Source organism: Camponotus floridanus, unplaced genomic scaffold (assembly GCF_003227725.1).
Source record: "Camponotus floridanus strain SB8 unplaced genomic scaffold, Cflo_v7.5 scaffold24, whole genome shotgun sequence".
Classification (NCBI taxonomy): domain Eukaryota; kingdom Metazoa; phylum Arthropoda; class Insecta; order Hymenoptera; family Formicidae; genus Camponotus; species Camponotus floridanus.
Window position 1 is genome coordinate 2,221,706 of NW_020229370.1, and position 121,896 is coordinate 2,343,601.

General features: G+C 33.1%; 10 protein-coding genes and 1 long non-coding RNA gene across 30 annotated transcripts; 8 read left to right on the forward strand and 3 right to left on the reverse strand.

The window, feature by feature from the left end:
• The first annotated feature begins 11,668 nt into the window (after positions 1-11,668).
• Positions 11,669-12,934, forward strand: LOC105257095 (U11/U12 small nuclear ribonucleoprotein 35 kDa protein). Its single transcript, XM_011267473.3, has 4 exons — positions 11,669-11,844; positions 12,146-12,364; positions 12,537-12,750; positions 12,808-12,934. The coding sequence occupies exons 1-4, from the start codon at positions 11,842-11,844 to the stop codon at positions 12,912-12,914; spliced, it is 543 nt and encodes a 180-aa protein (XP_011265775.1). The 5' UTR covers positions 11,669-11,841; the 3' UTR covers positions 12,915-12,934.
• A 1,335-nt stretch (positions 12,935-14,269) lies between these two features.
• On the forward strand, positions 14,270-26,680 carry LOC105257096 (troponin T). Of its 14 annotated transcripts, none has more exons than XM_011267478.3 (15): positions 14,270-14,531; positions 16,698-16,743; positions 17,904-17,927; positions 18,724-18,744; positions 20,039-20,056; positions 22,481-22,511; positions 22,755-22,859; positions 22,952-23,048; positions 23,142-23,178; positions 23,634-23,739; positions 23,814-24,032; positions 24,418-24,510; positions 24,584-24,664; positions 25,651-25,729; positions 26,103-26,680. In XM_011267478.3, exons 2-15 carry the CDS (start codon positions 16,718-16,720, stop codon positions 26,351-26,353), a joined length of 1,188 nt encoding a protein of 395 aa, XP_011265780.1. In that variant the 5' UTR covers positions 14,270-14,531; positions 16,698-16,717; the 3' UTR covers positions 26,354-26,680. The 14 variants fall into 14 exon arrangements, with proteins under 14 accessions (XP_011265780.1, XP_011265776.1, XP_011265781.1 ...); XM_011267474.3 differs by lacking the exon at positions 25,651-25,729 and adding an exon at positions 24,930-25,008 and having other exon boundaries at positions 14,272-14,531; XM_011267477.3 differs by lacking the exons at positions 14,270-14,531; positions 25,651-25,729 and adding exons at positions 15,933-15,949; positions 24,930-25,008.
• Positions 26,681-34,075: 7,395 nt separating this feature from the next.
• LOC105257098 (eye-specific diacylglycerol kinase) lies at positions 34,076-46,680 on the forward strand. Its single transcript, XM_011267486.3, has 11 exons — positions 34,076-36,930; positions 38,725-38,881; positions 39,153-39,838; positions 39,974-40,368; positions 40,624-41,006; positions 41,409-41,724; positions 41,817-42,003; positions 42,083-42,418; positions 42,852-43,124; positions 43,330-43,493; positions 45,278-46,680. The coding sequence occupies exons 1-11, from the start codon at positions 35,885-35,887 to the stop codon at positions 45,325-45,327; spliced, it is 3,993 nt and encodes a 1,330-aa protein (XP_011265788.1). The 5' UTR covers positions 34,076-35,884; the 3' UTR covers positions 45,328-46,680.
• A 3,098-nt stretch (positions 46,681-49,778) lies between these two features.
• LOC105257099 (cytoplasmic dynein 2 heavy chain 1) lies at positions 49,779-72,374 on the reverse strand. Its single transcript, XM_011267490.3, has 46 exons — positions 72,017-72,374; positions 71,403-71,731; positions 70,934-71,096; positions 70,417-70,598; positions 70,223-70,335; positions 69,731-69,976; positions 69,257-69,477; positions 68,657-69,055; positions 68,309-68,550; positions 67,789-68,112; positions 67,508-67,574; positions 66,909-67,245; positions 66,439-66,790; positions 65,907-66,249; positions 65,419-65,581; positions 65,128-65,347; positions 64,904-65,030; positions 64,185-64,790; positions 63,628-63,874; positions 63,019-63,526; positions 61,972-62,364; positions 61,723-61,902; positions 60,775-61,140; positions 60,563-60,681; positions 60,169-60,479; positions 59,789-59,937; positions 59,219-59,497; positions 57,900-58,129; positions 57,694-57,822; positions 57,367-57,615; positions 56,765-57,192; positions 56,542-56,676; positions 56,220-56,449; positions 55,897-56,106; positions 55,355-55,643; positions 54,560-55,069; positions 54,217-54,473; positions 53,932-54,132; positions 53,638-53,866; positions 53,377-53,530; positions 52,800-53,016; positions 52,155-52,582; positions 51,242-51,535; positions 50,843-51,093; positions 50,292-50,586; positions 49,779-50,073 (listed from the first exon to the last, which is right to left on the reverse strand). Exons 1-46 carry the CDS (start codon positions 72,314-72,316, stop codon positions 49,787-49,789), a joined length of 12,309 nt encoding a protein of 4,102 aa, XP_011265792.2. The 5' UTR covers positions 72,317-72,374; the 3' UTR covers positions 49,779-49,786.
• Positions 72,375-73,677: 1,303 nt separating this feature from the next.
• On the forward strand, positions 73,678-78,277 carry LOC105257100 (cytochrome b561 domain-containing protein 2). The gene is made up of 3 exons (XM_011267491.3): positions 73,678-73,885; positions 76,744-76,935; positions 77,343-78,277. Exons 2-3 carry the CDS (start codon positions 76,777-76,779, stop codon positions 77,862-77,864), a joined length of 681 nt encoding a protein of 226 aa, XP_011265793.1. The 5' UTR covers positions 73,678-73,885; positions 76,744-76,776; the 3' UTR covers positions 77,865-78,277.
• A 2,904-nt stretch (positions 78,278-81,181) lies between these two features.
• On the reverse strand, positions 81,182-86,870 carry LOC105257101 (sodium- and chloride-dependent glycine transporter 1). The gene is made up of 11 exons (XM_011267492.3): positions 86,438-86,870; positions 85,617-85,816; positions 85,219-85,471; positions 84,948-85,106; positions 84,383-84,590; positions 83,212-83,383; positions 82,777-83,133; positions 82,334-82,543; positions 81,893-82,234; positions 81,587-81,821; positions 81,182-81,511 (listed from the first exon to the last, which is right to left on the reverse strand). The coding sequence occupies exons 2-11, from the start codon at positions 85,659-85,661 to the stop codon at positions 81,345-81,347; spliced, it is 2,148 nt and encodes a 715-aa protein (XP_011265794.1). The 5' UTR covers positions 85,662-85,816; positions 86,438-86,870; the 3' UTR covers positions 81,182-81,344.
• A 2,222-nt stretch (positions 86,871-89,092) lies between these two features.
• On the forward strand, positions 89,093-94,661 carry LOC105257102 (ubiquitin-protein ligase E3A). 3 transcript variants are annotated; one of them, XM_011267495.3, is made up of 12 exons: positions 89,093-89,203; positions 90,644-90,779; positions 90,863-91,043; positions 91,186-91,551; positions 91,737-92,047; positions 92,162-92,368; positions 92,446-92,745; positions 92,811-93,011; positions 93,234-93,511; positions 93,598-93,814; positions 93,894-94,129; positions 94,196-94,661. In XM_011267495.3, the coding sequence occupies exons 2-12, from the start codon at positions 90,672-90,674 to the stop codon at positions 94,314-94,316; spliced, it is 2,526 nt and encodes an 841-aa protein (XP_011265797.1). In that variant the 5' UTR covers positions 89,093-89,203; positions 90,644-90,671; the 3' UTR covers positions 94,317-94,661. The 3 variants fall into 3 exon arrangements, with proteins under 3 accessions (XP_011265797.1, XP_011265796.1, XP_011265795.1); XM_011267494.3 differs by lacking the exon at positions 89,093-89,203 and adding an exon at positions 89,210-89,978; XM_011267493.3 differs by lacking the exon at positions 89,093-89,203 and adding an exon at positions 89,210-89,763.
• A 1,141-nt stretch (positions 94,662-95,802) lies between these two features.
• Positions 95,803-96,944, forward strand: LOC105257104. 2 transcript variants are annotated; one of them, XM_011267497.2, is made up of 4 exons: positions 95,803-95,841; positions 95,983-96,101; positions 96,415-96,496; positions 96,575-96,944. In XM_011267497.2, the coding sequence occupies exons 2-4, from the start codon at positions 96,033-96,035 to the stop codon at positions 96,904-96,906; spliced, it is 483 nt and encodes a 160-aa protein (XP_011265799.1). In that variant the 5' UTR covers positions 95,803-95,841; positions 95,983-96,032; the 3' UTR covers positions 96,907-96,944. The 2 variants fall into 2 exon arrangements, with proteins under 2 accessions (XP_011265799.1, XP_011265798.1); XM_011267496.2 differs by having other exon boundaries at positions 95,814-96,101.
• Positions 96,945-96,998: 54 nt separating this feature from the next.
• On the reverse strand, positions 96,999-111,250 carry LOC105257106 (patched domain-containing protein 3). 4 transcript variants are annotated; one of them, XM_025409069.1, is made up of 13 exons: positions 111,183-111,250; positions 106,940-107,624; positions 101,652-101,898; positions 101,064-101,134; positions 100,758-100,973; positions 99,899-100,476; positions 98,786-99,409; positions 98,525-98,655; positions 98,238-98,399; positions 97,898-98,168; positions 97,516-97,637; positions 97,276-97,441; positions 96,999-97,180 (listed from the first exon to the last, which is right to left on the reverse strand). In XM_025409069.1, exons 2-13 carry the CDS (start codon positions 107,116-107,118, stop codon positions 97,155-97,157), a joined length of 2,793 nt encoding a protein of 930 aa, XP_025264854.1. In that variant the 5' UTR covers positions 107,119-107,624; positions 111,183-111,250; the 3' UTR covers positions 96,999-97,154. The 4 variants fall into 4 exon arrangements, with proteins under 4 accessions (XP_025264854.1, XP_011265804.1, XP_019884888.1 ...); XM_011267502.3 differs by lacking the exon at positions 111,183-111,250 and adding an exon at positions 107,723-107,785; XM_020029329.2 differs by lacking the exons at positions 101,652-101,898; positions 111,183-111,250 and having other exon boundaries at positions 106,940-107,067.
• LOC109610411 lies at positions 107,252-111,940 on the forward strand. Its single transcript, XR_002192823.2, has 4 exons — positions 107,252-107,323; positions 111,206-111,283; positions 111,384-111,530; positions 111,644-111,940. It is a non-coding gene; the product is annotated as an uncharacterized LOC109610411 (long non-coding RNA).
• A 1,741-nt stretch (positions 111,941-113,681) lies between these two features.
• LOC105257105 lies at positions 113,682-120,617 on the forward strand. Its single transcript, XM_025409070.1, has 3 exons — positions 113,682-113,785; positions 116,928-117,907; positions 119,068-120,617. The coding sequence occupies exons 1-3, from the start codon at positions 113,682-113,684 to the stop codon at positions 119,607-119,609; spliced, it is 1,626 nt and encodes a 541-aa protein (XP_025264855.1). The 3' UTR covers positions 119,610-120,617.
• The last annotated feature ends 1,279 nt before the right edge of the window (positions 120,618-121,896 follow it).

A 121,896-nucleotide genomic window follows, 5' to 3' on the forward strand; every position in this document is an offset into this window, starting at 1 on the left:
AATAATATCCAGAACTCGGAACGCAGAGAATATTTTGGTAGAAATTGCATAATGGAATTGAAAATAATTAGAAACTAAAAGACAGTGTGCATCTATTTTATTAATAATAAATACTATTTGAACATTACATTGGAAGATCACAGTATTTTTCGGGAATTGAAGTCAAATTTAAACCATCTTACTTTGTGATACGACATAAATATGATATGAATCAATTAATTAAGATATATATTAATATTTAATTTTTCAATGTTAAAATATCCTTTTCTAAAAGAGATAATAATATCTGTATTTTGTACACATCAGAATATATATATGTACATTCCAGCGCGTGTAATTTCAATGTAATGTTTATATTGAGAATATATATATATATATAATATAATATTTTCTAACCATAACGCAAATATTTCAGAATAAGTTTCGTAGCGTCATACTATAATAACATATAAATATTATATATGTATATAGTGGGTGGTGTTTATTTTTGATGTGTAAGCAGAGAGAGAGAGGAGGAGAGAGAAGGAGAGAGAGACGGGAGAGAGAGAGGACCACAAAAAATTGATTAAAAAATTAAAATTACACATTTTTTATATTTATATACATATGCGTTTTGCTATACAGCACTGATTGGCATTTTATGTACATAGGCATTTCGGTTTACTACAGGCATTTTTTACATAGCACGGAACAGAATCAGANAATTGAGATGTGAGAGAACGCGAAGTTAAAAAACAATCGATTATAGAAGCAAATAAATTAGCATAACAAAAGACTGTGTGAATTGTTTGTTAATAATTAATTTAATCAATAAATTAAATACTTTCATAATTAAATATTTTACGTTAATGTATATTTATAATATATAAAATATTTCGTAACGAATTATCGATACACGATGTTTGATTTTGGCAATTATAAGATATAAACAGTAGCGCGCTATACGGTGCCGCTTTGTCATCATTCGTACGGTGACTCTCGAGTAATAAAGTAGTGTAAGAAACGTTTTGTATATTATAATTTTTTTACTAAACATGATTACAATTAGTATGGAAAACATAATTTACTATAAATTTTAATAAAATTAATTAATTAAAATTAATTAGCGACAGTATAGCAACGATAAATCTTTATCAAATCGCAATCATTATTACCGCGATTAAAAATTGAACAGGTTATACATAAAAGAGATAAAAGTTCTGTTGTGATATTCGATCATCGACACTTATACATATTTTTTATAATATTAGAATCAATTATATTTCGATTCAATGCTATAAGTTTTTCTCAATCTTTCTAAATACACAATTTAATCGAAAATCGATGAAATTAGGGATTTAAAATATTAAATAATCACTTTGATAATTGCGATTTTACGGACAATAATTATTATTTTAATATTTAGAATCACAAATATATTTCATCCGTTACTTTATTATTCTACTTGATAATTAAATATAATTTGGGATGTGAGAGAACGCGAAGTAAAACAATCGAATTATAGAAGCAAATAATTAGCATAACAAAAGACTGCGTGAATTGTTTGAATAATTAATTTTTAATCAATAAATTAAATACTTTCATAATTTATATATTTACGTTAATGTATATTTTATAATATATAAAATATTTCGGTAACGAATTATCGATAACACGATGTTTGATTTTGGCAATATAAAATATAAACAGTAGCCGCTATACGGTGCCGCTTTGTCATCATTCGTACGGTGACTCTCGAGTAATAAAGTAGTGGTAAGAAACGCTTTGTATATTGATTTTTTTTACTAAACATGGATTACAATTAGTATGGAAACATAATTTACTATAAATTTTAATAAAAATAATTAATTAAAAATTAATTAGCGACTTGAAACTGTATCGCAACGATAATCTTTATCAAATCGCCAATCCTTGATTATCGCGATTGAAAATTGAAACAGGTTATACATAGAAGAGGATAAGAGATTATGTTGTGATATTTCGATCATCGATACTTATTACAATATTTCTCTATAATATTAGAATATAATATTAGAATCAAATATATTTTGTTTCAATGCTTTAAGTTTTCTTAATTTTTCTAAATACACAATTTAATCGAAAATCGATGAAATTATAGGGATTTAAAATATTAAATAAACACTTTGATAATTGCAATTTTTACGGACAATAATTATTATTTTAATAATTAGAACACAAATATATTTCATTCGTGTTACTTTATCGTTCTACTTGATAATCTAAATATAATTTGGGATGTGAGTGAACGCGAAGTAAAACAATCGATTTATAGAAGCAAATAATTAGCATAACAAAAACTGCGTGAATTGTATGATCAATAATTAATTTTAATCAATAAATTAAATACTTACATAATTTAATATTTTACGTTAATGTATATTTCATAATATATAAAATATTTCGGTGACGAATTATCGATGACACGATGTACGATTTTTGCAATATAAAATATAAACAGTAGCGCGATATATGGTGCCGCTTTGTCATCATTCGTACGGTGACTCTCGAGTAATAAAGTAGTGGTAAGAATCGTTTTGTATATTATAATTTTTTTACTAAACATGATTACAATTAGTATGGAAACATAATTTACTATAAATTTTAATAAAAATTAATTAACTAGAAATTAATTAGCGACAAGAAACAGTATAGCAACGATAAATCTTTATCAAATCGCAATCATTGATTACCGCGATTGAAAATTGAAACAGGTTATACATAAAAGAGGATAAGAGATTATGTTGTGATATTTCGATCATCGATACTTATTACAATATTTCTCTATAATATTAAAATATAATATTAGAATCAAATATATTTCGATTCAATGCTTTAAGTTTTCTTAATTTTTCTAAATACACAATTTAATCGAAATCGATGAAATTATAGGGATTTAAAATATTAAATAAACACTTTGATAATTGCGATTTTTACGGACAATAATTACTATTTTAATAATTAGAACACAAATATTCCTCATCCCTGTTACTTTATCGTTCTACTTGATAATCTAAATATAATTTGGGATGTGAGAAAACGCGAAGTAAAACAATCGAATTATGGATGCACATAATTAGCATAACAAAAGTTTCCGTGAAAAATTTTTGAATGAATAATCAATTTTAATCAGTAAATTAAATACTTCTTTAACTTAATATTCTGCGTTAATGTATATTTACAATGTATATTTTACAATAAAATATTTCAGCTAATTATCGATAACACGACGTTCGACTTTAACAATATAAAATATAAACAATAGGGCTCTATACGTTACCGCTTTGTCATCATTCGCACAGTGACTCTCGAGTAATAAAGTAGTGGTGAGAAACGCTTCGTATATTATAATTTTTTTGTTGAACACGATTATGATTATTCTTGAAACATAATTTGTTATGAATATTAATAAATGTTAATTAATTAAAAATTAATTAACGACATGAAATTGTAATGCAACGATAAATCTTTATCGAATCGCAATCATTCATTACTACGATTAAAAATTGAAACAGATTATGCATAAGAGAGTACAAGAGATTATATTTTGATATTTCGATCATCGATGCTTATTATAATATTTCTTTATAATATTGGAATATAATATTAGAATTAATATATTTCAACCAATGCTTTAAATTTTCTCAATTTTTGTTAATTAAATACACAATTTAATCGAAATCTTATTATGTAAATTTAAATTTATATACTATATTTCAAAATAAATTCCAAATTATATATATATTATATTATATATTATACATTATATTATTAAATGGAGTGAGAGTAAAAGATTTGAGAGCTTTTACTCTCACTCCATTTAATTATTTTTTATAGAGAGCTTATTAATTACAATTATTATATTATATTATATTATATATAAAAAAAATTATATATAATATAACCCTCCCATGGGGTACACCTTGTCGCGGTGGGAGGGCTTAGTACTTGGATGGTGCCTTGAGATTTATCTTAAATTTTTCTATTTACGATAAATCTTATGGTTCCTGAAAGGGAAGCGAAGTACCCTTTCGCGTCGTCGGTGCCGTCAACGTGCCGCGGACGGCTGCGCTTCGTAACCGCGTTTTCGCGTTATAGCATTTTCGCGTTATCGCGTTTTCGCGTTTTCAAAATCCCAATTTCGTTTTTGTTAACGAGTCTCTCCTTCCGACGCCAACTAACTGGGATGTTTCATCGAGTCGTTGCTTTGCGATGTACTCGCGCCTTGTGCAACGTGGCACTTGGTGATGCCGGCCGCGCAGAACGTATGTCCAGTACAAAATGTACATGGGCGCGCGGGTTCGATGCTTCGCGCTCGATCGGCTTAGTGATGAACACGCTCTGCTTCGTCAATTGATTTGGCCCGAATCGGTTAGAACTCGATCGATTGTTCGAAATGGTCGTCAATGGGTCCCTTCTCTTTGCTCGTCTACCCTACAGCCACACGCCTAGCGTGTGTTAACCCTGTCGAGGAGTCGAGTGGATTCCCCTAGGCACGATTTTCGCTCGGTAAAAGGAGTTGCCTCCCCATTTTCTAAATTGCTGAATGTTAGCTTTTAAAAAATGTGGGTATCCTCTTCTTTTATCGTCTATCAGCCTTGTGTACTGCGCTAGTGATATAGCATCCGTGCGGGTCACTTGAAATCGTGCTTAGCGGGTCCAGGTTCGATATGAGATAGGATAATTATGCGCGAAAAAGAGCTGGTGAACTTTATTTTCCTCTATTCCGTCAATCGTTTCGTCTTCTTTCCGGTTCGGGCCTAATCTTTGCTCGTTGTATCGTTGCATTCCCGACCTGTTGGCTCGAAATTGATTCTCGCGAAATGAAATGGGATTTTCGCTCGTACCGAAACCGGGAGTGTCGGACAAAGTATATATATATTAAATATATACATCGCGCGACAAAATTTTTAATCGTACCGAATTAGTGCGGGAGTGCCGTTTAGTATCGCGCGTAAAATAACGAAAATAGCGATATAAAAATATCGCTCGTGAGTGCGGGAGTGCCGTTGAAAGTATCGCGCGTCAACAACATGAGAGGAGGAGGAGGCCTGGGAGAGGCATCTTGCATCGGCGGAGCAACCTGATGGTGAATATTTATTATTTGTATATCAATTGTTATAAATCGTACGCATAATAATTCGATCTTATTATTTAAATGAATTAAAGAGAAAATTAGAGAGAAAGATTTTTATAAAAGTTATATAAAACTTTTTAAAAAACTTTCTTAAAAAACAGTTTTAAAATTTTATAAAAATTTTCCACACGTATTTATCTCTGCTTATTATTTTACACATCGGATATAAAATTCCGCGCGATAAAAATTTTTTGAAATATTGATTGCATTTTTATGCAGAGCATTAATATAAATGAATTTTATATTTGTATGTTACAGACAACGTAGCTTCGATAATTATAACTCCGCTGTTGCGCATCAGTGTCGGTGAGTGAGAAAAACTTTTATTTAACTTTAAGGTAACGGATTCGTAAAGATTGTAGATGTAGATTGTAGATTGTAGATTGTAGATTGTAGATTGTAGATTGTAGATTGTAGATTGTGAATTGTAGAGTAAGTCCGTTGCCTTAAAATGGATGAGCTAGGATAGATTAAATTAAATAATTTTTAATAAATTCTTTCGAAATGCTTTGCATCTATTGCGAAAATAATATATTGAAGTATTAATTTAAAAAAGAGAATCAAGAAAAGAAAATTTCTTTGTAAAGACTTGACTAGTTTATTAAATCAAGAGCACGTATTAATAATTTTAACAATTTTATCAATTTTTGATACTACTTTATTCTTATAACGCGCACTTATTTTATTCTAATTTCTTATATCATAACTCATCCATTGTAGAATTTGTTTGTAGATATTGTTTTTAAATTTTACTTTAACTTAAAATAAAGCCAAACGATTAATTAATTAAATAATTTGTAATATCATAAAAGTTATACACATACATGAATTTTATATTTTATTAGAACATATAGTATATAGAAATTTGTAGTAATTTGGCTTTATTTGAGTTAAAATAAAGTTATATTCAAATATTTAACAAACGATCGTAAAATCGAGCGATCGTTACGATGAGCGTGAAATATTTACGCTCATTTGCTGATAATTAATCGGCAAAAGATGGAGTGTTTATCTCCTTTTTCGATCTCTGATTAGAGATCGAGCGAGAAAGTGGCCAGAATCAACGAAAAGTAAGTTCAATTGGCCTGAAGAAAAGCTTTACGTACAATAGTACGTAATGTCGGACATTTATTCACGCGGTTAGGGCATGCGGTTAGAGAATGTAATTAGGGCACGTAATTAATATACGTGATTAGAGATAGGCTTTCCTCGAATAATTTCACTTAATCGAGAAATAGGATTGTTAGGGCTATTAGGTGATCGTTAAGATTTTTTAATTTTCCATTCAAAAAGTAGAGGATTGTTAGGGTTATTATGTGATTAATTTAGCTGATTTTGTATTATGTATCTTTTAAGGAATCAGGAAATGTAGGTTTAAATAATATTAGAAAAAACAAATTAATAAATATTTCAATAATTACGAGGGTCGTTTGATAAATTTGGTAAAAAAGCAAGTAAAACACATTGTGTGTGTGTGTTTTGGAAAAAATCTACGTTATTTCTCAACATAGTCTTCATTGAGGTCTATACCCTTGGTCGAACGAGATTCCAATTTTTTAACTGTCGAAAAAATAGACTGTCTCAAAACTTGCAAAATACTCGTTGAATTTCACGGAAATTTACCAAACTTATCAAACGACCCACGTATATTATTAATATTAAGAATTTTTAAGGGATCAATATTTTTTGAGTGTTTTTTTATAGGTATTTTATTTATATAAGGATGAAAATTAAATTGTTAACACTCAATAATTTGTATAGTAATACGAATTTTTTTGCGAAATTTTATGTACTTATGTAATACGAAATTTATATACTTTTATGTAATACGAAATTTTAAATGAAAAATTTAAAATACAAATTTATATATTAAGTTATTTTTTAGTAATATGAATAATTAATTTCGTATATTTATGAATTTATAAGTTATTTTTAAATATAGAAATTGAAAGATTTAAAATAGAATTAAGAATGATATTAAAGAATAGATATTAAAGAATGAACAGAATTTATAGGAAAAGATTTATTATTAAAATTTCAAAAAAAATTTTAATTTAAATAATATTTTTAAATAATAACTTTTCGAAAATTTATATATTCATTTATTTATATATTTATGGTTTTAATTTAAATAGTAATTTTTACAAAATTTATATATTTATATACTTATATATACATTTAAGGTTTTAGTTTAAATTATAATAATTTTTATATAAAATTTATATGTTTATTTTCTTATATATAGATGTTTGTATATTTATGTATTTAAAGTTTTAATTTAAATAATAATTTTTATATAAAATTTATATGTTTATTTTCTTATATATAGATGTTTGTGTATATATGTATTTAAAGTTTTAATTTAAATAATAATTTTTATATAAAATTTATATGTTTATTTTCTTATATATAGATGTTTGTGTATTTACGTATTTAAAATTTTAATTTAAATAATAATTTTTATAAAATTTATATATTTATATATATTTTGAGATATATATAATTTCATTAATTGTATTTCATTAATTTTATTTATATAAATTTATCTAAACAGCTTATATTATTAAAGTTTAATATCGAAGATATTAAGAAAATTATTTTTTTCAGATATTTGTGAATATATATTGAATGTATATAATATTGAATATAGTGAATATTATGAACATATAATAGGATAGTAGTTTGTTAAGGCTACTCCATATAATGCTCCTTATGCACATGGTTCCGGGGACTTGCGCGTTGGAAGACTAAGGAAAGGCGCGTGGGGTTTTTAGTTGGTAGTCCCTGCCGTTAAAATGGCGGCGGGGAGAGCCCAACACTACCCCGACGGGACCGCTAAATAGCGGTCCCGTCGGGGTGTGCATAAGGAGCATTTTCCCCACGTAAAAAAAAAAAAAAAAAAAATTGTTAAATTATGTTGTATTACATTTCAAATTATATTATATTTTAATAATGAATTTCAACAATGAATTTCAACAATGAATAACATAATATCCGACATAAACAATACCGTGCTAATGATTTTGTTTTACGGTCTTGTTATGCAAATTTAAATTTATATACTATATTGCAAAATAAATGCTGCAATTGTATATATTATATTATATATAAAATTATATATAATATAACCCTCCCATGGGGTACACCTTGTCGTGGTGGGAGGGCTTAGTACTTGGATGGTGTCTTGAGATTTATCTTAAATTTTTCTATTTACGATAAATCTTATGGTGCCTGAAAGGGAAGCGAAGTACCCTTTCGCGTCGTCGGTGCCGTCAACGTGCCGCGGACAGCAAGCGTTTTCGTTACCGCGTTTTCGCGTTGTAGTATTCTCGCGTCGTCGCGTTTTCGCGGAAATTTTGGACTTTTTCATATAAAATCCCAATTTCATTTATTGTCACGAGTCTCTACTTCCGATGCCAACTAACTGGGATGTTTCGAGTTTGCACACGTTGTTATGCAACGTACACTCGCGCTTCGTGCTTCGTACTTCGTCAAATGATTCGGCCCGAATTAGTTAGAACTTGATCGATTGCTCGGAATGGTCGTCAATGGGTCCCTTCTCTTTGCTCGTCTACCCTACAGCCACACGCACTGCGTGTGTTAACCCTGTCGAGGAGTCGAGTGGATTCCCCTAAGCATGATTTTCGCTCGGTAAAAGGGGTTGCCTCCCCATTTTTTAAATTGCTGAATGTTAGCATTTAAAAAATGTGGGTATCCTCTTCTTTTGCCGTCTACCAGCCTGGTGTAGCCATATCCTGCATTGCGGGAAACTTCGTGTTCCGGGCGAAGCACCTGAAATCATGCTTAGCGGGTCCAGGTTCGATACGAGATAGGATAATTATGCGCGAAAAAGAGCTGGTGAACTTTATTTTCCTCTATTCCTCAATCGTTTCATCTTCTTTCCGGTTCGGGCCTAATCTTTGCTCGTTGTATCGTTGCACTCCCGACCTGTTGGCTCAAAGTTAAGTCTCGTAAATGAAATGAGATTTTCGCTCGTACCGAAACCGGGAGTGTCGTTGAAAGTATATATATTAAATATATACATCGCGCAACCAAATTTTTAATCCGAATACCGAAGTAGTGCGGGAGTGCCGTTTAGTATCGCGCGTAAAATAACGAAAATAGCGATATAAAAATATCGCTCGTGAGTGCGGGAGTGCCGCACTGAAAGTATCGCGCGTCAACAACATGAGAGGAGGAGGAGGCCTGGGAGAGGCATCTTGCATCGGCGGAGCAACCTGATGGTGAATATTTATTATTTGTATATCAATTGTTATAAATCGTACGCATAATAATTCGATCTTATTATTTAAATGAATTAAAGAGAAAGTTAGAGAGAAAGATTTTTATAAAAGTTATATAAAACTTTTTAAAAAACTTTCTTAAAAAACAGTTTTAAAATTTTATAAAATTTTTCCACACGTATTTATCTCTGCTTATTATTTTACACATCGGATATAAAATTCCGCGCGATAAAAATTTTTTGAAATATTGATTGCATTTTTATGCAGAGCATTAATATAAATGAATTTTATATTTGTATGTTACAGACAACGTAGCTTCGATAATTATAACTCCGCTGTTGCGCATCAGTGCCGGTGAGTGAGAAAAACTTTTATTTAACTTTAAGGTAACGGATTCGTAGAGATTGTAGATGTAGATTGTAGATTGTAGATTGTAGATTGTAAATTGTAGATTGTAGATTGTGAATGATAGAGTAAGTCCGTTACCTTAAAATGGATGAGCTAGAATAGATTAAATTAAATAACTTTTAATAAATTCTTTCGAAATGCTTTGCATCTATTGCGAAAATATATTGAAATATTAATTTAAAAAAGAGAATCAAGAAAAAAAAATTTTTTTTGTAAAGACTTGACTAGTTTATTAAATCAAGAGCACGTATTAATAATTTTAATAATTTTATCAATTTTTGATACTACTTTATTCTTATAACGCGCATTTATTTTATTCTAATTTCTTATATCATAACTCATCCATTGTAGAATTTGTTTGTAGATATTGTTTTTAAATTTTACTTTAACTTAAAATAAAGCCAAACGATTAATTAATTAAATAATTTGTAATATCATAAAAGTTATACACATACATAAATTTTATTAGAAAATTTAGTATATAGAAATTTGTAGTAATTTGGCTTTATTTGAGTTAAAATAAAGTTATATTCAAATATTTAAGAAACGATCGTAAAATTGAGCGATCGTTACGATGAGCGTGAAATATTTACGCTCATTTGCCGATAATTAATCGGCAAAAGAAGGAGTGTTTATCTCCTTTTTCGATCTCTGATTAGAGATCGAGCGAGAAAGTGGCCAGAATCAACGAAAAGTAAGTTCAACTGGCCTGAAGAAAAGCTTTACGTACAATAGTACGTAATGTCGGACATTTATTCACGCGGTTAGGGCATGCGGTTAGAGAATGTAATTAGGGCACGTAATTAAAATATACGTGATTAGAGATAGGCTTTCCTCGAATAATTTCACTTAATCGAGAAATAGGATTGTTAGGGCTATTAGGTGATCATTAAGATTTTTTAATTTTCCATTCAAAAAGTAGAGGATTGTTAGGGCTAACATAATTTTTATAATTTTAACACAAAGAAATACGAACCATAATAAACCATAATAATCCAAGAACTCGAAGAAGAGAATATTTTGGATAGAAATGCATAATGATTGAAAATAATTAGAAACTAAAAGACAGTGTGCAATCTATTTATTAATAATAATACTATTTGAACATTACATTGGAAGATCACAGTTTTCGGGATTGAAGTCAAATTTTAACATCTTACTTTGTGATACGACATAAATAGATATGAATCAATTAATTAAATATATATTATAATTAAATTTTTCAATGTTAAAATATCTTTCTAAAAGAGATAATATATCTGTATTTTGTACACATAGAATATATATATGTAATTCCAGCGCGTGTATTTCATGTAATGTTTATATTGAATATATATATATATATATATAATATTTCTAAACATAACGCAAATATTTCAGAATAAAGTTGTAGCGTCATACTATATATACATATATATATTATATGTATATATAGTGTGTGTGTTTATTTGTGATGTGTAGAGAGAGAGAGAGAGAGAGAGAGAGAGAGAGAGAGAGGGAGAGAGAGAGGACCACAAAATTGATTAAAAAATTAAAATTAAAAATTTATTTATATTTATATACATATGCGTTTTGCTATACAGCACTGATGGCATTTTATGTACATAGGCATTTCGTTTACTACAGGCATTTTTTACATAGCACGGAACAGAATCAGATATTGTGCTCATATATGTTACCATCTGAGAATTTTCGTGGACTTTGGTTTTGTAGTTCATGTCCACGTTTTTTAGATTAACAGAGGGCGTATCGCTTTCAGGGATCACCTAAAAACGGGCCATGACATCTCTCAGTCTTCTCTCTGGTGGACATTGGCTTTGTAGTTCATGTCCACGTTTTTAATGTTCATAGAGGGCATATCGCTTTCAGGGATCTAAAAGCGGGCCATAATATCTCTCAGTCTTCCTTCTGACAAGCATTTCATGAGAGATCATCGGGAAACAGCTGTTCTCGGATTTTCCTTCAGCTGTCAAAGATGCGATCTGTGTGAAATGTTTCATTGTATATATTTTTGATTTTCTAAATACACTTAATATGGTATGTCTTTTTCATCAGTAAAATTATGAATAAATTATCGCGATTGCTGTTAGTGTTAATATTAAATTATACTTGAGTATATTTTATTAGCAATGCGAGTGACATTTTTAGGTTATACGACATAACTTTCTCTATAACATTTAAATATTCTAACTTATTCTTTAATTGCATTTAATGCTAAAGCAGAATTAATTTAAAAGAATTAATTTAATTTAAATAATTTAAAAAAAAAATATATATATATTGTAATTTTAGAATTTACTTTAAAATAATTTTTCTTTACAATTAATGACTGTTTTAGGATGAAGGTGTATTGCAAAATTGGAGCCCTTATGCCAAAGATTACAATCCTTTAAAGGCAGGTAGTATCGATGGGACAGATACGGAACCTCATGACAAAGCTATTAGTAGAGCAATGCTAATGCATTATGAACCACCACATAATTTAGAATCTAAATCGGAAAGAACTTTATTTGTAGCTAGATTTGGTTCTAATGTCACTAAATATGATTTAAAAGAGGTAACATCAACTTTATCATATATAGCTATCATGATATAGCTATAGTTTTGTATATTAAACATTACATAACACTTTGTACATTATATACATTTTGTACATTACATATACAACATTTTGTACATTATATAAAATACTGTAAATATTAATAAATTTTAAATTATTTTTTGTCTAGTTTTTTAGCAAACATGGAGATGTTATTTCTGCAAAAGTCATAGTGGATGTAGTGACAGGACTCTCACAAGGATATGGTTTTGTGGAAATGAGGAACGAAGATGAAGCCAGAAGAGTGCTGAGACGAACTACAGATGCTATGTTAAAAGGCTATAAAGTATTTATCGATTATGAATGTGGTCGCAGCATGAAGGGATGGAAGCCGAGAAGACTCGGTATGTAATCGACAAGATGCATAAACTTTGCAAGTTTTAATTATTCAATCTTTCCAGGAGGTGGTTTTGGTGGCAAAAAAGAGTCGGGGCAGTTGAGGTTCGGAGGAAGAGATAGACCGTTTAAACGACCGATTGTACCTAACATTTTAAAGTCAAAGAGATAAACCTACTTATTTTGATGTAACTATTCTTGCTACATTATTTCTTATTATTTTTCCTTTTTTTTCATATTTTTTTCTATATTTAAAATATAAAACATTGTGTATGAAGTTTATGTGGAATATTCAATACAATTTTTATCATTCGAGAAGATGAATAACATTTATTTAAATATATTTATTATACTTTTTCTATTTTAACACGACAAATATTGATAAGATATTTTATGATGTTTATATTTAATTTAACTCGCAAATTATCGAATTGACATGTGCATCGTGTTCGAGCGATTTCACGTTACCTTGGAGAGATAATCTTAAAGCAAAACGCTACAGAATCGTATTCGTGTTCGCGGGGAACTTTATACCGCATCGTCGTCTCCCACATACGTCTCTCTCCATATAAGGAGACACCGCTCGATTCGATAGTCTGCATAATTTCGAGCTTAAATTTGTAGCTCAAGGTGCAGCAACGACGATGCTGATAAGATAGCTGTTTCTGCCCATTTAAGCGATACTCACCGTACCCTTTATCAAGGTCTTGGAGACGATCAGTCCGCATTTGTTCATCGCGTCTCCTATTTCATCGCTCAAGACGAAATTGCCCTGGTTTCTCAAGAAAATCGTTTCTTTCTTATAATATATTATTTTTTTTTATCTCGGCAAATCATAAAACGACAATATACAGTTAATGCTTTTTGAAAACATGTTTCTGTATATTTATAAAAATGTCTTGTACATCTATGGACAAACAATCTAAAATATTATAAAGTACTAAAGTATTTTTCACGAGATTGAAAACCTGCTTTTCACTTGAGCAGCACGAAGTTATATCGCATTATAAAGTAGCTTTTATTTTATTATTTATACTTTTTTAAGAAAAGAAAACATTTTAAATTATGTACTCTACAAGTTTCATCTGTATTAAAGAAAATCTTCATGTTAAATTTTAAATTGGCATCCGGCACGTATCAGAATTCAATTCACGGGAGAGAAAGAAGGATGAATATAGATGTTAAAATTTTTGATTGTACGGAAATTAAGATATAACAGTTCTTTCAGCTGGTCGAGCGATTTCAATAAATCGTAAACGACTCGTATCTCCGATTCCTCATTGTCAACAACCATGAAAAGTGGGGGCGTGCATCGTCACAGGCCTACTTTTGGAGCAATCGTCCGTCGACGGCGACGAGGAGAGTCGCATCGCGCGAGTAGAAGCGCGAAATATATGTATTTGCAGCTGCGGTAGAGGACACGAAAATAGTATCAGCTCAGGATCGTATCGCTCTCGGTGGCCCGTGGATCTCCGATCTATTAATAGAGACGGATGAGAGCGATTCTCTCCCAATCGGAAAGCGGGCACGCTGCCCGGAACTCTGCTCGTGTCCAGAGCCGCGACTCCTTGGACCTCCCAGAGCCGCTGAGGCTGTCGCGGATTCCACATTCCACCGGGACAAGCTCCTCTCCTGTGCGTGTATCTCCATCTTTCGCTATCTTTCATTCTCTACGAAGTACTCGCATCCGGCTAGTCACCCTCTTGTGAAAACCATCTACACACGCATACGAATACATCGCACACGTGCGTTCACGCACTCGTCCACTCGCATTGACCATCCCCCGAGTGTAAGTTTCATTTTTGTTATTTTGTGTGCTCGTTAATTTCTATTTCTCTTCTTCTCTTCTATCGTATTTATCTGTTCGAGGCACCTCGGCATCGTTCTCCTTCTGGAGAACCCCTCTGGTTCGCGACATGAATTGTTGTGTTCTCCTGTGTGTTTTCGTGCTGTGATTGCTGTGAATGTGAAACCGACGAATATCGTATTGTTAACTGGAGAGATTTCGCTCCGACGAAGCTCAATTTTGCGCGCAGCGAGACAAACGAGCAGACACTTGATCAAACTTCCGAGAGTCACGTGACTCGCTCTCAAAAGGATTGATCGAAAGAGGAGATTGTACGTGAAATTGTTTTGTCTTTGTAAAAATACCTCCTCTTTTTCGTGTGTAAAGGTTTTCTAGTGCCTTTCGTGAAACGAAAAGTGAGCGTTATTTTTCTATCGAAGGGGCTCAGCCAAATGAAAACCTGGTGAATACGCCAACATGTGTCTGCTCGTAGCGCGATTTTATCTACTTGCCAGTAGAGAAAGTCGACATCGCTTGCCTCGACGCGGTGGTGAAAACTTTTTTTTATTTTCAGTGCAAGTCGAGAACGTGCAAGTGATTATAAAAATTGCTTGACATAAAAAATTCATATATAATGTGTGCATTAAAATTTATCATTTTTATAAACTTTATTCTCTGAATTTTTTGAACGACCTTTGTAAGATTTATTTCTTCTTTTTGCACAAATCAATCGCACGAGTCATTTTTCTATTATTATATATTAATTTTGATTTTAACTTACCAAAGCTTCAAACGAAAGAGAGACCAAGATCTCGTTTTATAAAATTTTTATAAAATTTTATAAAATTGCGGAAGTTGCTACCGACGATTCGTGGTCAGAGCCAAGTTTTCATTCTATTTCAACTAGTAATTTTGTATCTGATTTCAATTTTTCTAATTATAATTAAATTATATTATAATTAAATATAATATAATTAAATTAAATATATTATAATTAAATTAAAATTCTCAAATTGTCAAACATTATAAAATTAACAGTCGCAATTAGCGTTATAAGAATACAATCTCAATAATACACGTCGCTTAAAAGATGTCTCCCAGACATTTTTATTTTTACACGACGTTCCCTAAAATATTTTCCGATCTAATATTACGAAAAGTTGCTAAAGTTTAATGAAGCGAGGGTCTGGCTTTTGCGAATCTTTGATGAAACTCGCGAGAAACGGTCGAGAGATGAAGAGAAACGGAAAGAAGAAGATGGAACGTGCTCGAGCGACCATGTTATATCTCTAAAATTAGAGCGACGAAGAAGAAGGGGACGGCTCCTTATAGAGCTTGCGACGTCGAGCTTGCGGCCAGGGTTAGCAAACTGGCATTTTCTCTTTCTCGCCTCCAAGTATCGGATTACTTTGGGAACGTCGGTGCGTGCCATTCAGCTTCGACTTTCCTCTTGTTTCCCTTTCCACAAGATTTGTCGCGCGAGCATTTTTGTACATTCGAGTCTACGCCTGCCCCCTCTCTTCAATGCTCCTTCCCTTTCCTTCATTTTTTTATTGCGCAAATTATAATCGACCTGGTTGCCACAATTTCCTCCATCTCTCCTGTCCATTCTCATCTCTCTCTGTTCTTAAATTTATCGTGTTGTTGGCAAGTGATGTAAGTAAAATCGCAAAATCAATCGTGATGTGTCGATAGAATTGAGCGTAATAATACATCAATTGAGCTAAAAATAAAAGTAATTAATAAAAATAAAAGTAAATAATAAAATAATAAGTAAGTAATAAAAAATAAAAGTTATAAAAGTTGTAATAACATAATGTTCGTCATGAGGTCGTCAAGGAGTTTGTCCATTCCATTTTCATCAAGACTTTAGACAAGGACATCAAAAGGGAAATCTGACAGTGTTTTAACATAAAATTCGAATTACGCAATATTTTTTTTCTCTACAAAAATCGTACCACAAAAAATATGTAATTTATTTTATAAATATGTTATATATAATTTAATAGAAATATACATATATATTTTTTTCTGTTAAATTATATATTACATATTTATAAAATGCAAAATATGAAAAGAAACATTATTCGCGTTTAATAACTTTTTTAAAAAACTTTTTGCCATTGAGTTGACAAATTCAATAATGAATGTCTCACTTTTATCTTGCAGCTCCTTAAATATCCGTCAACATGTCTGACGACGAGGAACAATACTCGTAAGTATAATTAACGATAAGTTTTATTAATGACTCTCAAAATTAATTATAAATTATGAGTATAATTATTATTCACTTTCATATATTTTTGAGGCACAGTAATTTTAAAAACTGACATAAGCGCAGTTTTAGAAAATTCTGAATCCCAACGAATAATTTCGTGCACTTATATAAGTGCATTTCTTTAGATTTTAACATGTATGTAATATTTTGAAGAATGGACTTGCATAAAATTTTTGAAAAATAAAGATAATTATGAAATAATATCTTTGACATGATATCGCTACTCTCCGAGAATATCGTAATCAAAATGCAAAAAGAGAAGAATCAAGATGCAGATAACAATTTCCAGAATATGGAGTGTCAGATCTTTGCCAAAGTCAACGATAGACAAGATCTTGATTACGCTCGTTGATCTTTGTCGTGTTATATAAAACGTATCAAGTAAATAAATATCCACGTAAGACTGAACAGTGCCTGTGTGGCTTCGTGTTCGTATTTCAATGTGCTGTTCTGCACTTTTGTCCAACTGTGTCGTCTCAATATCCATCGCCCCCTCGTGCATTATGTCCCGATTGCACTTGCGTTCAAATCCCTGAATAAATATTTAAATTTAAAAAGAGAGAATCAGATATTTGGTTCGCTTTTGATTATATATTACTTGATGACATTTTTATATACGCTTATATTTATATTATTTTTACTTTTAGTATTTTGCATTGCCACCTCAGACAGTTTTTAAAACAGCTTCCCATCGCGTAAATTATATATTTGTTAATAAAAATGCTACATGTATACAATTTAATTATTTACTTTTTTATAAAATTATTTTATTATTTGTTATAAAATGTCTTGGCATTTTTAATTTATTTACTTTGAATTCGCGAAATAAAAATAAAAATTCAAATAAATATTTATATTTATCACAGAACACTTGGCAAACTTTTGCTAGATTATTATTACATCACAAATCAAAATTTATTTAGTTGCGAGAGTTAATTTGCGTAAAAAATGAGAGCTTTAAACAACCCCTCGAAGGCCTTTGAACCCCTAACTGTCAGAAGCAATTCCCCTCGTTTGTTGTTACATTTAAACTTAAACAATCATCTTTACTGTTTCCGCCCCGACTAACTAGACTTTTTCCGTTTTCTCTTTTGCAGCAGCGAGGAGGAAGTCGAAGAAGTGTAAGTGTCCCTTATTCATGTTAAACATTTCCCAAAGTTGCACCTGGTATCTCTCTAACAATCGACTTGTTTAATTTTCTCATTTCAGGAAGTAAGTGTTGTAGATTTGTAACAAACATTATAATTATCGCGTCGGGTACGTTAAAAATTTCTTTCGATTTTGGTTGCTGCGTGAATCTTTCGATAACTCGAGTTTGAAGAGATAGATTATTACGATTTTTAGTCAAAAGATAAAATTTAATGTTGACAGAAATATTGAATACAATATTTTTTCGCGAGATAGGAGCGCGTTTCTTGAAAAATATTCTTCCACGTTCATGCGATTTATGCATAATAAATTCAATACTTTGAGAAAAAGATTTATAAAAAGCCGCGTAGTGCAAATTACAACTGTTTCCCATTTTTTAAAAACATGTTATGATCGGGCATAAATCTCCTTCGCGTAAAATTGAATTAAATTAAAATTTCCTGCACAACAAAACGCAAAGGAAATCAATAGCGAGAGAAGCACGATAAAAAATAATTGCTTTTTCAAAGTTTTATTTTGCGTGCGCAACACACAGATTTCTCTCTATGACTGTGATTTATGAACTCCGCCTTCTTCTTTTTATTTATTCACTCCCTGTCTCTCTGTCTGTGTGTATCTCCACATACAACACACAAAACCAACCAACCAACCAACCAACCAACCAACCAATCAACCAACCAACCAATCAATCAATCAAACCATCACTCGTCATCGATCGATCGGCTAATCGGCCCGCGCGGTACGATACAAAAAATGTCAAAATCGAAGGCAGCCGGAGAAGAAGACCGAGTAAGTGTTTTACACACGACAAATATTAAACGTCTCTTTTTTTCGGCCAATAAAAATGGTGTACGCACTGTCGTTTCTTTTTTTTTCCCGTTGTCTAATCGCTGTCTTGTCTTGTTGTTTCGATGTAGTCTTTTTAATTGTTCGTCCGTTCTCTGTTTTACATTCTCTTTATTTTGTTTTCTTCATCTCTTACACGCGTTGTGCCGCCGCAGTCGTTAATTACATTTTTTGCATAAAATTTTTTGTAGCGATACACTTGTGCTGGCTCTCTTTCTCTCTTTATGTCTTTCTCTCTCTTTCTCTCTCTCTCTCTCTCTTTCTCTCTTTCTATATTTTTCTTCTCTTTTCTTTTTCTACATCCATTTTTCTTCTTCCATCAAATAGTGGCACATAAAGTGAATAAAAAAGTTTGTACACTTTATCATCATTTTTTGCGATAATTTTACACACGAAAGAGAAAAATATTGCTACAAAGTATATATATTCTTAGCTATCTATCATAGCAGCATACATTTGTAGTGATATACGGATGCATATTTAATGACAATCTTCTTTTTCTTCGTAAAATTATCTCAAAAAATGAATGTCAATATTTAAATATATTTATACTTATCCTTGCCTTTGGATTTTTAGAAAAATATATTTTGTCGCCGGTGTACTTTCAGCATTTGTCTTGTGTCGCTGTTGCGTCGAAACGAAAAAAGAAAACAACGCTATCGCGCTTTTCTATGTGTAACAATACATACAACGACATGCATACAACATATGACACATAAATAATACACATACAGAGACATTATCCACACCGAAACATTTTGATGCAGGTTACTCCAATCGCAGTTGCAAAAACATACATTTCTTTTATTCGCATTTTACTCTCCTCGCCTGTCCACGCCTACCCTTGTCGTGTCTGTCATATATGTCGCCTAATCAGCTCTGTTGTTCGCATTATGGCAACTGGGCAACGAAATGTTTGCAAAGCGCCAGTGTACGAGATCCCCGTCGAAGGAAAGTAACGACGAGCCGCTTAGTTGTCAAAGTAAGATGACTATTTATACCGAGATCACGCTTGCAATAAGTGTTGAAGCGACCAATCTCGTGCAAATCGAACGTCGTTCGCGATAATCGAGCGGTTCGAATTGATTTTGCGCGGAAAAAGAAAATAATGAAAGGCGCAAGTTGGTGGAGACGAGCGATACCGATTATAATTTACGTGCAGCTTTGTGCAGTCCTACATAACCGACGATCAATCACACGATCTTATTAATGAATATGTGCTTTCTTTTTTTTATAGGGGTAGGGCGTCCCAAAAGTAAGTTGAATAAATCGAGGTGTTTACACGTTAATAATATACCCCCTTCCCTGTTCTACGGCCGCTCTCTTACATCACCCCCGGAGTCGGTTTTTCCGGCGTCGATTAAATTTGTTTTCGCAGAGGCATTTCTCTTATTATAGATGGAAAAACAAATTACTTTTTATTTATTTACGAGATGATAAATTAAATCAAAATATCAGCGAGAAATGTTTCTCGATTTTCAAGAGGCAAACACTTCAGTTTAAGCCCAGTTGAAATCGAATAAACATTGGCTGTTCTTTTGTCTGATTTATTATATATAAATCTAAGAGTATAATTGAGAAGATATAATATATAATATATAATATATAATGGAAGATATAATATATTCTATAATATATAATGGATTCTTTTTGCCTCTTTCTTTCTAGAAAAAGACAAAGCGTCAATGAGAAATTATTAATTGAAGCTAACTGACGTCGACGAAACCGGCAGCCAGACCCTCAAATTTGCATTATGACAGGAATGAGATCATAGAAAACACTTTGATGATTGTTTGCCAATTTCTATCTATACCGCGACGAAGATCCTGTTTACAGAGACGGAATAGATAGCGCGATCATTGGCCTGTAGTGACGACAAATAATGGCATATTCGTCTCTGCGAAGCAGTCTGTCAGACGCGAACGTTCGTAAATATTCCACAGTGATTGCATAAGAGCAACGATTCTTGCGAGGATACTTGAGCCGTTTGGTAATTTGCCAGGCATTTCATAAAAATATGCACAATAACGTAACACGGTTTATTCTAGGACCGATGTCTGCTCGAAATGTACCATGCTCTGACGTCGGCGTGATTCTTTTTAAAAATCGTTTGATACATAATGCAACATTTGCAATATTGCAACGTGTAACGTTTAATCTCGCAATTTTTTTTCCACGCCATCAAAATAAAATTATGTTATGAATAATGTAAGAATTATTAGTTTTATTAAATCTATACAATTTTAATATTCATATTTATTATTGACGTATTTTAAATTAAATTTGATATAAATTAATGCACGTAGTCATCATTTTTTTCGAGTTACCTCGTAATTTTACGACAATGTAAATGCAAATGAATGAATTTTTCGGAAAAAAACGATCGCAAAATTGTGTTACTTGCATCACGCGATAGGCCAGAAATCGAATTATTTGTGCGAGTATAAGATCTCAATTCTGTCAGTAATATCTAATCAATCGTTGTCAGTGTTCGAAGCTGCCCCCCCCCCTCCCCGCCCTTTCCCCCTCGTGTTATTTGATCTCTTTCGCACCCTCGCGTGTTTTACACGTTTTGTCTCTCTGATTAATAACGAATTAACGAGTTGTATATAATCACGTCTTGTTCGAGTTACGTTAAAGTGGTGTCGTGCCCTTATACTTCAAGGCTCAGTTGTTGTACGATTTTTCTCATTAATTATTTAAGCCAGAATCGATTCTCAAACAGTAATAGCCATGTGTCCGCAAACCTCATTAATAAATGATTCTCACTTATCCCGATGATATCTTTTACTTTATATAAACTGCTTAAAAATACCTCAAATTTCAACGAAACGCTTTAATCCGAAAGGGATAGCGAAAAAAAGCCAATAACAATCGCAATATCTTCCTATATTTCACGTTCTCTTTCAGCGACTTATTTTTCGGAACAGGAATCGTTGCCCGTTGAATTTGGACGAATTAATTTCTAGCTCGAAAATCCATGAAAACATGAAATCTTCCGAAAACTAGAGCTGATATGCCCGCTCAAATTTATCATCTTGAGATTTTTTTAGATACGCTTACATGTGAACGCGTCTGTTTTCTGATATATATTTTTCTTCTAATCGCTTATAAAAGTCCACAATCTTCATGAATAAAAGCAACTTATTCAAGATAATCATGGGATCCTCGCTGTTTTCATTAATGCCTTCTCCCGATTTGCTGCGGTGCGCACTTTGGTTTCTTCTTTCTACATGCTTGCACATTATTTGTCTATTTGCCTTTTTCTTCCCCTCATTGTTCTTCTTTTTCCTTCTTTCATTTTTTTCTTTTTCTTTCTTTCTTTCTCTCTCTCTCTCTCTCTCTCTCTCTCTCTCTCTCTCTCTTTCACGTCACCTGTGCCTCCTCCTCTTTGTCCTTCATTCTGTCTTTTTCTTTGACTTTCTGTTTATCCATCCGTGTATCTATCTGTCTGTACTGTTCCGTCCATGTGTTGTCTGTGTGTGTATACGTGCGACGAGCGGCATTGAATAATATGTACTACGGGAGAGAATGGATGGAGTTGTAATATAAAATAATGGAGATGGACGTGAGAATCGCGTATGGAGTTCTGGAAGATCTCATGAGATCTTCCAAAGAGCGAATCCAACCGTGATTTAAAGAGAGTTACTTTTGTTTTCGCTCCGGCCAACCTCTTCAGGGAATCTGGCGAGAATATCGAGTTTATGAAGGTGAGTGATGATGTCTGATATAAATACGTCGAGTAGTGCCCAACCTTTACCTTTTCAAATATGGTGAAAAATTATTTATGAAAAATTCTATTGAAACGTATTTTGAACGCTTTATTATAAATAAATAATTGTGATATATCGCTCTTTTTATCCTTCGCACACATTGGGCCCTACTAGCACGATCGTAAACCACTTATAATTGTGCGTGTCACCCGTGATAATAATTCATCGTTAAAAATTCAGAGGCAAGAACAGAAAAGAAGCGACCTTGACGAACAGCTCAAAGAATACATAGCGGAATGGCGAAAGCAGAGAGCCAAGGAAGAGGACGAGTTGAAGAGATTAAAGGTACAATCTTCGCTTTATATACTTCCTGTTTTTCCCTCCTTCACATATTTATTTAACATTTCATTTAAAGATTATATGCCTATTGCGTTTAGGACAAACAAGCCAAGCGCAAGGTCACTCGCGCAGACGAGGAGAAGAGACTGGCGCAGAAGAAGAAGGAAGAGGAAGAACGTCGCCAACGTGAAATCGGTAAATCCCATTTTTTTGTTTTCTTTTCTTTTACAGTATCTTTTTTTAAACAGTATCTAAATATTTAATACTGAACTTTCTAAAATTTTTCAGAGGAGAAGAAACAACGTGACATCGAAGAGAAGAGAAGGTAAATGTTCCATTTTCGAATGTATCTGGCTTGATTATTTCTATAAGATATCTTATAAATGAAAATTTGAAAAAATTTGTTGGATATATTGAATATAAGATTTGCGCCGATAAATTTAATTTAGTGATGTAAATTTGATATTTGATATTTTTTCATTATATATAAGATTTATTTTTTTTATTTCCTTGATAATTTAGTGATATCAACTTGCAAAGTTATAAAATTGCAAACTACTAAAATTAATTAATTTATTACAAATTAATAAAATTGATTTCTTATATTTAATCTAACTATTTGGATAAAATAGAGGATCACAATGTTTAATATAATATTATATTTTTAAAAATTATCTTTCCACCAAATTGAATTTTTACATTTATTTTATAAGACATCCTACACATTATTCCTACACATTATATGTTTTTGCATTATTTTTATCTCATTTGCTATTTTAGGCGTTTGGAGGAATCGGAAAAGAAGCGACAGGCTATGATGCAAGCGATGAAAGACCAGAGCAAAGCCAAGGGTCCAAACTTTACCATCACCAAGAAAGATTTGGCGGTGGGTGGAATCGAGTATTTCTTTTTTTTTAATTATCTGCAATAATTTGAAATTGCGAATTCTTTGTATAAAAGGGTAATCTTACATCGGCGCAAGTTGAGCGTAATAAGACGAAGGAGCAACTTGAGGAGGAGAAGAAAATCTCTCTTAGCATTCGCATTAAACCGTTGGAGATTGAGAATTTGTCTATTGACAAGCTTCGTGTTAAAGCTACCGAATTGTGGGAGAGTATAGTCAAGCTTGAAACCGAAAAGTACGATCTGGAAGAGCGACAAAAGCGTCAGGATTACGATGTGAGTTTTAATTTTATTTATTCGATCACGAAAGTACTGTTTTATTCTTGTCTGAACAAAAAGATTTGCCAAATCCTTAACAAAATTTTAGTCAATATTATTTTCTAAAGAAAAATGCTTTGCTTATTATGTAAGAAATATTTATGTAATTTTAATTTTATACGCAAAGAGAACTAAATTTAATCGTATAAAAAATTATGTAAAAATATATTTTATTTATATACGTATAATATTTTTATATATTGCAGTTTAATTAAGAAAATAAAAAATAAATGAAATATATTGACATTCCACTTGGGAAATAAGTTGCTCGGACAAGAGTTTAATTATAGTTCATGTTGTTTTCGTGCTACAGTAATAAATCGATATTGCCCTTTTATCGTAGCTTAAAGAGCTGAAGGAACGTCAGAAGCAACAACTGAGGCACAAAGCCTTGAAGAAGGGTCTCGATCCCGAGGCTTTAACTGGCAAATATCCCGTACGCAACGTTTATTATCATATAGAAAAAAAAGGAAAAACGAAATCGACATTAATTTTTATCTTTTTCACAGCCGAAGATTCAGGTCGCCTCAAAATACGAACGTCGCGTCGATACCAGGTCCTACGATGATAAGAAGAAACTCTTCGAAGGTGTAAGTATATTCTTTGTTCATTTCATTCACATACTCTTTTTACTACACGACAAAATTTAACCGACAAAATTTTCATTTCACGACATTTTTATTCGAGTCAATTCTTACATAAAATATCATTGCTAAAAAAAGATTGCCACATAAAAATGTATCATACATAAAAATATCAAAACTCTTTTCCCGCTGTACCACATAAAAATTGCTTATCAAACGTAATGAAAGTATAAAAATAGCGACTAGTGAGCATATGTCGATTGAATCACAGGGCTTAGACACGCTCTTAGCGGAGACCAGCGAGAAAGTATGGAAACAGAGATCGGAACAATTTATGAAGCGATCCAAAAGTGAGTCCAACCGTGATCTCTCTATCACTGTATCACCCACCTTTGCTTGTCTTGTTGATTGCACTCCCAGAATTTCATCAACGATTATGTCTCTAATTTTTCTTTTCTTGTTCCACATTGACTAAACGGTCGAGATAGCCACCAGCCAAATTATTGTTGTGTTCGTGTTGTTTCAATGATGTACGTAAAAGCACGATATACCGTATTTGTGCTCACAGCGATTTTTTCCGTGCACTGCCAGCATGGGAGAGATGCGACGGCGCACTCGCCAATCACGAAAATAATCTCATTGTAATAACGTTGTCGACGTCTGTGATCTTGTTCACTTTACAGAGATGCGATACGCAATCTTCGATATTCCCTCTCGATAAGGATGAAATTTTTGTGATTCTCATTTTCGCGCGAAATCCAAAAATTTATCTTCGAGCGTTAGCAGCGAGCGTCGAAGATCGTAATCCGTTGGAGGATAATGAAACTTTGTAACATTAATTCTTTCAAATCGTGATCCCTCAGCTTTCAATCTTCTGGAGAGATCTTTATAATCCAGGAAAACGACAGTACGAAGGAAGGGTTTTCCCAGACAAAAGTTCCCGATGTGTGAGAATAACTCCTAGCATGCCATTCTGTCCATTGATGTTTCAGGGTCTGAACGAGCAGCAAAAGGAATTCTTAGAGAAACAATGGGCTCAACAGAAGGAACAGTTCATGGGTCGTCAGAAGAGTATGTATAATTTCCGCTTTCGAGGCTTCGAGTCGGAGACCAAGAGTTTTCAAAGTGCCTCCGGTATTTCTCGAAGCGCCGAGATACACACGCGCATATATTTTCCTCTGATATAAGTATATAATTAACTTTATATTTTTGTAAAAAATTCTCCAATTATCCAAAAATCTCGATTTGGAATTTATTTTCTTCTCAAATATTTTTATCGCTAACGAATCCTTTCTTTATACGGTTCAAGATATTTTGTAGACACAGGCATCTAATTTAACCGTTGCTTACTTTTATTCTCTGTTCAAGCATTAGTAAATTTAATATTCTTCTCTTAATCGCAATTTCAATAAAAAATTCATCCGTTACTTTCCTTGAATAATAGCGAAGTTACCTAAGTGGTTCGGCGAGCGACCGGGCAAAAAGCCTGGTGATCCCGAGTCACCAGAGGGCGAGGAGGATGTAAAGGCTGCCGCCGAGGACGATCTTGAGGAACCGCAGTTTGAGGAGGAAGAGGAAGAAGAGGCCGGTGAGAAGGAAGAGGTTGAAGAGGAAGAGGAGGAGGAAGAGGAAGAAGAGGAGGAGGAGGAGGAGGAGGAAGAGGAGGAAGAAGAGGAAGAGGAAGAAGAGGAATAAAACTTTTGATCGTTTCGGCACACGTTAAAATATTAAAAAGCATATTTTGGAAATTTTCAAAATGCTCATCGCACAGTCTCACGTTAACATTTCTTCGAACCATCGAACGTAGTCAGTGGCGACAGTAAAAATGTAAAATCCATCGGCGTCTTCCATCTATTTCCGAAATCTCTCGTCTCTATCTTTACCTTACGTTACATCAAGCTTCTTCATGATTTATACGATACGAATTTTTAAACGAGACGAATTTAACAGAATGTTATTCTTATGGTAGATTTCATCATCCTACTACCGTTAATATCACTGTCATTTTTACCACTATGGCTACTACTACTACTATTCTACTACTACTTCTATTGTAATTGCTACTACTACTACTTCTATTACTATTACTATTATTATTACTATTATTATATTGTACAAACACAAAAACACAAATTATGAAATAAAACGGTTTATCATATAAAATTTGTCGCAAAAATACAAAATTTCGCCCACAAAATATAGTACATAAGGGTATTTCTTAATAAGTGCGAAAAATTTTACGAGATAATTTTTTATCGAAAATTAAGGGGAGTTTTTCACATAAATATATATTCCTATATCTTACAGTTTTTATTTTTTCTAAAATTTGGAACAAGTTAAAGAAAGGTGAAATTAAGTGGATATTTTCTACTAGTAAAAAGGTTATTTAATAATATTTTTTTTAGCCTCCCGTATTGTTATAAGAGGATGAAACTAGCAACCCGTATTCAATTTTTTACTAGAACTTTTTAATTTTTATATGAAAAACCCCCTTAATTTTCGACAAAGAATCATCATCTCGTAAAATTTTTCGCACTTATTAAGAAACATCTTGTACATATATATAATATCATCTTGATCATTTCGATTACTCTATGATTTTGAAAAAAAGAAAAGACATATAGTATAGCAAAGTAGCCATTTAAGAAAGAAATACTGACATTGTTTTTGTTCACCTTTAATAGGTTCCAAGACGCTTGACCCTGAAATTAAAAATGAATCATCTTCTGTACATTATGCCATACATTGTTTTCGCGATATGTTTTATCGTTAACTTAACGTATCGTCCTTGAGTATACGGAAGTGCTGATTCGCTTGCGGTGTCGGTTAAAAAAAAGTGCAACAATATTTCACTGGTATTGTAATAAATATATTGATCATGTAATTTTCATTGGATTATTCGTATGTATAATTTCATTGATAACAAATTTTTAACATTACACAATAATTATTTCGCTAACAATTATAACAATTGTAACATTGGATAATTTTAATAATAATTTAAAATTTAGATTTAAAAAAAGTTTCAACAAAAGTTTACCAAAATTTCTCTTCAAGGTTGAGTTTGGAGTAGAACGAAATTTGATTTATTATTTTCAGAAAAGCGTAGAACGTTGGAGTTAAATTAAAACATATGTATAGATAAGATTTATAAATAAATTATATATTAAACTTTGAAGGTTTAAAATTTAAAAATAACTTAAAATCTTAATTTAAATAAAAAACTATAATTAAAGAATCTAAAGAATAATATTATAGAGATTTTTATTAAAGGAATTTTAGTTGAAATATAAAAGAGTTTAGATTCAATTGAATAGAAAAATATTATTAAAATTAATATAAATATAGATTAGAATAAAAGAGTTTATTAATATGATAATAAAAATTAATAAAAAAAATTAGAATTAAATAAAAAAATATAAACATTACGCGAATTTCGTGTAAATGTAAGAATAATTTCTCGAAAATAGCATAGCGACACGCAAAAGAGCTAGGATACAGTGCCAGAAAAAAATCGCCCTCGGAAATAGATTTTCGAGAGCGAAGACTCGCTGCTCGATGATTGCAAAATGCGAGATTGTGCCTGCGAGTTGACAGGAACGAACCCAAGACAATCCACCGCGTTTAGAATTGCAAGCAGGTTCGCGGATGGGAACAATAGTACGATGGCACGAGACGAGTGACGTGATTAGCGACAGAGTCGATCCGCCTGTCCTGTTGGCGATTAATTGTTCACTCGTCCGATCAAATGTGTCGCGCGACAAAGACATGTTTCATTATTTCAAAGACCCATTCTTGGCCTAGGGGTGATCGCGAGGCAACGTATGCTCTTCAAGGAGAAGAAATGATCCTTTTACGAGAGAGTTAAAAATAGCAAGCGGAAAGATGAAATTGTTTGACGAATATTGTACGACACGTGTTTTGTAATCGTCTTTCAATTTTGAACGGACTCGTCTTAAAGTTCAATTCCAAGTTTAGATCCACCGCCCACGCCAAGCAGCAGTAAACGCGACCAATTTCTCAGGTGAAATCGCTCAAGCCGATAGTCGCTCGAGTCCATCGCTGACACTGACGTATCGCTATTTCCCTCCGGCTTGATCCGTTCTCTTCCTTCATCCGCCGGCTCGTTGTCGCCCTCCCTCTTTTCTCCATCCGAGTTACTTGGTGGCGAGCCTCTAGTCGTCTCGGACGCAACTATTTATAATGGTAAGCCACCAAGTCCTCCGTGTATTCCTCCGGATTTCGCGCGCTCTCTCGGTCGCGATTTCGATCCTCCTTGTCTGGAGGAACCGTTTGCCTTCGCGTGTGTGCGAGAGTTATGCGTGTAACGCCGAAAATGTCTGTCTAGGCTTGCCGATGTTGTCTCTGGAAACTTCATTCGCGAACCGGTTGAAATAACGAGGCGGTTGACCTTCGAACTCAACGTTGCGTGTCGCGAAATACATTATAATTACGAGTTGATGGGAGTTCTCATCAAGTACCTGTGTGTAATAAGAACTGAACAATAGATTATGAGAGAGAGATTTTTTTTCTTCGGACCATGCAACGGTCTTTTGAAGCGATCCCGTTGCGATCGATCGAAATAAACGGATAATCGAAAACTCGGCGTTTCGTCTAAAGTTCATCTTTCATTTTGGCAGAGAACATTAAACGAGAATAAATTATTGCGCCAAGTATCGATGTATAGTACCGTCGATCATCCGTTCCAAATGGAATGCAGTTTCATCCAGTTTACCTGAAGCGATCGCAATTACTCAACGGATCTGCAGCAACGTTTTGAACAATCGAGTATATCTCGGTAAAGTAAGTATCCATTTCGGAGGACTCTCGGTCTTGATCATCACCCAAGAATGAATCGATAAGCATCCGGCGAGTTCGAGTATCGACATCGGACCTGACAGAAGTTGATTCAACAGTGTCGGTTCAACTTGCTAAAATGCAAGCGCGAGTTAACGCGAGTGTCTGGCACTCGAGCTCGTTCACCTGAGATGGTCACAGACGAGCGAGTGTCGGTCGTCGATTGCTGTCTGCTCGTATTGGTGTGTTGTTTCGCGACATGCAAATGTTTGTAACTAACGGTCGCGTTTTCGCGAGAACGTATCGTTTGCCGCGAAGTTGAATCGCGTAGCGGTGGAAAAAACGATCGCGATCCTATCTCCGGGGTGACCATGACGAAGGCAGGAGACGGAGAAACGCCGGCGTGCTGACCACGGTACGGCTCGCCGCCTTTTCAATGAGGTACGTAGCGACAATCAACTTCCTTCCTCCGGAATAATGGGATAAAAATCGATATATCTCGATCGAACCCACGATAAAACGCACGATAAAAGAATCGTAAACCCTGACGTATACACGAACAGACTTGATCCGATCGATTTTCAAACGCTAAGTAGATAAAAATAAATCGTGGCAGCAATAACAACAAAACTAGCAAGTGAGCAAAAACTCGTGATGTAGTCTCAATAAATAAAAATTGCGAGCAAAAAAATACTTGATCAAATCATAATTAATTGATGATGTTCAAATTATTAAAACTGCTCTATCCAATATAAAAAGAAATTTAATTAATTCGGTATAATAATGAGATGCAAAATATATGTATATATTTGATATAAAAATTCCAATGTTGATACTTTATGTCATCATTTTTCTTTATACATTACTACGTATAATTTAGATATACGTGCATATAGATAAGCTATAATGCCATTACGGCAATATGGAAAATGGAATTACGACTTTTCAAGTCTTCGGAAGCCGTAATAAACTCGACGAAATTCCGCGTTGTTTCGCATAAGTCAGTCATGAAGAGAAGTCGAATGATAGCATCGCAAGAATCATCATGAATCGAGTAATGTTTCTCTATCGCTCGTGTCATTTTGCTGACAGAAATTATGCTGAAAAAGTATCCCACCGATTTTTCTAATTTCCGAATTTTCGTAAATAAGTTTATCCAACTTGTGAGAATTTGAAACATAAGATATGACGGAGGATAATGAACAGAAGGCGGAGGAATACGAAGAGGATGATACGATCGAAGAAGGGTGAGAATAAAAAATATTTCATGATTTAGCCTATCTTTTATGCGTAAAAACTTTTTACTTCGTCGCAAAAATATTGTCGAATTTTATAAATTTATTAGCACATCGTACAAAAAAGGATATAATTTAATATGAACCGTTATATAGCAATTATATTTTTCATAGTTCTATAAATATTTCTCTAAAAATATACTTTTTTTATCAATTTAAAGACGATAGATCAATTTATAGACGATTTAAAGCCATATTCTTTCTTAGTAATTTTAAAAAATTCACTATTAGCTGCAATTATTTTGTTTCAAATATACCTACAAGGAGCGTAAAAAGGCACAAGTGTAGAAAGTACAGCCCTACAAGAGAAACGGGTTTTTAAGGCAATTTAGAGATCCTCCTTCTGTAATATTTCGTTGCAACAAGTTTTCGTGAAGACTTTCGAGAAACCGGTTGGTCGGACTCATTTCAGTGATACAGTGTCATTTAATGTTGGTTCCAACAATATTTTTCTAAAGAAATAATTGACTGATCAAAGTTTAAATGCGAGGATAAAGCTTATTGGTTTATAATCGCAGTTATATTCGAGTTCTCGCGATCCCGACTTTAATTCGCAGTTAATAAATGCATATGCGTACGTGTGCTCGTAAACGAAACTGTAGTTTTTGCTCTCACTCTCATCGCTGTAGAAGGACAAATATGACAAGGCACGAAAGAAACGAAAGAGACGGGACTTATAAAGTTACTTCGCAATCTGTCTTGCAATTGTTTCGTTGCAGACACATATTTTGAATTGTGCATAAAATTTAGTTTCCGTGTACATGACAAAGTTTATATTATTAAAATTATTATTTTGAATGTGATTAAACCTGACAGTGATTAAACCTGAATAAATATTTAAAGAAGACGATGACTCAAAGAAAAGTTGAAATAAAGTGCAAGCAAGAAAATGTTTGATCATTTCTTTGTAATATATAAAGTTAAAACATATTGTAACATTTGATATTGAGAGAGAGAGAGAGAGAGAAGGAAAAGGAAGAAAATTAACAGAGATAAAATTAATAGATATATCGTGATAAAAAAAATTGAGTGGAACAACTTTTCGTGTAACCTTGTCATCATCTTGATAATCTTAGCAATAAAAGTTTTCTGCTAATTTTTTCTTTCGAAAAATTTCAAGAGATTTTTTTTAAGTACGTAACCGTATCGCCAACATTACACGTGTCAAATTGACAATATCACGCTCTTGTTTAATTGGGACCTCGATGAAATCCTTGAAACAAATATTTCCGTTGTGAACGTAAATGTGACGTAATTAGAAATTAATGTAATAGATACTATTCGAACGCTGAGTGCGCGTGTGATTCAATCAGAAATGAGAATACAAGTGACATGGCAGTCGAGTAGCAGGATATGAGAATGCGTGGGAGACATGCTTATTGCTGGAAAAATGGTAAACAAGTGTTATTACGTGGGAAGATGACATAATTCGTACAGTTGCGAAACATTAGCGGGTACAAGAGCTCAACTGGTGTAACAATCGTTTGTCGCAATTGTTTTTGCGGTTTTTTTTTCTCATACCAGTTGTGTGTCGACGTTCTTCGAGGAAATCGACTGGAGATGAGCGTCGACTGGCTGAAGTGCTCGAAATGTTGCTTGAAATCGGAATTGACAAATAAATCAACCGAGGAATTAATTGTGATAAAATTCACGTGAGTTTTGGATCCATATGGATCCATTTTCTGATAATTAATCTACAATAATCGCGTTTCTCTGCAAATAACATCGCAAATGATATTATTTGCGCGATATTTTCTGAAGCTATTTTGTTATCATTTTGTAAAAATTATGCTTTTTTAAATTTTATATTTATAATAATTTAAATTTTACATTTATATCTAAAATTCTCTCTAAAACATTTTTTATTAAAAGCAATATTTTTTACGAGGTTAAATTTTATTCATTAATTTTCATCTACTTTTTTAGTTTAAAAAATAAAAGAGATTAATTTATATTTTATGACATATGGAATGATTTCTAATGGCGCTTATATCGCATTTCAAAATACCTTGATAGGTTCTGTTCGTAAAACTTCAATGTTCCAACAATTCGAATCTGCATGTCTGAGCTCTATTTAAGCATTACCATCTACTTATTATATAACGTATCATTTACATATAATTACTTACAAATGACGTGCCAGAGAGACAACTCAAATAATAATTAATAATTAATAAATTATATATAATTATAATTAATTAATTATAATTAATTAATAAATTATACAATATAATAAATTATTTAAAAAAAATTTTGATTGCAAATTTTGATTCCTTTGAACTCATCAATCTTTGCTAGGCAGATCGATTCTCTAGAGGGAATGCGCGAGACGAAGGGAAAACGAAGAAGAGAAAAAAGATAAAACATTATGCTCTTCATGTACATCATTGATTGTACACCACCATCTGGGCTTTTGTCGTGTGCATTGTAGGTTGCTCGAGTTGGGCCCGAAGCTAGGACGACGGGTGCATTTCGCGGAGGGCACGAACTTAAGATGTCGCGAAGACCCTCCGATACTGTCCGATTCAGAAAAAAGGTCAGCAGCTAACTATGAACTTGAAGAATGATTATCTTTCTTAAAAAACTTTTGAAAATATAATATTTTTCTCCAATGAAAAAGTAAATTTGCTGAATCAACTGTTCTAAAAACAATTTATATAAAAAAGCATCGCGGCTTTTTTTCTCAATGATACATTTGACGTCGATATTAAAAGATATCTTTTTGATCTAATGACATTGGATTATTATTAGCAATACTTTTAATTTGCAACCTACATCGCACATTTGTGTTATTAAAGGTTTATGGGAGACTGTCAAGATCTTATGCCAAACAATTATTATTGCAATTTCCCTGAGCCCTTCGTCTCGCGAGAAGCTTAGTTTTTTAAGCATTATGAGAATTTAAGCAGGTGTTAGCGAAATGATTATCTAATATCTAAGAAAATGAAGAATGTCAAAGACAGTTTACTGCCTAACAAGACAAGTTCTACTGCGTAAATTAATAAGAATCTAGATGAAAAAAAGCTTGAGCACTTGGGAAAAGTTTAAATTACACTCTAATGAAAGTCCCAATGTTCGAAAAAAAATTCAAGCAAAAATTCACCAAATATTCGAACAATAGGAATTATTTACTCGATAATTATCGACATTTCGTTGCTCGCCTATTTTGTGCAAACTCCGATTCCTGGCCGTATGCTTATCATTATCGCGCGCATGATCATAATACTTAGCGAGAGGTGATCCGCCGTTTCGGAAGGCGCATGAGCAGGAGGAGGCGCACGAAACAACCCCCGGCGCGCTTCTCACCCCTTTCAACATCGGTCATCGACGAGCCCTGGCCGTTAGTCCGACCGGCACTCTCGCCACGCCGTGTTGCCTCGCTAAGGTTATCGGTTTGCTCGCGACTGGCGACGTATCGAGAGAGATTTCGAGAGACCTCGGATGATCCCAAAGGAGAATCCCAAAAGAGGGACAAAGAGAATCTGCGGATGAATTCGCCCCTCGCACGACAAGGCTTTCGGCATTTCGCATGCGGTATATTACAGACGCTTCTGTAATGTCCCTATTGGTAAGGATTGATATATCGCATTTGTTGGAGACCGAGAGACAGGGAAAGGAAGAGACGGTTCTTGAGCACGATGAGAGTGATGCAGTGATGCGCGAGCTTCTCGGTGAAATATGTTCTATCATTGATCGAGCGTATGGATCGACCGACGTGGCGAAGGTCGAGAGCGACCTATCGAGCCTCTTGAGCGGAATATTCGTTTTATAAAACGTAGCTCGATCTAATTTCCGAAATTTCAATATATCTTTTGCATCAGCTAACAACATCGTCCTGGAAAAATCCAAAGAGTTTTGACCTTCGTTATCACGCTTTATTAATCGTCGATATCTTTAAGGAGGAGCATTTGATGACGTCGCGAGTCGTCAAACCTCCAAGATACTGACGATTGAAATATTTAATGTAACACGAGGATCGATCGATCTTTGATGGTGAAATCACCGAAGCTCTCGGTGTCGCCTCGTGCCTCCTCAGTGATGCTTATGATTCTCTATCAGCTATCGACAACGGAATCTCTATCACGCTATCATCGTCAAAATAAATTCCGGTGCTGAAAAACTCGATCGATGATGCTAGTCACTCGAGAGGTGAGAGCCGTGCCGTGAGGGCGGTAGTGAGGAGAGAAAAGGAGAAAGGCAGAGAGAGAAAGAGAGAGAGAGAGAGAGAGAGAGAGAGAGAGAGAGAGAGAAAGTGATTGAGTGTTGAGCCATTGAGAGTAGGTATGACAGTGAAAAAACATAGAGAGAGAGAACGGGAACAATGATGGGATAAAAGTTTATCCACCTCGTCATAATACCGTCAAGTTTTGCCGAGGCCGTTCTCGCTGTACGTTTGACCTTTTATTCGTGCACCCGCTGGTCGACGCACTCGAATATTTTGATCGGCCGAATAAAGCCGTAGTAAAGCTTCAACGGAAACTGACCGGCTCGAGCGAATTTAATTGAACGATGTAATTTGGAAATAATCTCGTAATCGAAAGCAGTGTGATTCCTTCAGATCGATATCGATCAGCAACGAATGTCAAGATTGACAATAGCCGCACGTTTCTACGAAATTTGTATCGATGTTGCGCATGAACGCATTCTGAAATTGCTTTAAAATAAACTAATTCTTCGTACTTGAAACGAAATTGTGTCTTTTTCCCGACTTTAACGAATATCTCTTGTGATCCCTGATACTATTTATCTTTGCATTGTAATCCGATTGAGATCTATTCGAACAATTTTAAAGGACCTTCGAGAACTCTAGCAGCATCTCTTGTAATCTCATTAACGGTAAGGACTTAGGATGGGCTGCAAATCGGCAGCTAAGTTTCTTCTAAATAAAGAGACGGTCGCATCGCCGTCGTCGTTGCCATTATTCTTTCTAAGGTGCAAGAAGACGGTTCAAGAACAAGGAAACGAGCGTGGTGGCCATCGCGAATCCGATCTCGACGACGAGGAGGAAGGCGAAGGGGGGAACAACGCGAGCGATCGTGCCATTTTATTCGAAAGATCGTTTCCGTTAAGAGATAATAGCGGAATGTCCAATAACGTGGACAACAGCGTCGCCAGGTAGCTATCAGGCTAGAGAATGCAGAGATTGCGCTCAACCTTCAAGAGGTCGCGTACTCCCACGGGAGCGGAAATGAAGTCTCAATCTAGCCTCGAGGTGCCCAAGCAAATCAGATCGGCCTCCTTCGACGAGATACAGTTGCAAACGAAGCGAGACGATCGTACGAATTCCTCATCGTCCTCCACGTGTTCCTCCGCAAGATCGCAGGATTCGACTCGCGGCAGAAGAGGCTCGTCCACCCTCAAGGTACCCCAGCTGCAAACCGGCCAACGATCCAAGAGCTTCGACGCGTATTCCGGAAGCCCCGGGTCGTTCGCCGGCCAACAGTTGCTGTACGGGATCGAACGACCGGAAACGCCGATCATCCAAGTCTCCGGATGTTACCATTGTGCCTGCGTCGAGGAATACAGGAGCCTCTGGCTGGCCGAGGACTTTGCTAGAGAAGAGGCTGAAGCCGAGGGGCTCCACGAAGCCGACAGCGGCACTTCGGATTTCTCCGAGAACGAGTCGGATCATGAGGACGAGTCTAAGCGAGACGGTAGCCCGGAAATCAGAGTTATCCTCACGCCCGACGAGCCACCAGGTGACCCACGATGCGTCTCGCCCATAGTCGAGATCGTGCCCGAATTGGATTCCGAGATCAAGGTGGTAGAGTTTTCGGAGCTCAGGCAGCGCAGACGATCGCTCGCCTCGCCGAAGCTATCCAGGCAGGAGGCTCTCACCACCTTTCCCCTGGAGCCACCCCCTGTGCCGGTGGAGACAACGATTAGAACGACCATTGAGGCGGACGACGACGACGACGACGATGAAGATATCGAGGCGAGCAAGTCCAAGCTCGTTGTGCGCGACATATTTTTGACCGTACCAGACCTGAAGCGGGATCGCGCCGCTTCCGTCGACTCGTGTTTCAATAATAATAAAAATGGAGGCGCCAACGATACGGACTCGTTGGCGGTACCGCAGCAGAGTATCAGATCAAAGAGCGTCGACATCGTACTACCGACGGACGCTCGTACGAGGTATACGGCGTTGCTGCCCGGAAAGGAATCGCGACTTCCGATAGGGTGGGTACGTCTAATTAGATGGACGCTGCCTCCTGCTCTAAATATCACGCGATGCGATCCAATATCGCTTTAATATACGCATTAATCTTTTTCATTGCGTCTCCATTTATAGTACAGTTTTAGAATCTAGAGTTCATTTATCATTTAATCTGATATGCGTGTAAAAATAGCCTTAAAAGAACGATCTTGGCTATTCCTTTTCGATCCATATCTTTCCCACTCTGAATAATTTGATTAAGCTATTAATATACGAGTCGATTTTTTCTTAATAATATTACTTTTACTTTTCTTTTCACATATTTATAAAACGACCATGAATACTAGATTTAGTCTAGATTTTAATTATATTATCATTGATTTTAATTATATTATCATTGTCAAAAAAGATGGTAGAAGTATAAAATAAGACAGAAAGTTAGGACAAGGCAATTTGGCATCAATTTCGTTTTTTTTTTAATTATGAATACATAAATTTACAAAAGTGTATTAAAATGCATAGATAAAAATAATTTATCTATAAAATCAAATTTCCCTAATTTTATAGATTACAAAAACGTAATAGATATCTTATATTTTTACCTTTTTTTATCTTCTTTTCACATATCTTTTTTTAATTTATTGTACAATTTTTATACAATTATTATATATTATTTTATATTATTATATATATTAATTATGATAAAATATAATTTTTAATTTAAATATTACATTTTTAAATATTTTTAAATATTAAATTTTTTCTCATAACGATTTTCAATCTTACAATTAGAGCTTTCATGAGTTCTCGGATAAGTCTAAGAACGGATTTATATATACTTTCTATACCTTAAATTATGAACATTTTATTTTATTTGTTGTTTTTCTTTTATTATAAATAATTTTGAAATTAATTGTATGATACTATAAAAAGACAAAGAAATATATAGAAAATATAAAAATTTTTTAGTATCGCACTATCATGATTTCTTTTTCCTCTATTTATGATTCCACTTAAAAAGAGAAAGAAAGAGAGAGCACTACATATAAATTATTACTCGGAGTATTTCCATAAACTAGGACAGTATACTGAGTGCCTCTGAAATCATTTGTACGTTTATGTATTAGAAGAAAATATACTCACATTATCATTAGTGATAAATGCGAAATTGAAATATTTAAAAGATACCGCTCAAAAGAATATAAGTGGATTCAAAAATATTGTGCGCGATTATTATCACATATTCTTTACTCATTATTTATGCGTAGCAGAATATTTTATCTTAAAGAGAGCCACTAAGAGCGGCTGTAATTATTAAAATTTTATTAGAATTTTAAGTATTTTCTCTTTACCAGTGCGAAACTAAATTTGAAATATATGGAAAATAGCTTAAATCCTTGATAACATTTTTATGTGCTCTTCAAAGAAACGATATTTTTTCTCTCGCTCTTGTCAAACCCTCGAGCATGAAGAATTTTAATTATATATATACAAGAATGTGTCGCACATGTTCGCCCTTTAGTTTTATATCATATTTCTATATACAAGTAAATTTTATAATTAAATGTAAACCTCCACTAAGATATTTTACAACAATCTATTATCGTATCGTTGTATATTGTTATATTACTGAATATATAATATGCGCGAATATTACTGAATATGAATATGCGCGTGTAAGATGAAAAACAAATCAAATTATCTTTCCTTCTCCGTTATATTTTTATCTTTTAATTTGAAACATTTTATACATATTTTACTGACGCAAGAAAATTAAATTATCTGCAAGAAGTTCTACGATTATTTGATGATTCTAGAGGGAGAGAAGAAACTGGAGAAGACAGAGAAGGGGGCTCGAGTGGTCAACGTGAGCCTCGATCTACACCAGATTGGGGTCCAAATGCATTTAACGGGGAACATATTTGGGTGCCAACCGCTACATCCGGTGACTTTTGTTACATCAATGAATGTTCCGTAAGTTTCAAAGATACAAATAAAGCATATCATGAATTCGATTGGATGTACTAGTGCACGCTAAAGATCATTGTACACTAATTTATGATAAGTAATTAAAGCAATGATAAGACATAATTAATATTGAAGTTTCTTGTCGTTATTCAATATAAAAATTATCTTACTATTTTAATTACTTAGTTACTTCAATCAAATTCGCCAATACTTTTAAGAACAAAAATATATTCGAGCCTCTGACAAATCGATTTTATATGTGGTTTTCTTTCTTTAGAAACACGGACCCCGGTTGAAGTGTCCCGCTTGTCGTGTAGTGGCCCACGCCTGCTGCGTCGCAAGTTTAGAGTTCGCTTGCAAGCCAAGCTTTCGCGATGTGGGTGTGCGTCAGTATCGCGAACAAACGACAACTCATCATCACTGGGTGCATCGACGATATCAGAAGGGTAAATGTGCCAATTGCAGCAAATCTTTCCAATCGAAGCTCAGCTTCAGCTCGAGAGAGATCGTGGCAGTGAGTTGCAGCTGGTGCAAGACCGCTTATCACAACAAGGAAGCGTGTTTCAACGTTCACAAGATAGGTGAAAATTGCGAATTGGGCACTCACGCCTCGATCATAGTGCCGCCGTCATGGATCGTAAAGCTCCCGCGAAAGGGGAGCTTCAAGAGCAGCCTTAGACGATCACCCAGGAAGAAAAAATCTAGCGGCGGTAGCGGATCTTCCGGACGTCGGAAAAACAAGGATAAAGAGAAAGAGGAGAAAGAAAAAGAGAAGGAGAAAGAGAAAGATCAAGGAGAGCTGTGGATCGTTAAACCCATTCCTACGACTACGGTAAAGCCCGTTTTAGTCTTCATTAATCCGAAATCCGGCGGCAATCAGGGCTCCAAGTTGTTGCAAAAGTTCCAATGGTTGCTCAATCCGAGGCAAGTTTTCGATTTGACACAAGGTGGTCCGAAAATGGGGTGAGTAAATTATTTTATCGAATAATTTTTAAGTACAAAATATTCGCGATAAAATGCGTGTAAACAATTCTAATTGGTAAAGAGTAAGATGGAAAGATATAAGAAGATAGCCGATTGAGAAAACTGTTTTTGCAGACTGGAACTCTTTAAAAAAGTTCCTAATTTACGTGTTTTGGCTTGCGGAGGCGACGGTACGGTCGGTTGGGTTCTATCGATCCTGGATCAAATCGGTGCGTATCCAGCTCCGGCAGTCGGAGTGCTTCCCCTAGGCACCGGAAACGACCTGGCAAGAGCTCTAGGATGGGGAGGCGGTTACAAGGATGAACCGATCGGAAAGATTTTGACGAGTATAGGTGACAGCGAAACTACTCTACTTGACAGGTGGCAATTAAAGGTCGAGAGAAACTGCGATGCCAAGAATGATGACGATGGCGGCAAGGGCAAGGAGAATTTGCCGCTTAATGTTGTTAACAATTACTTTTCCCTCGGCGTCGATGCTCATATTGCTCTCGAGTTTCACGAAGCCCGAGGTGAGAGTCTTATAATTCTTACTCTCTTGATTAAAAGCCAATTGTATTATAACTTTAATTTAGAAATAAATTTTAATTTAGACTTAGTACTAATTTTAGACTTTAATTTAGAATAGAAATGGTTAATAATTTTATTTCTTTACTTATGGCAAATTAGTTGTGTGTATTAATTTTCAGAATTTTCTTTTCTTCAGTAAAAAAATAGTTTGTACTTCATAGAACTCTGTTTATGATATTCGCTGCAATCGTTTATAGAGGCTCATCCAGAGAAGTTCAACTCCAGAATGAGGAACAAATTGTTTTACGGACAAATGGGTTGCAAGGATTTATTACTCACAAAATGGAAGGACCTCTCAGATTTTGTGACATTGGAATGCGACGGTCAGGATATGACGCCGAAATTGAAGGAGCATCGAGTTCATGCTATATTATTCTTGAACATTGCCTCTTATGGCGGTGGAACGCATCCGTGGAGTGCGAGTAGCGGCACTAGAGAGCCCGCCATGGACGATGGTTTGATTGAAGTAGTCGGCTTAACCACGTACCAGTTGCCCCTTTTACAAGCACGCGGACATGGCACTTGTATAGTACAATGCAGCACAGCCAAGTTGGTTACAACGAAAACTATTCCAATGCAGGCAAGCATAATCTTTTACATCGTTTAAATATTTGTATTACTTTTATAACAATTTTACTGTGTCGCAATATCTGAGAATTACCTCTCTTTATTACTACGTAAATATAGATTTTCTTGTTTATCGATTTCTTAATTACAAGTTGTTTCCTTTAAAAATTTAATTTTATTTGTTTTCTCTAATCTTAATAGTAATTAATTTAGAAAAATATTAAAATAATTAATAAATTTATTTTTGCGAAATTTTTTTAATAATTATCACATTATTTTTATTATTATTTACATTATCACATTATTTAAATTTATTTTTATGCGAAATTTGTTTTAATAATTATCACATTATTTTTATTTTTATTTACATTATCATATTATTTTTATATATTCTATATGTCTAATAATATTGTAGGTTGATGGCGAAGCCTGTCGTCTTCTACCATCTATCATAACTTTAAATGTATTAAACAAAGCTACAATGTTAACGAAAAGGAGAAATGCGGGCAAACCTAATCAAAATATAGCGAGACTAGAGAGGCTAAAGTTGCCCGTGATGAAAATAAAGATGTCGGATTACGAAACATATTATCACGACAAAGAGAGATTAAAGAAGGCGGCAGAATTGTGGTTGGCGGAACCGCTTGATCTCGATGCCGCAACCGATCTGGAGACCTTGAGGAAGCTCTTGGCGAAAGATTATAATGTGGACTCTTGCTGTTTTCTCGATTGTAAGGGTTGTTTCGCAAGAATTGTGTATCTACAAGTTATAATCTAGTCGCCATTCTTAAGATGCATAAAAATTTGACTGATTTTTTTCTAGCATGCACCACGGAAAGATTTTTCAGAATTGATCGCGGCCAGGAACAGTTACATTACGTGACAGATGTCGCAGTAGAAGCTGTCTACGTTCTCGATGAAGACACCGTTCAACAGCACGAGGGCCAAACTGGACCGAGTCAGATCATCGCTAGTCAAGAAATGGAAACTGCACGAGTCCACTTGCCAAGGTAGGCGAAGGGCACTCTTTAGTACAAAATCTAATACTTATCTTCTTCCTCTGAATCGTATGATATGAATATGATATAGCGATGAACGTCTAAAGGAGATGCCAGCCGTGACAGAGGAGCAAGAAATTTCAAACGTATCTAAAGATGTTCAGGAACAAAGGCGATCTTCCATCGTCGAGAAAGCCAAACTTTCCGAGAGTATTTCTTTCGATAAAGAATCCGATGATCAAAATGCCGCGGTCAAGCCAAGAAAGCCAGCAAATCGAAACTCCTTGGATGTGCCATCGCCGAGCGAAGACATAAACATCGAGTCTAATTCTCTTATAAATCGCGAATCTCTCAAACAGAATTCTCGTGTCGTAATTGCTCACTCAGATCAATTGCAGCAGCAAGACCGACCCCTCACTTTTATCAGGTAAGATTATCACACGCGGATTATTATTTTAATATATCTAATTATCTAAATAATTGGGCGACTAAAAAAATATTTATACGACATCAAATAAAGTTTGAAAGGTAAAACTTTAACTAAAAGATAAAATGGCTTCTGGAAGGAGCTTTCTCTGAAAATCATCGGCTTTTTCAACTAGATAATGTAAAGCTTTCTTCCACACGAATGCTTCTTAAAGATACACCTTCGTATTATAACTCGACAACATATTGTAGTTTATTCTGAGAGCGAAACTAAACCGATATGTTACATGCGTTAAACTCTTGTTCGGCCATTCGCTTTAATTATTTTTTACTTGGTTAATAAATATTGATTTATTACGTAATATTACAAAAGTAATTTTATATAAAGAAAAAAAAATAAATAAAACTCTCTCTCTCTCGATTTGAATTTGCAGCCCTCGTGATAGATTGTTCAGTTTAAGCTCGGGAGTTCACGGATTCAATACTGAATTGCTGGAGAAAAGCTGTGACGATATATTAAGAGCGGCGAAAATTGGGGATCTTCCGACATTGAAGCAACTTCATCAAAAGGGATACTCGCTTTTATCGATTGACGAAACCGGCCAAACGGCACTTCACTTGGCGTCAAAGCATGGTCATAAAGATATTGTCAGATATCTTATTGCCTGTGCTCCACCGACAATTTTGAATATGATTGACAATGACAAGTAAGCTATAATAAATACAACTTTTCGCGCGTTAACAAAATTTTAAATTTTATCTGCGGAAATGGACACTGCTAAAATTTCTCGCATTTTTCTCATACTCTTTCCTAATACTCTATTATACTATTCTAATTTAATTACATCTTGATCTTACTATCGCTTGATTTCGAAAAAGAGAGATAATTATTTTAATTTTTATTAATTTTAGAGGGCAAACCGCTTTACATAAAGCAGCTCAGTACAAACGTCGCTCTATTTGCTGTATGCTCGTAGCCGGCGGGGCATCTTTGATAGTGAAAGATCGGCATGGCAATACGCCGCATCAACTCGCTCTGATCGCGGAAGATCATGATTTGGCAGCGTATTTACAAAGTAAGTCATCGCGAAAAAACATTTCTTATTTTCAATCATATCGCAAGGACATTGTCCCTTTCGTAACAATTAATTTATCTTGGTAGCAAAAATGTTTGATATTCTCAAGAAAACTTTATTTAACATCATGAAAAGATTCTTAATCGTTATTCCGTTGAATTTTTTTTTAAATCGACAATTTAAAATTCGATACCTTGAGATTAAAATAAAAAATAATTTAAGAATCACCGGACGATGCACAGTAGAATTGCAATAAACAATGTTGATCTGTAAAATAGAAACATATCAAAGTTATAAAACATGTATATACAATATACAATTCTATTTAAAGAATAATTGATAATAATTGAATTTCAAAATATAATTATTTCTCATTTATCCTTCAACTAATATTCAACTAATTAATATTCAATAATAATATCATATTTTTATCAAAAAAATTTTTAAACATTTATTTTAAATAAATTAAGAAAAATTCGATTAAAAAATTCTATTTCTATATAAATCCAAGTAATATTAGAGGACAAATGTACGCGTCATAGTAATGTAATCTCTATTAATCAAATTATCAATTATTTCTCATTTAATCTTCAACTAATATTCAACCAATTAATATTCAATAATAACATCATATTTTTATCAAAAAAATTTTAAATATTCATTTTAAATAAATTAAAAAAAATTTGATTAAAAAATTCTATTTCTATATAAATCCAAGTAATATTAGAGGACAAATGTACGCATCATGGCAATGTAATCTCTATTAATCAAATTAATATTATGAACTTTATTATCTTATAAATAATAAAAATGAATATATAATTATGCATAAGTTTAATATAATTAAAAATATACATCTAAAAATATATTGTGATTTACCCTTACTACTAGATTTCAATCTCATTAAGACATCCGATGCATCGTCCAAAGATGCAAAATCAATCCTTATTGTCAGTATTGCATGCGCGATATTTTTCACACATTTTGCGAAAATCACGGAAAATATTAATAACAGCAGATACAATATTACATATTTCTCTTGAATATATTTACTTGAATACGATGTTGATCTGCGAATTACATAGAAAAGAATTCAAAGTATGAAGCATTATTAAAGAAACAATTGTTCCGTAAAGATTCAAACAGATAAGCTATAATTTTCATTGTCATCATTTTTACTCTTAAAATGTGTAAACGAAATATATACTTTGAGTCCTTCATTATCTCAATATTTATGCGTCTGGGAAAATAAAACGACAACGCATTCGTCTCGCGTCACAACCTTTCCGTCCGAAACTCGCCGCGCGAATGACGTCACAATGACAATGAAGTGTATATATAAATACTTGTGCCACATATTGTGGTAAGTTAACTTTCAAACATAAACACTCAATTGAAACACGAACAATCAACTTATTGTTATCGTATTTAACGCGATACAATACTTTTGTTATACATTTCCTCTTTCACTATTTTCTTTTCGATTTGAATATAATTTTAATAAACTATCGAGACGTCATTTCATGAATTGACGTGTTCCTTTTATGAATTATTCCATTCAACGGTTTGTTTATTATTGCGTAAAATGATTGGTAAATTTACATTTACATTAATACGAAATTTTAAGTGCGAGGTGCGAGATATGTATCCGAGTCCAAAAAATGTTAAATGTCAAGACAACAATAATGTTTGATAAGCTGAGATCTTTATAATCTTAAATCTAACTCTAAGTATATTTAAATTATGCGTGAATGTGTATAATAGTATTTTGCATATTGTATCAGGTCAAAAGCACTTTCAATTGGTGACGGATGAGATGGAGAGCGATCTCTGACCTCCAGCATTGATCGCCACGGCTTGAACCGTCCTGAACTGCTGCGAAAGAGGTACAACAAGATCGATCTATTGTCGATAATTTGATGACGTTTTTGCGGCATTTTTTCCGAGAATGCTCGTGATATTCTCATTCGACGTATGCGACGTATGCGACGTCGACGATTACGTGTTTGCCAAATGTCGTATTTTTCTTGTCGATACTTCGAAATTACTCTTACTAAGATACAATTATCACATAATTATACACATATATACGTAACTATATAGCTGTTCTCAATCGATAATAGATCCTTATTTTTCTCACTCGTATACTTGCTCGCGAGACTTGTAGCTTTATTCGCGTTCTTGTACTCGGCAAGTGGACCATAATCGGATAGGGAGCAGCCCGAGATTACTCCTAAGACGAGCAAATCTATTTTTCTTGTATGACATTTAATGTCTCCCCCAGTCCGATATGAGACAGTCAATTTTATGTATATACACATATGTATTTACAACAAATTTTCTGACGTTACAGAAAATATATCTTTCATACACGAAAGAAAAGAATAATAATACGGAATCACGCAAAAATGGCGAAAGATTATTTATAGAGGTTAATCGAAAATATGAAATCGGTGCCAATTTGTAACCGAGTTTTGATGAATTCTTAATCCTTAATGCCAAAGATTAACTGTCTCATGTTGGATGCATGTGCAAAGATTCATAGTTTCCACTCGAAATGGGTGCTATAAGCGGATCGATAATCTGTTAGCTTTAACAAAATTGAGAAAAAATTAAAGGATATAATTTTAGAGAAAGAGAAAAAACGAAAGGAACATTCTATAAACGATACCAAAATGTAAAAAGGGATCAACGTACGAACACCAATTAGTTGTTAGAGATGCAGTCTATCGCTATTAACGTACTATTACTATAATGATTATTTTTTTTTCGAATTGATATAAGATGTATGTATATACATATGTGTAGAATTTTTGAGGCGCTTATCGCTTATGGATTCGCGCATATTCTAAAAAAAAAGACACTGTTTATAAGTCAATATCGATCGTGCACGCAACGATTTCTTTCTTTCATCTTGCATCTTAATCGGGCCCTTTTACTTATCGATACATTTCTGTGATCTTCTCTCTGTGGAATCCTATTTTATATTCTATTATACTTGTGGAATATGTATCAAGCGCGAATATGTTATCATTGTATCTTTTCTGTCTTTACCTCTCTCTTTTCTCTATTTTCAAATATTCTCTGTTATTTAAAATTGTACATATACTAGCGCTCAATAGTTTAAATCTCTCTTTCGAGTTAAAATCTAGTTTAATTTATAACTATTTTTTTTTGTTATAAAACTCGACAGAAAAGTTAATTAAAAGTCAAAGTTAAAAAATGAAGAGATCATCTGAAATATTTCGAAGAAATTGAGCTGCGTATGTTAAATATACACATACAATAATATGGGAGAAACAATTACTAAAAATATTTAAATCCACCTTTAACTGTGGAGAGCGTAATCTTGAAAAATATCCAATCCAATTTTGATTGAGATAAAAAATATATAATATGTTAACTATTGAGTGTTAGTATTTTAAGGTCGTGCATTGTAAAAGATCGATTTCACTTTCGTGAAAGAGAAGAGAAAAGCGCGACATTTAGAATACCCCGCTTACCTTTATCGCTCCTTTGGAGTACTTGAAAAGAAATGCCTTTTTCGATCCGTACCTGTTATACCATCGTCGACGATATATAATTATCGAATAAAAAGAGAATTTAAAAAGCGAGAGAATACTTATATATATAAAATTGTTGTAGAATCGTGTAGGGCATATTTTGCGCGCGTGTGATCGGGTATATCGTGCGTATAGATATCGGGATAACGAATGAAGGAGAAAGTAGCGTTAGTTTTATGCCCGATAACACGCAACGGCATTGAAGCCGGTTTTAGATCTTGCGGAGTTTAATTTTCGAAATGCCAAATGTACAGAAGAAAAATGGATGGAAATTGTGCTCGCATCGTTGCGATTGAGAATAAACATCGTTCTCGGGATGGGAATATTTCACCCCTCAAGATTATACCGGTTTCAGTCGGCTCTAGAATAGCATTAGGCCCGAGAATTAAAAGGAAAAAATGGGAACTTAATAGAATTTCTCAGATATATAGCGACGCCTTTCGCGGCGGTGAGGACGCTGGCTCAGCTCGCAAATCTTTGTTTAAGTTTTAGAGCAATAAATTGACGACAATCACAACATTTCGACATAAGCCAGCGCTCGCACCGCGACTGTTATATTTCTCTCCCGTCCATTCCCTTCTACTCTGTTTTCTTTCTCTTATTCGCAATTATTTTATTTCTTGTCTTGTAAAATACCGTGTGCACGAATATATTTGCTTCATTTCTTCGATGCCGGCATATATACTTATACTTGGATATATAGATTTCGAAATCAAATCGAGAGAACTCATATTGCGCTGGATAATTCTCGAATGCAAACAAAGCATAAATTATATATTTGGGAGCTCTATGTAAAGTGAAAGTAATAATTTATATAGTATATCTCTTTAAATAATTTTCTTTAATATTTATACAATACTTTATTTCATTTAATAAAGAAATATTATATGTTTTTCCATTCATGAATAAATAACCACGCGCTAGAAAATTGTTCGTGTGCACGGAATCTAAATCCTTAACATTTTATTCTCTCTTTGCCTCTATAAAAAATTTACGAATAGATTTATAATTGATATTATAACAAAGAATCTTGATATTCCATGTTTGTAATTTTAAAGTTTATTGTACTTGATTGTACTGGACGACAAAGCATATGAGGATGAACAAGCCTCATTACTTTTATGCCGCAAACTTGCTTTTTGATAACTTGGAATCTTTAAAGAATGATTTTATTTTTATTTAATCTTTAAAATCGCTTGGTTGTCAGAAAAAATAAATTTGAATTATATTTAATGCAAAAGAGATACACACACACACACACACACACATACATATAATCAGTAAATAGTAAATAGTGCATTTTTTGTACATCTGAATTACATTCTGCATAACGCGTAGCAATTGCAGGGTTTTTTTAATCATTAATATAAGTCATAATAGTGCGAGAGATTTCAATGTAAGAAAGTTTTAATGTCGTCCAGTTTTATTGAAAAAATACGAAATATTAAATAATATAGAGATTCAAATTATAAATATTATAAATTTCTTAGCTCTTTTAGGAATTACTCTAGTTCACCAAGAAGAGAATTCTGTCCATTCATCTGTTTGTTCTTCCATTAAACATGTACTAACGTTCCTAGATATTTTTAAAAGATAGACAATTTTAGTTTGTTAATAAGTTTCCAATTTGAAATAAGGTGATGATATAGTTTTTATTTTCTACAGAATAGAAATTAAACTGAAACAGTTTTATGTAAACATCGATACATCTCTTAGTATTTTATGCATTTTATGCAGTACGAAAAATATCGTGACATCGGACCAATTATAATGATTATTTTATTTCATTAAAACGAATGATATTGCTATGTATTATCTGTAATTTTAAATCTATCTCAAACAAACCAATTAAAGTTACCGAACTATTTTTGAGATATTCCAACAAGTGAAACGTAATAAGATTGTCTCAAACTAGTCGAGGAATCTGTGAACGAAACTTAATGCTGTAGGGATATGATGCCCCGTATAATATTATCTTCCAACAAATTCCCGACATATCTCTATGTATTTTTAATAATAATAAGCGTATTAAAATTGTTCAATCCAATGATGTTTTTGATGTATTGGCATGTGATATGTCTTTCCCTACCTTGTATCTTTTTATTTAATCAAAAGAGCAAAGTGATATTTCTAAAGTTTATTGATTTAAATTATATTTTCTTGATAAGATATAATAAATAAATAAATAAATAACTTAAAACTCTATTAAGACTTTGTACAAATAATGAAAATTTTTTTGACAAATATTAATTTCTTAACAGTTAGTATTTAACAATTAAACAATTGTTCAACAATTAAACAATTAAACAATTGTTAGTATTTAACAAATTATTATTTGCTTTTCATACAAGATGATTTGCATGAAAAACTACAGTTTTTAATTATTTCAATCTCGGAATTTCTACAATTTTTATATCTTTGTACCTCAAAAAAGCTTAATTTTTTAATTTTCATCTATTTTGCTATATATCCTATATACATAAATAATAATAAATAAAATAAAAATTAACATAATTTTATAATATACCTCTACGTACTTAAATAAAAATAAAAATTCTATTTATTTACATAGTAACTGAAACTATTTGACTTGTATTTTTCATGATTTATAAGATTTGAATTAGAAATTTATTTTAATATTTCATGCATATCATTTCGTTGGAAATTATTTTTATCATCGTCAGATGATATCATTGGTTTCATCATTAAATGATTATATTAAAAAATTACTTATCTCAAATATAAAATGACACCTCGACGAAACCATGCATCGCGATCTTCTCTCAAGCACGTCACCGGTAACGAACAGATTAAAGCTTCTCGTTGAACATTTGTATAAACCGGTATATTCAAATAATTTTGTCGATACGTATCTTCAAGAATAACACAGTTATCGTCGTCGGATTTATCTTCCGAATATTCTTTCGGCATAAACGCCACTTGACATGTTGGAGCAACCGCAACCGCTGCCGAATTTACATCCAGATCTTTCAAGACACCTTTCTCGATCGAAGCTCCTATAATTAAGACATTGTTTTAGACGTTGTATATATATAATTTATAATAATATTTTAAATTTCAGTATGTTATCTCATTGAAAAATCTATAAAAGTTCTCCAAGCTACTCACATAGTTATATAAAAATGATTTATTAAGAAAAATTTTAGCTCTTCCGTCAGTTAATAAGAATTCGATATTGAAATATTTTTAAACTTTTTAAGTTAGTTAAGTTTACCTGATATAAGTAAACCTTCAAGTTGGAGTGACACTTTCCATTCCTTGTTTGTACGATTTTCAGTCCAATTAGCGTGAAGATGAAGTGCTTCTAATGGATAACCAAGTTCTCGTGCGGTATGTTGCTTTAGTGCAGTTAAAAGAGCACGTGGTCGAGACAATTGAGATAAATCAACTCGATAAGGTATATTCACTGCTAAAGATTTTAATGTCTCGTACTTTGACAAAAGTGCTTTTGCAAATTGATTAGCATTTTTCGGGCCTGATCGCCATTCCATAAACCAATGCTCTGGAGTCTTCGCGATTAGAATACATAATATAATTAATAAATAATATACACTAATAAATAATATACACTAATTACTAATATACATTTATTATAAAAAATATAAATAATTATTTTTGAAAAAAAAAAACAAAATAAATAACTATTAAATAATAATTATTATTTATAATTATTATTTATAAATAAGAATAATAATTATTATTAAATAATAATTATTATTCTCTATAAAACAAATATTATAAATAGAAAACACAGTTTTGCCTCACTTCATTATCTTGGAAAGATGACGCGTCCATGTCCGCTCGTACAACATTCAACAGCTTCCTTGTAAGATCAAATTCATCTATGAAAAAGTCCTGCAAAGGATTTCTTTTCTGTTCGCTTATGGTACTTATAGTACTGTCATATGTCAAGGAACATTGTCGATCCATAACTTCCTTCAGATCTTGTTGAACTTTCGATTTTTCTAATTTATTACTGTTTCCTTCACTGTTGTTGAAAGATTTCACCAAAATACCTTAAAAATTTAAAGTACACATCAGCTGGAATCAAGAACTTGAACGGTTAAATTAAAAAATGGATATGTATTAAAATAAACACAGTTATGTATATAAATTTGGTGTAATTAATTATAAAGTGTTATTTATCGATTTCAACGCATTTACCTTTGAGATATGTCAGGGCTTTTTCCGCAGCAGATCTTTCCCATGCCCTATGAGCGTTAGCAGGGAGACCGAAGTACTCTTTTGGAGAGTCGGTATCGTCCAAACTCTCCAACGATTTTATTGGATCATCTTCGATTATCTTCAACGCGTTTCCCAGCTTTCGTTGACCCTCAAAAATATCTCTGGCCCACGCATCGCGTATCATCGAGCGCAACGCTCTTGCATCGTAATCATCTTGAAGTCGACCGCCATAAACCGCAACGTCAAGTAAACCTCTGCCGATTTGCCAGTCTCCTTTATTTGCCAATATTACATATATATTGCAAAATGTTATAATAATTTATATATATTTATGTTTACATAGATTGTCGAGACACAGAAAAAAAACATGTGTCAAAACTTATATACTTAAACTAACGCGTTCATTGTTTCGTACATACGCAACAATTATAATCTTTTTAGGAGAATTTAATCCTTTTAAATTTCAGCAATATTATAGTCTTATAATTGTCTCGTTTTAATATTGTAATTGTCATCTCAAGAATATATAATTATTTAATTCTACTTTAAAAAAATTATAATCTATGATTTAAAAATGCTATTTTCTATCTAACATTGTTGCTTTTCCATTCAAGACAATTCAATGTTAAATCATAAGAATATATTTTTCTTGATTGAACTATATAAAATGGCTTCATTCAAGTAAACAATTATTCAAGCAATTATATTTTTCTTTAATTAATGTAATATAATTTAATTTTAAAATTTCCATATTAAAAATAAAATTAAATATATTAAAATTAAATATTTAAAAATAAAATTAAATATTTTAAAATTAAATATGTTAAAATTAAATATATTTTCAAAACAACAATGTCCTTTTTTCCTGTGAAGAAATGATAAAATTGTATACCTTGTTGCTTTCGTTTTTCCTTTGTCATTTCTTTAATCACTAATTCATAGGCCGCCTCAAGATCCGATTCGTTCCATTCGTATGATCTAATCCAGCCCTGAGGAATGAAATTCCGTCGTTCTTGGAGCGTAGCATGTAACCAAGAGAGCATTAATACGGTGGCCGCGGTTTCATTGTCTTGCGATTGCTGAAGCTGTTGGAGGGACTTTCTCATGTTTCTCTTCACGCCTTCGGGAGGCTCATATGCCAGTTTCAGACAAAGTCCCGCTAAACCCGGATAGAAACCAGAGCACTCTTCGGTGGTTAGCCAGATCTTTGTGGAAGAATTTTTGTTTGCGGTACACATAGGTGAACGTAATAGACTTTCCAATCGCGGTAACCAATTTAGAGCGAGCTGTAAGTTGCTCAATAATATCCAACTACCCTTTCTGTGAAATAATGACGAATAAGTATTAAAAAAAAGATATATATTGATTATATTTTAAATAAAATTTCTTTTCTCTTTGTTCTTTATTTTTTAAATAAAATTTCTTGTTTCCTTGTTCTTTATTTTTTTAATAATTTTTTTTAAATACATGTAAATGTTCGAATATCTTTTAACTCATAATATTATTGTGCCGCGATGAATGCTTTATGAAAATTTACCTGCACGCGGTTTCCAATGCCGATTCGGCTTGAATAACGTGTCCCTGACCTAAGGAAACTTCGATAAATCCAGCAGAGGCATATTTCGCAGCGAGCATGCTAAGCTCCGGACTGGGATCAGTTCCCGGGGATAAAAGCAATAGCACAGGATACGATCTTTCTTTTTCTTGAGCGATCGTGTCTAATGTCCATACAGGTGGAGCCAAATCCTTTACACCTTTCATAGATTGATTCGCAATTAAAAAGATTATTTTAAAAAAATTTAAAGATATTAGTAAAGAAAATTTAATAAATATAAAAGTAGTATCTCAGGTAAAAATTATCTCTCAAAATAAAAATGTTTATTATTTTGTCTATAAAAACAATTATGTTCATAAAAAATTCCACTTGTACATAATATTCAAAATTGTCTAAATACTTTATATTGTAATTAATTTATCTAATAATTTACATTTGTTTTACTTGAATTTAAATTATATAATTCAAATATTTAAGACTCAAAATTAACTTGTAATATTAAAGTAACAAGAAAGGAATTCTATATTAATTTACAACATAATAAATGAAATGTACTTACGTAATTGCTTCGCAGCGAATTTGGAAAGAGCGGTGTGTAAATAATCAGGCCGAAGTGCTTTTACGACTAGAACTTTTTGAAAAGCGTTAAGTTCATTATCCGCATAAATATTAGAAATATCTTTCAGCCAGGAAGGTTTTATCTTGGCGGCAATCTTTAATAGAAAAAGTATAATGTCAAACATTAGCAAAATTTCTGACTTTTCAAGAATTTCAATTATTGAAAAAAACTGTTTACAAAAATTATATTGGATTTACGCACGTTGGGTAGAGAAGAACCCAAGGCCTGCACAGCCTCACGTCGTTCGTCCGGTATCCATTCGGGTAAATCAAAATCCGAATTATCATTGTTAATTACATCGCTATCGAGCAAAAGATTCCTTTCGGTATCCGATACTGGATTTAACGATAATACCATGTGCAAAGCTAGGGGAAGTCTGTGCTTTCTGTAGATTGCTTTCGCGCAATGATGGAACGTTAATGTTATCAACCTGAAGATGACAAAATTAGTTATATAACAATTGATTCCGAATAAAAATCCTCGATAAATACCTACCTTTTCTCGATTGAGCTCCGCGATTCTCTTTTCTCTCTGTCTTGACCCGCGGAAGAGCTATCATCTCGCACTGCTTTCAAGCAGATGTCCGTATAAACTTCTGTGGAAACGATATATAAAGAGTTGAGAAGCGTCAATCCTTTAATAGTCTCATACACATTAGCGGCAAACTGCGCGAATTTTTCGTGACTTTTGGCCCGTCTAAAGAAAGAAACAACAGTGAAAACTCATCTTCGATACTGAAATCGACATCAACAATGTCAGTCTTAGCTTCAGTTAAGCCACCTTGAAACTTCATTTAAGCTCTGTCTGCTTTCTTCGAGGGCGACCGCTATTTCTTTCGCCTTAGATTGCGTTGACTCCAGTGTTGACAAGAGTCCTCCTTGTCCTTGAGATTCTTGCAAAAGATCTTGACCTCTGGCTGTGGCTAATTGACTCAATAGATCTAGCCTGGCCGCATCTCGTTCTCCAGATAATTTTTCCTCTCTTTCCAAAGCTTCTCTTCTTCGCGACTCGAGCTCCGGCGTTTCGTTTAATAAAAGCTTATAGAGGCACAATATAATTTGAATGTAAATCAAAATTGTTAAAAATTATCGTATTCATATATTCATGTTTTATTCAATTATACCTTCTCAACGAATCTCTCCGCTAAGCTTTTCGTACCAGCGCCAAGTGAAATCTCGCACAACACAGCATCGGCTTCCTTCGGAATATCTTCCAATCTGTCTTTCCTCGTGGCTAGGAAGAGTTGAAAGCCTTGCTGAGCCGATAAGACACGATCCCCCAATCTAAGTGGTCTCCGGCGAAGAACGGGCAACAATATTGACGGAAATTCAACCAATTCCTCGACTAAGAGAGGTTTTCCGAAACGCACGGCAAGTTCGAGAGCCGTGAAAAATTTGGAATTTTCAGGCTGAGTGACTTCGAGTCTGGAGCCAATGTTGCGTTTAATCCAGGATACAGCTACTCCTGAGGGATCGAGGAAAATAGGCACCAACGGTCCTTTCAATACACGAGAAGCCGCGACCAGGCTACTCGTATCTGCTGGTAAATCCTGTGCTCTCCATAACAATCTTTCGCGTTCAGTTACTAATAACGTGATCGCTGATTTCTCCCAATTGTCATCTCTTTTAGGATTCTGCATATCATTAATTTTCAAGAATTATTAAATATTATTAAATATTTTTCTAATTAATTTTATATGTTTATGATTAAATTATTAATAGTATATGTCATATGACGCATCAATAATTAATTATTTGCGCGTAAAAATTCAATGTGCACTAATTTTTTAGTATAATTATTGTGGAAATAAACTTACTAAATGTATATCTATTAAGAATATTAGAAAATATATTTAAATATTTAAATATATTTCTTTTTTTGCATTGATTAGCTATAAACATGAAAAGATTAGTTGCACCTGATACACGAGTAGAGCTGCCGCGTTAGCCGCTTCGATGTCTAGTTTCTCTTTTCTGGCGGTCAGTTCTTGAAACTGAGTTTGCCAGTCGCGATGTTCGGTGTCGAGTTTCTGCAAGAGAGCTCGTGCTGTCGAGAGACTCGCCTCAGTGGATTCCGTCCGCAATTGCAATTCAGCCGCACCTCTTGTGTGCTCGGCAAGCTCTTTTTGAAGTTGCGCCACACGACTTTCCACCGTGTTTAATCCCGTTGCCAATTTTCCTAATTGCGCCTCAGCCGCGGCTAATCGTCTTGAATAATAAAAAGACCACGTTACGAAGTAACTCTAAGTGATTAAAATTATTTAATCACAACCGTAGAAGAGAAAAATTAGATTATAAAAGAGATGAAAGAATAAAAAAAGAAATTAACTATAAAATATACAGAAAATGGTAACAAGAAGACAAATATCGAAAAGAGATGAAAAGTTGTATTTATAAAAATTTAGGTAAGATTTTTTATAAACGGGAGGATAGAAGAAAAAATTCTCTCTTCATCTCGTACTCGGCCAATTGTCGTTGTTCTCGTTCGAGAGGAGCAACTTGCTCCAATATTTGACCGTATTGAAGATTAGCGAGAACCCAAGCAGCCAGTGGAGCCGCAGCCACCGATGCTCTCTTTGCTGTTTTCTCCTCGAAACTCTCCGGACGTTCCTTCACCAGTTTGGCGACCGCTTCCAAACTAGCGGGCGCACTGCGTCTCGCATCCCAATTTCTGCTCATCACAAAGAAAGAAAGAAAAAAATATTATATTATAAAGTTAAATATGTCAAAGGACATGTACAGAAGGCAGGTTTAAAATGAATCGATTAGAGATATTTCGTTCACCTGATCTCATCTTTGATACCTCGCTTAGCGAGGAAAGTCTTCATGCTGTTCCAGGACGTATCCTTTATACCCATCAGCCGAAGGACACCCTCGAGGACGTCTCTTACTGGCGCCGGTGGTGCTCTCAATGAACGAACTTCAGCCAAGGCATCGGCACTTATACCGGCCACTGCCTGAGCAGCTTGTGCCACCAGAGGCTCGACCTTCCCTAATTCGCTCTCTATGTCTGCCTAAATGTAAGAGAAAATTGTTTACACGCGTATATATTATATCACATCGACGTGGAGCCTCTGAGATGTCCGAATTTTAATTCTTTTAATACCTTGCGCAACGCAAGCTCAGCACTCTCGCGTTCTGTATTGGCCTTCAAGTTTGTCATTTCTCCTCTTTGACTAGTCGCGCCTCTCATCGTAGCCGTGATTTGCTCGAGAGCAGCGTTGGCCCTCCCTTTCTCCACCTTAAGTTTGCAATAATATTTTATCATAAAATTACAATATTATAAAATATTTCGAAATATACATTCTTCAACGTTAAGTTGTGCAAACCTCAAGTTCCTGGCGCTGTCTGGATACTTCATCTTCCAGCTTGGCCACCTGTTCGCCGGCTTCCCTTAACTTTCCGATACCAGCTTCGAGAGATCGAAGCTTCTCCTCTACGTCTTTGCTCCACGTATCGCGGAGATATCTCCAGGTATGCACTAGAGCCAAAAATCTCGCCGGTGCTCTCTGATGGCGAGGTGCCTGTAGATGAGCGCTGATCATAATCTTTGCGCCGCTCGGTAACTCCTCCAGTTCGTCCAGCTGTAAGGTATCTTCCTGGACTGCAAATTTAATCAACGAGCTCTCCCGAGACCACCATTCGCCGAGACTAGACCCGAGCAGCGCGCAATGTCGAAGACCCAGACGTAATAATCGCGACGACTTAATCTCTTCCGAATCTAGGATTACTGCTATCCGGAGATACTTGCGCAGACCTGCGAAATATTATCAATCGTTATCACGTGAGAAATATAGAAATAACATTTAATGTCGTCAAAAACGAGAGAGCGTTTAAAATAAAATAACAAATTTCCTTAAGAAGGGAAAAATAATATATTGCTATAAATTAATTGTTTGTTTTATTTTAATAATATTTTGAATATACATACGATGATATAAATAGTGCTCTAACGTTCCTTGAAAGTCTTCTCTTCGAGCTATATCAGCTAATGGAGCGACCAGCGAGTCAAGTTCTTCAGTTGTAAAGAGCCCTGGAATTTCGCTTCTGGATATCATAGCGCTTATCAGGATAGCCAAGGTCTCTTCCCTGGCGTGACACTCTTCCAACAAAAGCAAGGTCGGCTGACTCTCGATACCGGCGGCTTGCACGGCGCTCTTTATCGCTGCTTTACCGCGTTCTACAAGTACAAGTACAAAGTTACGAGAGTAGGAATCCAATAATAGACATCACGCTTTTTCTCAAATAATTTATTTACCAGGTCCTGAGTCGATCAATCGAAGAGAAGAGAAGGTAGCGACTAGTTTAACAGCTGATCTTCTACCCGCTCCTGGTCGTCCAACAAGTATCATCCCACGAAAATCACACCCCACAGCCCAACTCAAGCCTGTCATTTAAAACATTTAATATTATTATTACATAAAATAAAAATCGCTTCAGAGATGATTTAATTAGACTCTTTACCAGCTATAGTTTCCAAAAGATAGGATGAAATCGGTACTTGCACCGGTTGACCCTCTCTGGCGCATCTAGCCGTTGCATTGATTATCTCTTCCCGCCATTGTTCCTTGCTCAAAGCATAAAGCCCCGTATTTGCACTCTTCCATACGTATACATCATTGTTAAAATCTTTTACCTCAGAGTCCTTTGAGATTAGTAAATGTTCCCATCGTGTCAGTGCCTCGGGCGTTAATCTGGAAATATAATAAAGTTATAAGATTACTTTCAGAGTAAAAAAAAACTCTGAGTAAAATTTTAAACTTATAGACAAAACTTTAACTTTGTCTTAGAAACTTTATTTAAATGTAATAATTATTAAGGGGATCTTAAAGTGATTTTTTTATCGACAAAATAAGAATATTAATTGCATTTAACTCAGGTAGTACACGTTCGTTTTATATATTTCTTTATATATTTCTTAAACATATCCAGTGTTTTCTATAGAAACGTTTTTAAAATCATAGTTATCTATTTAACATGTAAAATAAATCATCATCTATTTAATATGCATGTAAATATAAATAAAACTTTTAATTTTATACAAAGTAAGTAAATTATAATCTAATATTACTGATAAAACTGATTAAAACAGTCAATATTATACTAATTCTTTCAGTGATATTATTGATTTACAATGCTATAATAACTTATAATTGCTGTATCAGTGACTCTATTTATTGTCTTCAATGATATACTGTTTCACTTTTAGAGAGTGTGTATGAATGCATTATTTTTTATTAATTCCATGAGAAAACAAAGTTATTTAGCGAATAAAAGAAAAAATAACGCATTTTAAACGTATTTTAAATGTTTTTTAAACGTTTTTTAAACGCTTTTTTATCTTTAGCTTTTTTATTTTTAGAAAAGAAACTTATCTTTTAACGTTTTTCAAGTGAATATTTTAACCGATTAGAACGTTTTCAAGAGTCGATTATGAAACGTTTCAAAGAAATATTTGTAAAACGTTTTTGAAACAAATTTGTACTACCTGGGAAATATTTCTTTATTAATTACTTTATAAATCGATAAATTCTTTTCCATGATTAAAATATTTATAATAACGGACAGTTCATTTTTTACATGGAATTATAGCTGGTATTGTCCGTTATTATAAGTATTTTAATCATGGAAAAGAATTTATCGATTTATGTAATCAATGAAAAGATATTTAAATACAATTAATATTCTCATTTTGCCAGTAAAAAAATCACTTTAGGATCCCCTTAATAATATAATAATTTTAAACATAATTTTAAATTCTATTATTTATTTGAAAATAATACCTTGCGCAAAATAGTCGTTTTCCGATGTCCAATAAATAACGAGTGATGTCTGCTTCGCTTTCAGGTGTAGGGTAATACATCAAGCGTTTCGCCCACGAAACGATATCTTTAAGAGTCCAGTTGAGAGAAGATTCTTGAGTGGATGCAAATCGAAAAGCATCCAAGATATTAGGCTTTATTCGAGCGATCCAAGATTCTGCCATAACATAATCTATCTGCTTCAGAGATGTCCTCAAATGAAGTTCAAGAATCGCTGTAATATCCTTTTGACTCGGATATCTGTTGATAAATAAGAGTTTCAGAATCTTTAATGCCTAATTTATTATTACCTTTTTTGAATTTTTTTAAAAATATACAAATTAAAAAAGAAAGAAAAAAATAGAAATTTAAAGTATCAACTTCTTTTTTCTACTTCTTTTAAAAGTATAAATTTTTGGATATTTAAAATGAAAATTATTTGATATTTAATTTTGAGCAAAGAAGAGTATTCAAAAAAAATTTTTTTTTAATTGTAATTCATCTTTAGTTACTTTAATACTTTTTATAAAGGATTTTAAGGAAATTACTCACTCTAGATAGTAAGTTGCAAATAAGGCTTCGAGTCTTGGATGCAATCGTGTAGATTCATCGGCAGTGCATATGATCGTTAAGGATATTTTAGAAAATTCGAGATCCTCCTCGAGGAATCCTTCTTCTTGAAGCAATTCTCTCACCAATTCCTAAATATATATAATTCATTTTTATTAACTTGTTGAATTCCATTTTTTTAATTCTAACTTTTTTGTACATGTTACTGTTTTAAAAAATTCGCATTAAAATTTCTATTCTAATTTAAAATTTCTATCAAATCAAAAATATAGCTAAATATAATATAACTAAATTATATAACTTCAGATTTATTTGATTTATAAGATCGATTTGAAAATTAATGAAGAGATTCTAGATTATACCTGTAAATTTTTAGCTGCGAGATGCATATCTTCCAAGATGAGAAGCACTCGAGATCCACTTCTCGGTTTATACATTCTACCCTGCGACGAGGAATCCAGACGCAAGCAAGCTTTTTTCAAGCGAGTTAGAAAATCTTCAGGACCGTAGAGCGAGGATCCTCTTATCACGACCATTGTATCGTGATTTTTAATTTTTGATAATGCAACATCGATTAAAGTGTTTTTACCACAGGCTTCGGGTCCACGAATCATAAGTGGATGACCGTCTTCTATCCATGGTAAAATGGCTGCTAATGCTTTTCTGATGCGATCTATGTATAAAATATGAAAAAATATAATTTATATTCCTTCCTTAAGGTTTTTAGAACTTTAATATATGAATTTAAAAGCATACCTGAGATCGAGATAGGTCCATAGTCGGTATCGATAGATTCGTAAGTGTCGCTAAAGGGTATTAATCGATCGGTTTCATGATCGTAGAGCACGGTACTTGGATTTTGCGGGTCGGGGCACCTGAAAAATATTTTACAAGTAAAGCTGACTTGATCCACTACTACTTTAAGAATTCGTGAAAATTAGAGTTGTCAAATTTTTTGGACCACTCACCAACTATCGATCGACCCGTAAATGAATTTCGCCAAATCATCTCTAGATTGTACATCATTCACTTGGCCGCATAGTGAGAGCAGAAGGGCTTGAGTGGTCTGATTAAATGTCTGCGCTTTATGGAGATGACACGATGCAGCAGTCATCAAACCGGACGCAGATGAGCCCTCGACATTTATCTTCAAAGTCTCGTCGATGGACGAGCATAAATGTGCGTTCGCGATATCTGCAGCCGTCGAAGAAAGTTGTTCTAAACGCCACGGTGCCAATAGAGACGTTGATCTTGTAAATCCAAGATGCAAAACACCCAGTCGCGAAACCGTAGCCGGACTGGCATCGGCGAGCTTATGAGTCTCAAAAATAAACCTGTTTTTACAACACATTCACAATAAGCGAATATATAATTGAACACAGTTTAAATGCAACATAAGCATAATTTATCATGTTTAAACATTCAATTATTTGACAATGAGTCTTATCCCCTTTTATGTTGGATATCACTTATTATTATTAATTAATTAATAATTAATAAATTAATAAATTATGATTAAATTAATCTAACATAAAAGGAATAAATTACATCTAACATAAAAGGGGATAAGACTCATTGTCAAATAATTAAATGCAACATAAGCATAATTTATCATGTTTAAACATTCAATTATTTGACAATGAGTCTTATCCCCTTTTATGTTGGATATCACTTATTATTATTAATTAATTAATAATTAATAAATTAATAAATTATGATTAAATTAATCTAACATAAAAGGAATAAATTATATCTAACATAAAAGGGGATAAGACACATTGTCAAATAATTAAATGTTCGAACATGATAAATTATGCTTAATAATAATTAATTAATAATAATAAATTATTATTAATTAATTAATTATTATTGTGTTGGATATGAATATTTAATTATATATTCAGCCATATTTATACCTTGTACCACTGCCAAGCTTAATTCCTATTCCGTTCGGTAACGTTAATAGTCGATTATCGTCCAGGGCTGAATTCAACGCTTCCGCCCATTCAGGTTCCACATCGCCGTTGAAGATGATCCAGGTCGTGGAATTTCCAGCGGACGTTACCGCGCTCGATAAAACGCCCTCCTTCCATTCTCTATACACAAGCATATAATTTCGGCAATCATATTCAAAGCTGAGGAAATATCTCTCTATTGTATTTTACCTCGTCCGTGGATTTACGTGTCCTAATAATCTGCTCTTTGGTACCGCGCCAGGATAAACGATGACCTGTTGCACAGGTTCGCCGATTTTCGCCATCGCTTCGGCTAAGCACAACCTGATTGATGTCTTTCCACTACCTGGTGGACCGACCACGGCCACGCCGGTTCTACTTTTCAACAAATCATTCAGTTGAACGCATCTGTTGGCGATTTCTTTTGTTAATCCCCGAGTCTCGCAGATCTTCAACAATGCGACGATTAAATTTTCGCTTTCTGCAGAAACAGGCAAAGAAGAGTTTCTCTTCGGAAAGAGATCGTCCAATAATGCCAAAAATTTCGTTGTGTCTGTCTCCGTCAGCTTTGGAAGGGTCGATGCCCTAATTGAGATGAGAAGTCTGCCAAAAAATGATAAAAATTTCTTTAATCGACTTAATTTTATTAACGAAAAAATATTTAAATCACAGAATACATATGATTTTAATACAAAATAAATTTTAATTTTATCGAAGAAAGAACATTCTTATATACTTGTACAAAAATTAGATTAGAAATATAAACTTATCTCTTATTATAAAAAAATATAATCTAAAATAAAGATCAACAAATTTTTTTCTATTCATAGATAATAGATGATTGATATATAATAACGCAATAAAAATATGGATCGAGAAAAAAAATTTGCCAAAAATATTCAATAAAAATATATTTATGAATCAGAAACACGAGATATATCGCAATTTTGCCTTTATTTCTATTTTAATAAGACTTTTAAGAACGAGAAATATCTTATTGTTGAGAAGGTTTATCGTGAAATCTCAAGTTTTCGCATGTTAATCATGATTTAAAATTGATATAAATTTACTACTAGTTCTTGATTACGATTTGTGAACATGCTATTGAAAAGTTTCGAGTGCTAGTATCAAGCAGCAGTATACATTAACATCAATATTAAAAAAATTAATTTATTTAAAAAGATCAATCTGTTTTATAAAAATATTACAAAAAACATGTTTCCTTAATCTCATGTTTGAAAAGAATTTTAACTATACCTGGTGGTCTCATCTACACCGGCAATCGGATGTAAAGCGTCAAGTACAGATTTCAACGCTCTGAGTCCCCAATCGTAATGCGGTTGCTCGGATAACATGGTTCCGGCAATTTCAAGAGCCTCTACGAGTCGTTTGCCAAGAGTAGTCGCTTCTACGAAACCGGCGCATTCCAGCAGAGTTCTGACAATATCCGACTTGTCCGGATGTGCCATACTGATAGGTCTGAAGAGCCTCGCCAATGAATCCGGCAGCTTACGCCTGCCTCCATACTCACTCCCGGCTGGATTCATCGTAATAAAGATGCAGCAGTGAGGATCCAACGTTATCTTCTGATCGCCCAGCAAAATTTCAGGAGAACCGTTTCGAAGTGCCTCTTGAAGCGGCCTCACCAACATCGCTACCGCGCTTAGTGTATCCTCTTCAAGACGATTGAATTCATCGAAACAACCCCAGGCACCCGCTTGTGCCAAACCTCCCAAGATACGCTTCATACTTCCAGTATCCATCCCTACAAGTCAAAAGTCGATATATTTGTATCATATAAATTAATATGTTTTTAAAACGTGCAATTTTTTATCGCTGGCATGATAATCAAAGAGATCTTTTTACCTTCATCGCAATTGAAAACGAGCACTAGTCTACCTAAGACGGATGCTAGCGCTTTCACACTCTCGGTTTTCCCGGTTCCAGCAGGACCAGTCGGACTTCCGCCTAATCCAAGCTTCATAGCTTGCGTGAGTGCCAAGAAACACTTCTCTGTCAAGGGAGTTCTTACTAAGCCGATGGACGCCCCTTGATACTCGAAGCGATAGGGTAATTCTGCACCGGCACATCGCACTACGTACGTACCTTGATTCTTTAACGTACGAGATCAAACACGATATAATAATATAATAATTAAATAATTAAATATTAAATAATAATATGCTAATTAAATATTAAATAATAATATAATAATTAAATATTAAATATATATAATATTAAATACATATAATTAAATATATATAATATTAAATAAATAGAATGCTCATTATCTGAAGATATTATCAGCGAGAAAAATGTAGAATTAATTTTAAATATAATATAAAATTATATTACTATCATGCATGATCTGATTTTTATTATCAAGAGATTTTAATGTATTTTTTAATCGATTTTTTAATCACCTTTCTATAACTTCTCAATTGTTTATACCACATCCAGTCGGCATTTTCACCGGTTGCTACAATTTTCAATAATGTCCTGGCCACTTGCAGATGATGAACGGTATCCAACAGAAGACCGCGAGCTTTCAACGCGGTTAATTTATCACCAGCATCCTCCAATCCCCTGTATCTTGCTCTTTGTGTTTCTAGAAATTCAACAAGCTTCTGCAAAGCCGCGCGGCCTTCTTTCAAGGCGCGTTCGCAACGCTCGGTAAATTCTATTCTCTCCGAAAGCAACAATATTTGTGTAGGATAAACGGACGGATCAGGCGTGGAATCGTTCAAGCATTTTTCTAAACTCTGACAGAGTGCCTTTTTCATCCCATTCTCGAGATTATTCAGCCATTGCGGTAGAGGGTCAGTGAGGTCGATTGTTTCCGGTAACTTTAACATTTCTCCCTCGGGTGATACAACCGCTGTTAAGGTATTGTTTTCTTTTACTACTGAACCCACACCGTGATACAACTTTGGCAAATGAGCTTCCAAACCTCGTCCGCTGCCCGATACAAGCTCCAAGAGATCTTCGTCACTGAGAAAATATAATCTCGGATACGCCGCACGTCTTTCCTATAATTTCAAAATTTTACGTCAGATTATAACACATCTGAAGAGAATACAAAGCGCATAATTTCTTTGAAAAAAAGAGAAAATATAATTATTTTTCGATTATCGAGTTTTACCTCTAAAAATTCATCCAGGCTCTTCTGACATCGATCTAATAGATCCTTCAAATTTATTAAAGATGGTAGAGAAAGTCGTCTCAAGGATGGTACTCGAGGATCTCGAGATACTTCTCCAATAAGATATCTGAAAGTTTACCAATGTTAATAAATTGATGTTTAAATATAATAAATATTGATAGGATATGATAGGAGAAAATTAACAAAAGGGAATGATTGTAAACCTGAATTCTTTATCGGCCCTTGACCATCTTCCGGAATCATTTGGAGCTGCTCCACTTCCATAGACCGGATCCAGATAAATCCATTTTCTCTGGACAGTACTAAGAACCTTAATTCTTTCCTCGAGCTCTGATAGAGCCGTTTCGCAGTGTGCAGCTCTAGATGCGAATCTCTCGTGTCCCGATGTGCCTTTTGCTCCCTCGAGCAAGAGTCTCAATTCCTCTATTTTAAGAATTCTATTTTAAGACTCGATAAATTGTACAATACGCGCAAATCGGTATAAATAAATGTACCTATTTTCGCTAATAAATTGCCGTAATCTCCGACTAATAGAATGGTCATGTTTTTACTGTCGGTCGACTCTTGCACTGGAAGTGAAGCCGTGTTTTCCCAGATCTCGAGATCCATTAACGCTTGTCGAATTCCGCTTTCTGCGATTGCTCGTTTCGTTATTTCCTGAGAATGAAAAAATATCATATTTTACGTAACGAAAATATTTGAAAATTATATACAAAGATGTACGTGTATAATTATTTAGATTGCATTTTATATTATCTTTTTCGATATTTTAAGATAATAATACATTTCTCTCAAAAAGATATACTAAAATAAATTCAAATAAATATCGAAACATTAATTTTTTTTTTAATAACTCGTGGATCTCGATATTCAAATAACGAAAAAAAAATGATTGTACTTGCAATATTCAAAATGTTAATATTCTGATATATTGCATTCACACTCTACCATAATTATTTCTATTAAATTAACAATTTCTCACCTTCACTTGATCCTCATTATTTTTCAGCATTTTCGAACAAGCGAGCAAGTCGCCTAAAGTGATATCTCGAGGATTTTCAACCTTTAAGCCTAATATGGGAATTAATTCAGTCCAATGCTCATTGGCGATCTCGTCTCCTCGAAGCAGTTGAATAGATTCGATTGTAGCTCTAACTTCGTTAATCTTTTTGCCGACGAAGGTGTCCATCTCTGAGTTATCTTGCAAGCGAATCTTATTCTCCCAAGAATCGAGCCAATCGTGGAGTCTTGGTAATCTTCTTCTAGCCACGGCCCACTCTTCGGTTTCCTGATTCTTCAATTCCCCCAAAAACTCGGATTGAAATCTGTTTAATGTGTTTAACATGATATTTAGTTTATCTTGTTCAGTTTTAGAAAAATTATTTTTTTTCTCTTAATAGTACTTTCTGTAGAATAAAGAAGTAAAAACTAAAGGAAAAATTTATTTTGTAGTTATTATATGAATGTAATATATCAATCTTATATGAATGGTAAGTTTTTCATTGCAAAATAACCTGTAATTTGATTCTTCGATCTCCAATTCGCGTTCCAATTGGGACAAATTAATCTCATCGTCTTCCATAATACTTTCTAGATCGAGAGATATTCTTTTGCAATCCTCTTTTAAGGAATCCATTTGCGCATTTAAATTAAGCCAACGTTCCTTCATCGATATCAGCCAATCAAGTGTGAGATCTTCCGATCTTGCGGACCACTTAGCCTGCCATCTCTCTCTTTCGTCTCTCAGTGCTATCGCTTTATGGCGAAGATTAACTTTGGCATCTTCCAGTAGACGCGCCATAACAGCCTTATGTTTTTCCAAACGATCCCCTAGCTCCTGCCAAGCAGCATGAGCCGCATTAACACCTGTAAATGTAAAATGAACAAGAATTCAATTGAGTTTTTATGTACTTTATTTATAAAGATTTATAAAGGATCAGTTTCCGAAAAAATTTTATCAAAGTATCATTTGACAAAATATTACCATCAAGTTTCTCGCTGGTCCACGCAGCCATAACTTTAGCGAGTACGGTAACAACTTCCATTTCTTCAGCGATACCTGCTGACTGTTGCTCGATACGTGCATGGGCTTCGTGAGCTAATCCGACCTCCTCTACATCGCGTGGTCTACGTTCGAGCTCCTTGGATGCGAAGGACAGGAACTCCACGACAGCCATCAAACGCGAGGATGCTTCCACCCTTAAATCGGAACACAAATGTTCCCAATAATGACGAGATGCTGTCTCCAAATCATTCCTCGTTGTCGCTGTATCGATGCATATGCACGAGATTTTTACGTCGCAACCTCTTAATTTTCCAACCTGCGTCAATAAAAATATAGAGTACTCCATATTGTTTAATTAGACCGATATAAATCATAAAAGTGCAAATGTTTTATACGAGAATATATCAGAAAAAGCAAACTGCATTTTTGAATAAATAAAATATAGCAACATACGGATATTAAAATAATAAAAAAATTATTAAAGTAAAAAATGTGTTGATTTCTAATATATATTGTTGTTGTTTTTTTAAGAGAATAACTACTTTTTAATTTACCCTTGAAATATTTATACAACTTACCTCTTGGGCCCATTGCTTGGCCTCCTTAAACGCTTTCGCCCATTCTTGAGGAGGTTTCCCTTTAAGTCTAGAAAAATGTATAGATAAAAAATAATATAATATAATAAATATATAATAAATATATAATAAAATATATAACAAATAAAATAATATAATATAAATAAGTAAAATATATAATAATATAATAATAAATATATATATATATATATATATAGAAATCAATATTACGTAGATACGATACATTACGTAGATACGATACATTATTTCAAGATTTAGCTTACCGTTCTCCAACGTTGATGTTTGCTGGTGTTGCTAAATTTAGCCATTTCATTCTAAACAGTTCGAGAGTGGACAGAGCGATTTCTATTTGCTTGTAAATGCCGCTAAAAAGATACGCATTCTTTTGCACCAGATCACCAAAGTGTGCATCGGCGATGTCTCCGACGCCTCGAAAGTTCACCGGAATAGAAAGCGATCGGCGTATACCGGAATATAATTTTGCGCGAATATCTTCGAGCGGTGGTCTCCATTGTAGGAGTCCATCCCGAAAAGTGAGCTCCACTCGGATCTCGGATAGCTTCTTCGACAAGGATGGCAAAGCATTCCTAGGCGCAAAATGTACACGATATATTTTACGCAAAGAGTTTTCGATAAGAACGCCCCATTATATATTAAAATATATTATATATTAAAATATATAATATAAAATATATATTAAATTGTACTTTAAATAAAAATTAAATATATCATATTGTGTAAAATTTAATTGTAACTAGATTCTTGGGTAAATTGTAGTTATACCTGTACGCTACGCCCAGTGCTTTTAAGAGCTGCCGGTCCCAATGCAGTTTCCAAGCTTTCGCATTACCATATTCCGAATCCACCGCGTCAACGATCGCTCTCATACTAATCAACGTCTCCTTCCATATATTCTGATTTCCAACAAGATGCACAGCATCGCCTTTCAACAAATTGGCTACGTAATCTCGCAACGTGGAATGCTTCGAAATCAATTCTGAATTTTGTCGAGCAAACTTTACTACCTGCGAAATTTTTTCGATTATATACCAATTTTATTTGATATCATATTTATGTTTTACATGATATTTATATAAATAATAACGAAAAATATATCCACACAATTCTCACCAACTCTTTCAATCGAGCGGTGTAGACATCGACGAGATGAGGATCGGACCAAACAATACCCGATTGTTCCTGAACAGCACGCGCTAATTCGAGAGCCACCGTCAACATGAGCGGTCTTTGAGAGGGCACCATTCGATCACCGATCGTATTATGAAAGGTTGCGATCTGTTGAAGCGCTCTAGCTCGTCCGGCTAAAGACGCGGCCCTGTCCACCAGTTCTCTAATCTCTCTTGGTATCTCGACGCCTTCGCCGGACAACGCTCTAGCTTCTCTGATTAGGGTCATCAATCGAGGATCATAGGTCACTCGCATCATGCTGGTGCCGGTAAGTTCTACCACCGGCGAATCGGTACCTAAGCTTAATTCTTTCCTAGCTATCTCATTCTTCGTGTTATTCACCTGGACGAATGAAAATGTTAAAAAAATTTCAATGATACATAATTTTAAATTATTATATAATTTATTATATATTTATTATATATAATTAATTATATAATTTAAATTATTATAATTTTATGAATTATTTTTAAAAAGTTTAATTTAAAAAAAAATCATTTAAAAAATTATATCACACAGATTAAATATATAATTAAAGATTACCCATGACTCGACTAAATCCCGTCTTTTTTCTTCGGTTTCTTTCAACGCGCTTGACAATCGCGTCGCCACTTCTTCATATCCCGGCAAATCAGCGAGTAATTCCTTCCCTAACTTCGCTAGATTCTCTAGCCGCACTTCTGCAGATCTAGCGGCTTGAACCTCTTGTAATATTCTAGGAACATCCAGAAGATTTTCCGTATCGGGACCAGCTAAGCGATTTTCTACAATTTTGTGTTTCAAAAAAATAATGATTGAAAATAAATCTCAAATTCTGTAAAGTAATTTGTAAAATATTCCATCTTATAGTCTCGATTATAGCACCGAGAAAAAAAATGTATAAGACCAATAATGCGTAAAACAAATATACACAATTTTTTCTTACTTTATATTTTTGTATAAATTTTTGTTGCTTTTTTTACATATTTATAATGATTTACAATATGGAGAATATTTTAATGTTTAAGAGTATTGTACCGATTAAATCAGGATACGCCGCAAGTAAAGATTCTCGTTCTCCACGTAATGCTCTCTTAAGTCCTTCCCTCTTCATTAACTCGCTATATTTCCCAAATTCGGCTACCAAAGCATTCGGAGTATCAGCGTCAGCAATGTGATCTTTCAGCTTTTGAGCAACGCGCTCCTCGGCTGGCACCAGGCCTTCCTCGATCTTACGTCTCAGCCTATCCCATTTATCGTCCCAATCATCATCGTCCAATGCAACTGATTGTGAGTTGTAATTATTATTTGAAATACTATTAACACGAATCGATCAAGAATTCGCTGAATTTTATTTTGAATTTATTTTGAATTTATTTTGAATTTAATTATTTTTGTTATATCATTAATCGCCAAGCAATTCGTAAAAGACATGCGAAAAAAATTATCTTGAATCGATCTCAATTTCAAAGTTACTGTGCTTGCGATTTGTCGGGAAATTATTGTAGAATATTTTTTAAGTAGAGATACCTCTAGTGTCATCAAATGTCTGGAGTAATTTCTCGATACCGAGTCCAGATCTTTCATTCGAGGTCAGAAGCCTGCTCAATTGGCGATGCTGTGCACGCAAGTCGGACATTTGCCTGAAGAAATTAATCGCGACTATATATGTTATTCATTTCAATAGAATTCCATTCTTTAATTCATACGCTTTATCGCTTTACCTGAGGCTTTTGCCAAGCTTCGAGCATTTTCCGGGTACAAAGATCGCTCCTCGCCAAGGATGAAGCGAATAATGCGGCCAGAAAAGTTCTGTCAATTTTTGCGTGGCGTTTATCCATTTTTCGCACGTTGTCGCTCCGAGTGCGATTGTTTCATCTTTTACACGAGTCTCGGTTGTATCGACCTATCCAGCGATATTTCGTAAATTATTTTATTTTACATCATTTTATTATCGTTCAATAGCATTTTTGAAAAGAAAATTGAATGATCATAGAAACTTATTTGATTCAAATTTTATTTATCAACAGAAACATTTGGTTTCTTTCGAAAATTCTTTTTAAATTAAAAGTTATAATTTAAACGTTATATTTTATTATAATTTAAAAATCATACAAATATTAATAAATTTTTAAAAATTTATTTAAAAAAATTTTTTTTAATTTATGAAATCTTTCTCAATTATTGTTTGACAGCTAATCGTGAATAATATATAATTGAAAATTTTTTAAATCGACGTACCGCATTAAGATAATTCTGTGTTAATTGTACCACTTCGTTTCCAATTACGTCAAGAAATGATTTCATTCGTTCCTCAGTATACGCTGGTCCGCTTAATTTCCATAAATCATCTACGAATACCGAAATGGCTTCACAAGCCTCTTCTACAGCGATTAATCCATCTCTATATTCAACGTAAAAATTATAATAATTGTATATAATAAAGATAGTGAAAATATCTAAATAAAATAATAAAAGAACTTAGAGTTAAAGCTTTTTAATACATTAAAATCTTTTTTTTCTCATTTTACGAATTATAAATTATTACTAAATTATTATTATAATAATTATTATAAGTTATATAAATAATTAAAGTTAAATATTAATAATTTTTGTTAACAAAATTTTATTAATTTAATATCGAGTGTATATTTTTAAAAGTATTTCGCATTTTATATAATAAGATATGTAGAAAGGAAATTAAATGCACCTCGATATCGCGGCGCTTTCAAGTTCGACCCTAATGTTCTTGACCGATTTGATCGCTTCGTCGCAAATGGTTTTCTCATGCGACCGTTTCACCTTATCTCGCTTCCGCCGCCAAAACTCTTCTTCCTCTGCAACTGTGGTCGAGAATCCGGAGCTGAGCAGTTTCTCCTCGAGTTTTTTCAGACATGATGCGTTTAAGCCCGACGATCGGAGAGTCGGCGCCCAAACCTGACGAAGACCTTCGATCAATACCGATCCGTCCCCGCAACCGGTGGAAGCCACTTGGACTACGTCGTGAAAGTTTTCTTCCGTAATCACCGCCGCCGTCATCTGCGTATTTTTGCACCATCAGCGATATGAATGGCATGCCTGACTAAATCATATTGTAACTTTCTAGAAAATACTTTCTATTATCGAGGGACAATGGCACTTGTCAACGTTTATTATGACAGTGATTAAAGATCGACGAAGAGAGAAACGTACTAATCGACGATTGTATCAAGAGCAAATGAAAATGTCTCGACTACTACAGCTTCTTTTCTACTTGTCACATTTAAAATTTCATCTACTTGTCGATTATCTTTCCTTCTTGTAGTAGAAGCTCTATTAAGGTACCTTAAAGAAGACCAGATTGTTGACTGTACCGGCGTCTAATTCGGTGCTCAATTTTAAGCGAACTTGCTTCTGATCCGCGTCGATCGGTCTGGCGCACAAAATTCTACATGATGACTGCTCCAAGAAACGATCGAGGATCTCTCGGTCCTCGATGTCTTCTTCGTCCGGTTGCACGGATGCACCGAAGAAATATTCCGCCGTGGAGACTATGAACTTACGTTTATCGACAACTACCATTTCGTTCGATTTAAACACGCTTTCCTTGTAACGCAAAGTCAGGAGTGGTCCCGGTGATTTCATGAAAAAGTGATGTGATCGGGCACACCAGGAGGTGCCGGGTCGTCACGACGACCAGCCATCAACACACAACAGCTGTAGCTATCGTTACATGCATCACTGCACGTGCGCAAATGCGCGTGACGCCGCTTTAATCTGTCAGATTGCTTTTTATCTAATAGCATTATGAATAAAAAAAATGTTTGACCTTATATGTGTGTGCAATATAATTATATATGCAGGTAATATAATAAAAGAACGATATTTACATATTAAAAACGTTTTAAAATATCATGCAAAAAATTTCGATATTTATATAAATCGTCCAGTTTATTCTGAGATTGAAGAAATATCGATAATCATCAGTTGAGCTTCAAAAGAGATTTTAAAATTATAGATTATAAAAGATCATATTAAATGAAGAAAACGTACTGATTCTATTTATAAAATTAAAGAAACAGTTTATTGAGACATTATTATTCAAATTCAAGCGTATTAATTTTCAGTAAGTGTACATGATATCGTGATGGTTATCGCAGTTATAGATTAAACGGTGTATCAATGAGCTCAACTCATATTCTGTGTCATGTGAAAAAAGCCATAATTAATAATCTTATCTGACAGCTTCTAACTGTAGACTCCTAATCAGCTGGCACTTATGACTTCTTAAAAAAACACTGCGTATATACAGATGACTTGTAATTTTAATATGAATAAATTACATAAATTATATTAAATATTTATAAGTAAGGCCACATTCAAATATATCATGAAGGAAAAATCATTTTAATTGTTAATAAAATATTGAAAATGATGTAATTTGAAATGAAATAATTTGTGTTCTGCCCACAAAATAAATATCTAAATTCTCTCTTTAAAAAGAGGAGTAATTGGCAGCTCTGAAAAAAATTCAGAGATACACATCAGATTGAGAAGTTATATAAAGTGCATTATAAAGTGTTTCCTATGTTAGTTCTCGATTTCTTTGACTGCATTATGCACGGGATGCCTTGTAAATTTATGGAGCGTGCATACTTGCGCCTTACGAGTGCTTATGCGATCGGAACGTTAGCGTGTGTTGCGTGCTTGCTCGCACCAAGGCCGCAATCTCGGAGCACCTTCCTTTCGGACCCTCGGCAAACAATTCTCCGATAATTCTATATTCTTGCATTATTCGTTGTTCTATGCCGGAAAGTTTTACGCAAAAAATGACGAAGCGAGGGAGATTTTTAAAAATATTTAGACATTAGGAAGACGAAAGAGCGTGATATCTCGAGCGAAGAAGTCCCTGACTGAAAGTAATCCAACAATGCGCCGTATATTCTGGTATTGTAAGGCCGATACTGTCGGCAATGTTTCCTCATCGGCCACCGACGCCACGATCCACGATAATGAGTGATCCACGCATCCACAACCTAGATCGCCATATTCCAGATACACTCAGTCGTATCGTAAACACGCACGTGCGAGCTCGATTCGTTGTTTCACGCGGACAAAACGTTCGAAAGTGGATTTCTAGTTAGGTTTTTTCCAACGATATTTTCTCTTTAAAGACGAGTGACAACTTTATGCGGCAGTCGAACGGTATTCGCGGTGAGTTAAAGATATATAGACGTTCGTTTACTTTCACGTAGGAATTGTCTAAGAGTGTTTTCCATATAATATCAGGAATCATGGTGAATAATAATATTTTATTAATATTTTTATATATATTATTAAACTGTCTTAGAGAAAAAAGAAAAATAAAAAAGTAGCTAATGGTATCTCATAATACATTTAACATTTCGAGTATTTCTGATTTTAATGTTACAGTTTTCGAGTTGCAAATAATAGAAAATAATTCGGTCAGTTAAAATAAATACAAATAAACAGTAAAATTTTTTATTCCTTACTTAATATTATGTGGATTTTATATTAATGTTAATAAATATAAATTAATTAATTAATTTAAAGAATTAAATAATGGAAATATTTCAATTTAATAATATTAAAAATAAATTTTTTTTTTAAATGCCATAGTCAAATTTTTGTTAAAAAAATGCTAACTTTTCAAGTAAATATATGGCTATTCAAATAATCTGTAATTAAAACAACGCTTATACATTTTATATTTTTATATTTTATTGATAAAAATCATGTAAAATAATCATCAAATGAAAATTATTAATTTTGCATGATTGAAAAATGTACAAATGTTTGAAATTATATTTTTTCAATTGTTTATCATTTCTAAATAAAAGAATATATATTACATTATATAAAAATTAGAAATTACATATATCAATAAAATATAATATTATATTATTGCCTATTTATATTGAACTGAACATTTCTTATTTTAGAAACACATTGATTTAAAGGTAAAATGTTTTATGGACGTACATACAATTTAATAGATAGCTGTATAAAGAATTTTTATAATCACACAATTTGTAGTATTATGTTAGTATTAACTAATAATAAGTTTTATTTTTTATAAATTTATAAAGAATACGGCTCTATGTATTTAACAACATGATAATTATGAAACGAGCGATAAGAGCCTAAAAACGCGGGCGTAATTTTTTTTTTTATGTTATATAAAATAAAAACCACACATTTATTGTAAAATTGGCTTATTTCTTATATATACAAAGTCTCTCTACTGCAAAAAAATGCATTTCCTTGATATTATATGCAATTAAAAACATAAGTAATACAAGGTTATATACGCTTATAAAATGAAACAAATATATTTCCTTTGCGTTCTTATACACATCTTTCACAAATATTTTGATAAATATGATTATGATGAATGTTGTTTTCTCATCATTTCTCTTATCATATTAAAAATTTGTTTTTTATTCAGATAAATTTGTTGATATTTTTAATATTGAAAAATTATCTCTATCTTTCCTTATTTTACATTAGTTATATTTAAATCTGCATTTTAAGTTATTTCCTTTAATATTGAATATATCAATAAAAACGTACTACTAATATTAAATACACTGATACTGATTTATTATTTTTAAACTGTTAGGATTATTTAAATTATTTAAACGTTTTGTTGTTAATAAAAATATTAATTTCCTAGATAAGTATTATACTGATAAAAAAATTATTTATTTTATTTTTATATATTTTTCTACGACATTAAAAAATGTATTTTTAAGTTAATCTGATACATTAAAACGTGAATAACATATTCTCTAAAAAGAGTAATAATTCAAATAAGACATTCTATAAAAAGAGTTTTGCAGATAGTACCATGTAAATCCTTCTTTCTGGTTATCTTTAATTTTAATATTTATGCAGCTGTCGGTATGCAGGAATACATAATGCACTCTACATTCCACAATTAACAGCAAACCGAATGACATTTTTGTATCGTTACTCAACATGCATTTTTCTTTGATATTTATCAAATCGTTAACAAAATGAATTCCTCTTAAGACTTGGATTTTATCGCTTAATTAGTAATATCATCTTGCTTAATAAGTGCCTATTACTTTTAATTCATCGCCTATTTTTGTCTAGAAAATAGCAATGTTTTTATCAGCATAAAACTCTTATTATTAATTTAACGCATGTTACGTCGTGCCAGAGAATCATATATCTCTCATGAGATTATATATTTTATGTAGTAATATAAAATATCATAATAAAATTACTTTTTGGAATAGAATTCGAATTATAAGAGAGATTTTTTCTTTATCTTAATAAAATTGGGATTTATCATCTAAGTGTCTCGAATTGATAAGTTTTGAACATATTTGAGAAAGAAAGAAAGATAAAAAGATTATTATTTGTTTATGTAATGTGAATGTGTGTATAATTAAGTTTTTGTTTACGTTTCATTTAATTGAGCTGACGTACATACATATGCGCGTGCGCATAATATTCAAATTTAACTAGATAAACTAAGATAACAAGAATAGAAAAGATAGACATATTTCTTAAAAACGCGAGAAATCATGCCGTACAATTGAAGATGAATCATGCAACATGCATTTAAACGCTCGTAATAATTGCGAGGATTACGTAAAAAGATGCTTACACGACGCCCATAGAACTTTACGAAAGAAATTCCTTTATGTACATAAAGGAATTTCTTTCGAACTTTAGCGATTTTTAAGAGAGAGAGAGAGTTTCTCTCAACATATACAGAATAAAATCTGTAACATGAGAAACTAGTATCGTAAAATATTAATTTAAAAAATGAATTGCAAATGAATTGCATTCTTATTAAATAACAGGAAAAGATTAAGGCAAGAAGAAATTTTCCTCATGATAATGGAGGTTTAAAAGAAGATTATTTTACGAAGATCTATACATTTATCTATTTATCTATATTTATAAAATTTAATTTTATTTAATTTTACTCTTCTCTTTTTACATGTTTGTTTACATGTTTACAGATAAAGATCCACTGTTATATTTCTTAATAGGTTTTTTTTCATTTTCTTCAGGTATCAAAAAAACTTCATCGCTTCCTTCTCGACATGAGCACTGAAAGTAACAAAGGGCCTCCGAGCGTCATTACGCTCGCTTTTTCGATTCTGACGCATTTTCTACTTGTGGCTCCTGTGATATATATCCTGGTAGTTGCCTTTGGACATTACAGTTTCTTCTCTTGGCATCCGATTTGCATGTCTGTTGGAGTAAGTATCAATATAATATACTATGAAAGATATAATAAGAAATTTGACAGTTAGAGTGTTCATATTTCGTGTGATTACAATACGAAAACCAATTCGATAAAATTTAAAATTAATAATTAAATTACTTTAAATATTTTAAAAAGTTGTGATAAGTAGAAATTTAGAATTTATTTATTTCTTTTTCCTAAAAATAAAAAAATTAAAACATTAATCTTTCAAAATTATCGGAAAAATAATAGCATCATTCTATCACTATATTTATTGATATAAATATGGGGATAACAATTTCAGAAGAGAATCTTTTTTACTGCAATGTTTTAATCTTTTTGTGGCAAAGTTTATTATAATTTAAATTTATATTTAATATTATAATTTAATTTTTGATATTTTTTTATCTTGTGGCGAAGGTCGGTCTTCTGATCACAGAAGCTGTCTTCAGCGTCTCCGGTGAGGCGTACATTGCTTCAAGATTACCCAGGCGTAACCGAGTGACAATACACTGGATTCTACATACGATAGGTCTAACTATAATCGGAATCGGCTTCATCATCATTATCGTCAACAAGTTCAACAACAATAAAAAGCATTTCGCCACGACTCACTCACAATTGGGCCTAGTAACGATTATACTGTCCGTTCTGACCGCTTCTTTCGGAATCCTGGCGAACAACACGGTATGGATCTATCCGCGGGTTAGACCGGTGATCATCAAGGTCGCTCATGCCTGCGGCGGCATCGGCATAGTTGTACTTTTACTGGCAACCCTCATCAATGGGACCTATACCAAATGGTGGCCCGGCACCGTCACGGGAAGGGACTTGATCTTCGCGTCACTATTTTTCGCGGGTCTCTTGATACTCGTCAAACCGATACTTGGCGCTTTCTCGAGGTGTAGAGTCATATTTGGACCACCGTCAAGCGATACGTAATTGATAAAAATCTTGCGTCTCGAGAGACAAATTAAGAAATGTGAGAAGTCGTTGCTTCAAGAAGCAAGATACGCTTGATCGATCTAATTATATCAAAAAACTAATGATTAACTAATGATATAAAAATTGGATGTCTTGTTCTCGACGTAATCCTCGTGAAATATCTAATAGAATAGCGAGAAGCCAAAGATTATAGAACAATCTTGTTAATTGAATACGTCTCATCGATCCCATCGGGAAATGTTCATTGATATGAATAATGAAGAAAGAAATATCACAATCTGCGTCAGCGAAATCAATCATGGCGAAAAAAACCCGATAGCACATCGTTGACACCACTTGGATAACAATATTTTATTGATTACACACGCATCATATACATTTATCTCGCACATTATAAATTTATACATATAAGCATATATGTATATTTGTATAGTGCTATATATATATATTTTTTTTTATAATATAATGTACATATATAATAACATAATGTATTTATTTGATATATATTTTTTCATCTTTATATATCCTTTAATTTACACGTAATAACATTTTCGAACTGTTAATGATTTTCACCTGGAAAGTTCAGTTCCTTCTCCTTTATTTTCTTTTATTTCCATAAAATTATATAAGATTATCCAACAATATGTAAACACACACATACAATCTCGCTTGTCCTCGGGATAGAATCATTTTTATTTTGTTTCACTATAACTTTTTTCTCTGTACATTTATTCAAGGCATTCTTGTATCTTGATTGTATGCTATTTTTTAAGTTCATATATAACTGTTTTACATTAAAACATCAGTATTTTAGTTCTACAATACCACTTTCTTACAGAAAATATTTGTTCTAAAGATAATCGCGCGAATCAACTGATCGAAGAAACGCGTTCTTTATATTTTCGAATATAATAATCTTGAGTAGAAGCTCTTTTTTCTACTATCTGTTTTTTTCTGTTATAAAAAAGAAGCTTCTCTTTAAAAAAAAAAACGAGAGAAAAGCTTCTTTTCCATGGTTTATTATTATTACATTTTATTATTAGGACACATTATTTTGTACTGTTCGCTCTACTGGTTGCTCGTAATGATACAATTAAAACCGTAACATCATGCGATGATAATTTTTTCAAGTACTTGACAAGTATAACGCAAAATGGAGTAATCTGTCCTTTTTTATTTATTTCAATGTAAAAATTCAATCTGTAAGATTCTCAAAATTATTCGTAAAATTAATTATTAAAACAGAAATCTAATGATGTAAGCAAAAAATGTAGCATATATCAGATTTTCTTTGTAGTAGTTTCTTTTTAGTATTTCTTTCTCTACATTTGAAATTATTTTCAAAAATAACTCGATTGAATTTAATAATGTTAGTATTATATTATCACCGCATTGTTACTGTTCTCAATGCTCATTGCTCTTAATCCTACTTATTATTAGAATAGTCAACTATTTGACTTGGCCGGTATGAGAGAACCAGTGACTAATATTATTAATTATCATTATTTTTTTTGCACGGCGAGATACTTTTAATAACCATTAGTAGAAGGCTGCGCCATACATCAGGTAACTTTTGTGTACAGTCTAAAAACATTAATATTATTAAACATTTAACTGCTCCGATGAGAGATTGATTCAAGGAGAGAAGCAATCGTAGATCTAACGGCACTTTCATAGTGTAATACATATTGGCTATAACTTTCTCGAAATTTTCAGCTTATCAAAACACATTCTTTTTCCTTACTTTCGTGTTTGTATGTTGTACAAACTTGTATAACCTAAAGTGAAAAATTCACAATGATTTTATTATTGCAATTGAACGTGTATTCATATCATTTAGAGACTGTATTAGCTTTAGTTGTGGAATTATTCAAATGTTTCCTTTACTTCCACTGCACATTCTCTAAAATCTTTAGGTTTCTAATTTTTGATTTCAATTACAAAGATTACGTTTATAAGAGATTTGATTTTCAATTTATCTATCATTTTATAGAGAAGAGAGAAAATCTTTTAAAAATAAAGAAATAAAAGAAAAGTCGATCTCTGTCAAAGATTATGCATAATATAAAATAGTAAAAGTTATCCTGAACAAGATATGCTTTAGATAATTAACATATTTATATATGTGCATCCAAATTCATATATTCAAATATATTCAAAACTAAGACTACTTTTTTATTTATGAATTTTTAACTCATTTCAAAATCGATCTTTCTTTGAAAAAAATAATTGTCTTAAGGCATCAATAGTTTTTTTTTTAATTATAGTAATAGTTGAGGTATACAATCTTTTGTATGTGTGCTAGTTTATGATTTAATATTATTCGAAAAATATTTCGCATTAAAATAAAGAATCTCAATCTTTTCTGCTAATTGCACTACTATATACTCGTCGATAAGTTTAAATTAGCTTCTTTCACGAAATTCACTAATTATCATATATTTTAAAACTTTCTTGTATCTATTTCTCCATTCGTTATCATCTTTTACTGATTGCGTATCCAAAATATCTATAACCTATTCCCTGAAAACTGTTGCACATTGAAAAGATACGTACAGTATAATAAATATTGGACACTTTTGACGATACATGTACTGTGCAAGAGATTAGTATACATTAAATTTTCTTTTCGGTTTCAGTATCTTTACACGCCTCTATCTTTATTAATTTCATCTCTCTATTTGCTAAATGTAAATTCATTTTCATGCATAATAACTCCTAATTTTTTCTATTTTATAATTAAATTACATAATTAAAATAATTAACAATCTTTGCAAATAAATATTGATTTATGTATTATGAAATAATATCATTATATCATAATACATCGATGGTACATTTTTTCAATCTCTTTTAATCACTAACTAATTTTGTACAAATACTTATATTTTTGGGCACATTTTGGCCAAAAACTTTTAACATTAATTTAATTTTTTATTCAACTTTTGCTATTATTACCAAGAAATTACTTGAACGAGAAATGTCAGTTTACTTATCATTGCAAAAAAATGTACTGTAATCTTAATTTATTATAAAAAAGATAAAAAATTTGAGCTTATATATGTTTAATAAGGCTGTTTTGAATAATCGATTAAATCATATAATCAAAACTAAATTTATAATTTAATTTATATCCAAAATATTTATAATTATAATTATAATTTAATTTATATCCAAAATAAAAGTTTTATTATTTTTGAACAATTTAGAACAATTTATGAAAAACTACAAATTAAGATATATTCTTTATAAATTATATAATTATATATTACTTATAGATTTTATAAATTGTATACACAATAAAATAATTCATATCATATAATTTCATACCATTTTCATATCATTTGACAATCGTGATTGATATTGCCAACATCATGTGAGAATATTTATCCTCAATTAGACTTACATTGGACACACTCTATCTTCGAAATGGTTATTTAAAATTTATATTATTGAATGTAAAACAAACGTGCCATATCATACCTGCTGCGAGGTTATTAGATCGGTTTTACTAGAATTCTTAAGAATCGATGGTCCGGGAAGTTTCTGAGTAGTGGGGACGGTGCTGGGCGGTTGTACCATCATCGGTTGACCGTTCACCAAAATAATCGTATCTCGTACTGAGTCATATGTTCCCGGAGGTCCTTTAAGACAGGAGTATAAATATTATAATTTGATATCCATAATCATTGACATTCGAAATAATGAAAAATCATTACCTGAGGAGGATGTACGAGTCAAAGTTTTGGAGGGTGTGAAAGAATTTTGCGATGGACCCCAGTTGGATGTCGGTTGTAACAATATTTTTATGCGATTCCATGCATTTTTATTTTTGCCTTTTCCTCTCTTTGCTTTTTCGTAAGACTCGCTGTTCTCGAGGTCATCGTCATCATTGTCATCTTCGTCATCTTCATCGTCGTAAGCTGATTGCACGCGCTGTTCTTTTAGCTGACCCTAAATTATTTTTCGTATAAAATACTTGTCACTATAATTCTGTGTTTAAATAAAGAGATCTCGCATCTTACTATAGCTAAACCAACAATGACCAAAACGGGAAGCATACTGATAACCCAGCCTAATACATCCGCCCATTTTGGATAAATGTAACTTCCATACGTGACTGGTTCGTATTTCACCCAATTAAAGCAGAGAATGAAGAATAATGCGGCGGGTGTGACAACTTTCCACATCCACGTCCAGAAAAATCTCCATAAACAACCTCGAGGCCCAATCATTTGTTGAATATTGTCTAGAAAACGATCCGCTCCGTATATCCATGCCACGAGGATGCATTCGCTTATAGCGATCAACAAAACGGACCAATTGGCAGCGTACTTGTCCATTAATTGTAGCCAGTACATCCCGGCCTATGAGAAAAAAATATAAAATATCGTTTCAATGGCGTCGCAAAAGCTATAGAAGAAGACAATTTTTCTTCTATATTTGAGAAACTGGATGCGACTCACGTTGGTGGTGAAAATGACGCCACCGGCATAGCCAATTACTGCAACTCCTAGAACGACCCAAATTTTATAACTTCTTAATGCTGGAATGCCATCGAGTATCGCCGTAGTAACAGTTTCCATGAGAGCGAATTGCGAATCGAGACCCAGAGTGAGCAGCATGATGAAGAATAATAGCGACCAAACAGGCGCAACGGGTAGCCGAGCCACAACCTACGAATTATAAAGAACCATTGAACCCCATATTTTGGAACATATTCGAGTATCAATATAATACAGCAATAAAAATCGATGAAAAAATCACATATCTGATTCAATTTAATTTTTTTATTCAGCATAAATGGATATTATAGATGAAAGATGCACACAAAAAAATACGCATAGCTTTAAGCTATAAGCATAGCATAGCATATGAATTAAGATCTAACTACATAATTGATAATTACTTCTGGATAAACAATGAACGCCAAACCAGCGCCTTCATCTACCACTGATGCCACTGGTACATCGAGCTCATGAGCAAGGAAACCGATCACTGAGAAGATGACGAGGCCGGCGAAAAAGGAAGTCCCGATATTGCTAATTGCCACAATCAAAGAGTCTTTGTAACAATTGTTGGTAAATTTATTGTATGAACTTAAAGTGATCAGACCTCCCCAGGCTGGACTCAAAGCAAAAAAGATTTGTACCGCGGCATCTCCCCATACTTTGGCAGACATTAATCTTTTCCAATCGGGAGTGAGATAGAAAAGTATCCCTTCGTTAGCGCCAGGAAGTAAAATTCCACGAACAAAAAGGATGACCTACGGAAAAATATATATGATTGTTTTATTTAAAAAAACACTAAATTTCTATTAATTACATATTAATTACAGATATACCAGAACGACGTATGGGAAAAGAGCGGTGAAGTATACGACTTTGCCGGAGCTTTGCACGCCTTTGCTCAAACAAAGGAATACGATAATCCATGCTAGAAAAAGACTAGCCGCCATGAATGGTCGAATCGATCCAGTTTCCTCAATCCCATTGCTAATTCCCAATACATGATTCCTGGAGAGATGAAAAAATATTTTCTTTGTATATCTTTTATTTCTCATTTAAATGTTGTCTCTAGACAAGAGAGTAAATTATGTATTTAACATTGCAAACTAATATTTCATATTTTAACCCTTTCGAACCTCCGGGACATATATGTCCCATCTACGAAAAAAATCATAACTTTTAAACAAATAATCCTTTTGACCTTGGCTTGTTTTATAAAGAAGAAGGTTCAAGCTACATGTAAAAAAATCACGCACTTTGAAATGTTATGTTTACAATAAAATATAATTATCTAAACTTTGCAAAAAATTAAACTTTTAGAGAATGAAGAATAATGTATATTATATTGAAAGATCATAAAATTTATGCACTTATTATAAACTTAAAGTTTTATTTAAATGTGATTATAACTTTATTATAATAAATATTATAATAGTTTATATGTATAATCAAAGTGTGCGCGAAATAAGACGACGCGGATGCAAGGCTTGCAAAAAAAAGTGTATAACAACGCCACAAGTCGAACGTGTGTGTGTGTGTGTGTGTATACATTCAGAAAAACCATAATATATATTTAAAAAAAAGTCTAAGCTCATATTTTAAATATATTGATATTTAAGCTTTTCATGATCGCCATCTTGAATCTGCATTTTGAATTTTGATAGTAAATTTGGAACCAGCACGCTCAAAAATCTATAAAACTTCATATCGCATCTTTTTTGGGAAAACCGGAAGAAAACGAAAGGGTTAAAAAAATTATATTCTTCTTATTATTATTATTAATAGAAATAAACGGGCACAAGACATACTCGCAAGGCATATGCAAAAGACTGATCATCATAAGATTAAAAAATAAATATAACTATATTATACAGAAATAGAGTAATAAATTAATGATAAAATATTGGGATCATTAATAAATTAATAATAAAATAAACTAAATAAAATCAGAAAAATATAATATTCATTACTGAATATATTCATTCCTTATATAATGTATGTCATTACTGAAAATATTCTTCAGCCGGCGGTCTTTTGATTGCATTAGTTACGTTATCGATAAGCAAACCCATCGCAGTCATTTGAGTTGAATTGAGACATTTTCTTTTGAAATAAAAAGCGTTCTGAGAGACACAAGCCTCAGCAGCATCTGGCATAAAACAATCCTCGGTACTCCATTCTTTTTCGCACTTACTCCAGGGCAATTCCCAACCGCCTATATGAAAAATTTAAATAAAAGAATATTAACTACAAAAGTTATCAACCATTATCAATTTTAACACGAATATATCTTTATAATTAAGTTTCAAAATAAAATTTTATCAAAGTAAAATTTATCAAAATCTACTATAAAATAAAATTTTGCGCATTAGATATATTTCTTCTAAAATTTAGCTTAAAAAAATTCTATTTCTTTATAATTTTGATATTATTAGTACAACAATAGCTCTAAACATTTCTGCTAATAAAGTGTCAATTTTTAAAATTTATCAGAGAATTTAAAAGTAAATCTTAAAAGTAAAATTCAGTTATATGTGTCGAAAATTTCCTACACATCAATATAATTATTTACCAAGAACCGAGGCAAATATGTAATATAGCGTCCAGGCGATGATTAAATTATAATAGAGCATTACGACGGAACTAATGAGGACCATTCCGTATCCTAAGCCGCGAAGCAAGGGGCAAAACTGCTTATAAGCTGCCACTGGTCCGAGACTAGCATATTGTCCTGTGGAATAGGAGAAAAGACAATATGTCGCGGTTGCAAATAATTCATTTTGTCACAAAATCATTAAGAAATCATCAAGATATTGTATGTTTGATATCATTGTTTCGTCTACCAAAGGAAAGTTCCATGAACATAAGAGGCAATCCGGCGATGACGAGCATCACGGTGAACGGTATCAGAAAAGCACCACCGCCGTTCGAGTAGCAGAGATACGGAAATCTCCAGACATTTCCGAGGCCTACGCTATATCCCAAGAGAGATAATAGAAAATCGAATTTCCCTGTCCAAGTTCCGCGTTCCGGGTGATCATCTTCACCGCCCTGCAAGGGCGCTTGACTATTGGCCACTGAGTATTTATCGTCATTCTATCAAAAAATTAATTTATTATTTATATTTTCTATAATATTTATTAGTTCTTTTTTTTATTTATAAATAATTTTGCAAGATACATTGATATGATATATATGAGACTCGACAGATATTCCTCAAATTAATATAAATCTGGCTTACGTCCCAGTCCAGGTAAGGACGTATTCTTGAGGATGTCTCTTCCATTTTTTATATCGATATGATCTATCGTTGTCGCAATATCAATCGTTTCTTCGTTTTCTCATGGCTACCGACTCGGATCCATTAAAGTTCAATGTTAATTGTACTAATTAGTCCTCTTTGATGAATGAACATTCTACGTGTCCATTTTTTCGAATGCTCTGTATGTAGAAATTTTTTTAGGGAATATTATTACATTAAATATTCTTCTAATGTTATATCGCATTAAAAATACAATAAACTGCTTTATTTTATTTTAAAGAAAAAAAAGATGCAAGAAAGCAAACACTTTTGCTTGCAGACAAATGTTCGCATCTCGATTTTTCGTTACTTCTATACCAAAATTCGCTACATCATTGAATAATAATTATTAACGTTCTAATTAAATTATTATAGGATTAGCATTAGGGAGATAAATACGCGTTAGAACAATGACGTAATTGATCGTTGATTGGAATTTAATTTTTTCATACAACCGAATTAAAATAAATATGAATCTAAAAATTACATAAAATTATGTTTGTTTGATTAGAAATATCTTTTTTACATTGAGGAAGGAAGATTTTTAATATTAAAAATATGTCACATATACACTTCCTTTTTTGAATGTGAAAATTAATTTTAAATTATAATCGAATTTTAATTGATTAACGTTTTTTTTTGAGATAAAGATGAAATTAGAAATAGATAAAATACTACTTAAATTAAAAATAAAGTGATGTCGAAACCAAATATGAATTTATATATTACATTTGCATCTTTATCATATATATGTCACTTACCACGTCTTTAACAACTAAAATTACACACATTCATACACTCATTCAAGCATGTTGGAACACAGACACGTTGCCGGTAAAGTCAGCTGATGATTGACACTATCGATCTACCTATCAGCCTTGACAGATACTTTTGCCAAGGTCAGATTTACACTGTCACTAAATGTCAAGGCCACGCTTGGCAGGTCTGTGATCGCGAAAAGGTAATGAAAGAAGAAGTTGGGAAAACAGCCGGGAGATGCGAGGAGAGACAAACAGATGTGGAAAATTGATTGAAGGAGCGATCCGTGCCCGGGCAACTCGCCGGCCTATCTGTCTGCTTATAAGGGAGCTTTTCTATTTGCGACCCTCTTTACCTCTCCACGACCCTGTCCGCTCACTCTCGCATTCCCACTACCCTATTCATTCTCTCTCTCTTTCGCGCCCAGACGAAACCTGTCGCGAGCCTCAAACTCTACTCAGATCGATCGATATTACTGCTCCTGCGAGCTGTGCTCCATCCTAAACCTTGTAGCTCTGTCTCACTTGGGTCACTTTCTCAGTACTATCATATATCTCATCATTTATTCCATTTAGTTTATTCATTTCAACAAAAGAGAGATGCACATGTGCACTCACGAGAAGAGATCGATGATGTTCAAAGATTAATCCATTTAATATCATTTTTAATATTATTATTTTTATCGTCAACTATTCCTTTACTCATTCATAACATTTCTATAAATTGTAGAATGACATTACTAATAAGCATTACGAGAAAAAAAGATCGAAATTTTTTTATATTAATAATTAATCTTTTTACATGTAAAACGAGGAATTACTCTTTCAAGTAATCGCAGTGTGTATAAAAAGTTTCTTAAAACTTGAAGAAAGTAATATTATTATGAAGTTATATCATATATAATATACGTAAGGAAAATTTTGTATCATATAAAGGAGTCTATCTTAATTATGCATAAATTAATTGATTGAACAAGTAAATCCGTAATTATGCAATTTAATTGATTGAACAAGTTAATCCATTAATTAAAAAATTAATTATAATAATTTATGTAAGTTTATTATAAATTATTATAAACTCAATCCCAGAAAATAAGAAAGGAATAACATTAATTTCGCTTTTCATTTAATCTTACATAATTCCTGCGAACACTACTATGAAATTATACACAATTAACAGGTAGTTATCAATCGAATCTTTCATTGATTTCCGGTGAATATTGTCATTTCTGTCAATAGAAAACTATTGTCTTCTTGTTCAGTGAATATTTTTTCATGCATCTTTCTTCGCCATTTTACATGTATAATTTTTAGAAATGCTGCAGTGATTGAGAATTGTTGTAACTGTATGTTAATAGAGATTTGCAAAATAACATAAATAGAGTAGAATGACGACTAATGAGAGCAACGTAATTGTAATAAGATTATGTATTTAAAAATAAATGCTTTCTAATGTATGTTATTTATTAAATTAAATTAAAATATTATTTTTATCGAAATGAAGACATGAGGAAGATATGTTATTTAATATATAGTTATACACTTTTTTGCAAGCCGCGTATCTGCTGTAAGACTTGGATGTTCGTCGCACGCGTCTTACTTTGCGCACATTTTGATTACACATATAAATTATTATATTTATTATAATACAGTTGATCACATTTAAATAAAACTTTAAGTTTAAATTCGATGATTTTTCGATAATTAATATACAGTTATTCTTCACTCTTCTCTCTCTTTCTCTCTGTCTCTAAAAGTTCGATTTTTTGCAAAGTTAGGTAATTATATTTTATTGTAAACGTTACATTTCAAAGTGCGCGATTTTTTATATGTAGTTCAAACCTTCTTTAAAACAAGCCAAGTCAATTTTTTTTAAGTTATAGTTTTTTTCGTAGGAGGAACATATATGTCCCGGAGATACGAAAAGGATTAAAGATCTGCCGCCAAAATGGCGACGTGAAATACAATCCGATTTATCGCACAATAAAAGCGCATAGTAAATAAGAACAGAAATAGAATCTATTCTCTGCTCCTATTTGGCGAATATTTTCTATTTCGCGTATTTATTAGTGAATAGTTTTTATTCCTTATTCCTATTGCCTGTTGCCTAGCATTGTGCAAAGGCCATCATACATAAAATTCCGTAAGCACGTAACACGTAACGTAAGAAAATCGAATTGGAGGAGCCAATACTCGACTGTGATTGGTCGATTTCCTTACGTTACATCTTACGTGTTTACGGAATTTTATATGTGATGGCCTCACCCTTGGTCCACAATCTTGCTTTAACTGATTAAGTTTCCACCGAGAGTTCGAATCGGGTCAGAGTTGGGTCAGAGTTGGCTCAGAATAGGATTTATTGGTGTTTCCACCATAAAAAGTTCACCCCAACTAACGCCCTAAGCCTTAAGAAATTAACCAATTACAGTCGAGTATTCTCTTCATACTTGACTGTGATTGGTCAATTATAATCAAGTATGAAGAGAATATTCGATATTGTAGATCGAGATTTGGGATACATTCGAAAATATTCCCCTAATTAAAATAACGTTAAATTGACCAATCCAAGCAAAGAAATCTCTGCTTCTTCTTTCTTGATTGGTCAATTAAACGTTACTCTATCCTACGGGTAAGATTTTCGAACGCATCCTTGTCGAGAGCCGTATGCGATAACTCGTGGTCTCGTTGATTCCGATTGTAAACGGTAGACATTAGTAGGCAGAATAAAAAAAGAAAAAAAGAGAGAAGGACAACAAGGACTCGTTCCCCGTGCGTATTCCCTTATTCCACGAGCCTGTCGAGTCGCATCGATCCTCGCGTGATTCGCGCGATTCGCGAATCGTCGATTTTCCTAACCTCCTAAACCTCCGAATCCTCGGGGTGCCTTCTACGCGAGAGAGGACAAATCCATCTCTTGGACTCTTTTCCTCGCTCGTAGTTCCATCTATCTATCTTCTCTCTCTGTCCTACTCGCGCTCGCTCGCTTCCACTTTCATCGCCCTCTGTTTCCCTATTCCCTCTAGTTCTTGGCAGATCTCTAACAACTCCCACTCTCGTGTCTCGACGTGCGAAAAGTGAGGGGAATCGCGAAGATCGTTCGGACACGGTGAAAAATTTGTGCGGAAATTAAACGTGTAGTGCCGTCGAGTCCCGCTTACGAAGACTTGTGGACAGCGATATATATATATTGTTGCGCGGAGTGCGGTGACAAGCACGGTGGAAGATAAAACTTCCTGTCACAATCGCCGAGTAAACAGGCAAAATTCCGACGATTTACGGTCTATGAGCGCCAAGAGTCAGGGGGACCCTGGAGAAGATCACGTTTCCAGGTGTCACGAGAGTCGTTGCGTTCTTAGTGTCGCTCGCAAAACGCCTTTTGAAATAATGCGCCGTCATGCATCTCCGACAAGAGTAGACTCTTGTCCCAAGAGTCACGCAAACGCACGGTTTCCCTCTCGGCGATGACGTTTGTGCACAAAATCCAAATTGTATCGGCCACGAAATTTTACATTGTCGAAACCTACGATCGGTGAATTCAGTCTTTGTATGAGAGATTTACGCGGATTTTCGCTATCTATCTCTTTTATTAATTCTTTCAACTTTCCAAAAATATTTTTTGGTCCTCTTTAGTTTGTTCAATTCTCACTCGCTCGTCGTCGCTCGATTATACACAGAGAACTCGTATACAGAGAGCGACGTAGCTTCATCATGAGATCGCGAAATTACAAGAATCTCTATTATTAGCGCTTTGTTTTGGTGCAACGACATTGTGTCATCCGACTTGGCGAATTATATATATGTATAATAACATATAATTCTCGAGACAATTCCCAAGTTCACTTAGCACTTTTATGTCGCATTCAAGAAAGACTCGAGCAATTTTTATTCTCTGCAAAAATTTTAGTTTTGATATTTTGTCGCAATATTGAGATATAAAATGCAATTTTATATTTATATATTTATATAAAATGCAATGATTATATTTATATAAACAGAGATAGACAAGAATAAATGTTAAACTTTTCTTATGTGTCGAAACTCTAATATATAAGCATTTATTTTTGTGTGACATAGTCTTACAACAAATATATTTTCTCTCTATGTATTATATATTTTCAGAAATTATGCAAGTAAAGACCAGCATAAATAGGCATGACTATTTGTTCTTTGCATATATTTTATATATATTTTTTACTGTCATCTTTATAGGGTAAGAGCAGAGAGTCCTTGCAGCGACATGAAGCGTGCAGCTGCAAAAAAGCTTATTGAACGGTACTTTTACCAACTTACGGATGGATGTGGAAACCCTCATTGTGACAATCAGCATTGTGCCTCGAGTGGCAAAGTATGACCTCAATGCACATTTGTGCAGCTATTGTAAGAATTGGTTGATTTCCTACTTATGCATTTTATTCTGTTTTATTCTAGGTTACTAATCTTACTCCAAATCAAGCAGCTGCTCAAGCAATACAATTATTTTCGCAAGAAGCTAGACTTTGCGATGGTACACAACCTAGTAAAGTCGCTCGGACTACTATAGAGCCAGGGCAAACGTCGTTAGCTAAGAGTCTACCTGTAAAAAGCGTTAATCCTACGAGCTCCGATGAAGGTATCTCAAGTTGATTTAATGAAGCTTCGACTTTGGTTCAAAGGTTAAATTATAAATTATGACAATATGCAAAACTAGATGGTAATTGTAGATTATACTTTACAGATGTAAGTAAATTTGAAACATTTTGATTTCTTATTAGGAAAACAAGAGCCATATCTTACAGAAGCCAAACTTCTGGATATTATAGAAAAATGTAAAGCGGAAGATTCATATTCTTTATTAATTCGCACTTTGGGAGAAGTGTTTTCATCGGGAAAGGCATTAAGTCTCAGCTTTCAAAAAACTGAGAAGAGTAATTCTCCTTTGGCGGCGCTTCTCGAACGGGCGCCAGATACTTTATTAAGGCCACCTGCGGATTTAAATAAAGAAGCAGTACGATCTCTTCAAGGAGAGGATAAGGAAGAGGATAGCAGTGATCCATCGCCTACAGTTCCTAATAATGATGATACTAGTGTTGATTTACCATCTGTTCGTAGAGCTTTTGAAGCACTTTGGTCTCTTCCAGGTGTGAAAAAAATTTTACCTAATATGTTTAATTATATGTAATTAATTTATTACATTTATTATTAAAGTTAAATGTTTCTTTATGTTTTCTAAATCATTAGTATATAACTATTAATTTATAAAGAACACATTTTAAGACTTTAAATATAATGTCATTGATAAATATATGCTTTTCATTTTAATTAGGTGAAGTATTTGAATCAGCTTTGGTCAATGCATTAGTTACTTTGGCAGATGACATAGAATTAGATCTAAGAGTATTTCGCATAGTACGCTGGGACAGTATGGACAGTTTGTTGAATGTATTTCTCATTGTCTTTGAAATTCCGATGCTCGGAAATAGCGAATATCTGGAATTAGCCCTCCATATGTTATGTAAAGCATTGAGTTGTTTACCAATAGTAGCTCAAGCTAAGTTGGCACGTGTTTGGGCTAAACATTGCAAATCGCGGCTTCCAAATCTTCTACAGGCGCTTCAAGAACTCATCACTGTCAAAGTGCGTCTCCTATTTTTTTAATAGCACTGATTTCATTTGCATCAATTTTAAAATGACCACTATCTTCCCATCTTTATTTCCCATAGTTTTGAAAACTTTAATACTATGTTACAGGTAATAGGAGGATCCTTTACACGCGATTATTGCGTCCAAGATGCAGATACCATTACCGCACCTACAAAAGTTATGAAAATTCTATACTATGCGAGTATGTTGGCTGGAGAATTAGATCCTCCTGAGATGATATTGGGCGATGAGGCCGAATCGGCAAGCAGCGATAAAACTACATCACGATCAGCGATATCAGGACAAATTCCTCAGGTATTATCTCTAATGGTATTCTCAGAAGGTGTATTTATTACATTGCTTGTCTATGTTACATAAAATATTTATTTCAGGATGCATTAGCGATAGAATTAGGAATCAACGCACTAGACGCACGTAAACCTTTCATACCATTTACCGATTTCTACAATGAACCACTTAGCGATGCCATAGAAATGGACAAAGATTTTGCTTATTACAAGAGTGAAGAACCGATGAAATTTAGTTTTATGAATTATGCTTTTGTTCTTACACCAGCCACTAAAACTTTGGGTTTATATTATGATAATCGCATTAGAATGTATAGCGAACGACGTATGAGTTTTTTACAAACTGTTGTCGGACAACCTACCAATCCATATCTCAGATTAAAGGTTTGTTAATAAGGCGATCGATCATAGAAAACGTCAATATACAAGTTACATTCTTGCTTAAACAGGTGAGGAGGGATCATTTGATAGATGATGCATTGGTGGAATTGGAAATGGTAGCTATGGAAAATCCATCCGACTTGAAGAAGCAATTAGTCGTCGAATTTGAAGGAGAGCAAGGTGTCGATGAAGGCGGTGTATCTAAAGAATTTTTTCAACTAGTTGTAGAAGAAATTTTTAATCCTGATTATGGCATGTTCACAACCCAGGTCAGAACTTACTTCAATTAAATTAAGTAAGCTAAAGTAATTTTTGTTTTTTTTCTTTTTATTTATTTTTTAATGCTAAAACTAAAAATTTATTAATTTCTATGATAAAGTTTTTCATTTTTTATATTTCAATCTTTATGAAAGAAAGATGCATAATCACATATATAGTCACTTTTCATAATCATAATTTAATTTTAAAATGTGATCATTTCTTTATTTCAGGAAGATACACAAATGACATGGTTCAATCCGACATCGTTTGAAAGTGATGCGCAGTTTACGCTAATAGGCATCGTCCTTGGCTTAGCAATTTATAATAATGTAATTTTAGATGTACGTTTTCCAATGGTAGTTTACAGAAAACTGCTAGGCAGAAAAGGTGCTTTCGCGGATCTCGAAGATTGGAGTCCAACGTTATATCGAACAATGAAGGAATTAATGGAATATACGGGAGATGATATGCCGGAGACATTTATGCAAACTTTCCGAGTAGGTTACAGGTGAGTTACGACTGGGTATATAATTACAATGAGATTACAAAAAAAAATCTTGAAGTAAGTGTGAATATTGTATCTTCATTTTATAGAGACGTGTTTGGGTCGTTATCGTTCCACGAACTCAAAGAGAACGGCGACGAATTATACGTTACACAGGAAAATAAAAAGGAATTTGCCGATCTTTATGCGGATTTTTTGCTCAACAAGTCCGTGGAGAGACAATTTAACGCCTTCAGACGTGGCTTCCAGATGGTTACAGACGAGAGCCCGCTCGCATTACTCTTCAGGCCCGAAGAAATTGAGCAGGTATAACTATACACAATCGTTGATATAGCGTAAATGTTATATCGAACGATTATTCTCACGATATTTGATACGCGCGCAGCTTGTTTGCGGAAGCAAAATATTCGATTTCGCCGAACTGGAAGCAGCTACGGAATACGAAGGCGGCTATACTGTTGACAGTGAAGCGGTACGTAACTTTTGGCGCGTAGCGCATTCTCTACCACCTGAAAGTCAACGGAGGCTTCTTCAATTCACTACCGGTAGCGATCGAGTTCCGGTCGGCGGTCTTTCAAGGCTCAAAATGGTCATTGCCAGACATGGTCCAGATTCCGATAGGTAAATTAATTAACGTTAATTTTCATTTATATAATAAGCATACAATTAACACATGTATATTTTCAGATTGCCAATCGCGCACACATGCTTTAATGTTTTATTATTACCGGATTACAGTACAATAGAGAAACTACAAGATCGCTTATTGAAAGCGATTAATTATTCAAAGGGTTTTGGCATGTTATGAGCATGCTGCACATCACCCCTCTCTCCCCCAGTCTTTCGAATTATATTCGACATGGTGAAACTCGATTCCCTTTATCATTTTAATCACAGCTATAATATTTGGAAGTATCTATCATAATAATTGAAAATTGTGCCAGTGCGTGGAAACATTGCTTGTTGTGAATATGAATTGACAACAAAAGGCTCCTAACATTCTAAAATACTTCAACGAATCAAAGAGAGAGATTGAGTCCTTTGTACAAAACAGATATAACTTGAAAAACGCTTCACAACTATTCTTGCATGCAAGAATCGCTTGTATCATACTGTGTACTTTTTCTATTGAAGTAAAAATAATGAATATTGATTTCATTAGCCATTTCGAAATGATCGAGAGAAGAAGTGCAAAAAATGAATGCAAGTGTAAAAATACGGAAAACCAAACGAAACCGCATTATAGAAATAAATATGTAACTTTAGCAAAACATAGTCAACAAAAACAGAATGCGTTTCGGGAACTCGACGGTTGCAGCCGTTATGTATTTCATTAGATGATGAGAGTTAGTTTACGGAATTGAATATTTTTTTTATTCTTAATAAAGCTAAATTGAATAATCTTTTTTTTTAACATGCATTAAACACAAATCATCAATTTTTGATTTAATTTGTGTTATTTTAATGCAAAGTATCAAAACTTCATTGATTTTGTAGACAATTTAATATATTTATGATGTTAACAAATAGCATAATATTTGGTTCAAAGATAAAGTAGATAAGATTAAAATTGATTTATATTTATAAATATAATTTTCATATGCAAAAACAAAAGATTTGATTGTACATAATAATATCTTAAAGTTGTAATCAGTCACAGATGTATAGCTATCGTTTAGCTTCCTAAACGCATCTGATGCCTGATGCTGCAAAGCCGAAGATAATCTTTTTGCAAAAAACACATTGAACTGATGTCACCTAGACTTTTTTTTTCTTTGTAAAATAAGATGTGAGATAATGGCGCTTTTATATGTATATTTTCTTTCACTTTCTACATTTTTCTCATGCATCACGCGCGTCATGATCAAGTATAGTATCAAATAAAAATTGAATTTGTATAAACATTTATATAATAGACAGCATTCTCTTCAACGGCTGACATTGTCAATCGTTTTATTGTTATTCGCGTGACAATAAAGCTCTTGAAACAAAAAAGCAAAATCGTTATCTTCTGGTCACTCTATCCCTTCCCTAGTTTTTGGGAGCCTTTTAGTCCCGATCTACAGATAATATAAGCCTTAAGAAATTGACCAATCATAGTCGAGTATTCTCTTCATACTTTACTGTGATTGGTCAATCTCTTAAGCCTTAAGAAATTGACCAATCACAGTAAAGTATGAAGAGAATACTCGGCTATGATTGGTCAATTTCTTAAGGCTTAGGGCTTAAATTATCTATTGTAGATCCGGCCTTAACAATACTAATCTAACATCTAACCTTACTTGGTTTTACAGATTTCGTAAAGCTAGGTTAGTTTGTAGCACGCGCTACGAGTAAGTAATATGTCATTTGTAACAACTTTAATATAGAGTCTACTTTTCGCTTTTCGTCATCAGTTTTATTTTTGTAATCAATTTTAATTTTCTCATATTAATTATATTAATTGTATACAAATATGAATTTGTATCTAATAGACCGAAAGCAGGTGACCTATGCATTTTGAGGTATTTAAGTTAACCTAAAAATGGAGCACACCAAATCATTTTTCTTATCGGTTACTCAACGTATTTTTAGCAACTGGACAGCTTTAAAGGTGAGCTCCTATAATCTTTATAATCTTATGTTAACGTTAACAAGAATAATTTTTTGTTATATTTGAAGCATAATTTTTTTGTTGCAATTGCACTTTTTACACAGTGCTTATTTTTATCCTCATTTTCTTATTAAGTTTTATATAAGCATAAAATTCTTTAATTTTAAAGAGGTGTAATGTAGAAAACAATCTTTTTAATTTTGCTCTTTTTAAATGTAAAAAATATATCATAATGTGTAGCTCGAGATGAGCTGGAAGTTCTAGGACCTGTGATAAAACTTATGACTTATGATAAAACTTTATCCATTTTTAGTTGGCAGTAGAACATGGCATGGGCTCAGTAGAAAGAGCAATAGAATTTTGTCCGTATATAACAGAAGTATTGTATATGAATGGTTAGTTGCTTTTACTATTTCTTATTATACAAGAATAACATTATAAATTGTATTGAATTGCATTGAATTATTCTATAGAGGGATTGACCAGTGATCAGATTGCTGCCGAAATAGAGGATTATATGGATGAACAACTTAACACGATACTGGAAGATAATAGTACTGTACAAGTAGCAGAAGAATTATTAAGATTTTATCGATTTTGCATAGAAGGTAATGAATCTACAGCCAAAGTGGAACTTGAAAAATTACCACCGTTACAGTCTTGGTTTACTTGTGAACGACCTACTCGAGCTACTCGTTCTCTGCCAGTAAAACAAGATAGCAGCTCGGATGAGGATATGGATGTGGATAAAAGTGAACAGGAAGCTGATGGATGGACAGTAGTTACAAACAAGCGAAATAGATAATTTCCAACTTTGTATAAAACATATCTTTACTTAGTGCTTTTCTTTTTTGTATATATAAAAGAGTCCAAAGACATAAGAAATAAAGAAAAAAAAGAGAGTCAGACGCATATGTTATATCTCAATGTAACATATATGCATATGTTCCATAAAATGTAACATATATGCATATGTTCCATGTAAATTCCAGCACTATAAAATTACCTAGAAAATGTTTTACCTAAAGCAGCCTCTTAAAGCATTGCTAATTATCATTTAGCAAGCGTTTCTTCTATATCTACAAAAGAAAAAGAAAAATCTATTTTTGTTCTTTACATAAAAAAAGAAAAGATGCTTAATAATATATTAAAGGTTATATCTTAAAGGTATTACCTTTTTCATTTTGGGATAGACGGACGGTAAAGTAGCCGTTATGGTGTATACTCTGATCTTTTATCGTACTAGGTTGCTTTCTTTCGCCGGGTCCCGCCAAACTCAATATTACGGGCAGAAATAGCAACCCGTGAAACAAACCAAACAGCACTACTGATGTGAATAGCTGGAATAAATACGAGATTATTGCATCTCAGTTTATTTCGCGACAATTGTATTTTTAATGAGCATGATTTATACCTTAAAGAAAGTCATGAAAACGTAAGCTTTGCTAAAACCTAACAGGACAAAGGCGATGAATGTGCTCAAACCACCGTTAAATACTGCCGGTCCAATAACACTGAGCGTTGTCAATGCGCGTTCTAAAAGATAAAAAGTAATGTTTCTTAATCTCTCTAACGGACATTGCATTTTCTTTATAAGAAATATTAATTTTATTCAATGTTTAATAAATTTAAATAATATCTATATTTAAAGAAATAAATTTTTAATCATATAATCTATAATTAATTTGAATAAATTTTATATTAAAAAATTTTATATGAAATAAAAATATGCTTTTACTCTCAATACATACATATTCCTATTATTATTATAATAGGAAATTATGATTATTAATGACCTTGTTTACTGCCGCTCGAGCGTATGAACTCTAGTCCAATATGTGAAGCATAATCAACTGCCAATCCTGCGCAAAGCAAGATCATAATGGTCGACGAGATTTCGACGGTCAATCCTAGGAAGTACATCGAACCCAGAAGATCGATGAGTGTGAAAAACACGCAACATATTACCCAAAACGTTGTAATTAAATTCCTAAGTAACACTAACGTTACTAATCCTACCGCCACAATCTCCAGACTCAAGTTCCTGATTAATTCTTCACCGATAATCTGCGCAGATTGATTAATCCACAAAATATTTGATTAATGAGATAAAAAATTTTGCAACAATTTATTTACCTTATTCGATGCCCATGTTATATAATCCAACGAATAAATCGCAATATACTCGTATCCTTCAGTAAAATTCACGCATTTTATGCCGTTTCTCAGCGATTGCATAGCCTTTATTTGATCGGATGTCGTGCTTATGGGGATATGTTGCACTGGAATCTGCGTTGTCTGAAATTGTCATGCGTTTTTCCCGTATGAAAAAATATATTTCACAAACATTTGCAAGCGTATAAAAATATATCGTTATTTTTTACATACTGTGATATTATAGTCATTAAAGGATTTTTACATACTGTGATATTATAGTCATTAAAGGGTAATTTGCTGAATTTCATATCCTGGATATATGCTCGGCCCTTTACAGAGAACAAGAGAAATTCCGTGAGATGATTGTAATATTCATCTTTGTCCTCTACATTTCGTGCTAATGAAAGATAATAAAAAATTAGATGTATTTTATTATAATTTAATTTTTTCTCGCATGATTATATTTTTATATCTCGTGGTTTGATAGTCAAATCTTACATCATTTTACTATGCGTCAGTTAAATTACCTTTGTTGGTTTTGTTCAACCATTTTTGGTACGCCATAAACCATGGGTCGAGAGTATGATTATTGATGTACGGATTTTGCATGAGAATGTCCGCCAACTGAACCAGCGCTTGATGATCCTCGTAATAATTTACACCCGTCAAGTATATGTTGACATGTTTACCGTTCTTGGGAAAGTATTCCTTTAATTTATTGTGAAACTGTATAGGGTAAGATTCCTGATTCAGATACACAAGTGGATCAAAGTTCTGAGTTAATTGAAATATCGCCCACACATTGATGCCTAACAAAGAAGCGGTGACTAGCAGAATAATCGTTTTCACAGATGTTTTCATCATGTAAGGTCCGACGTATTTTTCGAAGATGGACCTCTGAAAGTTTTGTTTACTGCATTCATTCTGTCTCCAATTGGGACGTGGTCGGCAACAACAACCGTCTTTCTTCGCTGCCAATCGTCTTTCATCGAATACCAGACAGCTGACGAAGAATGTGATCTCGTAGATGTAAAGAAACAATATACCCATTGCGGCGAACATACAGAAGGATTTTAAGAAAGGCAAGACCGTCGTCATGCCGATAGCGAAAGCTACCATGTTGGTGAAAGATGTAACGGTAATGGACATACCTGTAAACGTGAGCAAAAATATCAATTGAATTATTTATTGAATTATTTATTGATTATTTATTGAATTATTTAGGATATCCTACTTTAATGATGGATTCTATTAATTCATCTAAAGCATTTGCACCCATAAGTTCGTAGTAATATAAGCTTCTATTTTCTAAGTTTTTAAACATACAGAGTGTCCCAAAAGTCCCGGACTGGTCGAATATTTTATAGCTTAAGCTACACGAATATGTAATAAAAAATAGGGGGTTCCATTTAAGAAATTGACGGTGATCTTCACGTGACTTTCAAATGACTCTCCCATGTCAAATCATTTGCCACTATCTGATGGCCCCCTTCAAGCCATACAACTTTTGTCTGAAACATTTCTTTCTAAAGTGCATAGTTTATGAAATATTCGACCGGTCTTTTGGGACACCCTATATATTTTTAATACACAATTCAATAAACGATAACGCGTATTATTTCTATTTCTTTTTGTCGCACCTGATATTTGAATAGACTTCGCGATACGGGTAGAAATATCCGAGGACTTGTCCGTTTCCGACATAATCTCGAGGTTCTGCATGATGACAAACATGTCGTCGACGCCAATGCCGAGCAACAGAAATGGCAGAACCGGGTGTACGGGTCCATAGAAAAACCCCATGTAATAACAGACTCCGTAGGACGACAGGATAGCTTGACCAACCACGGAGATGCCCATGAGAGAAAGATATATCCGTTGATGAATCACATTGCATCGACCAATCATCACGATTACATAGATCAGGATCAGCGATATGCCGCAAAATAACACGGTCACGTTGCTGTTGATCACCTCGTGCAGTATGTCCTGGTAGCTGCGCAGTGTCACCGCATAGATCTCCATGCCCGGTGGTAAGGTGCGATTCGAATGTAGTACTCTCTCAATGAACTCAGTCTCCCATTCTGGTGAGTGTGGATTACTTTTTTTCAGCAACCAGTACATTAATGTCGCCTTTGCGCCCTTCACCTTGCCGTTCGCGTCATATTCGATACCTCCCAATAATGGCGCGATATCGGATAATATATCTTTGGTATTCCTGTGTAAAATTAATTACTGCATCAGAAATAAATAAAAAATATGTGTGTATATGTGTATATGCGCACGTGCTATTAACTATTAGCATATTTCGAAATAAAATTTAGAAAAAATGCAAAATAAAATCTAATTGAAATATAATTGAATCGACATTAAAAGTAATATGCTATATATTTATATGCTATATATAATTTGTATGCTTATATTAAATTTTATGCGAAGATCTTGAATGATTTAATCGTATCAATTTTAATATAATTACGTAAAGTTTCAGCAACTCACGTATTTTGCAAAGTCATGGAAATGTCCCTAAGTATCTCTTTTTTCGTTAATTTTTCAATACTTTCGTTACCGTTTTTCTGCCATAATTTCAAGAGTGTTTTGTAAATACAAGGGTCTTTTCCCATCGTCTCATTTATAATAGGCAGATATCCTTCGGGGAAATCGGTTTTATCCATAGTTTCCCATTTATCATCTTCTTGAAACCATGTAAAGTAGCTGGAATATAATGCAAATGCAGTAAATTTATTTGAAATTAATTTTCATACATTTAAGAAAAAATCGTACGTATAATAAAAAAATATTTACCCAGCACACACATCTTTCCAAGTGTTATTTTTTACGACTATGCTTTTCACATCTCTCTCGATATCTTGAATCTATAATTAAAAAGTCAACCATTACGATCGAAATATAATCGAAATAATATACATACTTTGTGATCTTTGTAGTCTTTATAAAGAATGTCTATAAAAAAATGCATATTTAAATAAATATTTAAAAAGTATACTTATGCCACGTAACAAATCCTTATGAAACATACAACGTAAAAACGCTTATGATATACAACATAAAAAGGCTTATGAGCATCAATGTTAATTAATGTTAGATTAATTATATACATTACATACTAATGATTTTGATGTAATGTGTATATATATAGCGAATCTTATTTTTAAAAATATATATACAAAAAAATACAATCTGTGATGATAAATTAGACTCTTTTTTTTGCTGGTCGATTTTTAAACAACTAAAAGCCTAATAAAAATTGTTTTCTCACGGAAATTTTATAAACAAATGTAAAATAATTGATTTAATTATCGCGAAAAGAATTGTGCATTAATAGAAAAGAACCTTCGTTGATACTCGTATAATTCATGATCGCCTATGTACCGATCGCAGCACTTCGGGATCCAGTATGTTGGGGGCAACGATTATGATGCTTTCAGATCTGAGATCGTCCCGAAAGTGCTCCTTTACCCACAAAGCATCCTTGCGAATTACAGAATCCGTTGGCAGGTAGAGTTCAATCTCGTCAATCTCCTCCTTCCAGAGTAATAATCCCAAGCCACAAACGAGGTTTAGACAAAGGGTCATGAGTATCCAAAGCCATGGCTTTGTAGCTATACTAAATCCGATCCTGAAGAAGACACACGAAAACAAGGGTAACAAAAAGATTAAAAGATGAAATTAAATAAAAAGTAAATTAAATAAAAGATATAAACCAATATTAAACGTGTTAATATTAAATATACAAAAAATAAAAGAGAATAACTAAATAAATAAAAATTAATTCGATAAAGATCGACTTCATTGTATCCATTGAAAGAGATTAAAACTGAATGCAACGCCAACCCCAGGTACCTTATATTAAATCATATAAATTCAATCCGTGATCATATGATCGTGAGAGAGACAATGGTAATCGATAAGTTGAGGTCGATGACAATGATCTCTGAATCACATAAATAAGACTAAATCCGATCCTGAAGAAGACACACGAAAACAAAGGTAACAAAAAGATTAAAAGATGAAATTAAATAAAAAGTAAATAAAAGATATAAACCAATATTAAACGTGTTAATATTAAATATACAAAAAATAAAAGAGAATAACTAAATAAATAAAAATTAATTCGATAAAGATCGACTTCATTATATCCATTGAAAATATTAAAACTGAATGCAACGCCAGCCCCAGGTATCTTATATATTAAATCATATAAATTCAATCCGTGATCATATGATCGTGAGAGAGACAATGGTAATCGATAAGTTGAGGTCGATGACAATGATCTCTGAATCACATAAATAAGATAGAAGATAAAGAAACAAAAATACAAATGTCCCATCGTCAGAATTGATATATATTAATTTATTTGCAATTCAATTCAACATTTTGATATTTCTGCTAATTTTTATTGGGAAAAATATACTCGCTAAAAGTGAATTAGTGAAAATATCACTAATTTAAACAGTAAAATAAGATTTCACTGAGAATCAGTGAGTATTTTACTGATTTTCCATAGTGGAAATGCTTATTTTTTTTGTTATTTTATTTTATATCTCACTGATTATGGTCAGTTAAAATAAAATTCACTATAAAACCAGTAAATTTCATTGTAAAACCAGTAATCGCTAGTTCGTTCGTTTACCGCTATCGTTGATCGCTCTCTCGTATTTAGTTTTAGTCATAAGAATTATATAAAGTTTGGAAAGAGCGACAGATAAAATTAGAAGTATTACTTCGATTTAATTTCTGATACAATCTCAAGAGAGACTTCAGGTATTAAATCGATCTTATATAAGTCGGACAAATAAATGTCTGACGACTTAATAAATATTATGAAGAGATGAATTATAGTTTAATATTACTGACGATAGAAAGAAATATTACTGATATTGAGAAATATTACTGATTGAAACAGTCAAAATTATTAACTGATTCTTTCAATAAAATATCACTGATTTACAGTGCTATACTTATAACTACTGTATAATCTGTGACTATTTACTGTTTTTGAGCGATAATACACTGATTTACTTTTAGAGAGTACATACATTTATAATAATTAGTTAAAAATTTTCATTAAATTAGATAGATTTTATAGATATTGATAAATTTATACAGATATTGTATTTTTATTAATTTGCGGAAAATATTTTCCAGGGCCATTTGAAATCATAGACTTTGAAACCTGTTTCTAGTTGTGCAGCTAATTGCTAACTAGATGCATTCAAGATGATTTCAGGGTCACACGCAAACAAATTTTCTCGAGATGAGACTTAATTTCTTTCTTACCATGTCAACTATCATTCAAGTCACTTAAGCTATTAATTAATCATTAAATAGAGACGAAGGAAAAAAATACTCTTTGACACGAAAATCGATAGAGTTTTTTAGATTGTTTTTGCGCTGCTTATAAATGAGATCTTTGATTTTCTCAGACATGCAACATCACAAACAAGAAATTTGCACAAGACGCACTTGAAGAATTATATAATACGACATACGTTACAAATTAATAGTTTCCATAATTACTTGAAATACGTTAAAAATTAATAGTTTTCGTAATCCTACGGATATATTGTATAAGTATAAAAAACATGAAGTATTAATATAATGAAAAAATAAAAACAAAAAAAAAATATATATATATATATATATATATATATATATATATATATATATATTACAGAAGAAGAATACTTGATAAATCTTTACGATAAATTAGAAAACAAAATTATCTACACATATTAAGGGCCATTATTAAGATGATACTGCAATATATCTTCATATAATCATTAATTCGATAAACATTTGTTTACAAATAGCTTTCGAAAGAACAGAGATGCTAATCTGTTTTAAATTTTAAAAATTAATAAATTTTAAAATTCCATAAAATAACATCGTGTTTAGAAATATTTTGGTATGTATATAAATTTTTAATTCTTTTGTATTTTTTATAATACTCCTAACTATTTAACTACATTTCTTCTCATATTTAAAATTTTATAATAATTTATATATAATTTTTACTACAAATGCACAATTTTATTGTTCTCTCTCTTTCTGTAATGTTCCTGTTCAGGATTCAAAGATTATAGTAATATTAATTAGCAAGGCCTTGAAAAGTTCAGTTCTAAAGAAATGATTAAATTTTAATTTTAATTTTCACAAAACAATTTACTTAACGGAACTTTATTTCCATGAAATTTATTTGATTGACAATGAAGAATGTGAATAATCAAGCACTGCGATCTTACTGTGACGTTGCGAAAATTGGTTGAAACCAGCTTACTAACCTAGTAACAGTTAATATACGTGACGATGTCATCTATTTCTTCCATTTGGAACTGATTATCTCGATGACTCGAGAAAGAGACTTGTAATGACATAATGCGAAAAAGCATTCGAGTCTTTGACAGTTGGACATAATCATAATATATTAGACATAATTTTCTAATGGAAATAATTTTTCTAATGCTTTCTAAATATAAAATTTGATTTATTCAGACAAATAATAAAGGAGAAAGAAAAAAAGAGAGAATTACCTCAAGTTATAATTGTAAGATATAATTATAAATTTGTAATTATACATAATAATATAATTTAATTATTCGATAATTCTTAAAAGTATCTTGTTTTGATAAACTTGAGGTAAATTTTTTTCTTTGTTTTTCAGATTTCCTCCGAATCGCGAATTAGTAATGATAAGAATTTGAAATCACACTTGTGGCCGTCTTAAAATCGATAACGCAGCAGATGTACAACGCATCGTAAATACTTATCAAAATACTTTCATTTATTTACGATAATAGCGTATAACTTTATCGTAATTACTGTTTTCTCTTGATACGAAATTAAGATATCTCGACCGTTTTTTATCTATCTTTCATATAAAATATTTTGTTATTATATATTTCCATACTTTATATACTTCTTATATACTTCTAAGTCTCAGATTATATAATTATTAGTCTCTAAGTCTATAATTATTAAATTATATACTTTTGATGCATATATAATGCTACATTATAATTTTAAAGAATTGTATGTTGTTCATATATCATTAGAAAATGCTTTCAGAATACATAATTGTTTCTCATAATATTAAACTGACAAAAACTTATTGATCGTTTGTGGCATCGCATAAAATGCATAGCATTGCATCGCATTATAGAGAAGATATAGCAAACAAAGGATTAAAGAAACCTTCGCGGAGTGAAAGCGAAACCTTTGACTTTATCAAGATTCTTTCTGTTTCTTGTGGAAGGTCTCTCTCTTTCTCTCTTTAATTCAATCTCGTCTATCTCAAAGCATCGTTTATCTTTTGTTAATCTATTGTAAACAAAGAAAAGACGCTACAGGAAAACAGAAATACACATGCAAATTAGCTTTTGCATTATATATCTCGACGCTGATTAATTCTGTTACGCAGTGACTTGGATTGAATTGATTAAACATTAATCTAGATTAACTGAAAATTTGTTTGAATAATTAAATGTCTTCTCAAAGAAAATACGCTAGAGAAGATATTAAACGTATAGATCATGCAAGATAAAATGTGATAGGCAGATAGCTATCCATTTCGAATAATTTAAAAGACTAAAAAAATTTCCTTTCGATGCATGTTGTATAAATATAAGGAACTGCATACATAAGGAATTTTCCTATTTGAGACGATCTATCTGACTGACGATCTGTCATTTATTATTCATGAATTCTTCTGCCGATCTGATTGAACGTTGATCTCTTCGGCAAAGTTTTCAATTTTTATCATATTAGATATCTTTTTCTAATAAATTTCTTAGTTTTTAGTTATATACGTATTCTTAGTTATACAAATATTTTAACGTAAAAAGTTTATTTGAAATCAAACGTACAAAATATTCAAAAGTGATTGGATAGATAACAACGATCAGTGATTCGACATTTTACATTTGACATTGCGCTGATTATGTTTTTTTGTATATTTTTGAATTGTGTTTTTCTACGATCGACATTGAAAAGGATCCAGAAAGGATCGAAACGTTTGCGTTTTTTTTTTGGTATTGAGTTCTTAGCTCAAGCATCCTTTGTTCTTTCTGGCAAAATCATATGTTATTCTAAATATATAATAATAGATTTTTATATGAGGTTGCATCGTTTTTCAACGCCGGTGGTTTTTTCATTTGCCTTTTTATAAATTTTTATGAAAATATTCCTTCATATTCAACTATTATTCACTTTCTTCTTTTTTTTTATTTTATTTCTACTTTCTATATCCTAGTTTATTATTTCTTCCTCTACATGAGAAAAAGAGAGAGAACTCCCTGAATATATATTTATTTTATTCCAACCACAGAGAACGTGCAAACGAGCAGCTCACGGCACGCTGGGTGCATCCAACCGAGAATTCGTTTCGTGACTACTCTTTTTATTCCGCTAACACATCCTTTGAATTCTCGAAATGGAAGAAAAGAAACGAGAGAGATTCAGAATTGAGAGTGCAAGAAATAAATAGAGAAGCCCTCTCGAAGCTCCGCAAACAACATGGAAAGCAAATAAACAATGCATTTCTATCTACATGGATGGTAGTCGGGAATCCAGCGATGGGGTGCGGGAAACCCCCTATTGCAGGCTTCCGGGCCAGAAGCGGGAAAAGGGGGACACGACTATGCGTACTTCCGCACACTCACCGGTAAAATATCCGATCGGCATTCAAGTGAAAGTCGAGCAGCAGCTCCTTACAGCGATTCCACGTGATGATGGTCGTTCTGCTCGGTTCGTCGTCGGTCGTCGATGCGGCTGTCGATGCAGTTGTCGATGCAGTCGTCGATGCAGCCGTCGTCGGCCGCTCACCGTCATCGCGAGCCATTTCGGCGATGTTCGCTACCGCGTCCGATTGTTGACTGGCGCTCCCGCGGTCGCTCTTTATGTCGCCGACTGACTGGCTGACTGCTTGGTTGGCTAACTCGCTCGCGAGTGAGCTGGTATCATTCGCAGTAGCGCCGAATCCGTCCGGGTCGGGCGGCGGGATAGATTCCGTGCACGTGCATTACGTAGACGCATGCAGTTGACAGGTACATCGAACATCGCGACAGCGATATCTCGTAGATGTATTGCGATGATGTATTGCTCGTATCTTTTCGCCGATATCATGTATAGATTATAAGTTGCGTATTGTGCATGCAACTTTTTTTTACCACACTCCCATAATTTTGTCCGTGCTGTTGTGATTATTGCAAGCGATACACTTTTTTCGCTGACTTGAGGTACTGTCGGAATCTCTATCTCCGTAGAAGCTTATGTAACTGCTCGGCTGTGGACTGTGTTCTCTCCTCGTTTTTCAGTCGTTTGATTACGAATATATTTGGACAGTTTCTGAAACAAATATTTCGATTTAATTTCAACGAAAAAAACGGAGCTCTATGGAGACCTCGTGGTTACCATTATTTATATACGCAGTGTCAAAATCATACTTGCATATCACACCGCTGCACATGTTCAAGCACTATGCTAAACACCAATGTATATGAAGTTAATCCCCCCACTTAACAACCGTGAGGCTTTAAACATAACAGATGTCTATCTCCTCTATTGTCATTATTACTTAATAGCTGATGCACACATGCAGACACTCATTTCGCGCGAAGTAAAATTTGAGTTTTATACTGTAGCTAACTAAAGCTATAAAATATTAAATGATCGAACAACATTATTTGTGATAGTTATAAAAAGTTGCTAGAGTTGTATGTATTCCAAAAATAAAACGTATTAAATTTTTATACTGATTTCTTACACTATAATATTTTTTTAAAATATAATTATTGTTTATATTATGACTAATTATCTAAATATCAGTGAAGATGTCAGTGTAATGATGTAATAGCATATATGCGATGTAAATGCACCGGATGAGCGCAAATACCTAGTACATGTGCACCGAATATTACTGAATATGTGGAGAATGGAGGAAGAGCTTTTAATACAAGTGTACTAAATGAACGCATAAATGAATAAGTAAAAAATTAATTGGAGTCTTGACACGAGAATGTTAGCCAACGCAAAACGAAATACAAATTCTCATCGTACTAAATATAATAGGTAGCAAAAATAGTCATTTCGACGTTAAATTATATTAAAACAATGTTAAAATAACTATTTTTGCTATCTTGGATAATAATAATAAAGAAAATATTTACAATTTGCAATTTGTGGTGACTTTCTCTCAATAGAAAATAAAAAGTATGACGTTTGGAGCAGATGAATTAAATATTTTTAAACTTAATCAAAATTTAATTTAAGAGTTATGTTATTTCGCTTTCCTTACGTTTTAATAAAATTCCTCTCAATTAAATTAAAAAGAATTATTTTTATTTTCTAAACTACTTAAATTTAAATTTAAAAAAATATTTACTTTTATTTTTTTACTGTATTTAAAAGATTTCATGTACTATCTCAATATTTCATGCGATATATCAAAATAATGAAATTATGGATCCATTCATTGTTGTTTTCATTGATTCATTTTAAGCTACTTTAAAATCACATAAATACATTCAAATTTTTTTCTGGCGTGCAAAATGACTTTAATATTCCATTGTAGAATATAATCTTAAATCTTCAATGCCAAAATATAGATAGCATTATATCTCATTGTATATACACCAAAGGATCGAATGTTATCTTCTACGAGAATTATTTTTCATTAGAATATTCATTTAATTAGAATATATATAATAATTTCTTGTACACTACGTAATTAGGTTAAAAAAACAGTTAACATATGCGAGAAATGAAGATGTTTGAATAAGCAAGTTTTACAAAAACAGATAAAAACAAATAAATCATTAAAATTTACATAAAAAGTTGCACGAGTGCTTAAACCACACGCGTACAAAATATTTACATATTTTGCATAAAAATTATTGCTATACATATACATATATATGATATTATGTGTAGCCATTTAAAAATATAATTTAAAGAAATATCCTCTTTAACTGAATAAATCACTTTAAATAGAAATGAGATGTAAATATCACATCTGTCAAATCTCTTTAGTTCCCACGTTCTTACATTCCTCACGTCTATAAAAAAAGTTTATATATATATATATCAAGAAAGCTAAAATGAGCCCAAGAAAGCAGCTAAAATGAGCAGACCTATCTGTAGCGGCTTGATTAGTTTAATCGCCCGAAATAATCGCCGGCGTGAAGTTCGCGACCCTGTCGCAGTCCTCTCGTACGCTTGCATAGATATATCGAAAGCCGCATGCCACATGTTGCATAACAGCATCCGAACGAATGTACTCGCGAACAGCTGCTTGCGTGCAAGTGCACCGATGAGACGACGATTAATCAACTTTGGTACACCCACACCGAGATTTCCTTCGGCAAGAATGGAAACAGGTTTCGCTCTCACGCTTTCCTTTATCGAGACTTACGTCGTATTTTTATGCGTAGCAGTATAATCCTATAAAACATAATTAACGATTTCTATCTTGATTTTAATTAATTTTATTCTCTTCAGAGGAGAGAATCTGATCCTAATTCGAAGCTAGAATTTAATTAGAATAAATATGAATCTTATATAATTATAGTTATATAGTTCAATTGGAATCAGATTCAATTATATTTAATAGTATATTTCATTCAATTATATTTCATGATTCCCATTGGAATTAATTATGATAAGACGTTTGTGCAATGATATGGACGGTAAAATATGTAAATGTAACACATGCATATGGATAATTTATCTACGATTACAATTACAAATCATGTGTCTACGATAAACACGCAGTCACACCTGTAGATTACTCTTTTACCTGTGGAATATATATATATAAATACATATTTGTAGCGAAGCAATGACGCGTTACAAATGAATGTGAAATGAATGCGGGAGCATGATCCTAAAGTTCAAGGTCTCGCTCTGTCTTATGATAGTATTATCTAAAGTAAAACTTTCGACATGTGAGAGCTCCACAAAAAAAATCCATAGTATATTTATCGCATTAGTATTACATTACATTAATTACAACATCGTATTACATTACTGTTGAAAGAGATTACTTTGAAAGATGGATGGATCTTTCATTCGAAAGAGTGAATTAAATAAAAGGAAAATTGAATTAAATGCGAGGTCAAATGCACGGTTGATTAAAATAAATTTACAACAGCTGATACCAAAATATAACGCGGATATTTTTTTAAAGATCAAGTTAATCCGCATCTCACAGAATCGTACGTTTAATTTCTCATCAAAAATGGATGCAGCATCGATGACGCGTCCACTTCTTTCATTTTAGTGGTAATTAATTCATGCTAAAGTCTTTCGATATGAAGTTAAGCGCATTTAAACGCGTTTGAATCATAGATATGTAATAAATATAGATTAGCGTGCTTTATCTTAATCCTAAACAATCAACGCGTCATAATTATAGCATTTTCAAGCCAAACAAGTTTGAGAATGATTAATAACATCATAAATCTCCGTCTTAGATTACTAGAGATACTTGGATTATTATATTAATCAATGAAATCTTTCTCCAAAAAGTATTTGATCGATTAATCATTTCAAAAAATCTTGTAAAACTCTTTAAAAACGATACATTTATATTATTAATATTATATTAATATTTTAAATTTTATTTATATTACACAGATTTGAAACCAATTTTTGATCGAACATATATTCATGGCAAATTGGATTTAATTGCTCTCAGAGCGATCTAACCTGTTTCACTCGAGAACGCTATTAGAAAGGTTGTCACGAATGTATATTTATCTTCCTTTATAACTTAATTAACCACGATTCCTGTTCTCTATTCTTATATTTGAAAGGAAAGACTACATTCCCGAAAGCTTTTTTCGCTTTTTAAATTACGTACAACGCTTGACCGAAATTACAAATCACAATCTACACTACACTTACTTGTTTATGACTGCCAAATAAAGCACCAATTCTGACGTAATCTGCGACGCGGGCGCAGCAGGTCCAGATAATTTGTGACGGTCTGACATTTCGGCAATTCTGTAAGTATGCACGTACATTTGAATTTACAGTAAAATTGAGTAACGATGGGTGATCTCGATACAAAAATATAATTTCAAATATCTGAAATATATTAATCAGGGAAATGACGCGCGCAAACGTCGAGACAGGGACGCGCGCTTAAGTTTGCGCGGGAAGACGCTTGTAGAACATGTCTCCGGAGCTGAAGGATCCCCGGTGGCGATGTGCGCCGCATCGAGGCTAGACGATGAGCACGATTAGCGAACGGTAATTTCAACGTTTTCTTCTTGTTACCTTTGTGTCGAGCTGTGCTCGGTTTGCATCTCTCGGCCTGAATAATCCTAGAGTAATCCATCTTATATTATACTGCACCCTTTCAGGGATTGTAATTTTTCATGTCTCATAATGACGAGAGCCGCCAGTCTCCGGGCGAGAGAAGAGGATGGAATTACGACTTATCATCGCGAAAAGTCGCTCTATGCAGATTGCTTATCTGGTGTATGGCACTTGTTACACATGCAAAAGGAAGCGGAACGAGATTGTCGTCCATCAAGGAAAATAAATGTCTTCCCTGCTCTTGCAAGAAAAAGACGCTTTTATCTTCCATCAGGTAAAAATCTTGTTTAGCGATATAATTGCATAGAATTTCAATACTGAATATCCGAAAATTTGGAAAAATAAACATTTAAATAAGTTACTTCTACCGCAATGATAGTATACATAGAGTAAGTTATTGAAAAAGATTACATATAAAAGGCACTTGAATTAAGCTTAAGAAAACCATGTTATGAAATCATATTTTTCACTCGATTTAAAAAAAAAAATTTTGACAAATATTTTTCTTTACATTTAAAATTATTCCATACACTATGTTGCACTTATCCTCAGATTATAATACATGGTTTCTGTTTAATCTTCTGGATTCAGATATAGAAATATCCACAGAGATGTATCATTTAAGTAAAATCTTAATCCAAAAGAATTTACGTACATCAGTGGATTCGGATTCATCCAAAATAGCTTGTAATACTTTGATACTGGCAATCAACGTGGATAACTCACTCCTGTGTTACAAAGTCTATTGGTTTGACCTCTGCATCGACGATAATTCGCATCTGTCCCTGTTCGTTTATGGAGGCTAAACAAATTGCCGGATCCACCTGAGCCCATCGATTCCAGTGGGGGGGTCAAAAAGACGAATCAAGCTCGAGCTCCGCGCCCCTAAGTAGGTCTTTAGCCGTTCAAAAACCGTTATCCGGCTCGCGACCTTCGGCAAACAATCTATCTGCGGTCGTTTGTCCTCGCGCAACAACGGCACCGCCGTTGACCGGATCTCGCGACATACTGTGCTCATCCAGCTTCCCCATACTGCCGGTTAGCGAATCGATCCGAAGATGATATCAATATGGCTCATCGATTCAGAAGACCATGATAGCTCAGCTTGCTCAGTTTCCGAGAAATTAATTCAATTGATGACTATCAGACTTGAACTTTAATTTTACTGCACTAATACTGCGTTCGCTTATGGCATTATATTAATTTGCAATAATCATTAAAAAAAACTTAGTACATTTAGATAATTAATCTTAATACTGTCAAAATAAAAATATCTAGTTTAATTCAATTAAATTTTTAGAAAAAATAGAAATCTTTTAATCTAACGAGTAAAAGATTCAGTGCAAATATAATAGTACAGTATAATAAACAGTATATAATTAATTCTAAAGTTCTAAAGTATAGTTAATTTCTCAAAAGTTGAAACAATGAAATAATTTAAAGACCAATTTTTCTGAGATTTTTTTTTAAGATTGAATTTTTTTGAAAGAAAATTCAATCAAACGTTAACTAATTTTAAAAGATTAATTAATTTATTATTATTGAAATAATATTTTAAAAATTATTGAACTTTAGAAAATTAATTAATATTATTATTAAACAATTAATTGAATTATTCAACTTTTGAATAATACTTTCTTATCTTACTTATTCATCTTACAGATTCTTTTTTTCTGAGAAAAAAGAGGAACTCTTGTTATAAAAAACAAAGAATGCGAAGAGACCTTCGCCTTCGCACATTATTTACATTTCTAAGAGAGAGAAAGACTCGTAGTTCTAAGAGAGAGAGAGACGAACTAGATCCATCTCCCACACGTGGACTTCTGCTCACCTTTTGCGATCCTTCTTTCCCGGAAATATTGATCGACCAGTTTGCCTTCAAATTAGGTAGAATCGCAGAATGCTTTCGGATAAATCGATGACTCGTCGCTGATTCCTTTGTGCCAGTGCAGCGTGTAACAGGTTCTCTCGTATGTAACGAGACGTCTTTCAGGCGAATGTGGTCAGGTAAATCAATTGACGAGGTAAACCGGCGGTGGCTGAAGATGTCAAGGTAGGGAGTTCACTCCCGGAGCGGAGTGAATGCCTTTCTCAGCTGCTTCGTCCCTGTATTTCAGTGCTCCTGGTGCTGCACCAACCGATGGGACTCGTCGTCTCCTCGCGCGCGGTCGTGATCAAGAAACTTAAAGAGATACCGATAGATCGGCGAAATCAAGTTCAACGATCGATCGACGAGCTGATCGATCGCGTGATCAGTTAATCGCATCCGAGATAATAAATGTGAGTAACATGTTCGCGAGGTGACTTATTGCCTAGAGCAAGAATCAAACATTAAAATTCAAAAACGGTAAAATAAATCGGATACTCGCTTATATGTTATTTATTATGCATTTCTAATCTTCGACATTCGATGTAATAATTGAGATACAAAATACTACCTGCTACATCTTAACTAAAATGCCTGCTAAAGTGTAATCGAAGTTAAAATCCGGTATGCATACATTACATATCAAATTCGCGAATCAAATTTTATTTAAAAAATATTCGGATATAAAATTAATATTTTGTAATTCCGTATATTCAAATCATTTTAAGTATTTCGTGTTGAATTAGTGGCATTAAGATAACAGCAATATTATACTTTTAAATACAGTGTATTAAAAATGTGTCGAATAAATCTTTAGCATTAAGTTTGATTCATGAAATTGTGAAATTTTCTAGGATTAAATTAAAGATCATGAAAGAATATTAATTTCTAATTTAGCAACTGTGTTATATAGATGAAAATATCCTTTTTAATTCTTTAAAGTACTAATTTTAATTCTCTAAAGTACTAAAATCTTTTGGTCTTTTTCCTAAAGAAAATATCAATTTTTTATTCTTTTTCCTTTTCGAAGTAATCTACTTTAGAACTTTATTCGTTTTAGTTTTTATATTGTACATTTTAATTTTAATAATTGCTCTTAAGCTATAATTTGAAATTTATTCAATTCATCACTTTTTTTCTGCTAATAATATTCTTCTTGTCTGATTCAAGAGATGTAAATAAAATAAAATAAAATAAATGATATATGGGAAACTAAAGATATTAAATAAAGATATTAATTAATTAAGATATTCAAGTTTATAAGATTCAATAGTATTTTAAATATTTACAGTATATTATGTATGTATATACATAATGTATGTATAGATTATTATTATGACTTATAGGACAAAAATTCTCAGTTCTATGGAAATAGATTTAAAAGTAGGATAAATAAATATGTAAACATACAAATGGGATAAGTTTTATAGATGCGACCGAATTTGAGGTCAGTCATAATAATTCAAGTGGCTGAGTGCACCATTCAATATCGGTCGAATACTGAATTCCCAATGGAATTAACGGTTTTAGAAAGCCGTAAAATAACCCATAGAACAGGAATCGTGTATAAAATCAAAAAACAATTTGCATCAGAAATTAATTTTTGAGCGAATATCTGTGTGCATAAGAAATTCTTTTCCTCTCAGTATCAAATTAAATTATCAGTGCACAGCAATATCCCAATAAATACATATAAAATACATATAATCTTATTGTAACATGATGGGAAGAAGCAGAATTGAATCATCGATTTGAGAAAAATCATTCTTTCATTATGATTTTTACGGTATTTTTTATATTTCCGTTATTAAAATAATTACCAAACAAGAATCTAGAAATAGTAACTAGAACTGAACGAGTTTACTGAAAATTTCACACGTATAATGGCTTGATTCATTTAATGAATAACTGTGGACTTGTCGTGCGAGCCAACTTTTAATTGTCACGCTTCGCCTACATACGTAATTCGGAAAACTGGATATGAATAATTGGAATTTCTATTGCTCAAATCTATATAATCTATAATTATCTTGTCATTTGAATGTGATTGCAACCGGTGTGCGAAAATTTATAATTAATTCTTAAAATATAGTAAATTCTTAATATGAATTATACAGTTAAATCATTGTAGAATAAATGATAGGGAGATAAAAGAAAAACATAATTTTGCATCGTAATCCATGCTAACGAGATCTGTAGAGAAATAAATTGGCTACGCGGGTTTGTTAAATTCAGAGAAATCGAACGAAGAGAAAATTATCGAACTAGAAAAGAAATCTTTAGCTTACCTTATTAAATACGCCAAACATTCATCGCGAGAAGTGTAGCGTCACGCTCTCCAATATGACGCGACAAACACACGCGCTTTCCAATAAATTGTCGAGTAACTTTGGATCCAAATACTCTTTCTCTCTCTCTATTTCTTCTTGAGGTGTTGGCACGCACGTGGTTAGCACGCTTGTCACTCTCTCCCGGAACGGGGCTTTTCCCTTCCATTTCGAGGTCATGCTTTAACATACAAGTACTTTCGATGCGCTGAACCTTGCCTTCCTGACCCAATAATTCCATTATTCTAGTCCGATCTGTAAAACATCAATTCGACGAGTATCACTTTCGACAATATCTTACCTCTTTATAAATTCTCAAGTATACATTTTAATTTTCTTATTAATATCTCCATAAATTCTTAAAATTATGCTGAAGTCTTAGAAATCTAGAAAGAAAAAGTCTCAGAGTCTAGAGTAATCTTGCAAAATTTCCGGCTGAAAATATGATATAATGTATGAATCAGATTAATTAAATATTTGTAAATTAAAAATAATAAAAAGGGCTTGTCTCCCTTTATAATAAATTAAAAATAATAAAAAAGGCTTGTCTGCCTTTATAATTATATTTATTGGTCTTGCCTTGACCGACGAAAGTATTACACTGTCATCGTGATTGCGAACGTGCAGCAAATTTTAATGGCATTGTCGTATTTGTATTTCACTCCTATTTCTTCGATTATGAGGTCACAGCTATCAATTTAGCTAAATGAGATACTGCAAAAAATGGCAAAGAATTTTGAACGACTGGAGGCGTTTTCTCATGTCGTTCCGCTTATATTCGTTTTGTTGCAATAAATAAGAGCAAAGAAGTGTTCGCGTAAGAGAACATGAGCATTTAAACAATCGTGATTACGTGCGCGAAGTGCATCTTGTGAACACCTTTCTTCTCTTCTCTCCGTTACGACACACTAAAAATCCCACGCATTCGTTCCGCTGGAATAGCGGGAATCCGACTCTTACCGCGACCGTAGTCGTTAAAATTCGTTACGAGAAATTACCATTACAGACCGAAAGTTCGCTGAGATAGAACACAATTCGAGATAATTCTTATTTCCGCGACAAAAAACATTATTGTTTTATATGAATTTATTTATCTTGTACATATTTTGCCACTTTAAAATTATTTTTCTTGTTCAGGATCATGATCAGAATCGCGATTCTCGTTCTTACGATTAATCTGGTGAAGGGCCAGCTCAACTACGAGGGAAACCCGTTCACGGAATACACCGAGTATATTGCCGAAGAGAGCAATCTTTCTGAAAAGTCTGCCAGGAAGAATGACGCCTCATTCGATTACCCGAACTCTGAAATATCATCGCCTTCCCAGAAACTATATCCAATCGTAGAATCCGAGGTCGACAAGAATCTACATCAAGTGACGGAACCTGACAATCTTCTTACTGATAAATTGCAAAAACAAACTTCATTCTCGGTCCAAGCCTTCCGATCGAACGACACAAACATGCATTCCGCTCGCCAGTTCCAGGTTTCTTCCGATCAGAATTCAGCAGAGCTCGCGCTGAACACGTTTCTAAATTCCAAAACACCCGAAGAGTCCCGCTTATCTCTCGAACACTATCTCCGCAGCCAAAATTCGCCAAACGCACAGTCTCGATCCTCGAATGTGATCATCGGTCAAAATAAAAGGATGATCGAACCAACGTTCGATATTAAACGGCCATTGAACTCTCAAATGGAACAACAGCAGTCGTTGGTAGTTCCTCAGGTAAACCAACAACTGATACCAACACCGCAAGTGAATCAGGGTCAACTGGTACCGCAGGGCCAGCTAATGTCGCAGAACCAGCTAGTACCACAGAATCAGCTAGTGCCGCAAAATCAGTTAGTGTCACAGGGCCAGATGTTACCGCCTATCGGACAGGCTTATGACTATGTGGGACAACCGCCTCCAATTCAGCCCGTAATCAGGGCACCCGCGGGAATTATCTTGGGACATGGGATGATGCAGCCCGTACCGCTTATGCCCGGCTTTCACACCAGGAACGATATAACGCCAGCAATGTGGAGAGAAAGGATGAGAAGAATTCGCGGACAGCCGTTTCCTTTTGCGCAACCTAGGCTGGCACCAGGATTGTACAAAGGAACGATCGCAGGTAAGTCTGAAAAAGAAAATATATGATATAAAATATATGAATAATTTTAAGCGATGATAGCCTTGAATGACGAGACAGAAAAACAATTTTTTGCTAGTTGACCCAAGATAAAAAGCTTCATCCTTTTTGAAAAGAGAATTTAATTCGACTTTGCTTGAACGGCACATTACATCACTCGCATAAAAATATTGTTATTCAAACTTGTTTTATATTTAGAACTATTTGTTTTTTTTAATAATCGATATTTCATTAATAAGAAGGAAAAAAAATACTTAACTGAAAGCATCAACATTACGCAAGTAATTTATTAAAATTCTGTGGATGAAAAAATTATATCTTAAAGTTATTGTTAGAGAGACAGAGAATAAAGAAGAAGACAAAGGGAGAGAGAGAGAGAGGAAGAGAAAAAAGGGAGATATTACATTTAAATTATTTTTCATGAAATTTAGAATAAATTATTTTAACTATAAAATATTTTTTTATATTTAATTTAAATATAAAAGAATCACTTTTGTAAAGGAAATTTTTTTAAAAATTCTTAAAGAATTATTCATAGTTATTTTGATTTGCAGATAATGAATAATAATGTTTTAACGAGTACTGAAATAGGTACAAGAATACTGATCTGATGGAAGTGACCTTTAACTATATAACTATATTATGCGGATGTATTATGTTACGTTGTATTATTCCGATATATTTTTAGTAATTTTATGCGAAAAGAAATATCGTGAATAAGCACTTTCCATTAGCAATATATCATTCTTAAATCCACTTACGTTCGCGTGAATTTATGAATCGCAATTTACTAATGATCGCATCTAAATCATTATTAACATCTAAAGAGATATATGATTCTCATTTCTTCTTATAGCATAATCATTTACGAGCTATCGCATACGTAACATATTCTAGCATCTAAAAAAAACAACAGAAAACTTATAGACAATTAATAATAATTTTAACCGACAACCAAATTACAACTTTTCCTTTCGAAGAAATCTTATGACGCATACTTTTTTTTTGTACTCGGCAGTTGAAGCATTAACGCACATTTGCGTTGCAAAACAGGCACGCGTATAGAATACACTTAACGCATCGCGATATATTGTACGAATCTTTTTCTCTTAATGGGATATGTCACCTTCTGGATATCTCAGTTCCTTTCAAGCCCAAGGCTCCGATCGAGGTGATTTATACGAAGCCGCCGGGTTTTCATCGAGGACCGCCCATCATCAGTAATCCACCGGTTCCTTACGAAGATGCGAGCCCCTGGTTCCCCGAAGCCGATCATCCGCCGTCTCAGAAGGATGTCTACTATTCGCAGCTGTATGCGCAGTCCTACGATCCTCATTATTACAATTACATTGCCACGACCGGTAAGATACGGCCGTACCTCTATGGGAAGCTGGGAAAACGTGAAGAGGAAAAGGACGATGGTATCTGGTCGGAGTTGTATCGCGGCTTCACGAAGCATGGCCTGAAGAACATCATGACTCCGACCTTCCTTTTGGGCATGACGTTACCGGTGGTGACCCTGATGCTCTCTGCCCTCGTGCAAAAGCGATCCCTTGCGCGATCGGATGGGGCGAGAAACTTGGACCAAGAGGATGCTCTGCAAGAATATCTCGAGAGGTTGCAGAGAGCGATGGAATGTTATGCTGGTAGGAGCTCTCAAGATGCGAAGTTAGACGGATGCTAGAATAGATTAAGAAAATATTCTGATGCTGGATGAGCCGTTGGACGGAATGATGGCGCGATTTAATCGAAATAAAGTTCTTAAGTCCGGTCTTAATGTCAATGTTGAAAAATTGCATTAATTATTCAAGCAATAAAAATATACATGTGGATAATAATAAATTGCTTTCATATTCAAATAGAATATGTAATGTGTGTTATAATGAATGTAATATTTCCTGCTTATTCTTTTATTATGAATAAGATTATTTATTATCGACGTTCATGTTAAAATCGGGCTATTTTCAGCGCAACACTTATACCTCTTCATTTCATTCGACGGCTCAAATGTGGCCGTCTGATTCTGACATTTATTTATGTAAATCATGCTGATTAATTTATCGAAATCGGATAGCCACATTTGCAATAAATATATGGGGAGAGTATGGATTATTGGTGCTTAAATCGCGATAAAAAACACTGATATCACGCGTGCTTTATAGAGGTAAACGTATAAAATGCTTTTAAGCGGCCATGCTAACTAACGGGTGTGATAATATTGCAATCTATCATTTTCTGATATATCGCGCCTAGATATTTTATTAAGAAACAATTCATACGTAAGAGATTGCCGTTCAATTCTGAACATCATAAATTTTTAGAAAGATGTATAAAAATAAATTTATATACCAAAGTCATCAAATGCCATGAGTTTATAAATGACATCGCGACATAAAGAATTGATAAATAAATTATGTCATACAAATCACATAAAACATAATATAACAAAAATGCATATTTAGGAATCAATAATTTTATAAGCTAAGAGAAAAATTTATATAAATGAATGTAATTTCCATCTAATGAAACGATCGTTTCCGGCAATTCACGTGGAAAATAACTGTTTTCCACATGAATTACATTTCAACTCTCGCGATATGGCAGAGACCTAATACGCACGTGTACGCAATGTATTATTAGTATTACGCAAGATCGGCGTTTCTTATGTTACAAGTCGTTAAAAAAAAAAAAAAGAAAAAAAAACAGCTGAAACAACTCCTTAATTCCTTGCGCAGCTTAAAAATTTAGGAGAATTAAATAACGTAAGACGAGTCTCGTAGATTTGCCAATGTGCACATCGAGTATACCATGTATATACATGTACTTAATATAAAAATATATAATATATATTCATATTTAACTATAAAACCGATGCACCAGATGTGTGTTTATTGTTCCTAGCATAACGAATATTCCTATATTCTTCGTCAACCTCGGCAAAAATCAAGCATAGAAATCTTCTCCCCTTTCATTTTGGTAGTGAAATCCATTGTGGGAAAACTTTCACGTATCTCAGTCATCTGTTCGCACAATGGATGCAGATGAAGGAGAAAAAATTATTACTCTCTAATTAAATAGTAATGAACTATTTCATCTTTTATTTCATAACAATCAATATATATATATATATATATTAATTTACTGATCGATATAAATTATTTATAGAAAATGAGAGAGCACCTTAGAGAAGAATAATTTATCCTTGTCCCGCAATAATATGCAAAGCGAGACTGGCTTCGAATTCTAATCTTAAACGTTGCAACCCACGTCTCCTATTACACACAGGCTGTCGCCTAATTTACGAGTTTAGCTCATTAATATATGTTCAGACTAACATAATTGACCTTGTCGTCAAATTGTTAATCCGGCATAGTTCGCTAGAATTGTCTGTACGTGTATTCGAGCTGCAAGTGTTGCAAGTGTCCTATATATGGACAACGCATAGTTACATTATGTTAAAATGTCGCGTGCAGTGGCGTTGTATTAAGAAAAAATTCGCTGAAAGTAATAATATCAATTACACAAGAAACTTACAATAAAAATGCAGCTTTATCTAATTTATTTTCGCACATGTAGATGATGACTCGTAAAATGATATCCTCTTGGTTTGCAAACTAGACAAATTTTTTATTAATTACATAATAGTATAGCTACTGAATTAATTTGCATCAGAAAATCGATTCAGTTTTAATGATTCGCGAATTTGAAGTTTTGTTTTCCTTTTACATTAATTGATAAAAAATATAAGATATTTGTGATAAAATAATATATATATATATAAATTTTATCTCTATGTATAATAAAAAAAAATTTTATACGAAAGACTGGCAGCTTATAGGATATGTACATTGTTTGAAGAGTCGTGTTCACAAAGTATTTCGAAAGTAATATTAATTTAGATCAACATACATATATATATTTTCAGAACCAACCGGTTTCGCCGGTTATGTTAGATCTGTTCGACGTATTAA

Excerpts from the sequence above, each read along its gene's own strand:
- LOC105257102 (XM_011267493.3), top strand. The coding sequence starts at position 89,717 with ATGAGCGCCAAGAGTCAGGGGGACCCTGGAGAAGATCACGTTTCCAG. Across the intron at positions 92,369-92,445 it reads TATCAGGACAAATTCCTCAG|GATGCATTAGCGATAGAATT; the intron begins GTATTATCTCTA and ends TATTTATTTCAG. Across the intron at positions 92,746-92,810 it reads ATCCATATCTCAGATTAAAG|GTGAGGAGGGATCATTTGAT; the intron begins GTTTGTTAATAA and ends TTGCTTAAACAG.
- LOC105257099 (XM_011267490.3), bottom strand. The coding sequence starts at position 72,316 with ATGAAATCACCGGGACCACTCCTGACTTTGCGTTACAAGGAAAGCGTG. Across the intron at positions 54,133-54,216 it reads AGCTTAAATGAAGTTTCAAG|ACGGGCCAAAAGTCACGAAA; the intron begins GTGGCTTAACTG and ends TTCTTTCTTTAG. Across the intron at positions 51,536-52,154 it reads GGAAAAACGAAAGCAACAAG|GAGACTGGCAAATCGGCAGA; the intron begins GTATACAATTTT and ends TGGCAAATAAAG.
- LOC105257105 (XM_025409070.1), top strand. The coding sequence starts at position 113,682 with ATGCCTTTCTCAGCTGCTTCGTCCCTGTATTTCAGTGCTCCTGGTGCT. Across the intron at positions 113,786-116,927 it reads GGTCGTGATCAAGAAACTTA|CAGGATCATGATCAGAATCG; the intron begins AAGAGATACCGA and ends ATTTTTCTTGTT. Across the intron at positions 117,908-119,067 it reads GTACAAAGGAACGATCGCAG|TTCCTTTCAAGCCCAAGGCT; the intron begins GTAAGTCTGAAA and ends TGGATATCTCAG.
- LOC105257101 (XM_011267492.3), bottom strand. The coding sequence starts at position 85,661 with ATGGAAGAGACATCCTCAAGAATACGTCCTTACCTGGACTGGGAC. Across the intron at positions 84,591-84,947 it reads CATATTTGCCTCGGTTCTTG|GCGGTTGGGAATTGCCCTGG; the intron begins GTAAATAATTAT and ends TTTTTCATATAG. Across the intron at positions 83,134-83,211 it reads TTTTCCCATACGTCGTTCTG|GTCATCCTTTTTGTTCGTGG; the intron begins GTATATCTGTAA and ends ATTTTTCCGTAG.
- LOC105257106 (XM_025409069.1), bottom strand. The coding sequence starts at position 107,118 with ATGGCTCGCGATGACGGTGAGCGGCCGACGACGGCTGCATCGACGACT. Across the intron at positions 98,656-98,785 it reads GTTGAACAAAACCAACAAAG|CACGAAATGTAGAGGACAAA; the intron begins GTAATTTAACTG and ends ATCTTTCATTAG. Across the intron at positions 98,400-98,524 it reads TTAATGACTATAATATCACA|ACAACGCAGATTCCAGTGCA; the intron begins GTATGTAAAAAT and ends TGACAATTTCAG.
- LOC105257095 (XM_011267473.3), top strand. Across the intron at positions 12,365-12,536 it reads CTAAATATGATTTAAAAGAG|TTTTTTAGCAAACATGGAGA; the intron begins GTAACATCAACT and ends TTTTTTGTCTAG. Across the intron at positions 12,751-12,807 it reads ATGGAAGCCGAGAAGACTCG|GAGGTGGTTTTGGTGGCAAA; the intron begins GTATGTAATCGA and ends CAATCTTTCCAG.
- LOC105257104 (XM_011267497.2), top strand. The coding sequence starts at position 96,033 with ATGGAGCACACCAAATCATTTTTCTTATCGGTTACTCAACGTATTTTT. Across the intron at positions 96,102-96,414 it reads GCAACTGGACAGCTTTAAAG|TTGGCAGTAGAACATGGCAT; the intron begins GTGAGCTCCTAT and ends ATCCATTTTTAG. Across the intron at positions 96,497-96,574 it reads AGAAGTATTGTATATGAATG|AGGGATTGACCAGTGATCAG; the intron begins GTTAGTTGCTTT and ends ATTATTCTATAG.
- LOC105257096 (XM_011267478.3), top strand. The coding sequence starts at position 16,718 with ATGTCTGACGACGAGGAACAATACTC. Across the intron at positions 16,744-17,903 it reads GACGACGAGGAACAATACTC|CAGCGAGGAGGAAGTCGAAG; the intron begins GTAAGTATAATT and ends TCTCTTTTGCAG. Across the intron at positions 24,033-24,417 it reads AAAAGCGTCAGGATTACGAT|CTTAAAGAGCTGAAGGAACG; the intron begins GTGAGTTTTAAT and ends CTTTTATCGTAG.
- LOC105257100 (XM_011267491.3), top strand. The coding sequence starts at position 76,777 with ATGAGCACTGAAAGTAACAAAGGGCCTCCGAGCGTCATTACGCTCGCT. Across the intron at positions 76,936-77,342 it reads CGATTTGCATGTCTGTTGGA|GTCGGTCTTCTGATCACAGA; the intron begins GTAAGTATCAAT and ends CTTGTGGCGAAG.
- LOC105257098 (XM_011267486.3), top strand. The coding sequence starts at position 35,885 with ATGCAGAGATTGCGCTCAACCTTCAAGAGGTCGCGTACTCCCACGGGA. Across the intron at positions 43,125-43,329 it reads AATATGATTGACAATGACAA|AGGGCAAACCGCTTTACATA; the intron begins GTAAGCTATAAT and ends TATTAATTTTAG. Across the intron at positions 43,494-45,277 it reads TTTGGCAGCGTATTTACAAA|GTCAAAAGCACTTTCAATTG; the intron begins GTAAGTCATCGC and ends ATATTGTATCAG.